General features: G+C 34.6%; 3 protein-coding genes, 2 long non-coding RNA genes and 3 pseudogenes across 5 annotated transcripts; 5 read left to right on the top strand and 3 right to left on the bottom strand.

Moving 5' to 3' along the window:
• The first annotated feature begins 17,276 nt into the window (after positions 1 to 17,276).
• Positions 17,277 to 19,185, top strand: LOC146939198 (uncharacterized). Its single transcript, XR_015033432.1, has 2 exons — positions 17,277 to 17,688; positions 18,963 to 19,185. It is a non-coding gene; the product is annotated as an uncharacterized LOC146939198 (long non-coding RNA).
• Positions 19,186 to 39,625: 20,440 nt separating this feature from the next.
• LOC146939197 (PRA1 family protein B1 pseudogene) lies at positions 39,626 to 40,425 on the top strand (annotated as a pseudogene).
• Positions 40,426 to 48,168: 7,743 nt separating this feature from the next.
• On the top strand, positions 48,169 to 63,617 carry LOC146939196 (Tetratricopeptide repeat (TPR)-like superfamily protein). Its single transcript, XM_085752976.1, has 19 exons — positions 48,169 to 48,420; positions 48,525 to 48,681; positions 49,420 to 49,538; positions 49,631 to 49,705; positions 50,833 to 50,926; positions 51,773 to 51,891; positions 52,619 to 52,689; positions 54,213 to 54,354; positions 54,473 to 54,648; positions 55,129 to 55,337; positions 56,030 to 56,160; positions 57,641 to 57,717; positions 59,085 to 59,159; positions 59,283 to 59,475; positions 60,367 to 60,486; positions 60,566 to 60,704; positions 61,636 to 61,676; positions 61,801 to 62,052; positions 62,549 to 63,617. The coding sequence occupies exons 1-19, from the start codon at positions 48,274 to 48,276 to the stop codon at positions 63,251 to 63,253; spliced, it is 3,042 nt and encodes a 1,013-aa protein (XP_085609102.1). The 5' UTR covers positions 48,169 to 48,273; the 3' UTR covers positions 63,254 to 63,617.
• A 2,214-nt stretch (positions 63,618 to 65,831) lies between these two features.
• Positions 65,832 to 67,562, bottom strand: SEF (HIT-type Zinc finger family protein). Its single transcript, XM_085752975.1, has 3 exons — positions 67,200 to 67,562; positions 66,401 to 66,507; positions 65,832 to 66,293 (listed from the first exon to the last, which is right to left on the bottom strand). Exons 1-3 carry the CDS (start codon positions 67,408 to 67,410, stop codon positions 66,090 to 66,092), a joined length of 522 nt encoding a protein of 173 aa, XP_085609101.1. The 5' UTR covers positions 67,411 to 67,562; the 3' UTR covers positions 65,832 to 66,089.
• Positions 67,563 to 69,760: 2,198 nt separating this feature from the next.
• Positions 69,761 to 73,445, bottom strand: CHX25 (cation/H+ exchanger 25). Its single transcript, XM_085752974.1, has 3 exons — positions 73,083 to 73,445; positions 71,668 to 72,675; positions 69,761 to 71,284 (listed from the first exon to the last, which is right to left on the bottom strand). Exons 1-3 carry the CDS (start codon positions 73,356 to 73,358, stop codon positions 70,190 to 70,192), a joined length of 2,379 nt encoding a protein of 792 aa, XP_085609100.1. The 5' UTR covers positions 73,359 to 73,445; the 3' UTR covers positions 69,761 to 70,189.
• Positions 73,446 to 90,901: 17,456 nt separating this feature from the next.
• On the bottom strand, positions 90,902 to 92,860 carry LOC146939193 (uncharacterized). Its single transcript, XR_015031582.1, has 2 exons — positions 92,389 to 92,860; positions 90,902 to 91,289 (listed from the first exon to the last, which is right to left on the bottom strand). It is a non-coding gene; the product is annotated as an uncharacterized LOC146939193 (long non-coding RNA).
• A 13,159-nt stretch (positions 92,861 to 106,019) lies between these two features.
• On the top strand, positions 106,020 to 106,751 carry LOC146939192 (secreted RxLR effector protein 161 pseudogene; annotated as a pseudogene).
• Positions 106,752 to 115,779: 9,028 nt separating this feature from the next.
• LOC146939191 (secreted RxLR effector protein 161 pseudogene) lies at positions 115,780 to 116,511 on the top strand (annotated as a pseudogene).
• Positions 116,512 to 132,456: the final 15,945 nt, after the last annotated feature.

Raw genomic sequence — 132,456 nt, 5'->3', positions numbered from 1 at the left:
TACAATGATGGCTCCAATTCCTTTACCATAAGCATTAACAGCACCATCAAACACCAATCCCCATTTGCTATTGGGGTCCGGCCCTTCATTGATCAGTGGTTCTTCACAGTCTTTTGCTTTCAGATACATAATCTCTTCATCAGGGAAATCAAATTTAATTGGCTGGTAATCATCAAGAGGTTGACAAGCAAGATGCTCAGCAAGGACACTTCCCTTGATTACTTTCTGAGCTTTGTACACAATATCATATTCAGACAACAACATTTGCCAACGTGCAATCTTTCCAGTAACAGCAGGCTTCCCAAAGATGTACTTGATTGGATCCATTCGGGATATCAACCAAGTTGTGTGATTCACCATATAATGACGCAGGCGTTTGGCAGCCCAAGCTAAAGCGCAACAAGTCTTTTCAAGCATCGTGTACCGAGTCTCGCAGTCGGTGAACTTCTTGCTCAGATAGTAGATATCATGCTCTTTCTTACCAGTCTCGTCTTGTTGACCGAGGACACAACCCACTGAATCATCTAACACTGACAGGTACATAATCAAGGGCCTTCCTTCCACTAGTGGGACAAGGATAGGTGGTTCCAACAGGTATTCTTTAATGCTATCAAAAGCTTCCTGACATTCATCATTCCATACAACAGGTTGATTCTTTCTGAGCAATTTGAAAATTGGACCACAAGTAGTAGTCATGTGAGATATGAATCTTGAAATATAGTTTAGACGTCCGAGGAAACCTCTGACTTGCTTTTCAGTTTGAGGGGCCGGCATCTCTCTGATGGCTCGGACTTTGTCAGGATCAACTTCAATGCCTCTCTGGCTGACAATGAAGCCTAGCAACTTTCCAGATCGTACACCGAATGTGCACTTGTTAGGATTCAACCGCAACTTGTACTTTCTCAGTCTTTCAAACATCTTTTTCAAATACGCAACATGCTGCTCTTCATCACTTGACTTCACAATCATATCATCAACATATACCTCAATCTCTTTGTGAATCATATCATGAAACAGAGTTGTCATACCTCTTTGATAGGTAGCGCCAGCATTTATCAAGCCAAACGGCATCACTTTATAACAGAATGTTCCCCATGGAGTAATAAAGGACGTCTTTTCTCTATCTTCGGGAGACATCCGTATCTGGTTATAGCCGGAGAAACCATCCATAAAGGAGAACACTTTGGATTGAGCAGTACTGTCGACAAGAACATCAATATGAGGCAATGGGAAGTTATCTTTTGGACTGGCTTTATTCAGATCTCTGTAATCAACACACATTCGAACTTTCTCATCTTTCTTTGGTACTGGTACGATGTTGGCAATCCACTCAGGATATTCAGCTGTCATGAGGAAACCCGCATCAATTTGCTTTTGTACTTCAGCCTTGATCTTAAGAGCCATGTCTGGACGAGACCTTCTCAATTTCTGTTTGACAGGAGGACATTCAGGTCTTGTCGGTATCCGATGTTCCACAATCTTGGGATCTAGACCCGGCATATCTTCATAGGACCATGCAAAGACATCTGGATAATCATGGAGAAGCTGAGTAATCTTCCTTTTCACTTCTGGCTCAAGTGCGGCACCAATCTTGATCTCTCGCTTGTTTTCTTCAGTACCCAGGTTGATAAGTTCAATCTCTTCCTGGTGAGGCTGAATGGCTCTTCTTTCTTGCTCAAGCAGTCGAGTGATCTCATGCGGTATTTCTTCATCATCTTCCTCATCTTCAGCTTCATATACAGGGAATTCAAAATTTGGAGGAACCATAGGGTCACTGTGTTCAACGGGTTTATTATGGTTCAATCTGCATAATATGATTGGGATGATTTTAGAAAAATGTTTTTTTTTTTCATGCAGATTTTTGAAATTAATAAGAAAATACAGATGTTTTGGTTTTTTCTGGCATTACCATTATTTCCAAGAAAAAGGCACTAAAAAGTAAAAAACAAAGAGTCGTGAGAAAGACGACAAATTTTATTGATAACGGCAATGCCGAAACAAACACGCCCTTACAATGATATCACTTTCGCCTTGGGCAGAGCGAAAGGATTGTTATTTTGAAAACAAAGAAAAACATGAGCAACAAGACACATTACATGGAAGCATGCATGACTAAAGGAACATCAATGGCTTCCCAATTTCTCACGGTGCCTCCTGGTATAACAAATGTAGGCACGTGACTTCTTTCAGCAGCATCTTCAGTAATAGCGTTGATGAACCCGGCACTGTAGAAAGTTCCTGTTGAAACACCAGAGGTTGGGGAGAATCCAAGGCCTTCTTTGCGCTTGTTTTCCAAAATCTGAATTACTTTGCCCTAGCCAGCAGCTTGCCCTGCTTGAACAGCCTTCTGGGCGTCTTTCAGTGAAGCCATGCTAGTACCGGCCCTCCGGGGTTCTGCACCCTCAACGGTCAAACCTTGAAACGACGTCCCTTCAGCGGACCCTGCTTCAACACAAGAGAAAGATGATACTTGGCTAACCAGAAATGCCACTTCACCATGTACAGTGACAATCTTACCGTTCCTCATGAACTTGAGCTTCTGATGCAAAGTAGAAGTGACTGCTCCAGCGTCATGAATCCACGGCCTTCCGAGGAGACAGCTGTACGAAGCATTGATGTCCATGACTTGGAAAGTGATTTGGAATGTCTCTGGACCAATGGTAATTGGCAAGTCTACTTCCCCGAGAACATCCTTGCGGGACCCATCAAAAGCTTTAACCAGGTAGCTGCTACCCCTCAGAGAAATTCCATGATGGCTCAATTGCTTTAGTGTGGATTCAGGCATTACATTCAGAGATGATCCAGTGTCCACCAACACATTGGATATCATGTCAGATCTGCAGTGCACCGAGATATGTAGAGCCAAGTTGTGGTGCTTCCCTGCTTCGGGGAGCTCATCATCACCAAATCCCAAATTGTTGCAGGCAGTAATATTACCCACTATCCCATCAAACTGATCCACAGAAACTTCGTGGTCAACATAAGCTTGCTCCAGTGTCTTCATTAACACTTTCCTGTGAGCCTCTGAGCTTATGAGCAGAGACAAGATGGATATCTTTGACGGGGTCTGCAGCAGCTGGTCAACGATCTTGTAGTCGCTCTTCTTAATAAGTCTCAGAATCTCATCCAGATTGGACTCTTCAATAGATTGGCCTGTTGGGCCGGGGTTCTTGTCAGCAGGAGGAGCAACTGGTGGGGTTATTGTGGCAATAGGTGTGACCACCTGCTTTTGAAACAAGGGTGGACGGACTTTCCCGCTTCTCAGAGCTGTAATTTCACTAGCAACATTATCAACTGTAGCTGGGGATACCAGAGGCACTTCCACTCCATTCTCGACCATGGTTGCATTGTATTTGTAAGGAATTGCTTTTGTAGAGGTATATGATACCGGACCAGGTAACCTGATCACCAAAGGTTCAACATTCCTTGTATGAGATGTAGTTTCAACAGGAGAATCATGGAACACTGGCACAATCACACATACATCACTGGTGATCAAGTGTTTGTCATCCATCAGACTCAGACTCATAGTCGCAGTATCGTGCATAGAAGTCATGGGCACTCCTAGCCCTCTTGGAGTCCCTCATAAGCAACATATCTTTCTCTTCAATCTCTCTCCTAGCCTTAGCGAACTCTTTCTTCAGTGTCAGGACCTCATGTGTCTGCTGCTCATCCTTTCCGTCCAAAGTCATGATCAAATTCTCAGCCTCATAGTATCTAGCCCTCCACTGATGCTTCTCCCGACTTTCCATAGCTAGATGCTCCTGATACATCTCCTGGGTAGGTGGGAGTAGAGGCAAAGGCATGGTAGGAATAGATGCAGACACATATCTCATAGAGGGGTAAGGCATGCCAATCTCCTCAGCTTGGTTTATTACCCACTGTGTATAGGCCTCATGAGCAATACCGGACCTTACACCCATATGCTTCACCTCTTTTTTCCGAAGCTTAGACCAAGCTTCCATGAAATCCTCTTTTATGCCGGTGGGAGCATTGGAATAGTGAAAGAAATAGGGAGCCGTAGCAAGATTGATGGGTTTATCTTTCATCGGGAAACCAAATTGCCGCAAAGCAAGCTCCGGGTTATAGTTGATTCCACCCCGGGTACCAAGAAGATGTACATTAAGAAACTTTCCACCACCAAGGATGATTTCCTTAACTCTAGAAGCGGGAGTGAGCCAAACCACTTCATTAGGAGTGAGAGCCATAATCCTTTGTGAAATAGACCAATTCCCCGGATTGTCGTGAAAAGACTGCGGAAGGTGCGAAATAAACCACCTATGGAGGAGAGGCACACAACAAAGAATGTATCTGCGACCTTTGTCGGAACGATCGTGAATAGCATGGTATGTGTCAGCTAGCAAAGTAGGAACCGGATTCTTGGAGTGGAAGATTATAATAGCATTCATGTCCACGAAGCCATCAAGATTCGGAAAGAGAATAAGCCCATAGATGAGAAGTGCAAGAATAGCCTCAAGAGTGTCCTGACAAGTGGTATTGAGGTTGGCTTTCCCAAGAAGATACTCTGAAGTGAACCCTCGGATGCGTGCCTTAGTGACAAGATTCTTGGAGACATCGGTGGTCTTGAGATAGAGATCTTTAGCAATAACCAATGGAGTAGGAGGATTCTCAAGTCCCGAGAAAGGTATCCCCTTAGCAATAGATAGATCCATCAAGGAAGAATAAGCCTCTAGAGTAGGCACCAACTGAAAGTCTGGAAAAGTAAAGCACCGACACTCCGGATCATAGAATTGCACTAGAGTGTGCACAAGCTTCTCATCCACATTAGTCTGGAGAATAGAAAGTAAAGCCCTGTAACGACGTCGGAAACCAGTCGGATCCTCAACCTTGAGTGCCAAATCTCTCAAACTAGCCAAATCCACTTCCTTGAACTTGTAGGACTTAGTTTTCTTCGTCCCTACAATGTTTACAAATTCAACTTGTCTAAGCCCTTCGATAACAATGCATGACAAAAGTTTATGCATGTATGCATGAATGCATGATTATGTTCAAGTTCGGAGAAAACATGGTGGGTTGAAGTTCAAAGTCAAGGAGCCATGGGTGGACACGGTGTCCGGTGAAACTAGGGCTTTAGGAAATAGTAACCGGGTTCTAAAAAAGGTTCCCAAGTTGCAACCTCTCCGACGTATATCACGGTGTCACGAGACAAACACTCGCTCCATGATTATCCGCGGAAGGTCTAACTTGAGTGTAGTATCGTGTGACGACTAAAACTCGAGACAACACTCGGTTTAGCCTCCGCACTACGTCCTAGAAAATGGCCATGGATGGGTTTGGTTATCTACGGTTCATAGCGTCATAGAACAATTAGAAGTAAAGTGCCTAAACGCGACAACACGCGCCGACAACATCACCCCCAAAATGCCTCAGCTATGTGGGATTGATCGCATAATCCAAAACACGAGGCAACCCCCGGAATGAATTGTCGATTATATCCCTCCTAAATCCTAAGTTCACTCAGCCCGGGTGCAGGACTTTTGATATTCTCACCCCACACGTTTGCAAGAAATTAAACATTTATTCACATAGGAAAGCAAGTAAAAGAAACAAGTAAAAATACAAGCGCAAGCGTGGAAATAAAGACTAGGCGTAACTCTCGAATCTCCCCAGTGAAGTCGCCAGTTGTTTTACCTTGGTTTTCGGGTGTCAAACATTGATTACGTTTGAACCTTTTTAACCGGTGATATCTTATTTTTTCTTGGGAAGGGAAAAAGTAAGCAAAACCCTTGAGAATCGAGGTCCGGGAGTTGTTTTCGCTACGGGAAGGTGTTAGGCACCCATAACGACTATAGTATCCTATAGGAACCGTCTTTAACTTCTACGCGCGCGCTTTATTTTTAAATGCTATTTTGAAAGATGTTATTTAAACCTAAGAGTTTTCTAAGTGAAGAATTGGAGGGAGAAGAAAGTGTTTGAATTTTTGTTTTATTTGAATTGAAGGAATTTTGTTCCTTGCCTACGTACCCGATTAAGGGATCAAATCCGCCGTAGTTCTCTTCCAAAAAATGTTTTTGTTTTTGTTGGTTGATTTTAAGTTTGAAAATGAATTTTGAAGAATAGAGATTGAGAGGCCTCAAGGGCATGAGAATTTAAGAAAAGGTGAGGTTTGATTAGTCATTTTGCAAAAGAAGTCAAGTATGATTATTTTTCATTGAAATTTGATTAAGAAAATGAAAAGGGAAAATACAATGGGATTTTGATCCCAAGGTTTATTTTGAAGATGGTTTGAATGAAGTTTGTTCATATTTTTTGGAAAGTTGATTTTTCTAAGTATAAATCCTAAACATTCATCTAAACATACAATCCTAAACATACATCTAAACATGCATATTCTAGCTATTTATCTAAAGTGAAGTGTGTGCATGTGTCGGTGCTTGTGTCGGTGTACATCATTAGAGTCCATTGTCCTTATTACATCATTGGCCTAGATACATTCTATGGTCTTGCAAGAATTAAAAATGGCATAAAAGTAAAATACAAGAATTCCTAAGCTTTTACATTCTAATTTTTGCATGAATTTAAATGGCACGAAATTAAAGTGCAAGAAATGAAACTAAAATTGAGGGATGAAATATGCTCATGAAACATGAAAGGAAAAGGGTTAGTAGCACAAAAATATAGAAAAGAAATGGAAATAAGTAAAGAGAATTAAAGTAACTAGAAATTAACCAAGAGATAACCAAGAACTTAATCAAAAAACATGATGAAATAGTACTTGAAAGATTACTAAAATTCTAAGGCAAAACTAAGGCCTAGAATCCTCACATCAATGGTAACATTTCAAAAGTTTTAATTCAATCATGATGTGAGAAATCAAGGGAAATTAGTATGCAATATGATCATAGTATTTTCAAGCCTATTTGCACTTTATTTAACACAAGAAAATCCACTTATTTACACGGTAAAAAGGTCACAATAAGAAGAACACATCCAGCAGCAAACATACATCAAATCAAGAGGCAAATTTACTCAAGAACATGCGCATTCAAAGTTACAAATGTATGCCGAAATCATGATCCAAGATCGCTCCAAAAAGTACACTAGGTTTTGCAAAATAAAGTGAACCAAAGGCTCACAAAATATGGCACATAATTTTTGAAGTGAGTCTTAGCATGAATTCACATTCCACAAGCAAATGACAAGTATCAATAACTAATCACACAATACTCACACAAACCTTAGAAATTTTTAACACAAATGTATCAAGAATTAAAAGAAAACGAGATCAACACAAACCAAATTATTTCACCTGCTTTGGATCGAAATCAACATACGAGATACGTCAACAATCCTAAAAAAAAAATGTCAAGAAAGCTACAAAGAATTTTGTGGAATTTTTACATAAAGGAGGACATGCAGGGGGTGTAATTAGCATACTGGGGGGTGTGTACAGCAAGCAGGAATGGCAGGAAACAAATAGAACACACACAATTGGGCTTGGGTTGAGCTGGAGCGGGTAAGATCCATAACAGAAACGGGTCAAAACCATGGGTAATTGGGTTGAGTATATAAAGATTTGGGTTGCTAAAGAAAACCATTTGTTACCAACTAAAGAAAAACGTGAAACAGTCCCTCTTTCTCTCAAGTTACAGCGCCGCCCCCTACTCATCTTCTCCGGCAAGGCATCAGCTTCCGGCACGGTGGCCGGTGGTGGCACCACCGTGCCGGAGTTTCAAAACTCCACCAAACTTAGAAAAAAACACATGTTTCAAATCCTCTCTTTTTCCTCTAATCAAATCCGATCTTACAATCTTCAAAAACCACGCATAAAAGACTAGATCCACAAATCCTTGAAATGAAAATTTGGTGAAAAGATTACCTCCGTTTCGTTTCAAACTTCGATTCTGAACTGGACGGCCTTAAACCTCGAATCGCTTCCTCTCCGTTCTCAATTCTGGACGGTGCAGATTCGCTCACTCTTCTTCATTCTGAAACCGGCTTCCTTCTCTGAACCACCCTTTGTTTCGCCTTCAGGATGTGTTGCCGTATTGTGCTTCACGCATTCAACGCTGAACCACGATTCTGTTCGTTTTCCTTTGCGGCGGAAACGGCCCGAACTTCCTCTTCTTTTCACGAATTCTTCGATTCAGAAACTGTTGCTGCTGCGTTGTTTTTGCTGCTGTCCCTCACGTTCAAGCTTCATTGCATTTCGAGTCCGCTTCCGACATGTCCTTATGCTTGATTCGACTCTGATCTGCTCTTTATTGTTGTCGTAACGTGATTCCGATCCTGTTCAGTTGTGTTTCTGTTCGTGGTTGCTGAATTGGTGTGGTGATGGATTTCGAATCTTGTGTTGGTGATAGTGATACGTTGAGGTTTACGATTCGTGAGGATTTATGATTCGATGAAAATTGGCGGAATTTGTGAGTTTGTGATGAGTTTTGGGGAAGTTATGGAGGTCGAAGGTGGTGGCTGAAGGTGGTTAAGGTGGAGATGTGGTGGTTGTGGAGGTTGTTGAAGCTTTTGGCTATGGTGGAAGTTAGTTAGAAGAGAGAGAAAGTTGTTAGAAGAGAGGGAAAATAGAGAGAAAATAATTATGAAGTTTATGATTTTTTTTGGAGTTTTTTGTGAAAAATGATTCATTCCTTTAACCTTGACCAACTTTGACCTATTTATAGGTGATGTGGGAATGCTTGGACCAATGATGGACTGCCACGTGGCACTTGACTTGTAACAAACCTTGACTTTGACTCTAACAAACTTAAAAAGGGATTAAAATGCAAATAACAAAAGTACGAGGACCAAAATGAAAAATTAAACTAAAATTGAACTGAAAAAGTAAATTGAAAATTAACGTAAAGCGAGACGATTAAAAGCAACAAAGCAGATTAAAATGAGTCAGAGATTTTATGTGAAATGACCAAAATGCCCCTAGGGACTAAAATGACTCGAAACGACTCAAATGCGATTTCAAAATGGATTTTTAACAGGGAATTGAAGCAAGAGCTTATACAAGCGAATTAAAAGACTCAGAGACAATTTCTAGAATTTAAACAGGGCTTTAACACATGAAAAGACTAAAATGCCCCTAGGGGCAAAACTGACTCAAAAATGACTTCAAATGCAATTTTAAAATGGGTTTTGACATGGGATTGAAATGAAGACTTATTCAAGCTATTTGAAAGGACTCAAACAAATTTTCAAGGATTAAAATGAGTTGAATGCAGGAAATGACTAAAATACCCTTTTATGTGAATTTTACAACTATCATTGAAATAAAATGCAGGGAAAGATGCAATTGATCAGAGCCAGTTCAAATGACTTATAATGCAAGAAAAGGAGAATTGAATAAGTATTTTTAGGTCCAAAATTAGGGTATAACAACACCTAACCACCATTCATACATCTTCATCATTCTCACAAACATTCCAACCCATTACTTCATCCAACACATCAAATTTTTCCCACAAATTCGACCTAACCCTTATTTCACAAACCCTAACCACCCAATCTTCATCTTCCTCAATCCCAAAACATCCAAACAATCTAACCTAACTCCACAAATGGCCTCAGCATCCAACAAACGCTCCAGAACAACCCGCAGCACCCAATCAACCCAACCACCACAACAACCCGACTATGAGAAGTTTCAGGATGACGAACATGCCGAGAGGTTTGAAAAGATCAAAGGGTTTAAGTTTTCTGGTGAAAGGAGGTTTGATTTCATCAACCTTCAGAGGTATCCTCAATTTGAAACAACTATAAGAACGCTTGGGTGGATGTGGTGGGCCTCAAGCCACAATACAAAGCTTGGGCTTCATTCATTCATTCTACCTTGGAAAGTGTTTCTGCTACATCTGAGTTACCTATGGAGAGGTTGTATATTCTAGAGGCCATTATCTTTGGCTATGGGATAAATGTTGGGCGACTGATCAATTTGAGTCTTAAGGAAATGGCAAATTGCGGGACTTCGGTGCATTTGGGGCACGTTTGCTTGATTAATGCTTTGTGTAAGAAGGAAGGTGTCCCGGAGGAGCTTGGAGACATCATGCTTAAGGAAAAGGGAGCTATTGATGATACTGCTATGGTGAAGTTTGAGAAGAAGAAAGGTCGTGAAGGGCCACCGGTTCAGCGAGAGCGTGGAGGACCATCTCAGGTACAGCCCATGCAGGAGGATGCGCCTCAATACCCACCACTACACCCGATGATGCTTGATTACTTGGGAGGTATGGCTTGCTGGGCTCAGGATACATCATCACAGCTGTATGTGGACGGTCCTTACTTTGGAGCGGAGCTTTCTCTTGCTGCTGATCAGCACCGTCAGAGGTCCCTTCAGAGCAATGCTTTTGATAGGTTTGGCACTGAAGCCAACATGGAGGACTACATTATGGAGCAGAGGAGACGGGCTGGAGAGAGAGAGGGTCGCCTTCGATCTGACTTTGCTCGTGGGAAGGCAGCTAGTGATTAGAGCGTAAATGAGTTTTATGCTGGTTTGCAGGGTGATCCAGAGGCCACTGATGACGATGAGCAGTGATGGACTTGAGTCCAATTTTATTTTTCAACTTTCTATCTTTGTTTCGTTTATTTTGATGTAATTTTCATTCCGTTGGAACATTTTGTTGGTTTGCACTTTGTTTAACTTTAATTTCCCCCCGTTTGTAATGCTTTCCTTTGTTTATTATTAACGAATCTGTTTGTTTGTGGAAATTTATCAGTCTCATAACAGTGTTATACCAATGATATGCCAAAGAGTTCAAGGAGGATGATGCCTAATTGTTTCAGAGGGAAGTGTTCATCAAAGGAAATAGGTAGCCACAACTCCCAGATATCTAAACTTGTAAGGTCCATAGCCAAATTCTTATTTTTCCAATTTTACATATATGAGTGTTCCATGCAACTGCTGTTTCTAGAACTTGCGATATTTCTCTATTTGTTAATTGGTCTTGTTTTGTACACATTAAGGCAAAGTGCTTGGTACCTTGAGCCTTTTTGAGCCTACCTTGATTTATGCATTATTTATCCTTTGTAAAGCCAATTTGAGCCATTAGGTATAGATCATTTTTGTTCGGTGACGAGACATGTTACAAACCTAGATGGCCCTAGGAATGAAGGTCCCACGTATTTGCTTGAAGTAAGCTCTTTAGGTTATGTAAATGTTCAAGTTTGGGGTTGCTTTTGGAATTAGCAACTTACTAAGTTTTGGGTGGGGGTAGTAGAGAACTAAGAGAAGAGAAATGATTCAATTTTATATGTTATCTCTTGAAAATAAAGCAAAAAGCACTTGAAATGGTGCAAAAAAAAAAATTAATGAAAAATGATGAATGAAAAGAAAAGAATCTTGTGTATGAGACCAACAATGTTTATATGTCTCAGAAAAAAATAATAAGTTCTCTAGTACTCTTTGTGTTAAATTTGAAAGGAAGGATTGTTTTTTTTTTTTGTGCCAAGGATATCCAAGTAGTATGAGCTTAACTTCATTGTTTTATAACACTACTTCCCAAATATATCCACCTTTCACCTAAGCCCCGTTATAACCCTGAAAGACCTTGACAGTGTGTACTTGACTCTGACTTTGATTGACAGTTTAGAAATTTTTCAAGCTTATGGTAATACAGCAGACCTGCATGATGATTGTGTGACCCTATTCAAACAATTTCGTGGAGTTGTGGATTTGGAGGAAAGAGCTAGGCATCCGGTACATCATTACACCGGAAAGGAGTGAACTTTTTAAGCATATCATTGGTTGGTAAGTTGTTATCTCACTGCGACTTTTCCATTTGCAAATTGATTCCTTGAGGACAAGGAATGGTTTAAGTTTGGGGTTGTGATGACAGTGCATCAACACTAGTTATTTAGTCATATTTAGGTCTTTATTATAGCATTTAGAGAGTCAACTGCAATGATTTCATGGTGTAATCAAGCTAAAACAGGAACAAGTGCTCAAGAGAAGAAACTTCAAGAAACCAAGGAAAATTGCCCAAGAATGAAGCATCGTGCCACGTTGGTGACGTTCGTGGCACGTTGAAGGAAGCGTGGGACAAAGGATTCAGCACTGGATATTTCGTGGCACGAAGAAACATGCAACGTGCCACGATGGTTGATTTTGTCTGCTGCCACGTAGGATTAATGAAGCATCGTGCCACGACCAGCCCGTAACGTGGCACGATGATGGGCTTTTCTGAAACTCTAATTTTCTTTCTATAAATATCCAGCTGCTAGCAAGGGTTTTGGTACTGATTATTATTACGATTTTGAGCATCAAGGACGACAGGAGACCAAGGAACGAGCCCTGAATCTCATACCAACACTCCGTTGGTTAGATTTATGTATGTTTTCTCTTGTTATTTCTTATGATTGTTTAGCTATGAGTAGCTAAACCTTTAGTTTGGTTAAGCCATGATGAAACTTTTGTAATATATGATTTTGTAGTTGAACTCTCTATAATCAATGCTATTCAGTTTTTATTCAGAATTACTTGTGTTTATTGCTTTTCATGATTATTGTTTTGTATGACTACTAGCCCTAGCTTCTTGCAATCACATGAATTGATCTTAGGAATTGAATGACTACTAGCCCTAGCTTTTAATCCTGAAATAGTAATTTTGTTTAACTCAACACTAGGAACCTAGAGATAGGAAATTGAGGGTTATGATACATGAATTAACGTTCCAATATTGCTTCCGCGGTTATTCAATCACGTTAAGAGATTAATAGGGTTATAACTTAGGAAAGGGCTTTGATGCGAGAGATTGATCAAAGTCACTTAGTTAATTTATCGTAAAAACTGAGTAGTAATTGAGAGTAGAGAGAGGTAGACTTTTTCATATAAAGCAATAGTGGATTCACCGGCTTAACCATTCATCTCGACATAATTTTCTTTCAAACTCTTTCAACTTTAATCAACTCTGATTAAAACAAACTTTTTCTGCCTAGGGCAACCAAATATAAATTTTACACATCCTAACGTATACCGTACTTGTTATAATTGAAACTAACACAGTCCTTGGATCGATATTTATTACTACTTCGATAGTTTTTGGTACACTTGCCAGATATCTATCAGAGTGATCATGAGGGTTGTATTTATAGTCCCTCATGGGTTTGTTTTAGCGTGACTTAAACTCCAAGTAAGTTGGGCTTTAGGTCTTTTTATTCGGTTCTGGATGCTTCAAGAATCTGGCTAAGGCGGGGCCCTATGAAGGGCGCGCCTAGGCTTCAGGAGCCTCTCCGGAGGGCGTATGAGCCTCTATAGAGGGCTTTTAGGCCCTTAGGAATTTTATGACGGTCCACCTTAGTAGAACAATCATTAACCAAACTTTACCTACTCGACTAAACATTGGATTAACATATCCTATTTTTTTAGAATCAAAGAACTAAAACAAAACAAATGTTTTTAAGTTAACTTTTATGATAGTTATTTTTAAGTCAATTTTGTTATAATAAAATGGCATATACATGATTGACAACCTATTTTATATATTTTAAGTTAACTTTTACATTGTCATTATTTTTTTTTTGGTACACTTTTACATTGTTATTTAATGATGATGAGTGTCTGAAACTCGTACTCAACATAGTTTTAAGCACAGTCTATTTTATTAGTTAAAACTGATATGGACCGCACCAAATTACACAAGCCCCTTATAAATTTAGCAGGATCCATGTGAATTTAATATAATAAAAGAGAAATCATGTTAAAAACTATGTGTTAGAAGTCCTTTCTCCTTGTTAAAAGTTTTTTTGAAAGAATTATTAAATGTTAACTATTATTCAAAAAAAAAATAGTTAACATTTAATAATTTATTCTCCTTCAAAAAAAAACATTTAATAATTTATTCAAAAAAGACTTTATAATACACATACTTCTTTAGAGTGACATGTTGATTTTACATATTCCCTTAACAATTTAATTTGACAAGAAAATTATTAATTGGTCAATAGTTTTATGAATTAAAATTTTAATAATAAATACAATAATTTTTTAAAGACACTCGGTATCGGCCCAAATACCGATTAATCTGGGGAGTGCAATCACAATATCCACTTATTGGGTTGGGGGGCTACCAGATTAAATCTTTGTATAGACTAGCCAGCCAAAATTGACACCGACTTGAATCGAACATGAGACATTGAGATGAACATGCTTGAAGATCTGGTGTCAATACCACTAGGCCAACACAAAGGAACTTTAATACAATAAATGTCTACTTGAAATAGGCTAGAATTACCTTGTTAATGTTTGTAAATGTTTGAAAAGTTTTGCTGTTAGTCCCCCTTTCTTTTGTTTTGCTCTTTTTTCTATTAACGCATAGTTGATGCACTTTGCATATACAACTTTTAATAAAAATTAATTAATTCAATAAAATTAATAAATATTAATTTAATAAAAAAATGAAATTTAAATTAAAATAAATAAATTATTTATATTTTTCACAAATATTTAAATGGAGAAATAAATAATAAAATCATTATAAAATTTTTGTATAAAATACTTTTTTACTTAATGTATAGAAAACATTAGAAAAATGAGTTTCATGCATAAATATCCACACAAAAAGAGATTTAAAGGGAGGGACATTAGTACTCCTATTATTTTTGCCCAATGTAAATCTTGATATTACTGCATTTTGAAGGAGTATGCATATTTATCACCTAAAGGGATGATGACTTGTTGCACAATTTGAGATAAAGTAGGAAACATTTGAAAAATTTGATAGGGAATTCGCTAGTGACTGTTTAAAGATATATTCATTCACAATATATGGTAACATCTTACTGATAGCATAAGGAAAATTGAGGGTTTAGATAAAGGGGGGTCACACTAAGCATCATTTCAGATGTTGATGTATTACCATTACCCAATAGCCCAATAAAATTATCTAAGATAACCTTGATCTCTTCTTTTATGCTACTTAAAAGGGAAGTGAAAATATGATGACTCATTGTTGAGTTAGATCTAAGCACTCTATCCTTAAGAAGAGTTTCATAAGAATATTGAGAATGCAACATGGTCCAACATAATTTCAAATTACTTGCATTGTTGAGACTGATTAAAGATTTAATGTTAAGGCCACCTTGATCTAAAGGTCTATAAAGCTTCTTCCAAGATACATAAACTAGCTTTCTCGAAGTCTTTGAGTATTTATACATGCCATGAATAAATTGAAATACTATAGGTGAGCATACTTTGAATCATAAACCTCACTAATTGGACTCTACCGACCATGGTGAGAATACTAGCTTTCCAATTTGACAAATTCAGTTTTATCTTGTCAGTTATTGGTTGTAGATGATTGACTTTTGGCTTGCCTTTAAAAATTGGAACTCCAAAGTAAATAAAGGGGAGAGAACCAATTTTAAAATCTAAAAGATTGAATATCTGACCAAGTCTATTCTGAGAAATTGAATTGGAGAAAATAGTTGATTTTGCAGTATTAGTTACTTGACATGAACTTAAAGCATGTCTTCTGAATAAATATTTAAGAGGTTTCGATCCTGAGATATTGCCTTTGCAATATATCATCAGATCATCTGCAAAAAATGAATGAGAAGATACATAGATATTCCTTGTTCCTTTTATTCTTTCTAACTTTCCTTCATCCACTAGCTTTGAAATGCTTTTACTGAGAACATCCTCAGATAGGCATAATAGGATAAGGGAGAGAGGATCTCCCTGCCTGACTCTTCGATTAGCATTGAACTATCCATGTGATTTCCTATTGATATAAATTGAGAAGAAAGCAGATTTTAGAATCAAATGAATCCAGTTACAAAAAGCATCATTAAACCCCAAAACTTATAAGAAATTTTAGCAGGAAGGACCATTATAGAGTGTCAATTAAATGTCTTTGTTATGTCAATCTTAAGATCTAAATTTCTTCCATATGATTTGTTGTGGAGTAAATTAGTTGCTTCAGAGGCAATGAAGAGGCATAAAATCAAGAACTAATAAATGGCTATCAAAGTACCAGGGAGCTTTCTTAAGGATTCTCTGCAAGTCAAGATGATGGTTAAAGTGGAAAGTATAAAGTCCTGGCCTAATTTCTTGAATTGTGACACCCTTGAAGGACTCGAAAAAGTTTCAATTTTGTCCATCATCATATAAGACCTAATCGGCCTATTGGTAAGGAACGATCGACGAGGCGAAGACGAGGATTTGCAATGGCAGCAAGTGTTTCATCATTGGGTCGTGTTGGAAAAAAAACTTATTTATACATCTAGTCCCCTACAAATAGGAGTCACTTAAGTTTTGGCCCCTGAATTTGCTAATTCTTTCAAATTTGACCTGCAAATATGAATCACTTGAGGTTGAAATGATATTGTTGTGATTCAATTTAGGTTGTGATTCAGTATGTTCCTCTTATTGATTGTGTTGTTGTTCGGTTTATCAGAGGTAAGGTGATAGTGGTGGTATGACGGTGGGTGTTGGTGGTGGATTTAAGGTTAAAAAAGATGAACATTGGGATTGGTTTTCTGGAATTTTGGTTTGGAATGAAAATAAGGGTATTTTTGTCCTTTCACTTTGAAAACACAAGTGAGAAATACAGTCAACACTATCAAGTCTGCTAATCAGTGATGTGTCTATGATTAAATCTCAAGGTGTCTATGATTAAATAACGTCAAATTTGAAAGGATTGGCAAATCCAGTGACCAAAACTCAAGTAACCACTTTTAGGAGGGACTAAATGTATAAATAGGCCAATAAAAAATTGAACCCTAACGAAACTTCTTTTCGTTTCACTTCCGTGATTCTTACATGCTCTCATCGTCTCATCTCAATCTTCTACTACTCCTTTGCGTTTTTGTATTTAACTTTTTGTGTTATAAGTAAAACAAGTTCTGAAATTTGATATGTCCGATGAAGATTGAGAAAAGAACACGGTTGTGCTTGATGCTCTGTTGCAGTGGAGGTGATCCTTCGCGGTGCTCTTCACGGCGGAGGAGACTTGTGCCTTCAAGCACGTTAGAACTCTGATGTACAAGGTTCGCTGCAACGTAATTTAGTCCTGGCCACAAGGTTCGTTAGAACTCTCTAAATTAATAAATTATCGATAAACAAACAAGGTTCGCTGCAACGTAAATTAGAATCTTGTTTAGTCTATGCCTCTGATGGTTAAATTAGAACCTCGTCACAAGGTTCGCTGCAACGTAATTCTAAGAGGCATAGACTAATTTGCCTTTTTGTTTGGTATGTACAGTATAATTACTTAAAAACTCTTTAAATTAATAATTATTAATTTATCGATAAATTAATAACTCTCTAAATTAATAAATTTCTCCGATCCTGACATTATTAATTTATAGAGTTTTAACTGTATTTTGCTGTGTAACCTGGATTTGAGTGGTTGTTGAAGTTTTGGATTCTTCACTCAAATCCCTTCAGTTTAGATACAAATTTCGTATGATTCGGATCAGAAACGAATTCGAAAAACACGTTTGAAGTTTGGTTATTGCTGCAGAAAACTGCTTACGGGTTTAGACGTAGATTTTGCGAATGAGCTAAACTGCGAGTTTTAGTTAATGGAATGGTTCCATAACTGAACCTATGTACTTGCTAGAATTGGTAAGAGTTTGGATTCATGGTTGGACTGAAATTGGAGCTTGCGGAATGCATAAGCTGCAATTAAGCTATTTGGAGAAGAGTGCTTATGGAGGACTGAAGCATGGCAGTAGAGATTAAACAAGCTGATTGGGAGATGAGCTTAAGCCGTTTCAGATTGTTTAATGGTGAGTTCATATTAAAATAGTACTTCCCACCTTTGGGGTTATTTATGTGAGATTGTGTGAGAAAACATGAAATTATAGGTTGTTTTGCATGATTAGTTTCCCCAAATGAATGCATTTTATTGTTGAATGATTAATGCTTGATTTGCCTTGCCAAAACCTGTTTTTTCTGTTGGTTTAAGAATGAGAAGAAAGTCCGAAAAGTAAATTGCAGGAAGTGCTGAAATGTAGTGCAGAAATTGAGTTTATTTTTTGACTGGCTAATCGGTTAGCCCTTTTAGCTAATCGGTTAGAATATACCGCTGTTACAAAAAAAAAAATGAATTTTTATAGAGGCTAACCGAGTAGCCATGTATGTTAATCGATTAGCCTCCTGCAGAAACTCAAAATTTGTATTGTTTTTTATTACTTTTGTCTCTCAAACCTTTTTAAACGATTAGGGACTTATCTTGTGATTCCGGAACATTATAAAAGGGGCATGGATCAAGTAATTAATTCCTAAAACAATATCCTTGCATTTAAGAGAGCATCTATGAGAAAGAATTAAGAATTTTAACTTCGTACAGGTTATGGGATATTATAGAATAGGTTGAACTAGATGTATACCTACATGGAATAGATATATAATATGTTAAAGACGGGATTACTATACGTCTTTATTATGAGTTTCAGAATATTTAAAATATGATTAAGTCGTGTCTTTCGCTGTCCACGCTAGTGGGACACGAAATGTTCACGTTAGTGGGACGGGATACTTTCCGTAAGGATGGCCCGCACGACGACAAGATAAAATGTGATTAAGTTGTGTCTTTTGTTATCCACGCCAGTGGGATACGGAAGGTTCACGCCAGTGGGACGGAACACTTCCGCAAGGATGGCCCGCACGACGACAAGAGGAGTCCGATGTTAGCCTCAGATAGGAATTTCATCGGTTATGTATGGGGATATATCCGGGGTTACTCCACTCGAGTCCATTCCGTAAAATGAACTCAGATAATAAATGTTTGTTCAACACTAACTTTCTAACATAATATGAAAATGAATTTGAATTATTATATGATTATAACTATGACAAGATACTATGATAGTATACTAACTAGTGATCCTAGGTATCCCCCGATCGCTAAGTTATGCAGAACAAAATAGTAAATCCTGAAATCAGGTATATGTAGAGACAGATAGCGATCATAGGTTCCCTGAGATTGCCTACAGCCTAGGATAGGTGGAACTCAATGAGAGATCCTGTCTCACCCCAATCCGTTTTATTTTTATTTCAGATGCACAGGTTTCTCGCAAACAGGATTGTTGGCATTCAGGAGTAGCAGAAGAAGTTGGATGATTTATGTTTACTTGTCTTGTACTAGTAGGAGTTTTGCAGATGCTATGTATATGTACACGCCAGTGGTACTCTTTTCAGATGTATAAGACAAGTAATTCTATAATTTGTTCATAGGAATTTTGTTATTATTGTAATTTTAATGTATCCAGTACTAAGTTTAACGTGCATGCTAAATATTCTAGATAAATTTAGTATGGGTGTTACAGCTCCACATGGAGCTTAACCTGTCCCATCGCTGATGAGTCATAATTTAGTCTAGTTTTATGCATTATTTAGTATCGTTTTATTTAGATTTGGTTTTATTTTATTTTAATATTATTTCCTTTTTAAATCTTTTACTTTAAATTGCATTTTATTATATTTTAGGAACGAATATATGGTGGAAGGTGTCTTGGAGCAAAAGAAAGAGGACTGGAGCAAATACAATACAAGAATACGAAGATACGAGACAAAAATATGTCTCTACCAAGTCAGAAGCTTGGCACGGCCCGTGGCAACATGTGGCACGGCCGTGCCACCCTCCAGGACCACTTTTGCTGCTTTTCTTCAAGCCCAAGTTACTCCGTTGCAGCTTTACTGTTTTGCCCTTATAGTAGCTTAGTTTCTAAGTCAATTGTAAAGCTATAAATAGAGTAGCACTCCATCATAAACATTCATCTTTTGTTCTTGGAATAAAAGTTCACTTTTATATTATTGTTCTTTTACTTTATTGCTTTCTCTCTTCTTCCCCCATGTCTACAATGAACGTTAGTGAGTAGACTCTTCTTTGTCTTGGGATTGTTGGATAAGTCTAATAACGTAATCCGGATCAAGCCAAGCCTTAAACCCTAATTATATGTTACCTTAATTCCTAATCTAAATTCACCGTTTTAACATGAATTAATTATTATCAAACTGTGGAAGCGAACGCGGAGGGTTTGATAATGGTTAATTCATCATCACAGATATCAATTCATAAAGCGAACGCGGAGCTTTGATATCCGAACAAGTGAATTTAGACAAGGTTTGCGAAACATGAGAATAGTCTAGCAAACCTTGGGACACATAAAGTTTCGATCTTCAAGGGTCCCAAAGGCAATCACCCATGAGAATAGGTGTGGTTGTTGGAGGGATACACTCACTGACTTCGAGAGAAGCTGTGATATGCTAAAGAGAAACTTGTCCTAGAAATTAAGATTAACGCATAATTATAAGTTTAAGGCTTGCTTGTGAAAAGATTCGTTGTTATGATGAACCAATAATCCCAAGGCTCTTTTATTATTATTATTGTTATTTACCTTCAGCAACTAAACCTCCCTTTTTATAATCTTTCTTCCTTCCTAATCATTATCTAAAAGTTAATCGAATTCATAACTCCCTAGCGGAACGATACTCTTTTACTACTATTACTTCGATAGACCGTGCACTTGCGGTTTGGCTCTATTAAGTTTTTGGCGCTGTTGCCGGGGAGTTGTTGTAATTTGATTAACTTTTTAATAGTGATTAGACTGAAAAAAAAAATCTTCTTCCTTATTTTATTTTATTTTATAAAAAAAAAATCTTTTGCTTTATTTTATTTTATTTTATTTTATATTTTGTTTATATTTCTTTCCTAAAAAAAAAAAATATATCTTTCTTCCTCTCTTTTAATTTATTTATTTATTTTTTCTCTATCTTTTAACTTTTTGATTTCAGGCATGGCTCAAAACTACTATCAATGGACTTCTACCCCTGTTTTACCTCCTTCAAGAGTTTATGGAATATTTGGTCATACCGGTGTTGAATGTCAACTAGGTAGTGTTAGAAATCCTGAGCAAATTGCTCAATTTAACCAAGGGTTTAGGAATAGGCAAAAAAAAATTCAAAACCCTCAAAATTTTTTTGGACAACAAACAACACCACCTGTTTTTAACAACCAAGGAGTCCCTCAAAAATCCGACTTGGAACTTTTGATAGAAAATTTTGAATTAGATAACATCAGGCATAACCAAGAGTTTAAAGTCAAAGCTGGAATTTTGAATGACTCTCTCAATAGAGTGGATTCTCTTTTTACTCACAACAAAGTGCTTGAGGCTCAAATCCCTCAAGTAGCCCAACAAGTAACCTCTTCCCCACAACCCTCCGGAGTCTTCCCGAGCCAAACTGAAATCAACCACAAAGGCCCGATTAATTCTATTACACTTGGGGATGATAAGAAATTAGAGGACCCTGTTGTAGAAACCAAGACAATTGAGGTTGGGGTAGAGAGTGAAAAACCAAACAGTGAGAAAGTTGTAGTAGAGAGTGAAAAGCTTAACATTCCACCACCATATAATCCAAACACTCCTTTACCACAAGGGTTTGATGAGTCTAAGTTAGATGAGCAGTTTAGGAAACTAATTGAAATAATTCAAAATAAGTTGTCATCTAAACTTAAGGATCCAGAGCGTTATTCCATACCATGTGTCATAGGATCAGAGAAAATAGAAAGAGCCATGTGTGACTTAGGAGATAGTGTCAGTTTGCTGCCATTGTCCCTTCGTGAAAGATTGGGTATAGGATAGAGAAACCTATTGACCGTCAAGCTAATGACACTAAAAGAGCGCTTCGTGGGAGGCAACCCACGCATTTAATTGTTTTTGTTTTGTTTTTCTTTGTTTTAAGTTGTTTTGTAGGTAATTGTCCAAGTACGATTCAAGAAAATGAAAATTTTTGAAGCCCTGTGACCAGAAAGGTGGCACGGCCCGTGCTAAGGTTGGCACGGCCGTGCCAGTGTTTGAAGCCAAAACAATGCCAAAGCCACAGAATGTTGGCATGGCCCGTGCCAAGGTTAGCACGGCCGTGCCCGACTCCTACACATCAATAACTTCAATTTTTCTCTTCTTCTCCATTCCTTCTCAAACACAAACCTCTCTCTAACTTCAAACTTCTCTCTAAAACCTCCATAACCATCAAAACTCAAACCTTCATATCTTCATCAAAACCTTATCAAACCAATTCAATTCTTCCAAAAATCAACCACAAATTCCATTCCAAACACAAACCACCAATCAAAAACAACTTTCATCCACCCAAACCAATAATTCACCAAAACCTTATTCAAACATAAAACCCAACCTTAAACCAATCCTTTCCACCAAAAATCTTCCCAAACCCTAAACCTTCAAACCAATTCAAACAAGGGTCAAATGGCTTCAAGAAGAAGTGGTAAGGAACCAGCAAGCTCTTCTGATCCTACCTCAAAGAAGCAAGCACAAGTCAAGAATCATGGGATCAAGTTTAAGGACAACTCACACAGGGACAGGTATAAAATTCTTATCTCCAAACCCATACATCCTTCTAGATATCCTGATTCTTATGATTTGAATGTGCTAGGACTTAAAGATGATGTTTATAGGCTGCTAGGACGGTTAGGTTGGACTGATTTGTTGACACCTATACGGGGTTATGAAAATTTTACTTATGAATTTTTAAGCTCAATTATTTTTACAAAAGATAAGTTGAATTTTGATAACCCCAACCATAGAATCACCTTCAGGCTAATGAATATTGATTATGATATGTCTCTTCAGCACTTGCCTTAGGTTTTGCAAACGAGGGGTATATCCATGATTCTTGGGATCCTAGCCTTAAGCCGGTTGACTATCAACCCACTTTCCTTTGAGAACGTATCACCAGTCTAACCCAATTTGTCTCTAGAGCCAACAAAACTAGCAACATTCACAACCCCGTACTTAGGTACCTTCAAAGGGTAATGACTTGCACTATTTGGGGTAGAACCGAGCTTGGAAACACTAGAACCGATGAGTTGTTCATGTTATGGGCAATGCTCTACAACCACCCGGTCAACACTTGCTTTTATTTGATTAAATCACCTAGACTTTGTCGGTACTAGACCGGCCGGTAAAGAAGATATAGTAGTGGTGGCATCATTACATACATAGCTAGGCATTTTGGCATTGGTGAGGATGAGGGGATCAAACAAATTGAGGGAAACAATAAACTTAACATGGACACCCTCATTGCTATAAATTTCATCAAACCTCGTCCACCACTCCATCACTAACTCAAAGCTTAATGTGCCTATTATGTTTTTACTTTCTAACCCATCTCGGACTACCACCGAGGTGGAAGCAAATTTGTTGTATGTTGATGATGTGCAGGTTCTTAGTGAGCAAGATGATGATGAGGGAGGCGATGCTAACTTGCACTATGATGTGGGAGTAGGTGCTAACTTGCACCAAGAGGAAGAATATCATGGCCATGAAGCAGGTGAGTTTAATGAAAACCAAAGATGGGCATGAATGCATAATAGAGTAGAAAAGAGGTAAGAATGACGAGGATTAATGAGTTGTTTATGTTGTGGACTATGCTTTATAACCATCATATTAACATTTGTTATTATTTGCTTGATTATCTTGTTTTAATTGTTAAAAAGAAACCGAATGATAAGGGTGATATAATGGTAGGTGGAATCATCACCTTTCTTGCTAGGACGTTTGGGGTGAGTGTGAATCAAGGGATCAAGAGGATAGAGGGGAATTATTATCTAGACTTATATACTACTTTGTCCTTCCTTAGAACTCATGACCCTACTCACAATTACCAATATGAATGGAAAATTATTAGAGCTTATTGTTTGATTATTCTATCTAATCCGGACTTAAATAATTCGGAGGTGGTGGAAAATTTTCTTTATGTTGGTACTAACCCACAGGTACATAATGATGGTGATGATGGTGGTGATAAAGCGGAGGTAGGTGCAAACTTGCACCATGAACAAGAAGCTGGTGGAAGCTATAATGATGAACGGTGTGAAGGTGAGAAAAACACAAGAAGGGGGGTTGAATTGTGTTTTTAAAAAATTCTTCGTTTCTCTGAACAACTGAATACACTGATCAGAAGCTAAGTGAGACAGCTTCTGAAGTGATGATCAGAATCTAAATGCAGCGGAATAAAACAGAGAGAGAGAAGAAGAACGACACAAAGCAATTATACTGGTTCCTTCCACAATCCGGAAGTAGTCCAGTCCCCCTTGCACTTCCAAGGAGATTTCACTATGAGTAATATCTGATTACAAATGCTCAAGCACACAAGCAAGAGACTTCCAATGCTCAAGCACACAAGCAAGAGACTTCCTTTGCTCAAGAACACAATCAAGAGACTTCCTGCTCAAGCACAACTGCAAGAGACTTCCTAACTAAACAAAATTACACAGAAAATTGTTTAAGGTTGAACACTTGATATACAATCAGAGGTGCTCACAATACAAATCAGATACAGACTCAATGGACTTAAGAATTTCTAAGATATGACTTTGAGACACAGAAATTCTAAGTGAATGCAGAACAATTTCAGCAGAGGTTTGGTACTTGTGAAAATCTTTGTGAGTCTTTCGTTCAGCGTTCTTGCATTACCAATTCTCTAGGTCTTCACTCCTTTATATAGAGGTGTGAAAGAGACGTTGTGAAATTGCCAGCACACCAAAGAGTCGTTGTTGAAGCTTGATCTTTCACCAATGATCTTTTGCCTGATTTGGTTGTTGTCCTATGAAGAACAAATTTGAAATCCATTCCTTATCCAAAGGAACATCTATGCAGGCGAGACCGTATTCTGGAGCTGTTTTCTTGTCTTGAAGTGCAGACACAAAACAGAGTAGTGGAGAACGTGGTTGTACAATTCGTACAAAGTACAATGTCAACGCTTTCGTCCAAATTGCAAACACACACCTTCAAACACCTTTGAAATGACCGTTGCAAGCTCCACTAATCCTTTGTTTGTGTTTTCGAATCCAATAGACAGCTTTTGCATTGATGATTCTTCAATTCTTGATTCTTTGCAAATCCAGTTGATATTCAGCTTCTGGTGAAATGGCTTCTGATGAGGCAGCTTCTGATGATGCAGCTTCTGATGATGCAGCTTCTGATGAGATGACTTCTGCAGCTTCTGATGATGCAGCTTCTGATGATGTGACTTCTGGACCTCTTGTCTTCAGGAGCACTATTCTTCAGGAGCAGCTTACTTCAGGAGCGCTATTTCTTCAGGAGCAGCTTGACTTCAGGAGCGCTTTTTCTTCAGGAGCAAGTTGCCTTCAGGAGCGTCCAAGCTTCAAATTTTTGTTGTTTCCATAGCTCTTTATTTGCTCATTCAGAACCAATGATGATGTAACTTTATAATTATGGTCCTGTACACTTGAACAAATATTAGCTAATCCAATTTACAATTTTTAATACCTTGTTATCATCAAAACTCTTTAAGGTTTATTGTTAAACACATTTTGTTCCAACAATCTCCCCCTTTTTGATGATGACAAACAAAAGTATTTAAAATTGATCAATTGTTGTTAATCTAATTAACAAGTTGACTTTGGGGTTCTGAGGTTTGTAAGCTCAGAATCTGAGGTTTGTAAGCTCAAACTCCCCCTGAGTCTGATAGTCTTTAAGGTGAGGTTTGTAAGCTCCCCCTAAGTTCTATCCAGGTTAATTAAATTCATTTTGCGCGCAATAATTATTATCAGAGCTTAAAAGCAAAATTGAATCATTGAAAGAATTAACTTATAGATAAGAAGAATGGTTCAATTAACTTTACTTGAATTTTGATACTCCTTCGTTCATTCATAGCTTATACCAATAAGGTAAAAAGATAGAAGTTTTTCAAAAATTTCAAATGCCATTAATGGGGCTCAGAGCCTTTAAATACTTGTCACATATACTCCCCCTTTTGTCATTATCAAAAAAAATTAAAATAAATCTAAGCATAAAAGACAAAAAGATATGAGAAAAACTCAAACGTGAGAGAGTATACTAAGCAATGAACTAAATAAATCAGAGCAAAAAATCATGTATATTCAATTGTCAGAAGCAGCTAAACAGTCAGAATCAGTAAGCATTCAGAAGCAAAAGAAATAAGACAAGATGATTTCAGAAGCAAGGACTAAGAAAATAAAACAAACAACAAACAAAGAAAAACACAAGGGTGTGCAACTAAGGGTTGGTTTGTTGTTGTTTCTTCATCTCTTCCATTTCTTCAATCTTCTTCTTCAACAATTCTTCAAGTTGTTGTTGCCTCTGAAGAAGAGCTTGTTCCCTTTCTTTAGCTTCTTGCTGCTGCTGTGCCATCTGTTTCTTCATAAGCTTACACAGCCTTGCTTCTCTGGTCAAGTAATCCGTTTCAAAGAAGAAAGGCTGGTTTGCCAAGAGCAGTGTAGAGCTTCTTACTCTCAGACTCTGATTCACATGCTCCATTACCCTTCTGACTGAAGCTTGCTTGACTCTGATGCATTTGGCCTTGATTTCTTCAATAACCCCAGCTGCCCGGTTCTGAAGAGATACCCAGGAGTCTTCATATGCACCTGTGAGATCAATCGTCCTTCTTTGATCCACCAGATTGTGCATCTGACTCAAGATTGTCAGAAGCTCAGAATTGATATATCCAGATTCCAGGATGTTTGTGGGTGGATGTTCAAGGATTTCAAGATCAGAATCACTGATTTCTAAATCTTGAATAGGGTTAGGAACTGGAATGGTAAGGTGTGTTTGTGTGTTAGAAGATGAGGGCTGGTCAGAATCAATGTGTGTGGTGGAGGTTGAGGCTTGAACATAGACTAGAGAGATGTCAACATCCATGGGAGTTGGTTCAGGAGAGTGTTCAGGTAAAGGTTGAAATTCAGTTTCAGATGGTGGTTGTTGTGGTGAAGTTGTTGTTTGAGTGTTGAGTTGGGGGTCAGTGATGGCTATTGGTGATTGTGGGGGTGTTGTGGGTTTTTGTGGTTCAGGTGTTTGTTGATGAGGGTTTTCTGAAACAACATTTTCAGAAGCAGCTGCTTCTGGAGTTGTTTCAGAGGCTTTTTCTGAGGTGGACTCAACATTTTCAGGAGGAATCATGTTGAGAGGTTGAATGCAAAGGGGTTGAGGGTTAAGGCGAAAGATAGAATCAATGACTCTTTCTCTCTGCTCAGCCAGTTCAGCTAACTTCTCATTAATTATGTGGCCAACTGGTTCATAAGAAGTTGACGAAGAGGGCTTATCGTTGGTTTTGGTTGATGTTGATTGGCTTTTTACTGGTTTTTGAAAAAGTTGAGCTAAGGGTACATCATCATCAGAATCATCAGAATCTGATAATGATGCGGATGCGGAATCTGAAGATATATTAATTACCTTTTCTGGTTCAGGATCAGAATCCTCTTTAGCAGATTCACTGGACACCTGCAACAGTTGCTTGGCTTCTGAAACTACAGACTCTCGTAGCTCAGCAGCAATTTCCAGAACTTTTTCAGCGGCTGCTTTCTTCTCTTGTAACTCTTTTAACTTCAAATCAGAAGCAGCTTGAGCTCTTAAGGTGATATGAGGAAAATCCTTGGTTCTCCTCAAGGCTGGCTTTCTCTTCCTCTTTGGTATAGCAGGTTGATCAAGAGAAATGTCAACACCCATGATCATCCTGGAGTCCATGTCTTCAATGGCTTCTTCAATAGAAGGTACTGATGGACTACCAATTTTGAGCTTGTCAGCAGCAACTTTTGCCTTTTTAGTAGGTTGTTCAACCTCTAGATATTGCTCTGCAGTCATCTTCCTTTTTGACTTTCTGCCTCTGGCTCGTGGCAGAGCACCACCATACATTTCCTCTGGAATATCTTCCAATCTGATTCTCTCATTGGTTGCCTCAAAATGTTCCTTGATATAGTACAATTGCACTTCAATGGGATCCTTCTTGCAGATGGGTGGAAAGTCCTTCATAAGATCAGACATAACAAGTGATTCACTTAAATCAGTTTGAAGTTTGGTGACTTCACTGATTAGCTTCATATTCAATAGAGTATGAGCATTAATGAATTTTCCAGTTTTTGTGTCAAGTAGCTGATCTGTGAAGCCTTGAGATTGACTGAGACTGTTCAAGATACCTCCTTGATAGAATATCTCTGAGAGGAGTCTTCCATAAGGAACCCAGGGTTTATCCAGTAGCTGACTCTGCTTCAAACACTCTACCAAGTACTTGAACACGTATTTGGGCACATTCACCTTTTCCTTCTTGATGAAGTGCTGGAGAAGGACCTTCTGAGCTAGATTTGGCTTCACACAGTCACCACTTGGAAACAGGGTCTCATTCTGAATCTTCAGAAGCATCTTGGTTTCCATGCTCAATTCAGCATATTTCTTCTCCTTCTCAGAATTGTAAATCACCAAGTTGGCTTGCTTTTTCCAAATGCGTTTTTCAGCAGCATCTGAAAGATCAATTCCAGAGTAGTATCCAGAGGCTGCAGCCTTGAGAACATACTCTATGTGCCATTGTGCAATTCTTATTGGAATACCACAGATGCTGGACCTGATTTCATCTTCAACAAATGGCGCAAGACCCATTTCTTCTCTTGTTTTCCCTTCTAATTCAGGATACATTAGCACCATTTGACTTTCCTCAGATAAGGATGCCGCTTTGTTGTAAAATTTTGCTCTTACCCAGAAGTGTCTAACCAGAGCTTCATATGTTGGTCCATTCAACATTCTGAAATAATCCATGAGTCCTTGCTCTTCATAGTAGCTTCTGATAGAACACCTATGAAAATTCAGAGAATCAAAGTCCACTGGATTCTCTATCTGAACTTGCAAATCCCATTCTTCCAATTTCATGCTTCTTCCTCTGTAGTCATATTCAGGGACCATTCTTGAAGTAGATACTGAATCTTTTCGTTGCGAGCTTGATGATGCCATTTGATGATTGACGAAGATTTGAAGAAGATGAAGATTTTTAGGGTTCTAAGATTGAGAGAATGCGCTTACTTCGCAAACGGTTTGAGAGCAAATGTGTTTGTTGTGAGTGAGTAGTGTGTGAATTGACAAAGTGTTAAAAGTAAAACGATTGCAATTCAAAAGAGACAAACAAACATAACATTAATGACAAAATTGGGGGCGCGTGAAAAGTACTTTCATAGCTATTAAATCATCATTGCCCTTTTTAGTTATACACCAACACATACAGGCCACGTAAGAAGTTCACAGAGTAACTACCAAGTTAGTGGGCCAGAAGTTACTTTAACAAGTAACTCCCAACGTTTCCACTAATTCAACTATTCAGAAGCAACAAATCCAGCTTCTGGACTTCAGATGCTGATGTCATCATCAGAAGCGAGTTTTCCTCAGAACCTCAATAAAGAGCTTCTGATGGACTACCGCTTCTGAACTAACTTCAGAACCTAAAATCCTATTCAGGAGCAAGCAAACATTTAATCAGACACGAAGTGCATGTTCAAATTTTTCTTTATAAAATCAAATCTTTCAACAGTTAAAGGCTTAGTAAATATATCAGCCCATTGATTTTCAGTATCAATGAATTGTATATCTAAGATTCCTTTTTGAACATAATCTCTGATAAAATGGTGTTTGATTTCAATGTGCTTAGCTCTTGAATGCAAAATTGGATTTTTAGACAAACAAATAGCAGCAGTATTATCACAATAAATGGGAATACTGTTAGCAGTTATCTGATAATCTTCCAACTGATGTTTCATCCAAAGTAGTTGTGTACAACAACTTGCAGCTGAAATGTATTCTGCTTCTGCTGTAGACATAGCAATAGTTGTTTGTCTTTTGCTAGCCCAGGATATAAGGTTATCACCCAGAAATTGACAATTGCCACTGGTTGATTTTCTTTCAATCCTATCACCAGCATAATCAGCATCACAGAATCCAATTAGCTTATAATCTAAGGATTTCCTATAAAGGAGTCCAAGATTAGTTGTTCCCTTCAAATACCTGAAGATTCTCTTGACAGCAGTCATATGAGATTCTCTAGGATCTGATTGGAATCTTGCACACAAGCATACACTGAATAAAATATCTGGCCTAGATGCAGTGAGGTATAACAAAGAACCAATCATACCTCTATACAGCTTCTGATCTACTTTAGCTCCTTCATCTTCTTTGCTCAGGTTGCACGTAGGATGCATTGAAGTGTTCATCACTTTACAATCTTCAAGTTTGAACTTCTTCAGAAGCTCCTTTGTGTACTTTGATTGATGAACATAGACTCCATCTTTGCATTGATTGATTTGAATGCCAAGGAAGAACTTCAGCTCTCCCATCATGCTCATTTCAAATTCATCCTGCATTAACTCAGAAAATTCCTTGCAAAGAGATGCACTAGTAGAACCAAATATTATATCATCAACATATATTTGCACAACAAGAATATCTTTCCCAAGGGTCCTTCTGAAGAGTGTAGTGTCAACCTGTCCTCTCTTAAAATCATTTTTGATTAAGAAATTACTTAGTCTATCATACCAAGCTCTGGGAGCTTGTTTCAAGCCATATAGTGATTTCTTCAGTTTAAAAACATGGTCAGGATATTTAATATCCTCAAATCCAGGAGGTTGCTTAACATACACTTCTTCTTCTATGACACCATTGAGAAATGCACTCTTGACATCCATCTGATATAATATTATGCCATGATTAACTGCATAGGAAAGAAGTAACCTGATTGCTTCCAATCTTGCAACTGGAGCAAATGTTTCAGTGTAATCAATGCCTTCTTGTTGACTGTACCCTTGTGCAACAAGCCTTGCTTTGTTTCTTGTTACTTCACCTTGCTCATTCAGCTTGTTTCTGAATACCCATTTTGTTCCAATAATGTTCTTGTGCTGAGGTTTGGGTACCAGATCCCACACATCATTTCTTTGAAATTGATTCAACTCTTCTTGCATAGCTAGGATCCATCCATCATCTGAAAGTGCTTCATCAACTGTTGTAGGTTCAATCATTGAGATTAGTCCAATCATTGACTCTTCTTGTCTGAAATGTGATCTTGTTCTTCTTGGACTATCTTTGTTTCCAATGATTAGCTCCTCAGGATGTGAAGACTTGTGTTTGAATGTGTTTCTGGGAGGATCTTCTTGATGTGAGCCATCTTGTGCTTCATCAGAAGCAGTTTCATCTTGCGCTTCTGATGTGGGTTCAGCTTCTGGACTATCTTCAGACTCAGCTATCTGATCAGGTTCTGGAGTAGCTTCAGGAACCTGTATCTCTGCAAAACTTTCACCTTGCTTTGAAGTTTTATCTTCAAGCTCCTTGTCATCAAATTTAACGTGCATAGATTCTTCAACACAGAGTGTTTCTGAATTATACACTCTGTATGCCTTTGACCTTTCAGAGTAACCTAAAAAGATTCCTCTTTGGGCCTTGGCATCAAATTTCTTTAGGTAGAGCTTGTTGTTCAGAATGTAACAAGTACATCCAAATTGATGAAAGTAAGAGATATTGGGTTTTCTTCCTTTAAAGAGTTCATATGCTGTTTTCTCCAAAATAGGTCTAATATAGATCCTGTTTTGAACATAGCATGCTGTATTCACTGCTTCTGCCCAAAATGTTTTGGTAAATTGTTTTCATGAATCATGGTTCTGGCCATTTCTTGTAAAGTTCTATTCTTTCTCTCTACAACTCCATTTTGTTGTGGTGTTCTAGGAGAAGAGAATTCATGGAAAATTCCATGTTTTTCACAAAAAGCTTCAAATGGCTCATTTTCAAATTCTCCACCATGATCACTTCTGACTTTCAAAATTTTTGATTCTTTTTCAGATTGAATTTGAGTGCAGAAGCTACTGAATACATCACACGCAACATCTTTACTCTTTATGAATTTCACCCAAGTCCATCTGCTGTAATCATCAACAATGACTAATCCATATCTACTTCCATATAAGGATGCAGTACTCACTGGTCCAAATAAATCAATATGGAGTAATTCTAAAGGTCTTGAGGTTGAGACAATGTCTTTGGTTTTAAAAGATGATTTCACAATTTTCCCTCTCTGACATGCACCACAAAGTGCATCTGAATGATAGTCAATGTCTGGTAGCCCTTTCACAAGTTGTAACTTACTAAGCTTAGAGATTAACCTCCAGTTAGCATGTCCCAACCTTCTGTGCCACATCCATTTCTTATCATTCACTGATAGTAGGCAAATCACCTTCTGATCAGCCAGTTCAGAAAAATTGATTTTATAGACATTGTCAACTCTCTTTCCCTTGAACACAATGAATTTGTCTTCCTTGTTGATTACTGTACAGTTGGGTTTTTCAAAAAGCACATCATAACCATTATCACAAAATTGACTAATGCTCAAAAGGTTATGTTCAAGACCATCTACCAACCATACATTATTAATTGAGGTAGAGGAATTACCAATAGTTCCTGTACCTATGATCCTGCCTGACTGGTTGCCTCCAAATTTCACATTTCCTCCCTCTTTCATTGTTAGGCTGAGGAACATGGACTTGTCTCCTGTCATGTGTCTTGAGCAACCGCTGTCTAGGTACCATGATCTTTGCTTTGGCACTGCTCTTAGACATACCTGCATCATTGACATTTTTAGATTTAGGTACCCATTGTTCTATGGGTCCTGGAAGGTTAGTACTTAAGGCTTTACTCTTCACTTCTTGTACCTTGTGTTGTGAGTTGGGTTGCTTCTGATTAACCATCACCTTAGGTTTTGGTACTTCAGAAGCAGTAACTGTCTTCTTCTGAAACTTAGACTTCAGAACCCCAGATTTTGGTTTCACCAGACTCTGAGGAATAGGTTCTGATCTTTTCAGGATCCTAACCTTTGAAGTTTTGGAATCAGATTTGATCATAGCCTTTGACTTAGAGTTCTTTGGCTTTGAAGTAATCTTAGCCTTAGAACTAGAAGCTTCAGGTTCTGATTGAACAACAGTTTCCAACTCAGCCCCTTCTGGTACAAAGAATGTTTTCAGACCTTCCTTGATGCATTCACAACAAGACTTTAGATTGGTTTTCTCCAGTTTCACTTCTGGAAAACCAATTCCTCTGCCATTGTTCTTGTAAATGCTATAAATCATAGAAGCCACTCTGCTTCTGTCAATGCCAGATATAATGAAGTCTTCAAGAGCAATTTCATGATTACTTAAAGGTTTTTCATTACACTTTTCTTGTAGCTTCTGACATAAGAACCTGAGCTGGTCTTCATATGTTTTACACATGAAGTCAAAGCCCCTAAGTCCCTGTTCAGAAGCTTTCAGATCCAATAGAGTTGATTTTTGCTGTTGTACCAAATCAGCATATTTTTCTTTTAAATCCTTCAACTCATTGGTTCTTACTTCAAAATGTGTAAGAAGTTCTTTAAGTGACTCAACAAGTTCATCTCTGGGAATTTTGGAATATACCTCATTTTCATCTTCTGAGTCTGAATCTGATCCAGCTTCTGAAGTTGCTGTTGCTACCAACCCAACAGCTACCTTTGCATCTTCATCAGCTTCCTCTTTATCGGATCCAGATTCACTACCCAAATCATCCCAGGTTGCCATTAAACTCTGCTTAATCTGCTTCTTGAATTTGCTTGGTTTGAATGTAGACCTCTTTGACTTGTCCTTTGACTTTTCTCTTTGAAGATCAGGGCATTCAGCAATGAAGTGACCTGGCTTCTTACAGTTGAAGCATCCCTTCTGATCTTCTTTCCTTGAGCTTCTGGAGTTACCCCTTCTGGAGAGAAACTTTCTGTTCTTCTTGGCCAGATATTGAAGTCTGTTTGAGAGCATGGCCATTTCAGCAGTATCTGGTTCAGAGTCTGAACTTGACTGTTCTTCCTCTTCAGATTCAACCACTTTGAGAGCTTTTGATGACTTGCCTTTGGATGGAAGAGCTATTGATTTACTCTTCTTAGTAGACTCATGTTCATTAAGACTTAACTCATGAACTTTGAGAGAACTAACAAGATCTTCGACACTTAAAGTGTTTAAATCTTTAGCTTCCTCAATGGCAGTCACTTTTGGTCTCCATCTGGCAGGTAAGCTTCTGAGTATCTTGCTTACATGATCAGAAGCAACATAGCTCTTCTTTAGAATCTGTAGACCAGAAACTAAGGTTTGAAACCTTGAGTACATCTCCTCAATAGTTTCATCATCCTTCATTTTGAATAACTCATACTGATGTACAAGCAGGAGAGCCTTTGCTTCTTTGACCTTCTTGCTCCCTTCATAATTTGAACAGAGAGAAGCAAACATAGCTTTAGCAGTGGATTTGTCACTCATCTTCATGTACTCTGCTTTGGGTATGGCAGTGACAAGAGCTCCTCTGATAATATGATGCTTCTTGTAAAGTTTCCTCAGTTCTGGAGTATGTTTCTTTCTATCCACAGCAGCTCCTTCTTCATCAAGGACTAAATCACCAACACCATCTTCCAGAATATCCCATAATTCTTCATCTAGGCTCATGATGTAACTGTAAAAGTTGGTCTTCCACCAAGAGAACTCTTCAGCATCTCCATTGAACTTTGGAACTTTTCCAATACTGGTTTTCTTACTATCACTATAATCATGTGAGACATGTTTATAGCTAGTATCACCAGGACCAGTAGGAGTAGGAGTAGACATGTTTTTCTCAGATCTTTGACTGTTGCACGGTTAAGTGATACACAACAGACCAAGGCTCTAGATACCAATTGAAGGTGAGAAAAACACAAGAAGGGGGGTTGAATTGTGTTTTTAAAAAATTCTTCGTTTCTCTGAACAACTGAATACACTGATCAGAAGCTAAGTGAGACAGCTTCTGAAGTGATGATCAGAATCTAAATGCAGCGGAATAAAACAGAGAGAGAGAAGAAGAACGACACAAAGCAATTATACTGGTTCCTTCCACAATCCGGAAGTAGTCCAGTCCCCCTTGCACTTCCAAGGAGATTTCACTATGAGTAATATCTGATTACAAATGCTCAAGCACACAAGCAAGAGACTTCCAATGCTCAAGCACACAAGCAAGAGACTTCCTTTGCTCAAGAACACAATCAAGAGACTTCCTGCTCAAGCACAACTGCAAGAGACTTCCTAACTAAACAAAATTACACAGAAAATTGTTTAAGGTTGAACACTTGATATACAATCAGAGGTGCTCACAATACAAATCAGATACAGACTCAATGGACTTAAGAATTTCTAAGATATGACTTTGAGACACAGAAATTCTAAGTGAATGCAGAACAATTTCAGCAGAGGTTTGGTACTTGTGAAAATCTTTGTGAGTCTTTCGTTCAGCGTTCTTGCATTACCAATTCTCTAGGTCTTCACTCCTTTATATAGAGGTGTGAAAGAGACGTTGTGAAATTGCCAGCACACCAAAGAGTCGTTGTTGAAGCTTGATCTTTCACCAATGATCTTTTGCCTGATTTGGTTGTTGTCCTATGAAGAACAAATTTGAAATCCATTCCTTATCCAAAGGAACATCTATGCAGGCGAGACCGTATTCTGGAGCTGTTTTCTTGTCTTGAAGTGCAGACACAAAACAGAGTAGTGGAGAACGTGGTTGTACAATTCGTACAAAGTACAATGTCAACGCTTTCGTCCAAATTGCAAACACACACCTTCAAACACCTTTGAAATGACCGTTGCAAGCTCCACTAATCCTTTGTTTGTGTTTTCGAATCCAATAGACAGCTTTTGCATTGATGATTCTTCAATTCTTGATTCTTTGCAAATCCAGTTGATATTCAGCTTCTGGTGAAATGGCTTCTGATGAGGCAGCTTCTGATGATGCAGCTTCTGATGATGCAGCTTCTGATGAGATGACTTCTGCAGCTTCTGATGATGCAGCTTCTGATGATGTGACTTCTGGACCTCTTGTCTTCAGGAGCACTATTCTTCAGGAGCAGCTTACTTCAGGAGCGCTATTTCTTCAGGAGCAGCTTGACTTCAGGAGCGCTTTTTCTTCAGGAGCAAGTTGCCTTCAGGAGCGTCCAAGCTTCAAATTTTTGTTGTTTCCATAGCTCTTTATTTGCTCATTCAGAACCAATGATGATGTAACTTTATAATTATGGTCCTGTACACTTGAACAAATATTAGCTAATCCAATTTACAATTTTTAATACCTTGTTATCATCAAAACTCTTTAAGGTTTATTGTTAAACACATTTTGTTCCAACACGGTGGGCATTGATGCAAACCAAAGTTCAAAGAATAAAGCACCGAGCAACAAAGACAAGGTGTTGAAAGAACCAATGTCCAAAGGAGCAATCGAATAAATGAAGAAAACAATCAAATGCTCTGAAATATGATGCAACACCTTCACCTCCAAAGTCCACTATGGACCTCAATAAAATTGTGAGCTTTCCTCTTCCTCTACTCTTCTCTATTCTAATTCTTCTTCTTCTTCTTCTCCTTCTTCTTCATCATCTTCTTCTTCTTCTTCTCTTTTCTTTTCTTTTGAATCATTGAGGACAATGCTTCTCCTAAGTGTGGGGGGGCCTAATAAAGTGTCTAGAGTCGTAGTGTTCCCAAACTCCCTTGAACTTTATTCTTTTGTTTTGTTTTTATAGCAAGAGGCATGATTAGTAGCTTGTTTTTAATGTAAAATATGGCATAAAATTTTTTGTTTTGTCTCTTCTTTAAAAGTTGTTTCTTGTACATGAAAGTAGTTTCTTGTGTTTCTTGTGTTCTTGTTATACCCACATCTTGTTTTATTGTGAAAAATCTCCAATGAGAAAAGCACCCAGTTGCAATCTTTGAGCAAGTGTATGAATAGGTATTTTAAGGAGCACGTTCTATCTTTAGTGTTAACTTAGACCCTTTAAAGTCTTAAGAGTAAAAGTAGTATAAGTTTGTGTGGGAAAATCAAATGTTCTTAATTGTTATATGCTTAATTGTTAAAGTTATAATGGGGCGGGAGAATGGCACCAACATGTGGGGGAAAGGACAATCCCTAACTTCCTAATTGTGGTGGTGACTCCCTAATTTGAACTTAAAGTGAAACAAATTCATCAATGCTAGGGGGAAAGGACAATTACATCAAAAAAGACTTCCTACGCGGAGATGAAACAAATAATAATTTTGCAGCACTGCTTAGGGTGATTTTGAATCTAGGGGGAAAGGACAATTACATCCAAAAAGAATTCCTATGAGGATAGATAGCCCCTAAGCATCTGCAGCCCCTTTGTGCTTAATTGTTAATTTAATTTAATTTTAACTTAAATTCCCATCATTCTTATATGAAATGAAGAAAGGACTTTTCTCGGTTACTTTAGCATTAAGGATAGAACCTGTTCCTCATAATATCTGTCTTATACAGGAGCAAGAAAAGGGTTGGACTGCACACACACACACTCACTTGAGACTTGATGTTGGGTTGAATAGGTTCACGAGGAATGTTTGAAATTGTGATTAGTGTACTTGAAACAAAACCTTCAAAGAGACTTGTGTTTTCAATTGCATTGCCATAATTAATCCTTTTATTTGCTGCTATGTCCATTGCCTTTTGCTTGAGGACAAGCAAAGATTCAAGTGTGGGGGAGTTTGATGAGTCATAATTTAGTCTAGTTTTATGCATTATTTAGTATCGTTTTATTTAGATTTGGTTTTATTTTATTTTAATATTATTTCCTTTTTGAATCTTTTACTTTAAATTGCATTTTATTATATTTTAGGAACGAATATATGGTGGAAGGTGTCTTGGAGCAAAAGAAAGAGGACTGGAGCAAATACAGTACAAGAATACGAAGATACGAGACAAAAATATGTCTCTACCAAGTCAGAAGCTTGGCACGGCCCGTGCCAACATGTGGCACGGCCGTGCCACCCTCCAGGACCACTTTTGCTGCTTTTCTTCAAGCCCAAGTTACTCCGTTGCAGCTTTACTGTTTTGCCCTTATAGTAGCTTAGTTTCTAAGTCAATTGTAAAGCTATAAATAGAGTAGCACTCCATCATAAACATTCATCTTTTGTTCTTGGAATAAAAGTTCACTTTTATATTATTGTTCTTTTACTTTATTGCTTTCTCTCTTCTTCCCCCATGTCTACAATGAACGTTAGTGAGTAGACTCTTCTTTGTCTTGGGATTGTTGGATAAGTCTAATAACGTAATCCGAATCAAGCCAAGCCTTAAACCCTAATTATATGTTACCTTAATTCCTAATCTAAATTCACCGTTTTAACATGAATTAATTATTATCAAACTGTGGAAGCGAACGCGGAGGGTTTGATAATGGTTAATTCATCATCACAGATATCAATTCATAAAGCGAACGCGGAGCTTTGATATCCGAACAAGTGAATTTAGACAAGGTTTGCGAAACATGAGAATAGTCTAGCAAACCTTGGGACACATAAAGTTTCGATCTTCAAGGGTCCCAAAGGCAATCACCCATGAGAATAGGTGTGGTTGTTGGAGGGATACACTCACTGACTTCGAGAGAAGCTGTGATATGCTAAAGAGAAACTTGTCCTTAGAAATTAAGATTAACGCATAATTATAAGTTTAAGGCTTGCTTGTGAAAAGATTCGTTGTTATGATGAACCAATAATCCCAATGCTCTTTTATTATTATTATTGTTATTTACCTTCAGCCCTTTTTATAATCTTTCTTCCTTCCTAATCATTATCTAAAAGTTAATCGGATTCATAACTCCCTAGCGGAACGATACTCTTTTACTACTATTACTTCGATAGACCGTGCACTTGCGGTTTGGCTCTATCAATCGCCATCGTGGGCCTGTCCTTACTAGGCCTTAGTTGATTGGGCCTTGGCTTGTCAGGTCTTGTAGCCGGCCTGGAACAAAATTCAAACCAATTTCTTGCACTAATTTTTCAGATTTTGAGGAACTTTGGTTGTAATTCTTGTTATTTTCCCTTTTATAAAACACAGTTATGTTCAAAAATTTCAGCAACATGACATCCATTCATAATAAATTTTAATACACAGTTACATTACAATGGACTTAACTGCCTAAATTACCCCATTAGACACTACATACCTAACCCTTTCAATTACTTCAATAATACATTGATCCTTTCAAAAGTACAATAGTCAACACCCAAGACACATTGTCCTTAATTAACTTCAACTTGAGTTCATCATCATGGTTTCTTGACACATTGTCCTTCTTCTTCAAATCATCAATCATTCTCAAAAGAGACAAAATATAATTTCATTTGATAGTTCTGTCATCTTCTCATCAATTCAATTAAACAAATTGGAAGTTTTGTACCATGTAACTGAAACAACAGAGAAGTCACAAAACGAAGAAAAATCGACGAACCCATGGAGGATGGAAAAAGAAGTTTCTAACAATAACGAAAATGGAACAAGAAGTACAACAATTGAAGATAATAACAAAGAACAAAGATTGGGGAAAATTCAACTGAGGGACCAAATTGGGGAAAAATTGAAATAGAAGAAGGACTGGGGAAAAATTGAAATAGAAGAAGGACTGATTTCGCTAATCTCGTAAAACAGATACCCAAAACCGCAATTAAGTATAATTATGCATTTACAATGTAATATTTTTTTTACACATGCATTCAATCAAATAACACTAAATGTCATGTTTTTAGGTTAGTTCCTAAAATATTTTTAAAATCATCCATGCGGCATGATATTATTCCATGCACCCGTAAAAAAGTTTTACGTTAGTAGTATATATAAATATAAATAAATTAAATTCTTTAACAATAAGTAAAGGCTATATAATAAAAGTTTCTAAATCTACAATTCATTGACTAGGAATTTTCTTATTCACGTTATCAAATAACAACATGCATGCAATTACTGAAGAATCAAGCAACACAATTTTATATCTTCATTCATGCATATTTGAACTATAAGTCAACAACTCTAGCTTGCATTTTACACGAACTCTAAACTCCATCATTTAAAAGAAACGAAAATGATTCAATGAAAGTGAAACAAATACCAAACAACAATGTCGTTGGAGAAGCTCAGGGTCCCTATAGCCATAGCCATCACGACTCTCAGAGCCTCTTTGACGAATCTCCACCACCATGTTCATCACCGTCAATGGACCGAACTCATAGACCGTAGCACCATCTCCATTCCAGAATCACTCACGGAAGCCTTTTTCCGAATCCGGAAGAACGTTTACTACTTCCACATCAACTACATCATTGTGTTAATGTTTGTTCTCGCAACGTTGCTCCTCTCGCGTCCTCTTTTGCTCCTTCTCCTCATTTCCCTTGTCGGTGCGTGGCTTTTTCTCTACACTCTCCAGCCACCCGAGAAGAAACTCGTGATCTTCGACCGCGTGTTTTCGAAAAATGAGTTACTGGTTGTGCTGATTGTAGTAACTATTGTGGTGGTTGTGGTGACGAGCATTGTATCGGTGATTGTCTATGCTGTGATCGTGGGGGTGGGGATTGTGTGTGCTCATGGAGCGATTTGTGTTCCGGAGGATTTGTTCCTTGAGCAACAAGAACCATGGTCCTGGTATTTTGGCCTATTTCCCTTAGTTGAAAATGGGTCCATATCTAGGAGTTCATATGAGCCTAATAATAGTATAGTATAGTTTTTTAACTCTTTTTTACATTTACTACTCTTTTGGTCTTATTTTAATAGTCTCTTTAATTAGTATTTTTACTTTGTCTCAAAATAATTGTTACTTTAGAATATTAATGTATTATTTATTTATTTTGCCACTAATATATCAGTATTTATTGAATTTGAGTTGGAATCCTCTTTATTTCTTTCATTTGAAGAAATATAGATACAATTTTTTTTTGGAAAAAATATAAAATAATTCATGATGGTGGGATCCACTATAAATTTTGTGTGTGTGTGTCTCTCTCTAAAAGACATCCTCCATTTATTTTAAGAAATGGAGAGGATCTTTACCCATTGAATTTCATCTCACTTAACTACTTCACTGACTACAATTAATAAGGTGTATTACAAGCTCAATCCACACTAGCTTCATAGCTTAGATTATTGATGGGGGATTCAAGTTCAGTGGTGTCAGAATCACCTTTGTCAACCAGTGGAGGTTCTTTTTGAAAGTGATTGAGGCGGCTCGCGTTTTTTGCCATAAAAATCGGATGGGTTCCCCTTCACAATGGCATGACATTGAACAGATAAGTGAATTTGGAAGATATCGACGTCAAGAGAAATGAAGAAAGAGGGATAATAGTTGGTGATTAATGATTTGTATAAATTTTACGCTTTGTTTGGTAAAAATAGCGGATAGCTGATAGCAGATAGCTTATAGTTGATAACTAATGACTGATACTTTATAGTTGATTGCTTAAGCCTGATGACTAATAGCTGATAAGCTAATTAAAGTGTTTGGTAAAATTAGCGGTTAAATTAGCTGATAAATGTAAATGACATAAAAGGACATTTGTAATTCTAATTAAATTATTAAATTATGTTCTTAATATATATTTTATATATTATTAAGTTATTCTTGTTTTCTCTTTCAAGAAAAATATTATTTTTTCTGCTGAAATTTTATTTTAAATTTATTCCATTTCAGTTTTTATACTACAAAAAAATAAAGTATAAAATTTGTTTTAGAAAAATAAAGTATAAAAATTTATTTTAAAATAAAAATTCTTACAAGAAAAAAAAAGTTAAAACAAATCGTAATATACATCTTGTCAAAAAAAATCGTAATATACTCCATCCATTTCTAAATATAAGCAAAATTGACTTTTTAGGTTCATTATGATGTATGTGGTCCATATTATGAATCACATACATCATTAAATTAATGAACTTAAAAAGTCAATTTTACTTATATTTAGAAAATGAGGGAGTACATGGCAACTGAAAATGTAGTAACAAAATAAAATAGAGGCAAAGCATTGAAAATGTAATAAGTGTGTTTTAATATATAATAAAGGGCAAAGCTCAGTTTTAATTAAAATGATAAGGGTAAAAATATAATAAAAAATGATAAGCTAAAAATTATAAGCTTAAACGCTACTTGAAATAGCGTCTAAAAAATAAGCTATAAGCTAGTATAATCAGCTATAAGCTCGTGATGAAAAGATTGTTATCAAACGTAGCTTATTTTGTCATACAAGCTTATAAGCTATTCACTATAGTTAACTTTTTGGCCTTGCCAAATAGAGCCTGAATGTGCGATGATTGTGAGGAGTTTGAAAAGAAATAAAATTAAGGAGTTAATGATTGGCCAGAAGGTGCATTTCTTGGCCATCCAAGAGACAAAGTTGGAGAGCGTGACGACAAAATCTTTGTTGTAACTTATGGGGAAATGAAGATTGTGATTGGGTGTTGTTTCATTTGGAGAGTAATAGCGAAGGGATAATATCCTTATGGAATAAATCAAACTCAAGACTTATTTTCTCTTTCTTCGATGAAGGTTTTGTTGGAGTTTGTTTGGAGTGGGAGGATCAAAATCAAAGATGTATAATTATAAATGTGTATTCAAAATGTGACTTTGTAGCAAAAAGAAGGTTGTTGGAACATCTTTTTGGAGATGAAGATGACATTAGGGGAGGGAGCTTGGTGTATTGTTGCTGATTTTAATACGGTGTGTAGGTTGGAGGAGTCGGGGGGTAGGTGCGGTGGTGAACTCAGGTCATATCTCAGAAATGAACTTTTTTAATTCTTTTTTGAGGGAGGTGGAGTTGGAGGAGGTAAATGTGTTAGGTAGCAGTATACTTGGTACCGTTAGAATGAGAGAACGATGAGCCACATTGATAGAGTTATCATATCGAATGAGTGGACATAAGCTTAGGGTGATCCTCCCTTTGGGTGCTTCCAAGAGATATGTCAGATCATTATCATTTGGTACTAAAGGTGGAAGGGTGGGATTCAGAGCCAAAACCTTTTTGGTTTAATAATCATTGGTTGGAGAACCAAGATTTTCAAAAGGTGGTGGGGGAGGGTTGGAAGAATCAAAATGTTAGGTGGTGCATGAGTTTTGTTCTTAAAAGGAAGCTCAAATCTCTTAAGAGTGTGTTTGGATGAGATAATTTGGAAATTTTAAAGAATTTAAAATTCTAGGCAATTTACCTCAAAGTATTTGAATTCTCTCATAACATTATATTTTCTCAACATCACATTACATTCCCCCATTCAAACAATGAAATTCACCTCAAAGTACTTGAATTCCCTCATAACATTACATTCCCTCAAAACATTCTCCCATCCAAACATACTCTAAGAGTAAGCTAAATGAATGGTATAAGGAGGAATATGGAGGGAAGGAGACAATGATTTTGAAGTTGGTTGAGGAGATATGGGAGCTAGATATTCGAGGTGAATTGGGAAGTTTGTCAAATCAAGAGATGTAGATCTAAAAAGAAGAAATCATTTGAAAGGATAAAGAGGTGTTAGTTATTCAAAGATCAAAGTAGAAATGGTTAAAATAGGGGATGCAAAAACATTTTTTTTCGTTTCAATAGCATAAACACTACTGAGGCCTTAAAGTTGGAAGGTGTATGGTTTCAAGCTCATAGTGAGGTGAGAGACGAAATAGTGCATTATTTTCTAAAAGGTCATGTTAACTTGTGCCCTTAGGGCACATGTTAAACAACCTAAAAAGGGCAATTTTGTATTGGAAAACACAATATGACAACTTTTAAGAAGTTGATTGCACGCATTTTGATATGTGCATTTCTATAATGAGTATCTTAACATGTGCCCTTGAGAGCACAAGTTAACATTTGCCTTTTATATATTAAGTTTCAAAAATTCCTTGGGAGTGTTTGAAGTTGGATGAGGTGTCTTTCTGAGACTCTCCGATGAGGAAAATGGGGGTTTGATAGCCAGTGGCGTATCCAGGACCCTGGCCCAGGGGGTGCAAAAAAAATTCATGTAGTTAAAACTTTGCAAATTCAATCATTTTTTTTCTTGTCAAAATTACTTTTCTTTTATATTAATTACTATTTTTTTATTTAAATTTGAATTATACGTATATTATTTTGGATTTGATCTAAAATTAGAAAATTGGTTTATTAAGTAAAATTATAAATAAATAAAAAATAAACAAAGGATACATTTAGAAGAAAAAACCTACACCATTATATATATGTATATATATTTTACAAAACCCTACACTAATATATAGTAGTAATATTTATAACGACTATAGTAGTACATACAATGAGTATACATAATAATATCCATAATAATAACTATTTTCCATCTTTTCTTGTCAAAAAAAAAACTATTTTCCATCTTTTAATTTATCCAAAAAGAGTACTTTTGTCAAATAAAAATCCAAAAGAATGCTTATAAGTTACATACGGGGTAAGAAAAAGAAACATCTCTTAACGACCACTCTTGGCCCAAAGTAACATTTGACCCAAGTCCATGAATAAGATACATACAAAACCCTAGTTAATTGTTGGCTAATCATTAAAACAAAAGTTGCCGCCTCCCTCATCTTCTTCTCTGGTTCATTTCTAGTTTTATACTCCTTCCACTTCTCCTTCCAGTATGCTGGGTTACGATTCACCTTCACTTCTTACTTCAGTTTTTTATTTCTTTGTGACAAAATAGTGAACCACGGGTGCAAAGAGAAATTTTCAGGGTATGCAAAGTGCAATAAATATAAGGTTATATGTGCAAATTTTGAAATTTCAGGGTGTGCAGGTGCACACCCTCACCTCTATGTAGATCCGCCCCTGTTGATAGCCCTGTTCACATTGGACGAAATAGAGGTGATAGTACTGATATTTACTTGGTACCAATCATCAAAAGCACTAACATTTACTTTTTTTTTTGAAAGAAGCACCAACATTTACTTGGAAGCTAATGATGGACTAGGTTGCTACATGTACTGTGTTGTCTAGTTGAAACAATTGACATCATCTCATGGTCGATCCTATGCATTTTGCCTTAACGCTTTTGATGGTAAAACTCACTTATTTGTTTACCTGCTTTTTATCATTCAAATGTAATCAAATATTCTTTCATGGATCGGAGTTGCACGAAGTAGGGTGTATACTGTATATGGTTCATAAACCAAGTCAAATTACGCAATGAGCTATTTCGTAAAAATAAAACATCCATCATGTCAACATGGTTTAATTGGTAGGGATGTTGTAATATGTAGGGACCGGAATTTAAAATAGAGATTCTCCACTTATTCATATAAATGGGTGGATTTTCTAAGTTGAGATCCTCTTCATTTACGGTTATCTCCATTTAGAAAGAGAAAGACACAAACAATCTTGAAAAAAGTATACAATAATCAATAGGGATGACGGGCACCCGCAAAAAATACCCATGGCGGGCGGGTAAATACCCGCATTTTTGGGTATGGGCTTGGGCACGGGTAATTGCCCGCAAATTTGAACGGGTATGGGTGCGGGTACGGGCACTCTAGTGCCCACCCCGCCCCATGCCCGCACTTTATATAGACTATACCAATAATTTTATTTATATTAAATTTAGTTAATTAATCTTAAGTCTTTGATAATTATTGTAATATGCACTTGTTTTTTATAATTTAGATGCTTTTTATTTGGCTAAATAATATGATGCGTAATATTTTATATGTTGATTTAGCATATTTCATATCATATTTTAATTATGTTGTGATATTTTTTGTTATTTATTATTTTTTTCTTGTGAAAGTGCGGGTAATGGGTGCGGGTACGGGCACTTAGATACCCATAGGGTATGGGGACGGGCACCAAACTTATTGCCCACGAGGGTATGAGCTCGGGTATGGGGATTTTCTTAAAACGCGGGTATGGGGATGGGCACTATGGTACCCTGCCCAATGGGTACCCATTGCCATCCCTAATAATCAATGATGGCGAGACCCATTTATTGGAAACATTCATTATCTTTTTTTTTTTTGTCTCTCTCTAAATTGTTTACTCTATTTACTTTGATAAATGGAGAGGATCCTTACTCGGATTTTCTAGTCAATAGATTACTTGATCAAAAATAAAATATCTAAAATCAACATCTCTTTTAAACACTTTCTAACACTCATATTTTTATTGGGCGTGAAATCAATATATGTCTCACCACTATATGTGGTTTTCATTTTCAAAGTGTAAGACTCACATTTATTTAAACCAATAAAAGAATGAGTGTTAGAAAAAGTGTTCAAGAGAGAGTACTGATAGTAGTATTCAACATCTATTGAGAAATGAACTAGGAGAACCATTATACACTTTGTTGAGTGTGACACCCTAAACCAATTAAAAGATACAATTCCCTTTTTAATTTCAGATGAAAAAAGAGAGTAGATTACACTCCCCTCCCTTAAGAGAAGCTTAAATCACACTTCCCCCCTCTTATGTTAAAATATACACTTCACTCCCTTGAAAAGTAAAATTTGTACTCCCTTCCCATATAAGATGCTTGAATTACAACCTCATCCCTTAATAATTAAATATGCACTACACTTTAATTTATTTTAACATAAATAAATATTTTTATGATATATACTAATTTTGAACCACCTTTTAAGCAAAATAAATTCATTTCTTTATAATTTAAATGACAGTGATAATTAAATTTAAATATTTTGCTATCAATTTCATAATTTAGAGATTAAAATTTACTTTTAAATAACAACACTTTATTGTTCTTTAAAAAAAAACACTTTATTGTCTTTAGTAATTTTTCACATATTTTAATTTTATTTTGCGTTGTTTCATATTTAATAATAGAGTTTAAAACTATATGTTAACGAAATTGTGAATAAAAATAGCAAAAAATATGTATTCAAACTTTGATTATATTAAAATAGACCCGCAATACTATTTTTTCCAAAATGTGTTAGATTATTATTTTTTTCTAGATTATTGGAAGGAAAAAAAAACTATTGAGGGAGTAAAGTGTAGATTTTAATATAAGAGGGGAGGGGACTGTAATTCAAGCTTCTCTTCGGGGAGGGCAGTGAAATGTTTTCTAATATGTTTTGAATAAGAGGGGAGGAGAGTGTATATTTTAACATAAGAGGGGAAGAGAGTGTAATTCAAACATCTTTGAGGGGAGGAGAGTGTAATTTACTTAATATGTTTATCCCATCCTGGTAACGGGTATGTCACAAAATTGTTCATTTTACATTTCCCGTTCAATTCTTCGATTTGGACAATGATTATGTGTCATATTTGTTAATTTTTGCTTATATTTTGATATTGACATTGTATACTAGTGTCGTAATCACCTTTGTCAACATGTGGGGGTTCTTCTTTGAAAGTGATTGAGGTGGCTCGCGTTTTTTGCCTTAAAAATCTGATGGGTTCCCCTTCACAATGGCGTGACATTGAACAAATTAGTGGATTTGGAAGATATCGACGTCAAGAGAAATGAAGAAAGAGAGATAATAGTTGGTGATTAATGATTTGTATAACTTTTAAAGTGAGATAATAAATTTTTGGAGTATATAATATAATGTATAATATAATATAGAGAAATGCTAACCGGTGCCTCCGGGGCACTGATTAAGGATATGAAAAAGGAAATTATATAGTAGTTAATGCATTGAAATTGTGTAATTAATTTATAATAAAGTCAAAAACAGTTTCCTTTTATGGTAATAATTCCCTTTTATAGTATGTTTAACTAATGCCCTGGGGCACCGGTTAGCAGAACCCTATAATATATTAATACACAAAATTTTATTATACTATTACACAAATTAGTCATGTATTTTAAAAAAATAATACCACACATTCATCAGGAAATCACAAACCAATATATGTCTTATTCTTAAAAGCCGCGTGGTCGAACTTTCAACAATGTATTTTACAGAAATCACGGAATGACAACAATGAGACTGATCAATCATATAATTTTGTTATTATTCGGAAAGATTTTGCTCGAGAAAAACAACATTTTCCTTTCAATTATCATTTAATTTACACATTCTTTTAATTTCAATAAACTAACACCAAGAGTTTGAATCTTTCATAGGCAAAATTTAACAGTCATATGGAGATTTGCTTCACATTTTTTTGTTGTTGCAAAAGGTAAAATTTACGGTAGTCAAGAAATAAAACCGCCTAATCGGATGTCGAGTTTGAATCCAACTTTACGAATGCAATCATGTTAAAATTGTTGTCGTCAATGAAAGCTCCGTCGTTCGTTAGTCTTTGCAGTTGCACTCAAATATCGTTAGATATCCTTTTTTTTTTTTTTTTTAAGGAAATCATTAGATATCCTTGTCTAGTACATTTGTATACGTCAGTACACACTCGAGATCCAATCCAAAGCCCATTTAAAACAAAATCGTGTTAAAATTGCCCTCGTCGAAGAAAGCTCCGTCATCGTTAGTCTTTGTAGTTGCGCTTAGATATCGTTTGCCCCAGATCCAATCCAAACCCATTTAAAACGAAATCGTGTTAAAATTGCCCTCGTCGAAGAAAGCTCCATCATAGTTAGTCTTTGTAGTGTGCTCAATATCCGTGTCAAGTACATTTGTATACCCTGGTCACTATAGTACACACTCCAAATCCAATCCAAAGCCGAGTTAAGTGAGTTTCACTTCACACTTCGTTCTAATAACTTCTAGGTTTTCTCTCTCTCTCTCTCTCTCTCTCTCTCTCTCTCTCTCTCTCTCAAGCTTCAACCTCTCCAATGGCGTCGAAGTTCGGCTTCGCCGGCGGCATACCAGAACGGAAGGTTCGTCCAATATGGGACGCCATTGATTCACGCCAATTCAAGAACGCTCTCAAACACGTTACAACGCTACTCGCTAAACACCCTAATTCACCTTACGTACTCGTAAGATCAATTTTCACATTTCTTTATGATTTCTTTTTAATAATCGCTTAATTCAGCTTAATTGAACTGATTTGTCTAATTTGTTTCGTTTTATTGTTAATTAGGCTCTTAAAGCTCTTGTTCTTGAAAGAATGGGGAAGATTGATGATGCTTCTGCTGTTTCGCTCACTGCTAAGGAGAATCTTTTTTCTAATGATTTGCTTTCGATGGATGATCTCACTCTCAGTACATTGCAGATTGTGTTTCAGCGTTTGGATCGATGTTAGTTTCATTCTTTTTCTTCGATTTTTTAGGGTTAAATGTGTTTTTAATTGCAATATAATTCACATTTAGGTTTTTTCAGTTTTAGTCTCTATTTTGTATTTGTTGTAGGGTTTAAATTTAGTTGGACGATATTTAGTCTTGCTTGACATACATAGGGCTGTTTGAATTGGCTTATTCGAGCTTATCTACTGACATAAGTTGTGTGAGACTGTTTGAGAGAACTTGTGAAAATAGCTTATGACATTGTTCATAAACTGTTTTCAGCTTATTTTCATTGTTAGTTTTGTGAGACTATTTGGGAGAACTTGTGAAAATAGTTAATGACATTGTTCATAAACTGTTTTCAGCTGATTTTCATTAATTCTTCAAGATAGCTAATGAAAACAACTTATAACTCATACAAAAACAATTTAACTTTATTTTATCTTTTGCTATAGAAACAACTTATACATGAGCACTTATATCATGATAAACATTTGGTTATAAGTTGCAAATTAGTTGTTTATCCAAACAGCACCATATAGACTAAAAATTCTTTTTTGTAATCTTGATTTAAAATCGAAACTAAACTTGAATAATTATGTTTTAGGATTAAACTTAAGAAGGATAAATTTTATAAAGATTAGAAACATGTTTAGCATTTTTTCTTTTTAAATTTAATTTCGTTTTATCTGTTTTTTCCTTTATTATGCTGTGTTGACTAAAGTTTGTTTGTTTGTTTATTTGTTTGATTAGTGGATTTGGCTACTGAATGTTATGAACATGCCTGCGGTAAATTTCCGAATAAAATGGAACTCATGATGGGTTTGTTTAACTGCTATGTTCGGGAATATTCATTTGTTAAGCAACAACAGGTTTGTTGTTTTCTTCTATCAGGGGGTTTGATTTTTTGTTTGTTTAATTTATGTCATTATATGTTTGTCATTTTCTGTTTTCTGATTTGCAGACAGCTATCAAAATGTACAAGCTTGCTGGTGAAGAAAAATATCTTCTTTGGTCTGTTTGCAGCATCCATTTACAGGTTCTCCTCACTTGTTTTCTCCCTTTATCTTATTCAGCGTGTGTTTAAGTGTTTGTTTTTGGTTACCTGAGTTAGCTTGAATCAAGCCCACTTGAATCTGAATTGAAAGTAAAATGTCATCATATAGTGGATAGATGCAAGAAAGTAGATTATATTAGAACATCGTGGACACTGCTGAGAATTTCGGAATGTGTTGATATGTTTACAATTTTTGATGGCCTATGATTTAGTGTAGTTTTGACTAGTTAATTTTAGAATCATTGTTTTGGTTCTCAATTACTTTTCCCCCATTTCTTTTGGTCAAACTTGTAATCGTAAGAATGACGTTTTTATAAATACTAATAGACAACTTTCTTAAGATATGATATAATGATTAATATTTATTTCTGCCTAGAATATGGTTGCACAAAGAACATGCAACTCAGTTAAAGAACATAAAGAATTGTGCAAAATTCTACATTCAGTTGCAAGAAAAGAATCTAAAAAAAAGAAACTAGTTGTAACTTGTAAGAAGTTATTTTATATGCAGTTTGAATTGATCTCAAGGCCTCTATGTCACCAGAGCCGAGACCAAAGCTGCTGATGATTGTAGTAGCTCTAGAGTCTTGGTCTGGTTTCAGGTTCAAGAAGTTTTGGTCCCATTTATAATGAAACTGTATAAGTATATAGATGCAATGCAGGGCTGTAATATACCTGTTAGTTAACTGTATAAGTATAAAGAACATGTGTTTGAAGCTATAACTATCCGCCATCCATTGTTAGATTAAAATGTGTTGTAATGATATGGTCTTGAGTTGGGCAAGTTGTTTTCGACATCTGTATATCATTGCTTACATTATAATCTTTTCCAAACCGAACTCCTGAATGCCATTTTGCTACTGTTCGACAATAACATTATGCTATTTATCTGTAGTTTATCTATAATAACTTGGTTTTCATTTTTAAAACTGGCCGGACGTTATGCATCTAGGTTCCTTGTGATGCTTTCAACAACAGTTCATTGATGTAACACTGTTCTGTTTTATTTTTCCTCCAAATATATTAAACCATTCACGGTGATGGGCTTGATTTAATTCTGTCTAAAACTTTTATATTGACTTCTTTTATGTGTACTGAACTCCTGATAGGTGCTTTGTGGTAATGGAGGAGATAAACTTTTAGTTTTAGCTGAAGGCTTACTTAAGAAACATGTTGCTTCACATAGCTTACATGAACCTGAAGGTGATCTTCTAATTTTGTTATAATCGTCATCAATATTATTCTGATAAAAAAGAGATTCATTAAGACAAAAGGAGAAGATTACAGAGAGATTTGAGGATAAGGGATCCTCCTTTGTAAATGAAGAAAAGGATTCAAACCTATCCAGTCCCTTTACACATCTACGAGGGAACTCTAACAACACAACTAGTTTTACATCAAGTAGAACCCAACACCTAATCCTATCCTATAGAAGCTTATCGCTCAGAGCTCTCAATGATACAAGTATAAAAGTAGATGCAGGCCTGGCTATAATTTTGCAGCAAATATGCCACATACATTAGGGACAATAGCCTTGTGTGCCCTACAAGCTTAAAATATTTTTGGTATTATTAACTAAAGAACGGGCAGGGAAGCTGTTCAAATAAAAGAGAGATGATCTTAGAGGGAGCATTGGACTTCCGAATCGGTTTATTGAGATTGAAGGACCAAACTAGATATTGGAAGAAGGATTTAACACAAATAACAATAACACCCTAGAAGGATCAAGAGACTAAATCCTTTTATCTAGAGGGTAAAATAACAAAGTCAAGAAAACCCAAGATACCAAGAAAAATTCCAACTCAGTATTCAATATCATTGCATTACAAAAAATGGAAAATTTTAAGAGTATAATCCTGAACACTAAAAATTTGCAGATGGGAAACTGTATAAATAAGAAAAGGGAAAAACATGTTGCAAAGCCAAATTAAAAGTGGACCCTCCTACTCAATGTTTTTTTCTCATCTGTTATGGGCAAGCATAAGACTCTGCTGTGCCATTAAACAAAACATATGCACACGTGTTCTAAATTTCTAAAATTGGTTGCAGCTCTGATGGTCTACATTTCGATATTGGAACAACAACTTAAGTTCGGCGATGCTTTGGAAATTCTATCGGGGAAATTGGGATCACTATTGACGATCAACGTTGATAAGCTACGAATGCAGGTAATCTCAATAGCTTTCTTCCTGTCGTGTAACTTCAGTTTAACTTTTGAGTTCTGCTTTGCTATTTATTATGAATATAATTGTCCATCCTATTAAATTAAGGGGATATTTATATTTGGGAATTGGGAGGATGTTTTTCAATGGTTAATTTGGTGGAAGTCATAGTAATTTGGTTAATTTGGAGATGCTTAGCTAATTATAGAAAACTGAAGAATGCTCTTATAATTAGTCAGAAGACTTGACCTTGAAGGGAGCTTTGAATCTGCAAAGTGTTTTTTATTTGGAGAAATGGACAGAACATAGGAGTATGGTTTACCAAAAGTCACCAGAAGAATCAGTATTTCAGACCCATTTGTCTGTATTAAAAGATAAATTAATTGAATCAAGCAAAAATATTGAAATTGCTTTGAGATTGTATTGTTTTCATGGATTCTCTTTGTTGCTATTCAGACATTTTTTTCAAGGTCTTTCTTGGTTTGACTTGTAGAGGGATTGAGAACTGAGAAGTCTTTTTCCTCCATGTAGCCGACCTCATTTTAGTGGGATAAGGCTTGGTTGTTGTTTTTCTATCACATCCTCTTATCCTTCTCCTTCACCCTTGTATATTTTCTTTCACCCTAAAATTGCTCTTCTTTTAAAAAATATGAAACAAAATACGGAAAATTATTTTCATTTATATTTTTTGACTTTTCTCATTAACCTTTAAACTTTGACTTTAAGTTGACAGGGGAGACTCCTGGCTCTGGCGGGTGACTACACTGCTGCTGCTGACATCTTTCAGAAAATTCTTGAGCAATGGTATGCCTTGGATGCTGATTTCTTGTTTAGATATGACATCTCAAAAGCTTAGTTGGTTAACCGGTGTCAGTTGTTAAATGTTAATGGATAATGAAGTAGTTATGGTAGACTTTTCAACTAGGTGGGTCAGCTATACTGATGAAGTAACACCGTAATGTTTATAACTTTATATCATAACTCATTTTCAAAACTAAATCTTTCTTAATGGTATGGCCTATTTCTAGGCCTTCCTCTACCCATATCTGTTGAAATACCCTTCATTTGACTTACTTTCCTTACTGGGACTTCTATAGGTCTTTTCGACATATGTGGAAATAACTTAAGTTGGAATTCTGTTATCTTTTTACAAAAGATGCTACCTTACCTTTTTATCTAACACATTTTTCCTTATCTTCTCTTGTTTTGTGTTGCTACTTGTTAATCATAATTTTTTTAATCTTTATAATATCAAGCTTATCTTGTTGGTTTTTTACAACCCAACATTTAATCCCACATAACATTACATGTTTAATAACTGCTATGATTTTCCCTTAAGCTTGATTAATACTTTTCTATAACATATCAACTCAAAGCACTTTATCTCACACAACGCATACCCTATGGCATAATTCTCCATCTATTTTCACCTCATTTAGTATGTTGGATCCAAAATACTTGAACCATTTCATTTGTGGTATGATATCCAATTCTCACCTTTGAGCGAAAATAGTGCTCTTCTCACAGACTTACATGCTAAATACCCATTTTTACTCCTAGCTAAAGCTAAAATGTGTTTACAAAGCTTGTCACCACATCTCTAGCTTTCCATTTACTCCTATCTCTCCAACCATTCAAGACTACAGCATATGTAAAAGGCACGCATCATGGTTCCTATTATTGGATATGTTTTGTATTTGTGAACATGATATGAGTCCATACTTTTGGGAAGTCTTTGTGACCCGCTTGCATTCTCTCACTGTTCATGACTCATAAGTTATCTCATTGCATATATACTCGATCAATGTTAAACTCAGACCAGTCATCAGCTTGACCGCAGTGTTGTGTCAGTGGGTCACTAGTTGAATCAATGGGTTGGAATTTGGAATAAAAACTCTCCGTACTATTGGGCTTGGTGTGGATAATATAGTGGACGATTTGATGAATCTAGGATAGGCTTTGATACCGTTTTAGATTTTGAACCTAACTCAACCATACAAAACCATCGGCATGTAAGTTCAGGGTTGTCCATTTTTTGTAAACTCTTTTCATGCCTTTTCTCTAGTTAACGTGCTACTATGGTTTTCCCAATACTTATATTTCATTTCTTTTCCTTGCTTTTAAACTGTCTTTTGTTCTTGATTTGTGCCTCTATATTTTATGGCGTGCTTAAGATCTACCTTCTTAACATGTAGCTTATATACTAAGTTGTGCCTTCTCTGTATATTTTTCACTTGAGTCATGAAATGAATTTTAAGATGTCTGTTCCTGAATAAAATTCATTGGCCAGCTTTTTCTACCATTGATGTCGCTTCTTCTTTTGGCAGTCCAGACGATTGGGAGGGTTTCCTACATTACCTAGGCTGTTTGCTGGAAGATGGCAGCATTTGGGGTGATGAGGCTGTTAATGATCCAGTTCACCCTCCAAAATTTGTCAGTTGCAAAGTATCACACTTGACAGACGAACAGGTGAATATTTTGTCTTTGAGGGTGTTTTTAAGATAGCAATTCATTTATGCATAAAAGGGGCATTTATTATCTTCATGGAACTTGATTCATGTATTATTTTAAACTACTGTGAGTGCAGTTTGACAGTCGAATATCAATTGCATCAGCTTTTATACGGAAGTTACAAACAGACACTGTTGATAATTCTGTTAGAGGTCCATACCTAGCAACTATAGAAATTGAAAGAAGAAGGCATTTACGTGGGAAGGGAAATGATAACAACTTAATGGATGGAATTGTGCAATACTTTTGCAGGTACCTCATATAGCACAGATCATATCATTCTTATAATTTCTCTGTTTTATCCTTAAATGTCACACACAAAGATGTAGTGCTTATTGAGGTGGCATGAATGAAATTTGACATTGAGTCGTTGGCTATTGCTGATGAGAAAAACACCCTGGATCTAGTGATCCTGGTGCTAGAGTCTGTTGATCCTTGTGCGAACTATTTACTCGAGATCCTTTAGTTTGTTGAATTATTGTGAAGAGTGAAAACACTAGTTTTAGTATTTTAAAAAATATTATTACGCTGTTTGTAAAAATAAATACATTATTATTACGCTGTTACAGAGATATTTGAATTCTATGACAGTTTTCTAGTAGGTTTTAACATATTTGTAACTCTAGGTTGGCTAGCTATATAATAATTGTTTTAGAAAAATTGATTCCGTACATATTTAAAGTTTGTTGATAAACGTGATACCTGTTTGATTAAGAGCTCTGTTGTTCTCAGGTTCGGTCACTTGGGTTGCTTTGCTTCTGATGTTGAGATGTTTTTTGAAGTCTTCACTACTGATAAGAAGGCAGAGCTCTCTGAGAAGTTAACGAAAATCAATGATACATTATCAACTCCACCAACCAAGACACTTGGGCTGTCTATAAGCCTTTTCAAAATTAAACAACAATTATTGCTAGGGGACATGTTTAACTCTTCTGCAAATGGTTGGTCTCATACTGTTTGTTGCATATGAATACATATCATTGTTTATTCGCCTAGAATTTCAAATGTTCTGCCTTTTGGTAGAAATATAAATTATACCTGACTGAAGGAGCCCTCACCTTATAGATTAAACTTTCTGGAAGTCGTTGACAGTATGTTTGTTATTTAACCGGTTCTCCTACCATTTGTTATTTCTTCATCCATACAACCAGAACATATTTTTTTCATGGACAACTGAGATTGGTGTTTAGACACCTGATTCTCAGTTGAACAAATCTTACGTAATTTGTATATATAAAATGAATAATAGTTGTTATTAACCTTCAATTTTGATCCATTTTGACTATATCTATCTTGCTTCTATACCAAAAGCGTCATTTCTTTTAAAATATTCTTAATTTTTTTATCTTGTTCAATTGTTTCTTTTATAAAACCCACTTGGGTTGACCCTGGTGGTGTTGGCTTGGGACCTTGGAGTTTTCTCCTCCTCAAGGTCTGAGGTTCGATTCTACCCGATGTCAATTTGGGTGGGCTAATTTAACTTCTTAAAAAAAAAAAAAATCGTTTCTTTTTCTGTTTCCCCCCTTGGGGAGAGGTTAGAAACAAGCTACTCATGTTTTCAGCTTGTGGTTTATAGGTCACAGCCTGAGCTTCCATATCGAGTATTAATGTAGTTCTTCTTAACTTGTCCCAGATGTTGAGGTCTCATGTGTTCAAATGTTTGAAATGTATTGCAAAAACATTCCACTTTCAAAAGATTTGGATCCACAAGAGAGCATGCATGGCGAGGAGCTACTTTCAATTACATGCAATATTTTGGTTCAGGTATGCTATATTTCATTTTTGCTTTTTTTATTTTTTATATCTGGCACGTTTTCAACTTTATTTTGAAGATATCCTACTCTTGTTATAGTTTTAATTTTAATTTTTAGTTTGGTTTCTTGTTTACATGTTTTCAAATTTATTTTGAAGATATCCTACTCCTGTTATAGATTCAAAAGATTTTGAATATACAAGTTGTTGATAGTTATTAGTGTAATGCAGCTTATGCTATAGTCTATTGTCTACATATCGTTTTTTGGAGGGGGATCGGGAGTGGTAGGAGACACATAGATGTAATGGTTGAGAGGGTTACCAATGAAGAATAGGCAGAGAGATTGACAATCTGCTTATTTTGTTTTGGTGTGGCAAATGCTATTTTTGACAAAGTAGTTGATGTGTTAGTTTTGGCTGCGGGTTCTCTCTTTTTTCGTTTTTAGGTCGACATATTACCTTGTCTAAAAGCAACTATGTGTTAAGCTATGATGCATAGGTATGGTACCAGTTCCTGGTACGCGATACAACATGTATGAATTTTTTTGCAGGTAGGATACATCAGTATAAAAGATAAAAATAATCAGATATAGATAGAAATTATATTGTTGATAGTGGATCTGGCTCATAGCAGAAGCCCCAGGTTCTGCCATACCCTTCCGCCTCAAAACACCATATTGTGGTTGGCATAAAAACTGCCACTGCAATCTGCCTTGGCAGGGCCGCGTTTTAACAACACTGGTGTGTGTCACACTCACACAGTTAGAGACTCACACCAGTATTGATCGCGGTGAACTGGAGTAGAAGACCCAATAATGTTTCCTGGTCGCAGACTAGCACCATTGTAGATTCCCTCTCTGCATTTAAAAATACCTTAAATCTAAATTAATCAGTCCTACGTTGTGAACCTGATCCATTTTGTTTGATCTAGCATGTGTTTCTTGCGTTCGTGTACCCTGTTAAAATAAAATGTGTGGCACTGATATTACCATGTGTGTAATCAGCCATTACTGATGCACTAGTGCTTTAGATGCTCGAAGTGATCAAGGCTTATTGCGCATTTTTCTTTTTAACAATAACATTAGTTTTAGCTTTTCAGAGGTCATTGTATTATAGTAAATTTGAATGTTTCTGTTGACTGTTTCCTAAAAAATGTGCAGAATGGATTAGTTATTGTTTTGTAGGTTTTTATGAATAACGAAGTAAATAGTTGATTATTTTATGCCATCCATTACGTTTTTTCTCCAAAATAAATAAACATAAATAAATGGGTTGTAGAATTTATAATTGGTAGTTTATTTGTTTCTGAATTAAATTAAAACCAAAAAGAATTTACATTACATTTGCTTTGGAATTGTGTATGTTTCTTGTGTGATGCTTGGAAATGTCCAAACATTGTTGTGTTTTAGAACTGCATTGCAGGTAATTTTTATCATTGTAAATACTGAGACATCACTCTGACTGCTGTTAACTACTTGTGATACTGTTGTAGTTATTCTGGCGTACCAAAAATGTTGGCTATTTGGTAGAGGCGGTCATGGTTTTGGAGTTTGGCTTGTCAATACGAAGGTCAGGGATAATTGTTTTGTATTATATCATGTATCACATCTGGCCAATGTTTTGTCTTCACATCATATATATGCAATACAACAGTACTATGATCCGGCTCCTCTAAAGCGAGCAACTCACTTTAGAATGTAAAATGAGTATTATCATTGATTAAGAAATAAAAGGTGGGTATTATAGGTAGAGCATAATAAATCACGTTTTTTTCTTTCTAAATAACATTTGATTTTCTCACTGTACACTTCACTCGCTATAGAGGAGCCCAATTCAGTATTGTTATAGTTTTATACCTTCTTATTATACATCTGTTCGATATTACATTGAGAGTCTGCTTAGTGAGTATTATTATAATATAATAATAAATATATCTTTTATAATACATTAGTGGATCATATTTTATTTCCTAGGATTTGTTTATAATAGTATCTTAGATTTTCTCTTACGATTAGTTCTTATATTACATGTATATTAATATTATTTTGATTTGTTTCTTGATATCCCTATTTAGGGCTAGAGTCTTGCATCCCTATATACAGGGGGTTAGTGTTTAGTCTTTGGTATCAAGTCAGTATCAAGTTGTTATCAATAGTATCCAAAGTTCCTATTATTTTCTGTCCTCCTTTTTTATCAAATCCCACAACTTCAACAGTGAGAATTATATCTACTTTATCATAAGATAATAGTGTAAATATCTTAAAGAGCCAAGCTTTATAATCTACAATTTACTGCACTTCTCTTGGATTTAATTCAAATTATTGCTTTGATAGAAAAAAAAACTAATTACTGTTTCAGATTTTTTTCTTAGATTTTTATGAATTCAGACTGCTTTGTTTATTTTAGTTCTTGCATTAGTAGGGTTAGAGTTTATCATGATTAAGTTAGTTAGCAATTGGTATATAATGACTTTTTACTTGAAAACCTATGGATGATGCAAAATATCCTATAGTACAGCAGTCAGCAGAGTATTGGACTTTATTGGCCTTGTTTGCATAACAATGCAAAAGTTTTGTATTTCTTATGTTATTACTGCATATTTCTTCTTATTTTTATACTTTCATTCGATAAATATGAACTAAATGCATTTTTCTGAATCTTAAATGATTTTTTAATTTTAGTTATTTGATGGACACAATGCCAGAGTAGTCTCTATTCTTGAATAGTGTAGTGCATTATGTCTTCGGCAGGAGGACTGGACGTGTCCTTGTTTTGATTACTTTCAATTTTGTTTCCTCAGTGTGTTCATACTCCTGCCTTTAATGCATTGGATGATTTGATTCAGGGGGGCAGATCTTAAACTAAAGGGTTATGATTCTGTTATAGTAACATTTTTTACTTTGAAATAACTGATACACTTTTCTTGTCTTCTGCAGATATGTATCACAGTACAAGATATTGCTATTGCACTTGTATTGCCACTTCGGTGCTCTTTCAGTGGCACATGAATGGTAAGGTAGTTCAGTTAATTATTTCTTACGTCATAGAAAAGTCTACATAATATTTGGGTTTGTTCTTTTGAATAATTTGTTGCCATTATCCTATGTAAAGTATTTTTTAAATCTTTTCTTCAGGTATAAATCACTGGATGTCAAGAATATCTTGATGGAAAGTATGTTACACCACATTTTGCCTCAGATGCTGGTCTCTCCACTATGGACAGAGTTAAACAATCTGCTAAAGGATTACCTGAAGTTTATGGATGATCACTTCAGAGAATCTGCAGATTTAACTTTTCTTGCATATCATCATAAAAATTACTCAAAAGTATGTATACTTTAGTATTATTTCTTGAAACTATCCTTTTGAACTGTATTATATACTATGCATAGATCTGCAATTGTAAATTTGTTTTCTTCAAAACATTTGTTCATGCATAGCATGCTAGATAATCAATGCCTAGTTACAACATTCTTATCTATGGAGATTATCAATCAGTCGGTTCTGTCTGCCTCTCCCAAAAAAAGTAACATAATTTTGTGGTTGAGTCCTTGACAACATTTGACTAGGTTTAAAATCTTTTCATAATTGATGCAAGGCTAAAATTCAAATTGATAAGGGCAGAATGGCGTTCCTTTTGTAGAATATTTAAAAGATTTTTTTTTACTTAATGTCTGATATCTGCTGAAGCTTGTAGGAAATGAAGTCAAGATTTGATCATTTTTTGTTATATTCTTAGTGGAGAGCCATACTCAGAACATGATTAGTGTGCATCTGTCCATTTAGTGGTGTGGTTGAGATGCTGCCGCTCACTAAAAAAAAAAATATACACATGGACATTGCATGTTAGAGTACATAGCTTGTACTGTATGGTTTATGTTTCTGTATAGCCTCTGTGTAGTATACTGTTTGCACACATGATCTCTTAGCATGTTTACAAGTCAGTCAGTTAGTTTGAGTTGCTGTTATCCAACTGCAAGTGGGTTAAGCCTTGAATTATTATGTATGGTATATAAACATTCGTTCACAGCTCAGCTTGATAATACAGAAATCTATTCTTTGAAGTTGAAAATAATTCCGTCTTTATTCCATTGAATTCTCTCTTCTATCACCTTAAATTTTTCCTTCTATCTCATGTTGGTTTTAATGTAATGTTGAAAGCACCGTGTCCATGTTTTAGTTGATTGAATTGAGGCTTACATTTACTTCATATTCCAGATAATTGAATTTGTCCAGTTCAAAGATAGGCTGCAACGCTCCAGTCAGTATTTGGTGACACGAGTTGAAACGCCCATTTTACAGCTAAAGCAGAATGCAGATAACATTGAAGACGAAGAGGTGATCCACATCTTCCATCTTTGATATGTGTTGCCTCTTTATATACAGTGGTTGGGTTAACAAGTTCATATTTTCTTAGGGCATCCTCCAAAGCATGAAATGTGGGATTGACTTCCTTGAGCTGTCTAACGAGATTGGGTCAAAGTCTTTGACCTTCAATGAAGACTTGGAGTCACGGCCCTGGTGGACACCAACAGTAGAGAAAAATTACCTTTTAGGTTAGTTTCTCAATGATATTTCCAGCATAGAAACTATGCATCTTGTATTCTTGCAACTACTCAAAAAGAAAATGAATCCTCAAAATATGTGAGAGTTAAAATGATTATCAAATTGCCTTTTCACCTTAATGCAAAACAAGTGAAAGTGTATGTGATACTGCGTTGTGTTTTGTTTGCAATCACAAAATAATCTAACCTAATATTAAGCTGTTCCTTAACAATATTACTTCAAGTAAATGACCTTTAGGCTTGAAGGGAGGTCAAAGTTACAATATTATGGTATTGTTCAGTTAGTGAGGTAAAATTTGTTATTTTTTTTTACCACTCGTGCAGCAATGCACTTTTGTTTGATCAAAGACTGCAAATAATATTAAATAATACTGAAAAGGGCATACATACAATATTTTAAGCAAGCAAAGCAGTACTTCTGGCCCGTAACTTTGAAACGAGATTTTAAATATACAATTAAAGTTAAATTTGAAAATAATTGGTGTTAGGATCTTTACAACTGGCGGGAGTTAAAAGGTATGTTCTGCATGTAAGCGACCATGTGAAGTTCCAAATCGTGTGGTTCATGTGGTTGGATCCTCTACTACAAAACCTTTCACCGTCCCTCTCCATTTTATATAGCTCTAATTCTCTCTCTCTCTCTCTCTCTATCCCTCTCTCCCTCTCTTTCTCTCGCTCTCTATATATATCTCTCTCTATCCCTCTCCCTCTCTCTCTCTCTCTCTCTCTCTCTCTCTCTCTCTCTCAATTTTTTCATATTTTTTTCTTTTTCTCTTGCCTCCCACATTTATTTCTCCTTTTTGGAGAGGGTCCTGAGCCGTGGTTCAGAGTCTTAAGATTTCAGATTATAATCTGGTATCATTCTGATGTATTGTGTTAGTTGATTACTATATATAGACTTAGCTGACATCTTCTGTTTCAGGGCCTTTCCAAGGGATTTCATATTGCCCCAAAGAAATATTGGTAAGTCAAATCCGTCTGAACCATTTGTTATCAGATTATAAATTACACTGTTGCTTTACAAACTAAAGCTACTGTTAGGTTTTTTTTAATATGTCCTTCATTGCATGGTTTGTCAACACTGTAGACTAAAGAGAGGGAGACAAGTTTAAAGAGAGAGATTGAGAAGAAATCCCTACTCCCACGGATGATCTATCTTTCAATTCAAAGTGCTTCCTTATCAATCAAGGAACATGTTGCGGTGAATGGTTCTGTTAAACCAGACATCACTTTGGAGCTGAAATTATTGCTGGAGCGCTTTTCACAATTTTTGGGATTTTCTCTTAGTGAAGCAATAGAAGTGGTCAAGGGGGGTTTCTCTAATGGTGAAAGATCTGTGGTATGAATACTTACGCTTTTATGCACTATTGCAAAATATTTCTAGTAGATCCATGGAACTGAGACTTTGTAATGTTTCTTTGATGTCCTAGCATTTTTTTTTTTTTGTTACAGATGTCCTAGCATGTTATACTCATACAAATGCAAACTTTGCATTCATTTTCTAATGGAAACTAAGTTAAAATAACTATGTGATGATCTAGATATCTCAGAACTCAAATGAAACGGAAGACATCATTGAAAAATATTAATACTGGAAAAAAAAATACTTGCATACTAGATGCAGTGGTTGAAAATTGAGCTGTTCTTCATACAATTTAGGATAGGGCTTGCGGATTTGGGGCATTTGTTTGAACTGCTGCATGTTATAATTTGGTGTTCTGGCACAATGTTTTATACCGTTTTTCATTTTTTTTCATACATTCAAATATATTATTTATATATTGTTGCAACTTGCAACTAATAATTTGATTCATATCTTCAAAACAATGTTGCAGGTTTCTGACTCCAACTTGATTGACTGGTTGAATTTCACTGTATTCTTAAATGCGTGGAACCTGAGTTCCCATGAACTTGTACACCCAAATAAAAATGAAGGTAGGCCAATTATTTGGAATATCTTAGATTCATTGTTGGAGAGGTATATTTTAGAGAAGGTTAGGTCCATGGAGCCCCAGCTATGCTCTCCTTGCAGCGACGTTCAACTTCTAATGCAGTTAGTTACAGAACCTTTGGCGTGGCATGGACTTGTGATCCAGTCTTGTCTAAGATCCTGTCTTCCATCAAGTAAGAAGAAAAAGAAAAGTGGGCCGGCCTATCAGTCTAGCTCAAATTTGGCTCACGCAATCACAGATTCTGTTCAGCAATTATCTCTTGTATTGGAAGGTGTTATGGAGCGGATAAGTGAATGGAACAGAAGACCTGAAGATGATAACTCAGAGGGCATTCTTTCTCTTCTCCGGGAAGATGAGCATAATGATGGGCCGGGCCGGGTCTTTCATGTGTTAGAAACATTTATTTCGTCTATGAGTAATGCGGAAGTTGGTGATTGTATCTACCATTCACTTAAGTCTTGGAGTCCTGCTGATGTTGCCAGGAAAATCATGTCAGGGAAGCTTAAAGTATTGACAGAGTTTTCAGCCATCTGTGAATCAAAATTGAAGTTATTGCAGTCTCTGAAACAGCAGATAGCTCAAGTTTGAAGACATGTCATCAGTGTTTGGTGCAGGAGTTTTATTTCAGCTTGTCAAACGACTCTTTAATCAGTCCTCATATGAAAACTTCAATATCAGGGATCGAGAAACTGTGTTTCAGTTCTGCTGTTATTTTCGTTAGTTTCATCTACTGATTTCATGTCAGAAGCTTCTGTTGAAGTCATGGTGTTTTATTGCTTGCTTATCTAGTTTTGTTGGTTATTCTGTAAAATTTTCTTGAGTGCACATTCAACCCTCCCCTCTTTTTGAGCTGTTGGTGGAGAATTTTAGCTTGTTTGTCTGAGCGAAAATTTTGGCAATGTATCATTGGTTTTATTGTTTCGAATTATATACATTCTTCTTATTCTGTTGACCTTTGGTTATCATTTCAAAGCTCTATTTTTTGTTTGTCACATGTTGGGCAAGAGTAATGATACTTCTCAAATCCCTTACAGATGATCAGATATACCCATTTTCCAGTCACAGCTGGGATCACGGGTATTTACCATTCTCAAATCCCTTACAGATTATCAGATATACCCATTTTCCAGTCACAGCTGGGATCACGGGTATTTACCATGTTAGCATTTGCATAGTTGATGTAAGGCTATGTTTTATGGCTTAACTGCATTTTTAGTTCATATACTTTGTATCAACTATCAAGTGTGATTTAATCTCCTAACATATTTTAAGCCATTTACGTTCTCATACGTTTTTGGATAACTGCACGATTTTTCTCATTTGATTATGGAATGCCATAGTAGTTTGATTTTCATTGAAGATACGATGAGTAGAACTTGGTCTCGTTTGGGGTAGCCTGCAATTAGAGACTAATCTCAACAATATCCACTGACTTTAACTTTCCCATAGTAGTTTGACTTTCCTTAAAAAAAAAAAAAAAATTCCGAAATCATCAATAACCAAACATAACTCTTCTGCCATCATGTCTCTAGCCATTCAGTCAGTCTACACCATGCAAAAATAGTGTCATAGAATCAAGAACTTACACCATGCAACATGCAACCATGGTGACATTAATATCAAATGCATCATTTTTGAACTTCTCGTCCTAAAGAATATATTTAAGCTTTCAAAATGCATCATAGTTTCTTTTGGCACACCACATTTGGCAATAGCACCATCGTCCATAGGCAGAATTCCGGCATATAAGATGAATAAAATACTATTAGTTGATAGATTTATGTTCTGTTTTAAAGTTCTTCAATGATTTGCAAAACTGACAGCGTGCTGTTCCCAGTACCAAAATTAGTGTCATAGCGTGTTGGGGGGTTTGTCTGTGTTTAACTGTAACCCTTCTAGAAGAAATAAAAGATAAGTGATATTCGTTAATCACTGTTAATTTTCAAGTTGGCTGAAAAATATTTTAAGACCAAACACTGGTTTTCACTTTGTCCTTCAGTGGAATTGCCCACCTGGTTTTCATTCTTGTAGACAATTATAAACATTGGCACTTCTTAGACCTATGTGTGTTTATCAATATCTACATTTTAAAAAATAAATTAACTAAGCACCCTAAGCAACTTACAATTAAGTGTAAAATGTTGTTTTTGGGTCCCTATAACATGAACGGCAGTAACACAACATTTGTTTTTGTCTTTTGTTTTTCTTATTATAATTTTAAGGTGGTTGGTCTGGACTTGTTGTAAAGGAATTGATTTGTGGTGACTGGATTTGTTGTTTGCTTGATTCTCTTTTCCTTGGTTGAAATCGAGGTACGGATGAATATTGGCTATGGAGAGAGAAGCTCGAGTTGAGAAAGTGTTTATAATTCATGTCTGCCGTAATATGTGTGATTGATTTTCTTAGGTGGAATTGAGGGGATGGGTGAAATTGATGGAATTGTGGCTCTTTATTTTTATTTGTAATCTTGTTATTGCAAAAAAAGTGAGTCAGTTTTCGATTTACTGAATAATCTTTAATTACAGAGACCATTTGGGAAGATATAATGAATTGATGATATTTCAATTGCTAAATTTTAGTTTGGAAGGAAATTAGGGAGGCTAATGAATTGCAGTGCCTTTTCTTTTAAGAAGAGTAGGGTGTTCAGTGTGAAGCTTTGTTTCAACTTTGTTCTGATAAATTTTCTACTTTTGTTAACCCCGCTGGTTTTAAATGCTTTGAACAGAGATTTTGAATTTAGTCCTTGAAACATTTTTATTGGTTTTTGCTGCTTCAAAAGTATTGGTTTTAGCCGCTGGAAGGCTGCCATGAAGTATGGACGCCATATAAAGTTGATTCAGATACTACAAGATATCAGACCACCTCTTAAATAGATTGTCTAAGCATATGTTTGTGTCACAGTGGTAATACTGCAGATATGCGATTACATTGAAGCTACATGCCATAACTTTTTATGTACACGTGCGATGATAGCCTTTCTGCCGCATAAAAAAACACTGCAAATCGAAATCAGCAGTATGTGCCAACTTTCATGTCATATCGTACATCTGCATATAAAATTAGGTGTCTGAACCACTTATCCAGCAAGTTTACCTGAAGCTAGTCCAATCATATAAGCACATAAACAAAGAAGGCTCTGCAATTAAAAGGTAAAATAGAACAAGCATTGTAGCATGATAAAGATGATCTTATAAACAATAGCTTTGTATATTGCAGCAGCTTAGAACATCCTTAACAAGGCTAACTAAAACATAAACATTTTTCTGCTTGCCTTGAACCAGGTCAAGCAACTAAAACACTAATCTCAAAAGGGAAAAGAAGGGAAGCTAATTCATTAAACAACTTGCTCTGTACACAGTCTTGGTGAAAATTGATACGACCACTTAAGATACCGCGTATCCAATACTGGTTCGGGGGCAAAATGTTAGGCTACAAATTTCAGGCATCTGGTATCATTGTGAACGTTTTGACACCGATTGGAACAAAAGCGCACACCACATCTAACACAGGTGTAATTGGCAGAGAAACCACAGACGGTACAAAAATGGCGACGGGCGGTTGAGCTTGGAGGTCCAACAGCTGCTTTCCAATATGTGGGAACATGTGGAGGCAATGATTCTAAGTTTGCCTGCATTTTAAGGAACAAGGCCAATTCATAAAACAAATCCAAGTAAAGAGTAAAACACTATGAGTGTGATGTTATCTCTAAAGGGTTTAATTTAATCACTAACTCACATCATGCAAGAGCTCATGAAATGTTCTTGGGGCCTTCCTAGCTTCAAGTGCTTTTGCTTGTCTGGTTTTCCTTTTGGTGCCTTTAGATTGTTTTCTCTGCATATACACTGCAATAATAAGGAATTAAACTCAATTTTATTTTGGATTTAATTTATATACATATCATTAGTGTAAAGATTTTCTACACTGTCGATCATAATCGTTCGTTGTTAAAAACATTTGACTATAATTCTAACAACTTATAATATTACACATTGGTTGTGATTTACTTTTTAGACTATCAAATTGAACTCTTTTATTTGCTCAGTTCCTTCTATTTAAAAATGCAAATTGTCCGACTGTTAGGCCTAACTCAACTGACAATGTCAAGATGGACATTTTCCGCAGTTACCCGAATTCCAATCTACCATCTCTTATCTGTTTGCGAGATTTCAAGTGGTATTTGTCAAGGACTAAAAGAATACAAATTACCCTTTTAATTTAAAATGTTTTAACATATATATTTTTTTTTTTAAAAAATAAAACTGATATTGACACTACCTTAAATTCAAATAGCAACAGTCCTCGTGAGCTAACTCAGTTAATATGTACAATGCATAATATATACAAGGTCCGGGTTCGAACCCCGGTCATCACAAAAAAAAGTAGCAACAATTATTGGTATTAAAAACAAAAATAATAATATTAAACTCCTAAAATGAAAAATACCACAAGAACAAAAATTCAGTTATGCAACAGCATCTTAAAATAAATAAATTAATACAATAAAAAATGCAATTTGGGGAAAAAAGAACCTAACCTTGATCATCATCATCAAGAGAAGCTTCATCATCATCAAGATTGGGATCTGCAACTTCAAAACCAGCATTGTCATTCTCCAAAGCATCCAACCGTGCAAGAGCAGCCTGGGTGCGGTTGTCGGAGCTAGCAAGTGCGGCGACCATTTTGGAAGCAACTTTTCGTGTTCGGCCTGACGTGCGGCGGTTTGAATTCGAACCATCTTCCTCCATTTCAACTTTCTAGGGTTTTCGTTAACAGAGAACTAGATTTGGTGACGATAATCGAAGGTACCTTCAAGGCTTCAACAAGAACAATCTCTTCGATTTGAATTTGGGTTCGTGTGTTTAGGTGAAAGATACCATTAAACTGAATTTTTAATCTTCTTTTTAGTGAAGACTGAAGAGAATGTTTTTAGTTTACTCAACTTGTTTTTTCAATGTACAAAAAAAAGTTTTTTTTTTTTTCCGTTGTATTTTTACCTAATATTTTATTTGTGGGTACAGTAGAAACTCTTTGAATTAATACTCGGTAAATTAATAAACTCTTTAAAATAATAAATTTGTCCGGTTCAGACTTGGGCCAATGTAAAAAATTGAAAAACTTGATAAAATAATAAGATAATAATTTTTCGGGAGATCCCTTTATAATTTTCAGTCCCAAGAAAATCATAAATTAATAATTCATAGAAACTGAAAAAAAATATATTAAAAATACATTGAACACATTTGTTCCTCTTGTTTACATTTACTATTATTGATTTCCAAAGCATATGAACACAGTAGTTACTAATTTGCGTTGAGTCCCAAGGTTCGCTGCAACGTAATTCTAAGAGGCATAGACTAATTTGCCTTTTTGTTTGGTATGTAGAGTATAATTACTTAATAACTCTCTAAATTAATAAATTTCTCCGGTACATTATTAATTTATAGAGTTTTAACTGTATTTTGGGTATGGATTTTTTTTTTTATCATATCTAATGTCAATAAATTGTATTTAGAATATTATGTGAATTTTGCTTAGTTGGTAGTATGGTATTGCTTAGTGCAGTTTTTGTGAATTACATCTCGTACATCCCATTCCTACTTATTCATTGTAAGATACGAATTTTTAGTCATTAACTACTATATGTAGTGGCTGAAATTCAAACCCAAACATTACATTTATTTATTTTAAGATGTAAATTTCTAATCAATAGACAATTTGATAAAAAATTGATTTTAGAACATTTAGCTAAAAAAAGAAATAATAAAAAGTAGGTTTAATTACAGTTTTGGCCTCCTAAGTATCCAAATGTTGCGATTTTGACCCTCTAATAAAAATAACTATTTTCGAGCCCCCTATGTTTAGCCCCTTTTGCAGTTTTGGCCTCCCAGACCAATTTTGACCAAGTCAACGCACACATGGACGCCACGTGTGTATTTTTTTATAATAATTATTATTTTTAAAATAGTTTTGTTTTTTTAAAATTTAAAAATAAATAAAAATATTTATTTTTTAAATTAAAAATAAATAAAAATATTTATTTTTTAATTAAAAATTACTTTGTTTTTTAAATTTTTTTTATTTTTTAATTAATGCATTTACATGTGGCATTTTTATTTATTTTTAAAATAAAAATTACACACGTGGCGTCCATGTGTGCACCACGCATGCATTGATTAGGTCAAAATTTGCCTGGAAAGCCAAAACTGCAAAAGGAGTAAACATAGAGAGCTCGAAAGTAGTTATTTTTTTTAGGGGGTCAAAATCGTAACTTTTGGATATTTAGGAGATCAAAACTGTAACTAAGCCTAAAAAGTATTAAGATAAAACAATAGTATATCAGTAATTATTTTGAAATGTTAATATATAATGCATTACAAAATTTATTCTTGATTTTTTTTTTTTAGGGAAAAATTTATTCTTGATTATCTATAGGTAGTTTGTTTTATTTTATTTATTATGAGAAAACAAGGCCTAATAAGCCCCAAAAATAGAAAGCTTAAAGCCTAAAGGAAACAGAGTTCCTTTTAATCAACAATGCTAAGGAAAGACAGTCAAAAAGGTTTTTTTAGATTATCCTTAAAGAATTGGGGGTAAATCATCCAACAACCAATTAAAATTAAAAGTACATAAACAAATTTACAAATGGAGTGAATATTAATTTGTGTGCACTAATTGTAAATTAGTTATGTTGTTAATTTTCATCGATTGTTGGACTAGCAACAATTCTTTAAAGGTAGCACTCATCTATAAGAGATAACATTGTTTGGGAAAAATTGACTTCATATAAAAGAACATCTCCAAGGAGTAATAAAATCTAATGATCCCTATTCAACCTTACATGACTAGGATTAGGAGGAAACCCATGGAAGGAGAAAGACACATCTTCATAGTTGTGAACTTCATAATAGCAGCTACTGGTTTTATTATATTTTTCTTAATGTCATTGCTTAATACATTCGTTTCAAACAATATTATACATAAAATTTGTATATCTCTTTTCACAAACAAACATTCTTAAAAAAGTTACATTATTAAGTTTAGAATTTAGAATTAGGATTCTGCTGCCGAATAATGATTTTTTCTTACATTTGTAGATCAAATTCAAAACAGTTAGTAGATTATATTGTATTTATAACCAAGACTAAAAACTACATTATGTTTTTCCTACATTTATCTATTCACCCATATGAAGGAAGGAATACCTGAATTGAATCTACAAATAAGCTACAACATCTATTCTTTTCTAAAGTACATTAAACAAGCCTTCATCTAAAAACTAAACCTGAAATATTCACACACATTAAGTTAATTAAGCTATATCTAGCTACAAGGTACCCTTGAGTTGAAAGTGGCTAAAAATTTGTCTAATCTTAATTCTATGTTAACAAATTCCTATCACCGGAGAGTGTCCGGTGGAATTCCTCACCCTTTGATTCCCTAATAGGGACTTTGATCGCGTGCGATAGAAATAAATGAATGGTTGATATTTCATTGAAGAAAATTTAAGCGCGAGAGAATATCTTTTTAACCTCTTAGGATTTGTTGTTGTACCACTAAAACAGAAGCTGAGGTTGAAAAATCTTGAGAACTAACATAATCACCAATGATTCCTAACTCATCACTTTCACTCCATTCAGATAACCCTGTAAGAAGAGCAGGGTTAATCCCTTGTTTCCTTCCAACTATCAAAAGATCATAACCACCATCCTTCATATCATGAATTGCTGCAATTGTTTCTTCACCACTCCTTACCACAACTTCTCTATACACAACTCTTTGATTCGTCTCATTCTTTACCCAAAACCATGTCACAATTCCATCATCAAGCTTCTTCTCCGAAACATTATCCCCTTCATTGTTGTGAGAAAGAAAACGTATCACCGTAAGTGACACTTCTTCTTTCGCAACCATCCTATCTGCATAAAAGAGTGCTTCTCTAGCATCTGCACCTCCAAGAAAAAACACAGCGATTTTATGTCTACAATGTTGCATCGAACTTCCAACCACGATGTTTTCAAGAAGACCTTTATCAACAAAAATTGCAATTGAGCAAGGTGCATGATCCAACACTTGTAAATTTGTCGTTTTTCTAATTCCATGGTCAGAAAAGCCTCTCTTCATGAAAGGCAAGATGATCAGCGACGCTTCTTGTTCAAGTGCCAATTCACAAATGTTTTGGAACATTGATTGCTTGGGAGCCACGGCAGTGAAAAATTGAATCTTCACAAACTCACTTTTGAGTTGTTGATAACTTTCAAGTGTGTTTACTGTGTTTGTCCATTGATATATCGGAGGAACTTCTTGTTTCATGTGATCAATGAATAAAGGGCTAGCGCGGCCCTCAAGCTCGAATAGTCTAAGAGAAGAAACTGAAATTGGATTGTTTGAGGTTGGATTTGTGACATCAAGTAGATGGACGAGTCCATTTGTGTTTTCGGCGTCAAGAATGCATAAAACTATTCGAAGTTCTACTTCTGGTGGATTGTGTTGAATGTCCCTTCTTTGGTTCAACATGTATGGCCTTGTTGGATCATATAATATGGAGATTAGAGGAGTGAAAATTGCTGTTATTGTTACTGTCATTATCATCAATAATGTGAAGCCCGCCACATTCATGATCTGTATAAGCATGCACACAAACCACAATGATTGGGTTAGTACTTTTATTTTATTAGCTTTTGTATACAAAAGATAATTATAATATGTAGAAGGCAAGCGGGCAACAAGCTGCGCCGCTAGGTATTTTTGGATGGCAAAACCAATCATCGTAAACACAACATTCATAGACCTAGGAGACATGACATTGTTATGCATGACCCTTTGAACTCTATGTAGAAGGTCAACAACCTCTGATGCTAGAAAATCTAAATGTCAAAAGCAAATGATATAAAAGCATGTTGATTGTGAGAACACGCTTTCTCATGTTTGGTCATTTTGCTTGAATTATGTGTTTTAGTTATTGAACTAAATTCTAAGTAAAAATTTGATTGGAACTTACTTACCCTTTTGTCCATGAAATGCACAAACATGATAAGTTCACATTGTCCTCTTAAGCTCATAATGAGGCTAAATGTCAGTCCATCTCTGAATGGCATACGCCAATACATTGCAGCCAACCAAGTAGCAATGAATTTGGATGAGTATCCAGTCAAAATCAAGAGAAACAAAGGTTGCAAAGTTTTCCAATTAGAAGCCCTCAATGCAAAAAAATCAAAATATTGTCCCACCATAATGAATGAAAATGGCATAAGAAACTCATTCATAATAGTCTTGGTTTTTTGTACCATTGTTGCTCCTAAACGAGGTCCATCAGGTGTAACCAAACCCAACCAGAAAGACCCATTAACAATTGCTATACCAAACATGTCAGTTATAAATGCCATCACAAAAACCCCTAAAATAATTGCAACAACAAAAGATTGATCCACTTCTTGTCCTTCTGGTGTTTTTTTATTAATCCACATCATTGTTGGCCTAATACAACAAAATAAAAGTATTGCCACAGCTACAACAGAAATCATGAACCACAAAGAATTCTCTGGTTTTATTTCTCCTTGTCTTCCCGCTTCAAATGCTAAAACACCACCAATTCCAAATGCATCGCCGATTAATGCGGTCGATAATGCAAGTCGTCCGACATCTGAGTTTATAAGGTTAAGCTCTTTGAGAATACAAAATAGAACAGGAAATGCTGTTGTTCCTATGTACGCTGCTAATACTCCCATTGATGAAATTGTGGCTAAATCTTTGTCCATGTATTTTCTTAAACATAGTGCTAACACAAATACTAATGTTGTTGGAACTGTTATGCTAGCCAATCCCACTGATACATGCATCTTTCCGGATTTTTTCAATAGGCTTGGATCCATTTTCACACCATAGACAAACATAAAGAACATGAATCCCATTATTCCTAGGTTGTTCATTAGGAATTGTGCCGTTTCGGGTTTCACATGTCGATGATACCATTTACTTCGTCCTAGAAAGGATGGTCCAATAATGACACCACCCTAGGAAATTAAACAAGAAATAAATATCATATTAGAGAATAAATTATAAATATAACTATTGAAAAAGTTGAATTATCTACAGAAAAACATGAAATTCATCATCAAGTTTGTTCCTAAGTGTTACAAACGTTATAATTATTCATAAAAAAAAGTATGTCCATTATTGAACAAATTATATATATAACTACTAGAAAAGTTGAATTCGAGACAGAAAAAACATTAACATGTCTCTATTTTGTTACTAAATATTAAAAACGTCGAAATTACATCATCTTTGTTTTATGTCCATATTCCATAATCTACATCGGTAATACCATATTGTATACATAAATATTCATTGTTATTGTTACTCTACAACACAATTTGACATAAGAATAGAAAAAATGAATGTATGATAAGAAGCTTACAATTATTTGAGAAACGATCATAGGTTGTTTGAGAGGCTTAAGAATGAAACGAACAATGCGGGTGATGGTGGTGACAAGAACGAGGTGCAACAAAAGTACTGAGAATGTGTGACTTAAGGGATTGTCACCATAAAATATGCCATTAGGGTGAAAGTTTTGTTGTGCTTGACACAAAATTTGTTCTTGTAGAACACGAGAAGGAATAAAATGTGCATGTTGTTGCCATTCATTATTTGGTGTTTGTAGCAAACGATTTGCAGGGAATAGCCGAGTCATGCATGAAATTTTTTGATAATAAACATGCACATTCAAAATTACACATGAAGAATGTGTGCTTGTTTGAGAAAGAGACAGAAAGAGAGGAAAGGCAAATCCTAGAGAAGATTGTGGATATACGTCAAAGTGGGAGATCTAGTGTTCCCATTCCATTCTAATGGTTAACCAATTTTTCTTTATTTGTGAGGTAAATATCACACTTAATATTTTTGTCAATAACTTTTTTTATTAATATTACACTTATTTTTTTAATAAATATTTCCTTTTTGAGTAATGTTGCTTATCACAAAAAACTTGCTCACAAACAAAGGTATCACAACCATATAATGTTGTAAGTTTGTAACTGTAGCAGAGGTGTTTTCCGCCAAAGGAAGATCCAGCATTGACAACATGATGAGGGCATTACATGATGATGAAAACAAGGCTCTGATGCAAGCACGATGGTTCAAAGATTCCATAAGAGCCACCACTCTGTAATGGCTACATGATACCAACTATGGTATTATTGAGAGATGACGCATGGACACCTCTAACTTCCATCTTCCGATGGAGGAGATGACACTGACACTGATGATGTATTCTGTTTGATGCATCTTCCCATCAAGGGCATGCTCCTGGACGACCAAAATGGTCTAGTTTCCAGGACTAATGCAATTGATATATGATGGTGCAACTCTTGGGGGCTGATGTGGCCAAGGTCGTGGAGCAGATGGAAAAAACATATGGAAAGGCAAACTATGTGGATGTGACAAACTTGAGGTACTTTAGAGAACTGGAGCTTGTATCTGATTATGCATGGGGAGCAGAGACCCTTGCACATGAAGCTTAATAATGGACTTCTTCTTTATTCACTCGTATGTTGATTTTTTGTATACTTATATGGTGTTGACTTTGTTGCAGACTTGAGTATTTCAACACTTCAGGGGAATCAGTGCCATGGATGCATGGGGTGGATATGAGAACAATCAACATCCATGTGTCATGATGTATCTACCGCCGAAGGGTCAACTTTACCAAATCCTTACAGAGCACATACAAATGCTCTTAATATGGGGGTGTTTACATGTCCCCATACACTGAACACTGTCATATGTGTCCATTTTAGCCGATCAGTATTTACTATGGATGGCTCATATACGAAACTTGTAGGGTGTGATATCTGTCGGAGCTGGTGCTTTGTCAGTTTGATTTGGTCCATACCGTCCCCATACATCCACATTAGAGTGCATGTTCCCTGATGAGCTTATCAGAGATCAGTCGCCACTATGTGCATTATCTTGATTATATATTGAGAGATCAGGACTTCGGGCATCCTACTATGACTGGTGAGGCGACACATGGTTACACAAGATATTTTATACCATTTTACATATCCACATATCATAGCTCTAGACGAGGATGTTCATGTCCTGATGCCAGCTGAGGATGAGGCCCTTGATGAGATTGCTGATGAGCAAGAGGGAGAGCATGGGTATCCAGAGCTGACCGGAAGGTTGGGCCATATCAGAGACCATGTCTTATCTGTCATGGGCAGTGATTTGGTGGAGTGAGGGACTGCTGAATGGGGGAGTTTGGAGTCAATTCTGCATAAGGTTCACAGAGGGCGAGTTTATCGTCGTAGATGTGGTAGGGTGGCAGGGTCCTAGGGCTACCCAATAGTTTTATGGTGTTGTTGTAATATTTTGAACAAATTTAATGTTTTTAATTTTATGTTTGAATAGTTGGTTTGTAGCCTATGAATAATTTTTGTTTAATTTGTACAATCTATGTTTAATTTGTGTTGTTTCTTATCGTTTTCATTAATGTATTTTTTTTATTATAATTTCACGAATGCATGCTTATATCAAAATATTATATAACTGTATGTATTAGAGGAAAAAACAGAGTCTGTTTCTGTTCTGATACCTTTCAGATTATATAATCCAAAATATGACTTTTTTAAACCACAAATTGCTTCTTCTGGTGTGTTTGACACTTTTTGGATTATATACGCAGAACTATTTTAAGGGGTTTCAGATTATAGATTCTGAAACGTATGTTTTAATGAGACTTACACAAGCATCTTTCGGTTGCTTTGTCTTCCAACAATTGTTATACTCTTCGGATTATATAATCTGAATAAAGAATATTTTAAAGAAAAAAAAAATAGAATGCATGAGAATAGCAAAAAAATAATAGTCTAATTTCTTCGTTTCTTTCCCTCAACTATACGATCATTTAGAACAAAAGTAGGTCCATTAATTGCAATCAAAAGTAGGCCCATCAAGAATGAATTTTAAGCGGATAATCAAAGTTTCAGAGGAATTAAATAGGGAGATTAGTCACTTTAATCCCTAAATAGGAAAGAAGTCGTTACTTTAGTCCCTGAATGCAGATAAATTGCAAAATAGTCCCTGAATGTAGAATCTGTTAGTCAATTTAGTCCTTGAATGCAGACTCTGTTAGTCAATTTAGTCCCTGAATGCAGACTCTGTTAGTCAATTTAGTCCCTAAAATTGACCAACAGAGTCTACATTCAGGGGACTGTTTTGCAATTTCTCTGCATTCAGAGACTAAAGAACCTACTCATTTCCCATTCAGGGACTAAAGTGACTAATTCCCCAATTAGGCTATGTTTGGACTGGTGGAGTGATGGAATGGAATGGAATGGAATGAAGTGGGATAGAGCCATGTTCCATTGTTTGATTTTGTAAAAAAAGAATGGAATGGAATGGAATGGAATGTGATGGAACCCATTCCATCCAATACAACTCATTCATCCAATTTTCCATTCCCCCCAATTTAGGGTGTATCCAATGGAATGAAACACATTAATAATACAATTACAATTTTGCCCCTTTTGTTTCTTGTTTTTCTTTTTCATTACGAGTGCTTGATTTCACTGTTTCATTATATCCTGAATGCAAAAACCTGGTTAGGATCCTAAATGAAGATGATTAGTTACCTGGAACTTATGTTGGCAGCTTAGTTAACGGCATCAGGAATTAACCTTGTCAATTCTGGAGAGTTTAGTTGTAGCCATATCAATAGAGCAGGCAACACAGTATTGCTACATGGTATTATCCATTTGGTAATACTTTGGCTTCATAAAAAAAAATTATGACTCATCCTGAATGCACCCAATAACTTTTTGGAGGTTTCAATCAAAACAATATATGTTTGTTACTCAAGCTTCCGAAAAAACAATTTAGACTTGTTACAAGAAAGAATTTAGGCTTGTTTATAAATCTCATGTTAGTATATTCTCAAATGGTTGTTATGAACATGTGTTGACTTTGAGTACTCATGTATGAAGGTAATCGTTTAAAGGAACCATGTATATTGGTGCTACTAACATGCCAAAATATTGAATTGAGTTGAAAATTCCACCTATTGATGTTTTTTAAATAAAAGGGTAAAATTGAAATAAATTTTTTATAACACATTCCGTTCCGTTGATTTTCCAAACAATGGAATGAGAAATTAACTCAATTCCGTCGTAAAATATCCAAACAGTGGAATGAAATCTTTATTCTGTTCCATTCCATTCCATTCCGCTCCGTTAGTTTTAAGTTACCCAAACAGAGCCTTAAATACGATGCAGCTTAAATTAAGCCGCCAGTGTCAGGGTACAGAGTAAAAATAAAGTGTTGATCCCATTTTCCTTAATGATAACATATGTTTGTTTACATACTAGTTGTCATATTTTCTTTAAAAAAAAAGTTGTCATTTTTTTTTTAAGTTGAAAAATGAGACTAGGCCTAGTGTCGTTTTTTTTTTCTTTCTCATGGAGCTGTATGTTTATTATTTATTTGCTCAACCACTGGTTTTCTTTCTAACTTTCACCTCCTTTAAAAAAAGTGGCAAAATAAAAGCACCGTCTTTGATAAATCAATTTCTGATTAACTTTCTTATACAATTTTCATCTAATCTGATATATACAAAAAAGGAAAAAATTGAGATTCTCGGTTACAAACACTGGAGGAGGAGCATATGAAACAACCATTGTTGGAGAAGAAGTAATACTATATCCAATGTTTTAAATTCAATATTTAAAATAATAAATTATTATATCAACTATTGAATTATAATAATTTTTTTAAGAGGCCATAAAAAGAACCAAAATTATACAGTGGTATATCCAATACAAAGTAACGGGTTAGACCCCGGTCCAGGCCCGGCCTTGAGGGTGTGCAAGGTGCTCAATTAAGCTGGGCCTCCAAAAGCTATGAGCCTCAAATAAATTAACTCTAATACCCACCTTCACTTAAATAAAAAATATATGTGTTACTTCTTTACACGTTTGAGTTTTTTTTAGACTTTAGTTCTCCTATTTGGACATAAATCTGACACTGTCAAACGGGTGTGGTTATGGTGCATAAGGAGATCCTTATGGACCGTGCATAATTGCTTTCTACACCTAACATAATTGCTTTCTACACCCCAAGTGAAAAGAATTATTTGGGGTCAAGCCCACTATAAAATCTATTTATTTGTGGGCATAATAAAACCTCATATTATAATTTTTTAAAACCGCTTTCTACACCCAACTTATTAGGATCACTTTTTTAAAACCGCTTATTCAAAACAGCTTATTTATGCAAAACAGCTTATTTGTTCAAAACAGCATATTCAAAACAGCTTATTTATACAAAACAGCTTATTCCGATTTCATTTTAAAAAACAACTTATTCAAAACAACTTATTTATGCAAAACAACATATTTATGCAAAACAACTTATTCAAAATAGCTTATTTATGCAAAACAGCTTATTCGAAACAACTTATTAGGATCACTTTTTTAAAACCGCTTATTCAAAACAGCTTATTTATGCAAAACAGCTTATTTGTTCAAAACAGCATATTCAAAACAGCTTATTTATACAAAACAGCTTATTCCGATTTCATTTTAAAAAACAACTTATTCAAAACAACTTATTTATGCAAAACAACATATTTATGCAAAACAACTTATTCAAAATAGCTTATTTGTGCAAAACAACTTATTCAAAACAACTTATTTATACAAAACAGCTTATTTGTGCAAAACAACTTATTCAAAACAGCTTATTTATACAAAACAGCTTATTTGTGCAAAACAGCTTATTCAAAACAGCTTATTTATACAAAACAACTTATTCCGATTTCATTTTAAAAAACAACTTATCCAAAACAACTTATTTATGCAAAACAACATATTTATGCAAAACAACTTATTCAAAACAGCTTATTTATGCAAAACAGCTTATTTGAAACAACTTATTTATACAAAATAGCTTATTTGTGCAAAACAGCTTATTCAAAACAACTTATTTATACAAAACAGCTTATTTGTGCAAAACAGCTTATTCAAAACAGCTTATTTATACAAAACAGCTTATTCCGATTTCATTTTAAAAAACAACTTATTCAAAACAACTTATTTATGCAAAACAACATATTTATGCACAACAACTTATTCAAAACAGTTTATTTATGCAAAACAGCTTATTCGAAACAACTTATTTATACAAAATAGCTTATTTGTGCAAAACAGCTTATTCAAAACAACTTATTTATACAAAACAGCTTACTTGTGCAAAACAGCTTATTCAAAACAACTTATTTATACAAAACAACTTATTCGAAACAACTTATTTATACAAAATAGCTTATTTGTGCAAAACAGCTTATTCAAAACAACTTATTTATACAAAACAACTTATTCTTGTCTTGATAAGATTCTTTGCAGAAAAGATGTTTGGCGATGGTGAGGGAAACGTTGCTATGGTTGTTGGCGAGGGAGGATTCTGATCGGAGGAAGTCGAGAAGCTGTTGATGTTGAGTGGAGGATTCTGGTTATAATTTATTACTTATCTTAGAAGCCACCCATATTCTATTTTCTCTCTAATTATTACTGAAACTATAATTATGGTTTAATGGTTTTGATAGTCTTCTATGTGAAACCAAAATAATTGTCTAATGGTTTTGTAATAAAACAAAAGACCAAATATAATAAACATTTAAATCATTATTCACTAACATCAGGGTATGGATTACTGAAACCATAAGTATGATTTAATGGTTTTGATAGTCTTGTATGTGAAACCAAAATAATTGTGTAATGGTTTTTAATGAAATTATTATTGGTACATGGTTTTAAATAATGATTAAGATGTTATACACTGAAATTATTACTGAAACCATAAGTATGGTTTAATGGTTTTGATATGGTTTAATGTTACGAATCAAATCTCAATCTATGTCAAAACCATTTTGTTGTGGAAATGGTTGTTGTGAGTTGTACTCCAAAACCATTAGATGTACTTAATGGTTTCTGTGAGTTGTACTCCAAAACCATTTTGCTGTAGAAATGGTTTATGTGAGTTGTACTCCAAAACCATTAGATGTACTTAATGGTTTTCTTTGATCGGTCTCCTCTCTTCTCTCAACTTCGTCTTCTTAAAAAAACTCTTTCCAGATTCCGGTAGCAAGCTATGAAGATTCCGGCGCCCCCAAATAAAACCCATGTGGTGACTACGTTTCGTAAATTTATAAATTGAGGAAGAATAGGGGACACATCACCCCCATGTTATATAATTCGAGTACTATATATTTATCATTAAAACTTCATCACCAAACCAAAATTGAAATGGTTTCCGTGAGTTGTACTCCAAAACCATTTTATAGTGAAAATGGTTTCCGTGAGTTAGACTCCAAAACCATTTTGCACTGAAAATGGTTTCCGTGAGTAATGCTAACACCAGATCCGAACCGGATTGATCATAAACAACACAATTCATCACAACATTCTCAATAATTCATCAAATCCGAATTCCAGCTTATACCAACAGATTTCACATCGAATCATTTCCCAATTCCAGTGAAAATGGTTTTGTAATAAAAAAATTGTATAAACATTTAAATCATTATTAAGTAACCACTTAATAGTACACACTTATAACCTAATGTGAATTAATCAATAAGTAACCACTTTTTTGTAAAGCCTCGTCATCTCTCTTTTATTTCTTACGTTGTAAAACGAATTTCTGACTTTGTCTAAATATAATCGCGCTTTAATGGTTTTAATAGACTTGTATGTGAAAGAAAAATAATTGTCAAATGCTAAATAAAATAAAAGAATAGTGAAAATTATTATTGACAAATGATTTTAAATAAAAACTATTACTGAAACCATAAGTGTGGTTTAATGGTTTTGATAATGTTCTACACGAAACCAAACTAATTGTTTAATGGTTTTGCTATGGGTATGGTTTCTGTGAGTTGTACTCCAAAACCATTAGATGTACTTAATGGTTTTCTTTGATCCAACATGGTGCATATCACAATCAAAAATAAAAAACATATGGAATTTTCTAACCATAACAGAACATTTTCAAAACCATCAGATTTAGGCACCAACTTTGAATTCTTAGCAACAGAATCACAATTCTCAGAAAAATTCCCAATTTGATTTCGACAATTTCTCAAACCAAGTCCATCATCAATTTTCCCAAATTCAAATCAATCCCTAATCCCTCCAACTCATTACTCCCAATTCTCCTCCTCTTCAACGTCGTCCTTTCACAATCAACGTCGTCCTTTTTCTTCCAAAAATCAAGAATGCAAAGGAACTTGAAAATCTCCAGCAAACTTCATCACCAAACCAATCATTACACTAATAATTTCATTAAAAATCATTACACATTTATCTTGGTTTCACATACATGATTATCAAAACCATTAAACCATAATTATGGTTTCAGTAATAATTTCAGTGTATAACATGTTAAACAATGTTCCAATAAAGAAACTCATAATCCATACTCATTTCTCTCTCTAACTCATAAAAAGCTTATTCAAAACAGCTTATTTTGTGCAAAATAGCTGTTTTGCACAAACAAGCTGTTTTGTACAAATAAGTTGTTTTGAATAAGCTGTTTTGCACAAATAAGCTATTTTATATAAATAAGTTGTTTCGAATAAGCTGTTTTGTATAAATAAGCTGTTTTGCACAAATAAGCTGTTTTGTATAAATAAGTTGTTTTGAATAAGCTGTTTTGCACAAATAAGCTATTTTGTATAAATAAGTTGTTTCGAATAAGCTGTTTGCATAAATAAGCTGTTTTGAATAAGTTGTTTTGCATAAATATGTTGTTTTGCATATATAAGTTGTTTTGAATAAGTTGTTTTTTAAAATGAAATCGAAATAAGCTGTTTTGTATAAATAAGCTGTTTTGCACAAATAAGCTGTTTTGTATAAATAAGTTGTTTTGAATAAGCTGTTTTGCACAAATAAGCTATTTTGTATAAATAAGTTGTTTCGAATAAGCTGTTTTGCATAAATAAGCTGTTTTGAATAAGTTGTTTTGCATAAATATGTTGTTTTGCATATATAAGTTGTTTTGAATAAGTTGTTTTTTAAAATGAAATCGGAATAAGCTGTTTTGCACAAATAAGCTGTTTTGTATAAATAAGTTGTTTTGATTAAGCTGTTTTGCACAAATAAGCTATTTTGTATAAATAAGTTGTTTCGAATAAGCTGTTTTGCATAAATAAGCTGTTTTGAATAAGTTGTTTTGCATAAATATGTTGTTTTGCATAAATAAGTTGTTTTGACTAAGTTGTTTTTTAAAATGAAATCGGAATAAGTTGTTTTGTATAAATAAGCTGTTTTGAATAAGCTGTTTTGCACAAATAAGCTGTTTTGTATAAATAAGTTGTTTTGCACAAATAAGCTATTTTGTATAAATAAGTTGTTTCGAATAAGCTGTTTTGCATAAATAAGCTGTTTTGTATGAATAAGTTGTTTTGAATAAGCTGTTTTGCACAAATAAGCTCTTTTGTATAAATAAGTTGTTTCAAATAAGCTGTTTTGCATAAATAAGCTGTTTTGAATAAGTTGTTTTGCATAAATATGTTGTTTTGCATAAATAAGTTGTTTTGAATAAGTTGTTTTTTTAAAATGAAATCGGAATAAGTTGTTTTGTATAAATAAGCTGTTTTGAATAAGCTGTTTTGCACAAATAAGCTATTTTGTATAAATAAGTTGTTTCGAATAAGTTGTTTTGCATAAATAAGCTGTTTTGAATAAGTTGTTTTGCATAAATATGTTGTTTTGCATAAATAAGTTGTTTTGAATAAGTTGTTTTTTAAAATGAAATCGGAATAAGCTGTTTTGTATAAATAAGCTGTTTTGAATAAGCTGTTTTGAACAAATAAGCTGTTTTGCATAAATAAGCTGTTTTGAATAAGCGGTTTTAAAAAAAGTGATCCTAATAAGTTGTTTCGAATAAGCTGTTTTGCATAAATAAGCTATTTTGAATAAGTTGGTTTTTAAAATTAATCGGAATAAGCTGTTTTGTATAAGTAAGTTGTTTTGAATAAGAGGTTTTTAAAAAATCATTCTAATAAGTTGTTTTGCATAAATAAACTATTTCGAATAAGCTATTTTGCATAAATAAATTGTTAAGAAAAAAATTATAATATGGGGCTTTATTAGGCCCACAAATAAATAGATTTTATAGTGGACCCAAATAATTCTTTTCACTTAGGGTGTAGAAAGCAATTATGTTGGGTGTAGAAAGCAATTATGCACGGTGCATAAGGATCTCCTTATGAATAATAACTTTTGCCCTATCAAACCACCCCCAATTTGTATAATCATTTAAGCAGTCAATTTGAAAACTTATTTCATTGAAAGAATCACAATAATCATTTTTTTTTCACATAAACCATTCGTTTTTCCCTTTCCCACAACGGATAAGTGACAAATTCAAACGACGCCGTTAGTAAATTCTACCTCTCTTTCGCTTAATTTTTTTGTATTTCGTTTCATGTTTAGAATATTTTTTAATAAAGCTTAGCTACACAAAAAAATTGCGTTTTTATTTTATTGGAGGTCTATTTTAAATAGAGAGTCAAGCCTCCTATTTCATAGGGACGGCCCTGCCCTGGTCCCTGGAGTCTTGTAAATGCTGAAGGAATATTTTAGAGCGAACTTACATATACGAGAGACCATAATCAAAACCTTCGAGATTCTTCAATCACCACAAGAAATGGAGTTTAATGTGTTCGATTAACTGCTTCAAAATTTATAATTATACACTTAGTTATTGAGTTGTTGTAATACAAATGATCCGTGATTTGTTGTTTAGGTCAGTTTAAATTGACATGCACTATTTAAAAAAAAAATGAAAAAAAAGAGACATCAGTACTCTCGTTTGGTGAATATAATAAAAAGCTGACTTTTCCATTTGGTTAGTTGAACTCTAGCCACAAAATTCATCATTAAGAGGACAGTATACTTTTATTTTTGGTCAATAAGAGGACAATATTCTCTCCCTGCATTTCTTCTTTAAATTGCTATGGATCCTGCAACAATGGCATATAGTCATTTTTAAGACATTATTATTGTTATGATATGTTTTATATTGTAGGATTTAATTTGAATAAACCATCAATATAATTACTTTTTAGTAGTAAATTAAGAGTTTAATGATGGTGGGTTGACAGTTTAAAACAATTTTGTACATACAACCAATCAAAACATTTGGAATTGACACATCAATTAAATTATTACTCAATTTTTAATTGATGTGACAATTCTAAAAGTTTTGATTGGTTGTGTGTTTAAATCGCTTCATGATGCCATTTTTTTAAATTTAACCAGTTCATATGTCAATGTACAATTATTTTAAACATGTATCTAATTTTGATTGGTTGTGTGTTTAAATCGCTTCATGATGCCATTTTTTTAAGTTTAACCAGTTTATATGTCAATGTACAATTATTTTAAACATGCATTTAATGATGTGTTATCACATTAATTAGAATATGAAAACATATACGTTGTCATACTTATTAATTGATAGGACAATACATCATATTCATTCATTGATATTGCAACACATCACTGGATGCATGCGTAAAACCACTGTGCACTAAAGAGCATACTAACTAAACCCTTTTTTAGGCTAGTTTCACAAATATCTAGTTAAGATGATTTGATTAAATGCATGTGTAGAAGTAATTTACACTGACATTGTTAGCATTTTAAAAGAGAATTTCACAAGAAAATAAACGACTGAATTTATAAGTACTTTGCATTGATTTGATAATATGATAACAATGTTAGCATTTTAAAATAAATGACGAATCACAAGAAAATAAAGGGAATTTGAATCATCTCTGATAAGTTGTTTTAGCAATTTCACACGTATTAAGTAGTAATATAATAAATTTTATTTGGGAAAGAAATATTATAAGTTATTTTTATAAAATTGTCCTTAATAATAAATGATATGAAAACATAAATTAAAGAATTAAAAAAAGAGAAATACCAAAATACCACAACCTATTTTTCGCTCATCAAACCACAACCCAACTTTTTGTACCACATACAAGTTATCTAAAATACCAAAATAAGATCTTGTTCATAAAAAATCGTATAAGATCAATAATTATTCAAGGGTCGTATTAACCGGTGCCTCCGGGAACTGGTTAAGGAAGCTAAAATAAGAAGTTTTAAAGTGAAAATGACACTTTATTATGCTTTTGAAGGGTTGACAGAACAAGTTCCAATGTAATACTTACTACATTTGATTCCTTAACCAATGTCCTAAAGACACCAGTTAACATTTCCCATTATTCAATACCATAAAAATTTATCTTGTGTTGTTCTACCTTGTGCTTTGATGTTCTATCTTGTACTATTGTGTATAGTAGTTAGTGTTTTCCAAATCAAATGCAAACGGGTTATAATTTAAACAACCTTGAAGGAGATGATGCAAGCTTCTAAAGGTACGACGACCTTGAAGTTACAAGTCGTACCTTTCACGGTGAAACAGTTTTGGAAGTGGTCCCAAACACCCATATTAGAAAAGTGTACTTCTTCTTTCGTTTGAATTTATGTTTGTGTCCCACCACATGCACACTCTCAAAGGACACAGAAGAACTCAGAATTTGTGCGAATTAATTCCTCAAACCCAACGTTTTCAAAAACGAGTCAAGATGACTTTTCTTCCCTCTCAAAGTTTGAGCCATTGATGGTAGAAATCATTCTTTCTTACCAAACACAATCATGTTGGTCTGCCACTCTCACTATACTCCAATGCGCCAAATAATTTCTTTCTTTTAACTACTCTCTTATATATGAAGGACATCATTCAATCACAATTGTACATCCTCGCCAAAATATAAACCATGAAAAAAATTGTATCCATGGATACAAGGTTCATTGCAAATTCTAGTGGATATATTTATTGTAAGGAAGAGTTTGGCACATAAATGATAAGTCATACATTGATTAATTTCATCGAATAAAAAAACGAGTGTTAGCAAGAGAATGTTTATAACACTCCTCTCATGGTGTTGTACACACAAAATATCGTTTACTAAAAGTACTAACTTATCTTCGAAGATAAAAATTTAGTATTAAGTACGGACATGCAATGGAACAACCCACATACTCTTGGTCGATCAATAAGAAAATCCATAAAGAACATGACATTAACGCCCACAATAAAGGATACATGATTGATCCAAGGACCTATAAGGTGACCACGTCATATTACAACATGGTGCATGTACAATCTTACCTGCTACACCACCTCATGAGATATCACGTCTTGGGGGTGTACCTCTTGAGCATGGGTGTGTTTCTTTCGTCGGTGATCAAACTCATCGTGATTGGTCATATGCCCCATCTTCTCGTATACTCCTTCTCCTTCTTCTCATGTGCTTGTTCTCTAAGAGGTGAGGGGTGTTCAAATCCAAACGATCCAAATTGAAACTGTAAATCGGTCCAAAAAAACTGAAAACCGCAAAAAATCAAATATTATTGAATGTGTTTGGATGCCATTTATTGCAAACCGCTCGGATTGGACCGGATTTTGGATTGATTTTTCAAAACCGAAACGAACAATGAATATATTTTAATACATATTTTCATTTTCTATAAGTATAACATATCATCTTAAGTTAATTTTTTTTTCTTGTTAATTCTTTTAATATTGCATATGAGTTAATATTTCCTTTTTTAAATGTTGGTACGATAGGCCGCATGGGGAGAGGGAGTTGGTCTGACTTGATTGCTTTAATGTTGGAAAATGGTTAAAAGTTCTGTGTTTTGATAGATGCTTGGTTGGGGGGATCATTCCTTGTTAGTTATATATCCTTGTCTTTTTCCTTAGAGACGTAGAGAAAGGTTGTGGTGGGAAATAAATGGCGGTTGGGGGAAGGAACTTGGGAATTGGAACCGGAGGAGTTTTTGTTGTTGTAGGAAAGCTTGTTTAACGTTTCTCTTTGTCTTGATGTTGCATATATGTGGGGTTAGAAGTTGGATCTCTCTCATAGTTTCTCAATTACTTCATGTTATTCTACTCTAATTTCCCCCATATATGTGCAATGCAAATTATGGCTCAAGTCAAGTCGATCTCATCTAAGTTTCTAATATTTTTTTGAACTTGCTTATTATTAGATTGCAAACTAGAGATGTTTTTGGCTTTGCTTGTTATGTTTTGTTTTGTTTTTATTTTATTGTATTTGTGTTGAAATACCCTCTGTATTTAGTTTAATTCAAGTTTGGTTAAAAAAAAAGAAAAAGAAAGAGTGATGTGCTAGCATTATACTTTGTAACACATACTTTTTATCATTTTTTCTATTGATTAAAAATCATATAAGCAAATTATGTAGGTTCTATATAAATTTGATGAGATTTGTGAATTTTAAACAATAAGATAGAATGTGTAAATAATGTGGGATTAAAAGTGTGATATTAGTCCTTCAAAAAAAAAAAAAAATATTGAACTAGCTAGGATGAAGTAATTTCCCCTAAAAATTAGTGAATAATCCAATTAAGCGGAATGGATAGTACTCCCTCCGTTTCAAAATGAGTGTCGTTTTAGCCAAAAAAATTTGTTTCAAAATGAATGTCGCTTTCAGTTTCCAATGCAATAATAACTTTTTCTTTTCAATTGTACCCTCCAATTAATACTCAGCACACTATTTCCAAAGTATTACTTTTAAAACTAACCAATAGTTAATAAGGATAATTTGGTAAAATAACCATTCTCTTTCTTTTAATCATTGCATTTCTTAATATGTGTGTAAACACCTAAAACGACACTCATTTTGAAACGGAGGGAGTATATTTAAGCTGATTGAACTAGCATCAACCATAGAATTATAGATATGTAATAGACGGATGAAGTTTATTGAAATAATAACGTAGAAGCTAGCTAGGATATCTATTACATGAAAGTGTGTTATTTTGTTCCGGTATAGCATGACACTTTCTGTACCCTAAAGTCGATTCAAACTGCTCAAGTTTCCCAAAAGTAGGTCGGATATTATACTGCATTCAATCGCACATATAATGTTAATGGCCAACCACGTTATTTCCTTTCATTAAAAAAATCACATGGTGATTTCCATTGCATGCATTAGCAAGAGCTGTATTTATGAAAATGGAAGAAATACACATAAAATTCAAAGTGTTTTATCCCGGCCATCCACCATCTATATCCACATATTTAGTTCTGTATAGCTGGGCGAGTGGGCGTAAAAACATCATCCTCTTTAGAACATTGATCCTTTAAGAATGAGTTATGCTCGATCTTCACTACTGAATTAATATAAATCGATGAAAAAAAAATTACTCACATTGATCTTCACTGTTGCCTCTTTTGTTGCATCGAATTTGGTTGCTTAATGAATTAGCTTTTACGTCAATTTTTTTTTTGTATATATAAAAAAAAGTTTTGATACCATAATTGATTTTTATACTTGATGAGGAGTATCACTTTTTATGATTCAATTTTGCTTGTGTTTCGGCTCGCAACTTATGGTTTAAGCCATATCTTTTTGTGCTATTTTTTGTTGGTCATTCTCTTTGGCTTTTGTTGTTGCGGTTTATGCTCTTAAGCTCTTAATTGATATATTTTCCATTAAACAAAACAAGAAGATCGTGTCACTTTTTAATTGTAAACTCTTTTCAGCCAAATTCTTTTCTATGTACAACTTGATACTTTTCCAATACATCTCATCACACAAAACTATTAGGTTTAATACGTGAATATAAATGATAAATAATCACTATATAAATTTTAATACCCATTAGATTTTTACATTGGTGTAACTCATCTTTATAAAATAAAATTATAAGGTTATAGGGAGCAACTTTACCAACTCATTTGAGAGAATATTTTTTTTGGCAGGCCCTAGTTTCCAAAAATATTATCCACCCTACTTTCAAAATAAATATTCAATATGCCCTACTTTGCAAATTCCCCTTACATAGCTCCATCTGAGATGGCACCATGTATCCTTCAGGATGACTCCATCTCAGATGGCGCCATCCTACCTCCTTTTTTTTTCGATTTTAATTTTTTTTGGCTTATTAATTAATATATCCTTTAGGATAGCTCCATCTCGAAAAAAAAAGGAGGTAGGATGGCGTCATCTGTGATGGAGCCATCCTGAAGGATACATGGTGTCATCTCAGATGGAGCTATGTAAGAGGAATTTGCAAAGTAGGGCATAGGGATATTTATTTTGAAAGTAGGGCACATTGGATAATATTTTTGGAAACTAGGGCCTGCCAAAAAAAAATCGAGATGTCTCTATTAACTACCCATTTTTTTCAACATCAAACTTAAAAAAATAATAATAATTATGATAGAATATCCGACCATATGATTGAAAATGAGCTTCCAATTCTCACAAAACCTTTTATTTTTAGAAGTTTGATTCAACAATACTATTCATCCACGTAGGTAATTTGAAAGTGGTTACTTTAATGCAAATTTAATGATGGAGATTATGAAAATGTTAATCTATAGATGTGGAAATTAAGGAAAACGACGAGACAAGGGACCTGAAAAAAGTTGGAAAGAGGTCAACATCTACAGTAACTAACCTACTATTGCTGTATATCTACAATAATTGAATGAAAAAGTCCTTAATTCTGAAGAAGTTGCAGAACTCAAATAGAAACCCTAGATAGCTTTCTGGTTCCAACGTAGAGTTTGGCTTTTGGCCAGAAACAGAAAGACTGCTTCCCTCAGAACTCGCCATTAAAACTCCAACTATAAAGTAATGATTCATAGACCTTTTCTTCTGTCATTCTCAGAATAAGATATTGATACTCTCTCCCTCAGTTTCATTACAAATACAAGCCTTTATACCGATATTTCGTATCCGTTTGTCTCGCTCTTTTTATTATGTTAATATGTATTATCTTTGGTCTTATATGTAAGAAAAAATAAAAGCGGTACATCATTTAAGAAAGTGGTCTAAGTGAATATAAGTCATCATAAAAAACCACGTCCTTTCCATCTTTATACTCAAAGTGCTATGAAAAGTGTTGAAAATATTGAAATATGAATAATTATAGTAGATTTAATTTAAGGATCAATTTGAAATTGTGACATCAAATATAATGATTATTGTAGACATTTGTTTATGTTTGAAACCATGAGATTTTTGTTGTTGTTGTTTAGATACGAGCCCGGAGGGATTATAAATTATAAACAATAATTTTTACGAAATTTTGGTTTTGATTAAAATTATTATGATTAAATCTTTATATATAAATATTTTTCACTTTAAAATTATCACAAATATAATATAGAAAATATAATTTTTGGCCAAAATTATAGGTAAAAATAAATATTTTTCACATTCAAACTGTATTTATCTTTTTCAATGTCATTAACAATATATCAAATGTGATCCCCTTAAAAATAAAATATATATCAAATATGATATAAATTTTTATCTTTTTAAATGACACCGACAATATAACATTCTTATAGACAAATTTGTTTAAGAGTGTAATTGCAGGTGAGAAGGTCACCTAAAATCATATCATTTATCCACTTTATCTATTGATATAAAATTGATAAGAGCATTTGTTAAAGAAGTTCAAAGTCCAATTATATGTTAGAAATTCCGTATTCAACTCATTGAAACATATATAAAAAAAGATTTACAAAAAAAAAAATTATCAATTAGTTTTCTTTTTTGAATCCTCAACAATTGTTAGCATAACCATAAATATAATCATTTATGATATGTTTTAAGCAATATTTAATTTATATACACTTTTATTCACTGTTATGAAAAGCAAAATTAGGGAGGAAAATTAGTGACAGAAAAACGAAAATCTCTCACAAATTTCTTGGTCGCAAAATTTAGTGATGGAATTAGAGAGGGATTTCACTTTTTGCCTCTCTAAATTTCCCTCACTAATTTTTCGGTTTTAGTAGTGATTGTTAATATTTTTGTTCATTTTAAAAAATGTCAATAATTTTTACACCGTCAATTAGTTATAATTATAGAAGAACTTAATTATTATTATTTTTGCGCAAATTAAGTATTCTCCGCGTGCAATTGTGATGACTAATCATTCGAGCCTCATGAGACTCAAATGAGCCGCAAACTCTCCCTAAGAGTTTTAACATTGATGTATGTCTAATGTTGGATTCGAACTCAGGATCTTGGTTAAATTTAAATCCTGAAGTAAAAAATATAGTGATTGACATGCTCAATAGAAATATTTTCATCTCAAAAAGCAAGAAAGATCAATTCAAAACAATTACTATTATGATTAGCAGTAAAAATGCCTACATTTTTATGAAGAGCCCTTGCTTTGAAATTCTCTTTAACTCTTGTACCACAATAATATATTCTCTATAACCTCAATACATGTTGATTTTTTTTTTGTTTTGACAAGTCTCAATACAAGTTGATGTTGGGCGATTCTTTTGAGATTATAAAATATTTTTAAGATGGCACTTGTAATAATGGAAAAGGGAGTATAAATATTTTCTTGTGTGAGGTATGTCTGAGTCAACAGTCAAGGCTTCGGATTCGGACAGTAAGTACTGGTTTCAGAGTTTCCTTTGGGAACTTTGTTACAGCATATATAGCTAGGTCTTTCTGGAGTAAAGACTAGAAAGTGAATCTGGCCTGCAATAATGGAAAGGAATAAGAAACATGTGACATAAATGAATGTGACTAGAAAGTGAATCTCAAGGTCTATGATCAAAATCACTTTGGGCTAGCTAGCTGATGAAATTTATATCCCTATGAATTACTATGATGACCATGTACTTATCAAAATGTGACCTGACTTTCGTCCTTTATTTATATGAATATATATCACAATAAATTATTACTCATGCATTAAAATTCACTCACATATATAGACTTACTTTTACAGAAAGTACATAGACCTGTCTTGCACATGAAATTCAAATATGTCACTTACTCCCTCCGGTCACTATTATAAGCAAATTTTTTATTTTTAGATTCATTCAATAAATGATGTATGTGGTCTACAATATAGACCACATACATCATTTATTGAATGAACCTAAAAAGTCAAAATTTGCTTATAATAGTGACCGGAGGGAGTATATTACTTAGGATCTAGGGTTGGATAATTCAATTAATTTGATATTTGATAATAAAGATAGAAAGAGTCAAATATCTAAGATTCGAACTTGAGAAAAATAGTAAGTACTAACCATTAACATTGTTTATATAAAAAAAGAAGATGGGTTAAGTACTTGATAAGTTCATTTAAAAAGAGATGGAGTAGGTACTTTTGTGATTAAAATATTAAATTCATTATTTTGTATTTTTCTCTATATCTCTCTTCAAATGAACCTCTCAAATGCTTTAGAGGATCCATATTCAAGTTATGCATAACACGTTGATTTGATCTAAACACATCATTAGATACAAATACAAAAGTGTTTTTTTGTGGTGTTAATTATGACACCGGAAGAGTTTAATAAGGAAGTTTAAGATTCGGTGTCTAACCATTTCCTCTAACAAATTAATCACTAACATTAGTCTATTTAAAGAAAAAACCTTATTTTTTGATTCTAAAAAAGATCGTTACTATTGCTCTATATACATATCCTCCTTCTGATCTACTTACAAAAGTGTTGAATTAAATAAACAAATCTCAAGAAAAGGAGGAAGAAAATAAAAATGAAAGATAGTATATATATATATAATTTTTGAAACAGAAGATAGCATATATATATATATATATAACCTGAGATAGCTCCAACTCGCTTGGGGGTAGGTAATTAAGAAAATTCATAATCAACAAATGGTTCAAATCTGTACAATCATAATAATATATTTGTAATAATAAGCACATAGAGAATTTGAGAGAGTTTTTAAGTATCGTTTTCACCCAGAGAGTTGGTAGTTTGGTTTTTCTTGGTGGTGATGAGAGTGTGAGAAGAGGCTTAATTTTGTTGCAACAACAACTTGAACATGTGATGTAGCTAGTAAGAAGAACCGATGAAACTCAGGATGGATAGCGCCAAATATCATGTACATACATTTATCGATGGCGCTATCCCTCCTGAGCTTTACCGACTCTCCTTTACTCTTTTCCATATCTCTCAAACTCAGCCAAAAGTACACTGAAAACAAGAACACATATTTCACAGAAAGAGAGAGAAGAGGTTATTATATTTGGGATTTGTGGTTGAAGATATTCACTCACTAGTTAGTGTGGAAGGAGAATGAGTGTGGGGAAGCTAATTTATAGGAGAATGAAAGCTTATAATACGTAGTTTGTGGGATCTATTGAAATGGACTACAGTAGTAGATTTTTTGGAAAAGCTGAAAAGGCTAAATAAATTTTTAATTATTCTTTTGCATCATGGAAGCGGCAGCAGCTTAATTAGACTTGTTAACGTGCCACTGCTCTGCTTTTTCTAATTTCCATTTTTTCAAAAAGGTTATCATATAAACTTATTATATTATAGTATTATTTAATTGTTTCTATTTCTAGGTATTTGTAACCTGCCGACTACGGTAGAGAGATGTATATAAGTTTAATTTTTTTGGTTTTAACATTTGGTTTTTAGGGTTTTATAATCTAAAATTCGGCAGAAAGAGAAGAAAAATCTGATAAAAAAATTGGTTTATCTAAAAATCAAACTCATGTTCAAGAACAATCTGTATTTTGACGTAGATCATTAACCATTTAAGCTCAATTATTTGATTATTTATATGTTCAAAATTAAGTTTTGCTCTTCTCATTGTTTAAAAATTACATTTTTCACCGTACCAAAAAAAATTACAATTGTCATTTTCTTATTTTAGTTTTTCCTAGTTTAGTCTGCATACTATTATTTTTGTACAGCTTTTTACTCCATTTATCCCATAAAGTATATAAATTCTAGTAAAAAGTTATGTCTAATTTTATATGTCCTTTTAAAATATTGTTGAAGTATTAATTTTATTTTTCTTATTATATCTTCATCTAATTTTTTACAGAATATCTCCATCTACTTATTATGTATTCTCTTATGTCAGTTCTTATTTTTTCTCTTTCTAATATTATTTATGAAAGATTATTTTATAAAACAAGTTATAATTTTGGTAGAATCAATATAATTTAGTACATTCTTGTATTGGTTTGTCATTTGCTAGTAAAATTACTTGTATTATGAAATAGATGAAGTATTTTTTTTCCATAAGATTAATTCAGTTGATAAGGATATTACATAATATATGTAGGATTTGATGTTTGAACTCCATGCACCCACTTATTCACTTAAAAAAAAAGGGGTTAAGCTACTTGAATAGAAAAAAAAAAGTTGGAGTATTTTTAAAGTTTTGGATATCGTTTTGATTTGTTATAGTTTTGTTTTTCAATGTTAATGATTCTGGTCTACACTCTTGGTTCTCTTTCGGAAACCAAAAGTTCCAAAATCATTTAAAATCGAGATATTAAAATTGAAATGAAAAAGTGTAATTCACCCTACTCATTTGAAGGAAAAATAAGATGATGAATCATGACTTGGTGGCTTTAAAGAGAGGTAGTAAGAAAGGAACAGTTAGAGTAATGTTCTTAAAACATAAAAAATGGCAACATTCTCAGATTTCTTGGAGAAAATGAATTTGATTGACATTCCTATGTTAGGAAAAAGATTTACCTAGTTTCATCTAGATGGTAGTGCAGTGAGTAAAATATACAAGTTCATGTTGAATAAATGGGTGATTCTAAAACTATTTTTTTATGCATGGATGTAGAATAGACGAAGAAAAAAATTAATTAATAACATTGTGAAAGGTAGATATCTTGCTGGGTGGCATGGAGGAAATTAAGGGGCAACTTATCATTCTGGAAGTAGAAATATATTTTGATGACCATCCTCTTTTAGTGAGTTGAATCTCAAAGATGTTGTCTCTTGGTGTTTAAACTAGGGACTTAACCATACAAAGTTACGAAGTGTGCGAAAATTGTAGAGTAATTCTATTATGATATGAAAGTAACAATGCATTGCAACTGGAATACATATGCAATATAAAATGTGTAGCTTCTTCAATACATATGCAACTCGAATTATGAAGAGCAAATTTAGTTAACTAATGTGCAATCTGGTTGGTGCAACTATGAAAACATACATTAAAATTAATACAATCGTAAATAATATATCATGCGTAAGTGGGAGGTTGTTGATGAGCATTCATCGTCAAAAGCACATTAGAAGCATTTGATTCATCTATAAGATTTATAATAAAGACATGTCTTTTACAAATTTCAAACTCTTCCGCATAACTAAAGCTTCTGCTACCTCTGAATTTGGTAATAAAAAAACTTGACGACAACTAGGACCAACAACAACATCTTCACTATCTCTCACAACAACACCAATACCCATGATGCATCAACCTTAAGCTTATAGCAGCCATTAAAAGGGGATGCCTAGTGAACATCATATATGGGCGGATTCAAACCACCACTCAGCGTCTCAAACAATATCGTACCAACACTCTTAAAAATAAGAATAGATCTTTGTGCCGTTTGAACAATGACAACCACATCATCAATCCCCTCAAAGCAATTTCTTTTATTTCTAAGACACCATATTTTATAAGTCAAAACCAACACATTGACTATAATATCCTCATTTGAATTAGAGAAATGATATTTGAACAACCATTTTTTACAACTTTTGTGATAACTTTCTCTCTCATACTCACATTATTTTTTTACTCTCTCTCTGTTGTTTTGGTTTTTGTGCCAATACCTCATTTTCTTTATAAAATTTTGGTTGTCTCAAAAGTTGTCATATAAATGAATGTTCAAATAACACAACTATTTGCATTAATAATATTTCTTTCCAACCACTCTCAAAAAGGTCGATACATGGAATCAAGCAAGTTAAACACCACACCTAAAGGGAAAACAAACCATACATCCCTTGACCTCCCTAAATATGTGTGAAATTGTCTCATTATGTTGCTCACAGAAAATACGAAAAGGATCACAATTGATTTCTTTTTCAAAAAGATAATTTTGAAGGTGAGAAAAACACAAGAAGGGGGGGTTGAATTGTGTTTTGAAAAATTCTTCGTTTCTCCTAAACAACTGAATACACTGATCAGAAGCTAAGTGAGACAGCTTCTGAAGTGATGATCAGAATCTAAATGCAGCGGAAAAAACAAAGAGAGAGAAGAAGAACGACACAAAGCAATTATACTGGTTCCTTCCACAATCCGGAAGTAGTCCAGTCCCCCTTGCACTTCCAAGGAGATTTCACTAAGAGTAATATCTGATTACAATTGCTCAAGCACACAAGCAAGAGACTTCCTTTGCTCAAGCACACAAGCAAGAGACTTCCTTTGCTCAAGAACACAATCAAGAGACTTCCTAACTAAACAAAATTACACAGAAAATTGTTTAAGGTTGAACACTTGATATACAATCAGAGGTGCTCACAATACAAATCAGATACAGACTCAATGGACTTAAGAATTTCTAAGATATGACTATAAGACACAGAAATTCTAAGTGAATGCAGAACAATTTCAGCGGAGGTTTGGCACTTGTAAAAATGTTGTGAGTCTTTCGTTCAGCGTTCATGCATTACCAAAACTCTAAGTCTTCACTCCTTTATATAGAGGTGTGAAAGAGACGTTGTGAAATTGCCAGCACACCAAAGAGTCTGATGATGCAGCTTCTGATGATATGACTTCTGCAGCTTCTGATGATATGACTTCTGGACTTCTTGTCTTCAGGAGCACTATTCTTACTTCAGAAGCGTCTTAACTTCAGGAGCACTATCCTTACTTCAGAAGCGACTTAACTTCAGGAGCGCTTTTTCTCTTCAGTAACAAGTTGCCTTCAGGAGCGTCCAAGCTTCAAATTTTTGTTGTTTCCTTTGCTCTTTATTTGCTCACTCAGAACCAATGATGATGTAACTTTATAATTATGGTCATGTATACTTGAACAAATATTAGCTAGTCCAATTTACAATTTTTAATACCTTGTTATCATCAAAACTCTTTAAGGTTCATTGTTAAACACATTTTGTTCCAACAAATTTTTGAGTAGTAAAAGAGGTCTTACCTAGATTTGAGCGAAGGAGAGAAAGTTGGTGAAAAGAATGTCTAGTTGTAGGAAGCAAGATCATCCATATATACTAAGTTGCTTCGGATCCTATAATTTGAAATGCAAAAATACACTTCTAACTATAGAATTTAGAAAGAGAAATTTTGTTTAGAAAAAGAGGTGGATTGACCGAAGAATAGTTCGAAAGGCATACAAGATGCCTTCGGATTCTAGAATTTGAAACTCATCAACACACTTTAGATTCTAGAATCTAAAAGAAGGTATTATTAAAAAAATGTTGGGCGCATGAGAGATATGGAGATTTTTTTTTACTTTAACACATGTTCGTATTGGTTGAGTGACATTGGATTAAACTTCTTTGATGTTTAACCCTAATTAAACATGTTTTGTTTACACAATCTTAAATAATAAGTTTTAATAAAAAAAATTATATATTCAACCCATTAAAATTAAAATATTTAATTTTTTATTAATTTTTTCTTAATTCAAAATTCTTAGAGTAGTCCATTCTTAAGCAAGACCTTATATACTCCCTCCGGTCCTATTTATAAGAAAAATTTCGGTCAACAAAAGTTGATGTATTTGGTTAAAAATTCAGTCTAAATACATTTACTTTTGTTGACTCAACTTTCTTTTGTAAATAGGATCGGAGGAAGTATAAGGGAACATGTTAAAACCAACTCAGTTATTATTATAGGAGAAATGATATTTTGACAACTACTTTTTGACAACTTTTGGACAACTTTCTCTCTCATACTCACATGATGTTGTTATCCTCTCTCTTTCTTTTTCTCTCTCCATTGTTTTTGACCAATAAGAAGTGAGAAAAACAAGTTGTCAACAAAGTTGTCATCAAATGGATGTCAAAATAGCATTACTCTTATTATAGTACTTCTAAAATCAATTTAATCTGTTCGAGAAAAGAGACGAACAGAAACTTCCATTTCTCTTGCTCTTGCAAGGTACCATTGCTCGACTCCCAACGTGAATGTAGTTGGTTCTGATTTCTGACTACACGTCTTATGCAAAGCTGCTGCAGACCTGGTCCTGTGAGAAATGTTGGGCACTAGTTAAGGATCTAAAGTAGTAACTTTTTATAAAAGTTTGTGTAATCAGTGTATTGGAAATTGAAATTTTTAAAATTTTTAAAAAATAATTACTTTATTTAACATGCTTAAAGAGTGCTTCTGGGACACTCGTTAACAAGACCCTTTAAATTTTTGTAGAAATGAGAAACCAGCAAAGTTGGCAGGGATATGGAAATTTTGAGTTAAGTCTTGAGCTGCCATGTGAATTGGCAAAAACAATGGCAAACATATGATGAATCTAATCACTCAACTGCTCCTTTGGATGCTTAATATAAAAGAAAAAAAAAATTAAAACTAAAATAATCATGTTATGAAAAATAAATATGATGGAGAAAAACGAAGAAAAGTGAGAGTTTCACAATCAATTCATGTGTATAAGTTTATTATAGAGAAACACAAGAATATGAATAATGAACCAATTAACTATTGGTATATGATTTATGGCTTATGATTATCCACAATAATATTCATAAAGAATCATTAGTTGTAACTTTTTAAAAAAAAAATTCAAATTTATCTTCGTAATTAGTTGGAACAAAATTGGTTTGTACAATTCCTCTAAAGTTTTGATGATAACAAAGTATTACAGAACAATTTGATATGCTAACATATATTCAAGTGTGTATGACCATAGATTAAAATTTAACAAGGTTTGAATGTAACACCCTACTTCCCGATGATAAATATTAAATAATAAGAATTTATTTAATAATAAGGATGTTACAAAACTTGACATTATATCACAAAATAATAAATAAAATGTTTTCTTTTAAAATAAATTCATTGTAGAAGAAAAAAATCATTCACGGATCTCATTAATAAATTCATATTTGCCTTCCAACAATCATAAATAGATAATAAATAAGTTTTCAAGATTCAACTCAAAATGTAATTAAAATTAAATCGTCAATCCCAACCCTAGTGTTACAATATCAAAGCTCGTAGCGACAACATGCTTATTCAACTACCAAATAACAGAACTAAATAGAGGGCATTTCCTCATCTCCGCCTTCTAAAACGTCCCACGGCTACTCCTCGTCAACTTGTGTATCTATATTTAAAGTACAGCCACCATACAGAAAATAACACAACAAAATAAGGGGTGAGAAATCCTGCCATAACATAATAATAAGGAAAAGTACACACATTAAATAAATATCAAGAATAATATAATCTCCATTATCTCACCGTCTCAACAATCATTATGTATAATCTCTTCCTTTCACATGTCACAACAACACATCATTTTCACACATAAACAATTAGCATAAACATCAACAATTACACATCATTCATGACATCACCAAATTACAAAATATCATCATGTATATGCGAAGATGCAACTCTTTCCTAACACCTATATGCATGCTGGTATCAGTCTCTACTCACCAAAATTGTATGTCAGAGTTATGTTACAGAACATACACGTCACCAGAATCGTCACCAGAATCCTAATCATGATATGATGCATGAAGAAACTCACCAAATACAACACCATAGAATTTATATATTTACTCACCAATAACGTCACCAAATTTTATATAGTTACTCACCAACAACGTCACTGATGTAGTATTTTTACATCTCATAAAACTATTTACACGTGAATATAATATAGGATCGTATCCACTGGGAGTTGCGTATTTCATAAGCATTTTCACAATTTTTATCATATTAAGTGTTTGGGTATAAATTGTTTGTTTGTGTAAAACTATTTTTAACTATTCGACATAAAAGTAAAACGAGACTAGGTAAGGCTATTTCGCTTGTGGTCAGAGATATCAATCAAGCGTAACAGTTGCAATCTCTCGATCGATTAACGGATTCTAGCTTTTTAAACGATATTATCACAATCACTCGACAATATCATTCGTTTCCAAATGATTTCGTTATTTCTAAGGGATCGTTTAAACATTGATTTCCCAAACATTTAAACGATCACAAAGCCGATTGGATAGTTTAATCGACGATTTCCCAACCGATTAAATTATCCAAAAGCATTAAGTCCTAGATTAAAAGTGATTATCAAATATTAACATCCATGTCTAAAGTGATAACTTAAGATAGATTATTATTCTATTTCTAGATTCAAAAGTATGTGTCCATATCATTTTGAATCTCAATAAAACATTAAATGCAAGAATAACAACAATATTGAATAAATAAGCTAGAACCATATATTAAAAGATCAAGAAATTACATAATAGCTTGTTTGAATACCTCAAAACCACAAGAGTAGATGTAGCTACATATGTCTATGATTGCTTTGCAAAGGATGAAGAAAAGATGAAGATTGCATGCCTAGATTCATGATGTCTCAATGAATCTTGGGTTGAATCTACTCCTAACTACCTTGCTTTGTGTTTCTCTCTCTAGAAAATGCCCTAACTGTTGAAAGCAAAATCCTCTTTTGATGTTTTAAAGATAACAAACAAATTTTATCTTGTTATCTACTAATGAATTTTGTGAGCATGTTTCATGAGAATGATCCTAAGAACGTTCTTGCCTCGCAAAATAAACACAAGTATTTCCATCGAAATATCAAGAGCAAGCAAATAGACAAATTGGAACTTTTGTACATATTCAATGTCTGCATCAATGGAAATTAATTCTCTTTGTCACACTAAAGAATGGGAATAAAAGATCTTAAGGATAAAGACTCTTTTAAGGCTTTTAAAGGCAAAAATAAATTAATACAATCATTGTCAAATATGTGCACATGGACCACAAGACTACAAAGGAATAAAATCTGATTAGGCCCCATGAGATTTTCGACCCATTAAGAAAAGAATGGAAAAAGGTCCATTAAGGAAAAGTTCTTCAAAAGATATTTTCACATGACATCATCAAAGGAGTCACTCTATGACATCACACAATGACATCAAGCATACATCATCTGAAGTGGCCTCCAAGTTTATGAAAGAAGGCTAACAGCTCATAGACACCTTGCAAAAACGTGTTGCTTCATGCCCAAGTTTTGGTTGATCACTGAAAAAACGTTCTTGAGAACGTTCTCTGAAGACAGCTTGCACACTTGTTCCCCAAGCAACTTTTGGAGCGCATTTTTTAGTTTGAAATGGTTTCAAACAGCTCTTTTGTGACCTGTCCTCAAAGGCTATTCGTGCTCTATAAATAGAAGAGGTCATTGAAGGCTAAAGGCAAGAGTTTGAACTACAAAAGCATTTATCTCTCAAAAGCAATCAATCTCTCAATCATTCTCTCAATCAAGCTCTTCTACAAACATAAGCAAACTCCATAAGCTCTCACTATATTTATTTGTATCATTATCCTTTTGAGTTTGTGTTTGTAAAAGTTTCATGTGTTGAAATATCAAGATCAACACAAAACCAATCACCATACAAAGCGTGATATTAGTTCTCAAGTCTATTGGGCTTAATAGTTTGAGATAGAAAATTTCAACCTTTCTTTTGCTAGTGCAAAGAATTGTAAGAAGCCTGCTGAGGTTGATAATACAGGGGTTACGGACTGATCTGGTGTGATCAAGACCTTATAGTGTTGGTTAGAAGTTTCGGCCAACTGAATACTATAGTGGATAATCTCACACGAGGTGTGTGGGGACTGGAAGTAGCCGGGTTTGGTGAACCAGGATAACTTTCCTGTGTTATTCTCTCTTCCTTACTCTTGTCATTTATTTTACTTTATAATCCAGAGTGCTCTGGTCCTAATAACTAATCTTTAATATCGTTTTACTAATTAAAGATAATCTAGTCCAAATTAATCACAACCTCATTAAATCCAGAGTTCTCTGGTCCTTGTTAAATTATCACTTTATCATTTATATAACTACTTCCATAATATTTCAGTCAAATCGGTTAACTTACTTCACTAAAGTTAAATCAAATTAAAACTTCATTTTTCTCATTCCGCTTATATAATCATTCTTCATATTATTCTCATATCAAAGATTATTTGTTTTGAACTAATTTCTTAACCAAGAACATTCTTGAGTATATAAACTTCATTTAAAGTTTCAGGAATAAATTTAAAAAGGGTCACAATTCAAACCCCCCCTTTCTTGCGACAATTATTGCTACTTCAATTGGCATCAGAGCCCGGTCTCTAAAAGAAACACTTAACACGTGTTAGAGTAAAAGATTCAAGAAGAAGCAATGTCTTACATACCAGAAGGTCTTTCATGTACAAAACCTCCACTATTCAATGGAAAGAACTATTACTTCTGGAAAGGGAAGATGGAATTATTCCTAAAGTCTCAAGATGTGGACATGTGGAAAGTTATCACTGAAGGTAACTTTGTACCACAAACCACTGATGCAGTCACATCAGTAGTAACTATCAAACCTGAGGCATCATGGACTGACACAGATAAAAAGAGGGTACTCCTAAATTCAAAAGCTCAACTCTTTTTACAATGTTCACTAACCATGGAAGAAAGTGAAAGAATATATGAATGCAATACAGCAAAAAGTATTTGGGATACTTTAAAAATACATCATGAAGGAACAAGCCATGTAAAAGAAACAAGGATAGATATTGGCGTAAGAAAATTCGAAATTTTCGAAATGAATGAAGAGGAAAACATTGATGAAATGTATTCCAGATTCACTTCTATAGTGAATGAGTTAAGGTCATTGGGAAAAATATACTCCCCTCATGATAGAATCAGAAAAATATTAAGATGTCTTCCAACTTCATGGAGACCAATGGTTACAGCAATCACTCAAGCCAAAGACTTAAATGTCTTAGCTTTAGAAGATCTCATTGGAACATTAAGAGCTCATGAAGTTTTACTTCAAGAAGATAAACCAAATAAAAAGGGAAAAATGATTGCCCTTAAAGCATCTGAAAACATTTCAGATGAATCATCCTCTCAAGTTGAGGAAAAAGAAACAGAAGAAGAACAAATGGTTCAGGAAGAAGCAGAGGATGAATTAGCACTTATCACAAAGAAAGTTCAAAGAATGATAAGAAGAAGAGATCAGATAAAAAGATACTTCCCAAACAGAAGAGACAACTCAAAAAAGGAAGTCGATAAAAGTCAAGTAACTTGCTATGGATGCAACAACAAAGGACACTATAAAAATGAATGTCCACAAAACAAAAAGAATCAAAAATCTCCTTACAAGAAGTCTGCACTAATTACATGGGACACTCTTGAAGAAACACAAGCAGAAGAAGCAGAAGAAGCAAACATATGTCTAATGGCTAACACAGACAATGAAGAGGTAATTCTTTTCGACAAACCACCTTTAAATACTGAATTAGAAAACACCATTGATAGTTTACTTTTTGATTCAAATTTTTTAACTAATAAATGCTATTCTCTACAAAAAGAAATCGATGATTTAAAAGAAGAAAAATAAAAACTTAAAACTTTGAACAATGATCAAAAGAAAACTATTCAACGATTACAAGACTCATATTTTCAAGCAACTGAAAAATTAAAGGAATTTGACAAAAATCCTAATGAAAATGTTGCTTTAAAAAATGAAGTAAGACATTTGAGAAATGATCTCACCCATTTTATAAAATCAACAGAAACATTTCAAAAAATCATGGGATCCCAAAAAGGAATGGCTGATCATAATGGTATAGGTTTTGATATTACAAAAAATCAAAAGATCTACGAAAACTTTTTCATACCAGAAAAAGACAAACTAAAATGCTCTTTCTGCGACAAAGATGGACACGTTGAGTCTTTTTGCTTTCATAAAAAGAGGCTGGCAAAAGCTAGACCAGAATATTCTTACTTAACAAAACCAGAACATTCTTCTCAGAACAAAGAACGATCTTTCTGCTCATATTGTAAAAGAAGTGGTCACTTAGAAATTAACTGTTTTCTCAAGATTAAAAATCTTGAGCTTATGAAAACTAACCATAAAGGACCCACAAAATCATGGGGACCTAAGATACCATCAAATCGAAATGCAGGTATTCTATCAAAACTCAAAGAGAAAGCCATGGTTTTTGGACAGTGGCTGTTCTAGACATATGACCGGCGACAAACAATGTTTCATCTCCTTCATAAAAAAGGAGGGAGGATTGGTAACCTTTGGAAACAATGACAAAGGTCAAATCAAAGGTAAAGGTACTATTGGTAAGAATAACTCTGCTAAAATAGAAGATGTTCAATATGTTGATGGTTTAAAACACAATCTCCTAAGCATAAGTCAATTATGTGATAGTGGATTTGAAGTTATTTTTAAACCTAACATATGTGAAGTCAAACAAGTAACCACAGGAAATATTCTCTTCACTGGCTCTCGAATGAAAAATCTTTACGTTTTATTTCTAGACGACATTCCAGCTGAATCTTGCTTTATGTCCATTGATAAAGATAAATGGATTTGGCACAAAAGAGCTGGACATGTTAGCATGAAAACAATTTCAAAAATCTCACAACTAGACTTGGTAAGAGGTCTTCCAAAAATTAATTTTGAGAAAGATAAAATATGTGAAGCATGTGCTAGAGGAAAACAAGTTAAAAGTAGCTTTAAATCAAACAACATCGTTTCTACAAAAAGACCTCTTGAGCTTCTTCACATAGATTTATTTGGACCTGTTAGAACTGCAAGTCTTGCTGGAAAACAATATGGTTTTGTTATAGTCGATGACTATTCCAGATATACATGGGTTTTGTTTTTAAAACAAAAAGATGAAGCTTTTGAAGCATTTGTAAAATTTTGTAACCTTGTTCAAAATGAAAAAGAATCAAATATCATCTCTGTGAGAAGTGATCATGGAGGAGAATTTGAAAACTTATCATTCAAAACTTTTTTTGATAACAAGGGAATTTCACATAACTTCTCATGTGCAAGAACTCCTCAACAAAATGGAGTTGTTGAAAGAAAAAATCGAACTCTACAAGAAATGGCAAGAACAATGATTAATGAATCAAATGTTGAAAAATATTTTTGGGCTGAAGCCATCAACACTTCTTGCTATATCATAAATAGAGTTTCAATTAGAAAAATTCTCAACAAAACCCCATATGAACTCTGGAAAAACAGAAAACCAAACATTTCTTATTTTCACATCTTTGGCTGTTTTTGCTATATTTTAAATGATAAAGAAAACTTAGGAAAATTTGATTCAAAATCAGACAAAGGAATTTTCTTAGGATATGCAACAAATTCTAAAGGATATAGAATTTATAATCTAAGAAATCAAACTATGGAAATAAGCATGCATGTTATTTTTGATGAGTTTGATGATCTAGTTACTAACAAAGAAGATGATGAGGAAATACCAAAGAATCAAGAAATTATAAGCAATACAGATCAAGCATCCTCCTCTCAAACTCCTCCAAAAAGTTGGAGAATTGTCGGTGACCATCCTCCTGAACAAATTATTGGTAACACATTTGATGGAATTAGGACAAGACTATCCTTCAAAGATAATGACAACAATATGGCAATGATTTCACATATTGAACCAAAAAATATTCAAGAAGCTATATGTGAAGAATCATGGGTAAAAGCCATGAAAGAAGAACTTTCTCAATTTGAGAAAAATGAGGTATGGAATCTTGTTTCTAAACCACAAGGACATTCTATAATTGGAACAAGATGGGTTTTTAGAAATAAACTAGATGAAGAAGGAAAAGTTATCAGAAATAAAGCCAGATTAGTCGCACAAGGCTACAATCAACAAGAAGGTATTGACTATGATGAAACATTTGCTCCGGTAGCCAGGTTAGAAGCAATACATATTCTTCTTGCATATGCATCTCATAAAAATATTAAACTTTTTCAAATGGATGTTAAAAGTGCTTTTTTAAATGGATTCTTAAATGAAGAAGTATATGTGCATCAACCTCCTGGTTTTGAAAACATTGATAAACCTAATCATGTGTTCAAATTAACAAAAGCATTATATGGGTTAAAACAAGCTCCACGTGCATGGTATGAAAGATTAAGTACATTCCTTATCAAAAATAATTTTTCTAGAGGAAAAATTGATACAACACTTTTTAGAAAAGATGATAACTCAAATTTTCTCATTGTACAAATTTATGTTGATGACATTATTTTTGGACCCACAAATGAAAAAATGTGTGAGGAATTCTCTGGACTCATGCAAAGTGAATTTGAAATGAGTATGATGGGAGAATTAAGATTTTTTCTTGGTTTACAAATAAAACAAGAAATTAAAGGGATTTTTATTTGTCAAGAAAAATATATTAAAGATCTTCTCAAAAAATATAAAATGAATGAATCAAAAATTATGGTAACTCCTATGCATCCTTCTTCTAGTCTTGATAAAGATGAAGAAGGAAAAAGTGTCTCTGAAAAGGAATACAGAGGAATGATTGGATCTCTGCTGTACTTAACTGCCAGTAGACCAGATATTGTTTTTGCAGTAGGTTTATGTGCACGTTTTCAAACTTCTCCAAAAGAATCTCATTTAACTGCAGTAAAAAGAATTTTCAGATATCTAGTCGGTACTACTGATCTTGGCCTTTGGTATAGCAAAGGATCTTGTTTTGATTTAACAGCTTACTGTGATGCTGACTACGCTGGAGACAAAATAGAAAGAAAAAGTACAAGTGGCACCTGTCAGTTTCTTGGAAATGCATTAATCAGTTGGGCATGTAGAAAGCAAAATACTATTGCTCTATCAACCACTGAAGCAGAATATGTGTCAGCAGCAAATTGTTGCTCCCAGGTGTTATGGATTAAAAATCAACTAGAAGATTTTTCAATAAGGTACACAAATATTCCCATATTTTGCGATAATACAAGTGCAATAAATTTATCAAAAAATCCCATTCAGCATTCAAGATCAAAACACATTGAAATAAAACATCATTTTATTAGGGATCATGTCAATAAAAAGGATGTGGAATTAATTTTTGTTAATACAGAAAATCAACTGGCTGATATTTTTACAAAACCTTTGGTAGAAGATAGATTTAATTTTATCAAAGAAAAATTACATATTATTCAAAATCCAAAAAATTTAAGATAAAGAACGTTCTCAAGAACATTCTGTCCTTTATCCTTAACTTGCTCCTCACGTGTGGATTAGCTATGAACATTTTTTATTTGTCTTTTAAAATTCAAATTATCTCTACTTATGTAAAATATTATACAACTCATTAGATGCCATTTCCATCACATTTAATGAAATACACTCATAACTTTTTATGGAAACTACCACTTTGTCTCTTAAACCACCATTTGTCTAATCAAAACTTTTTCCTCTAGTTATCTCTCTCTCTCTCTCTCGTACGCTCTCTCTCTCTTACAGACTCCACACTTCACTTCTCTTTTCACTAAACACTCCTGCTTATAAAAACAACCTTCTATCTTCCATCAAAACTCATCAAACCTTATCAAAAATGGCTAGAACAAAAGGGTTAGCAAAGAAAGGAAATGAACATTCATCTTCCTCATCCAAAACCCCACCAGATCTTAATCGCTCACCACCATCATCACCTCACCTCTCCTCTAATCACTCACCTGAACTCTCTCTCTCGCCTTCTCTCTCTCAGATTCATGCTTCTCTTCCACCCTCTCCCACAAAATCAAGAGACTCTTGTGAAGAAGTAATGAACATTGATCCACTTGTAATGATCTGTCAAGAAGAAGGGGAAGTTTCTACTAAAGAAACTTCTGTCAACAAAGAAGAAGAAGCTTCGATTGAAAAGAAGAGGAAAGCTTCTTGTGAAAAAGAAGGTTCTGACAAAGAAGATGAAGAGGTCGCAGCTCAAGAGAAAGAGGAAACTCCAGAAAAACCTTCTCCTGTCAAAACAAAACCTAAACCTAAAACTAAGAAAACCATGTCCTCTCAATCTGTGAACAGAAGAAGATCACAAAGATTGATTGCTAATATTGGGTTAAGGAAAACTCAAAGTGGTGAAGGAGACAAAGTCATACACGAGATTCCTGACTCAGATGAAGAAGAAGAAGTTATTCCTAAGGTTGCTCAACCTACACCAGTCGCTGCTCCAAAGGAAACCAAAAAATCTAAACCTAAAAAATCTGCTTCTGACCCACCGAAAAAATCACCTCTTAAATCAAAAATTTCCAAATCAAAAGAACCTCCTATACCTAAAAAATCTCCACCAAAACAGCCACTAACTCGCAAGGAAAAAGGGAAAGGTCCTCTCACATCTGAAGAAAAGGATCCCTCTCCAAAACAAATCCCTCTTCTGGAACCTGACAAAGAAAAGGAATTTTATGAGAAATGGGCACCACGACCCATAGCAATAGGACGCTATGTGGATTTTGAAGACCTGGCCAAAGAAGAAATTCTTCTCAAAGCTTTCACTGATAAGATGGGATGGACACACTTCCTTCAAATTCGAGAGAAGACATACAAGAAGGTGGTCCAAGCTTTCTATTGCCAAGCCACAGCTTATTCTGAGAAAAACTTAATCATCTCGTCCATCAAAGGTAAACAATTTTCTCTCACACCTGACCTCATTGCTGAATACCTAAACCTTCCCTCTGATGGATTCTGTGTTTATGGAGATAATTGGGATTTAGATTTAAAAGTTAACCTAACTGATGTGCTTAGCTACATCTTTAAGAACCCAAACAATGTTTCTGTCTCTGCTAACCTACATTACATTCCCAAAATGTTAAACCTTTTAAGTCAGCACAGTCTCATTCCTAGGAAGGGTAACCATGGGAAAATCACCAAGAACGATCTCTTGATCATTTACTGTATGTTCTATGAAGTAAGATTGAACCTGCCTCATGTGATTCTACATCATATGATCTCTGCTATTAAAGACAAGAACCCACGACGTGGTCTTCCTTATGGCATGATTCTTACCAGGCTTTTTAGAGAAATTGGAATTGATTTGGATGGTGAAGAATCTGAATGGATTATTTCAAAGTTTCGAGCCAAAAATGTCAGCCATATGAAGTCTGAAGCTGAACATACTCTGACTCCCTCTAAAAGGAAAAGAGATCAAGATGAGGATTATGTCTCTGATTCTGAATCAGATTCTCCTCAGGATCCTCCTCAAGATCCTCCTCAGAATCCTCCTCAAAATCCTCCTAAAAATCCTCCAATACCTCCTCAAAATCGTTCTGCAGAACACTCTCCAAATCGTTCTCAGCAACGATCTCCTGTTTTAGAGGAACATCAAGATCTCTTAGAAGACTTTGGAAATCAAACTGCTATCTTCAATGACATTCAAGCCACCCAGATTCTTCAAAGTTTCAAATCAAATCTTCCTCCACCTACAAAAGTCTCCAACACAAGTCAACTCTTTACATCTCCACCTCAAGCTGATTTCTCTCCATTATTCAATTCAAATTCAATCAGCAAATTCTTCAATTCTCTGCCTCAATTTGATGGTTCAAACCCCTTAGAATCTTTTACCACTTTGCAATCCAACTGTCCTACCATGCCTTCAAATCCATCAAAGGCTGCTCCATCCACTTCCACTCACGCTGCTGCTACTGATGAAAGACCTCCTAAACGGTCTAGAATTGAGAAGGATTTGAGCAAAATCAAAAAATATTTGCGTAGGCTTCTTGAAGGACAGCAAGCATGTTTAAGTCATCATGTGTATAACAAGATGGAAAATCAAACTCAAAGAGGTTGGATCTCAAACACCTTGAGCACACGTTATTGTGTTCCTCCACCTGCCGAATTGCCTTTTCCACCACCACAATACTTCATTCCTGCTCCTTCTGATGACTCCTCATCTGATGACTCATCTCCTACTCCTAAGAAATGACTGGCACCTGCTACTTTTTGATGAAACAAAGGGGGAGATAGTTTAAGGGGAAAAGAATTGAAACAAACATCTCTGGATCATCTTTTGCTGCATTTTTTACTGCTTATCTATATTTATATTTTCCTGTTATGTTTTGGTATATGCATGCCTATAAGTGCTGCAAAACTATTATGTTGTTGTCTATTGCATGCTTGCTATGCTGCAAAAATTATCCAGTACTATGCTTTTATGTTATTATGTCTATTTTGATGAACCGGTTATTTGTATGAACTTTTGCAAATGAATGAAAAATATGTTGGTTCATAAAAATTATATGCATTCTCAATTTCTTTTATATGATTATTGGATGCTGAAATTGAGGGGGAGAAAATTGATAAAATCATTAAAGACATTTCATCAAAATTATTAGTTTTTTATTTCTTTCAAGATTAAATTTTTAAAAGTTTGTTATCATCAAAAAGGGGGAGATTGTTGAAAGCAAAATCCTCTTTTGATGTTTTAAAGATAACAAACAAATTTTATCTTGTTATCTACTAATGAATTTTGTGAGCATGTTTCATGAGAATGATCCTAAGAACGTTCTTGCCTCGCAAAATAAACACAAGTATTTCCATCGAAATATCAAGAGCAAGCAAATAGACAAATTGGAACTTTTGTACATATTCAATGTCTGCATCAATGGAAATTAATTCTCTTTGTCACACTAAAGAATGGGAATAAAAGATCTTAAGGATAAAGACTCTTTTAAGGCTTTTAAAGGCAAAAATAAATTAATACAATCATTGTCAAATATGTGCACATGGACCACAAGACTACAAAGGAATAAAATCTGATTAGGCCCCATGAGATTTTCGACCCATTAAGAAAAGAATGGAAAAAGGTCCATTAAGGAAAAGTTCTTCAAAAGATATTTTCACATGACATCATCAAAGGAGTCACTCTATGACATCACACAATGACATCAAGCATACATCATCTGAAGTGGCCTCCAAGTTTCTGAAAGAAGGCTAACAGCTCATAGACACCTTGCAAAAACGTGTTGCTTCATGCCCAAGTTTTGGTTGATCACTGAAAAAACGTTCTTGAGAACGTTCTCTGAAGACAGCTTGCACACTTGTTCCCCAAGCAACTTTTGGAGCGCATTTTTTAGTTTGAAATGGTTTCAAACAGCTCTTTTGTGACCTGTCCTCAAAGGCTATTCGTGCTCTATAAATAGAAGAGGTCATTGAAGGCTAAAGGCAAGAGTTTGAACTACAAAAGCATTTATCTCTCAAAAGCAATCAATCTCTCAATCATTCTCTCAATCAAGCTCTTCTACAAACATAAGCAAACTCCATAAGCTCTCACTATATTTATTTGTATCATTATCCTTTTGAGTTTGTGTTTGTAAAAGTTTCATGTGTTGAAATATCAAGATCAACACAAAACCAATCACCATACAAAGCGTGATATTAGTTCTCAAGTCTATTGGGCTTAATAGTTTGAGATAGAAAATTTCAACCTTTCTTTTGCTAGTGCAAAGAATTGTAAGAAGCCTGCTGAGGTTGATAATACAGGGGTTACGGACTGATCTGGTGTGATCAAGACCTTATAGTGTTGGTTAGAAGTTTCGGCCAACTGAATACTATAGTGGATAATCTCACACGAGGTGTGTGGGGACTGGAAGTAGCCGGGTTTGGTGAACCAGGATAACTTTCCTGTGTTATTCTCTCTTCCTTACTCTTGTCATTTATTTTACTTTATAATCCAGAGTGCTCTGGTCCTAATAACTAATCTTTAATATCGTTTTACTAATTAAAGATAATCTAGTCCAAATTAATCACAACCTCATTAAATCCAGAGTTCTCTGGTCCTTGTTAAATTATCACTTTATCATTTATATAACTACTTCCATAATATTTCAGTCAAATCGGTTAACTTACTTCACTAAAGTTAAATCAAATTAAAACTTCATTTTTCTCATTCCGCTTATATAATCATTCTTCATATTATTCTCATATCAAAGATTATTTGTTTTGAACTAATTTCTTAACCAAGAACATTCTTGAGTATATAAACTTCATTTAAAGTTTCAGGAATAAATTTAAAAAGGGTCACAATTCAAACCCCCCCTTTCTTGCGACAATTATTGCTACTTCAATTGGCATCAGAGCCCGGTCTCTAAAAGAAACACTTAACACGTGTTAGAGTAAAAGATTCAAGAAGAAGCAATGTCTTACATACCAGAAGGTCTTTCATGTACAAAACCTCCACTATTCAATGGAAAGAACTATTACTTCTGGAAAGGGAAGATGGAATTATTCCTAAAGTCTCAAGATGTGGACATGTGGAAAGTTATCACTGAAGGTAACTTTGTACCACAAACCACTGATGCAGTCACATCAGTAGTAACTATCAAACCTGAGGCATCATGGACTGACACAGATAAAAAGAGGGTACTCCTAAATTCAAAAGCTCAACTCTTTTTACAATGTTCACTAACCATGGAAGAAAGTGAAAGAATATATGAATGCAATACAGCAAAAAGTATTTGGGATACTTTAAAAATACATCATGAAGGAACAAGCCATGTAAAAGAAACAAGGATAGATATTGGCGTAAGAAAATTCGAAATTTTCGAAATGAATGAAGAGGAAAACATTGATGAAATGTATTCCAGATTCACTTCTATAGTGAATGAGTTAAGGTCATTGGGAAAAATATACTCCCCTCATGATAGAATCAGAAAAATATTAAGATGTCTTCCAACTTCATGGAGACCAATGGTTACAGCAATCACTCAAGCCAAAGACTTAAATGTCTTAGCTTTAGAAGATCTCATTGGAACATTAAGAGCTCATGAAGTTTTACTTCAAGAAGATAAACCAAATAAAAAGGGAAAAATGATTGCCCTTAAAGCATCTGAAAACATTTCAGATGAATCATCCTCTCAAGTTGAGGAAAAAGAAACAGAAGAAGAACAAATGGTTCAGGAAGAAGCAGAGGATGAATTAGCACTTATCACAAAGAAAGTTCAAAGAATGATAAGAAGAAGAGATCAGATAAAAAGATACTTCCCAAACAGAAGAGACAACTCAAAAAAGGAAGTCGATAAAAGTCAAGTAACTTGCTATGGATGCAACAACAAAGGACACTATAAAAATGAATGTCCACAAAACAAAAAGAATCAAAAATCTCCTTACAAGAAGTCTGCACTAATTACATGGGACACTCTTGAAGAAACACAAGCAGAAGAAGCAGAAGAAGCAAACATATGTCTAATGGCTAACACAGACAATGAAGAGGTAATTCTTTTCGACAAACCACCTTTAAATACTGAATTAGAAAACACCATTGATAGTTTACTTTTTGATTCAAATTTTTTAACTAATAAATGCTATTCTCTACAAAAAGAAATCGATGATTTAAAAGAAGAAAAATAAAAACTTAAAACTTTGAACAATGATCAAAAGAAAACTATTCAACGATTACAAGACTCATATTTTCAAGCAACTGAAAAATTAAAGGAATTTGACAAAAATCCTAATGAAAATGTTGCTTTAAAAAATGAAGTAAGACATTTGAGAAATGATCTCACCCATTTTATAAAATCAACAGAAACATTTCAAAAAATCATGGGATCCCAAAAAGGAATGGCTGATCATAATGGTATAGGTTTTGATATTACAAAAAATCAAAAGATCTACGAAAACTTTTTCATACCAGAAAAAGACAAACTAAAATGCTCTTTCTGCGACAAAGATGGACACGTTGAGTCTTTTTGCTTTCATAAAAAGAGGCTGGCAAAAGCTAGACCAGAATATTCTTACTTAACAAAACCAGAACATTCTTCTCAGAACAAAGAACGATCTTTCTGCTCATATTGTAAAAGAAGTGGTCACTTAGAAATTAACTGTTTTCTCAAGATTAAAAATCTTGAGCTTATGAAAACTAACCATAAAGGACCCACAAAATCATGGGGACCTAAGATACCATCAAATCGAAATGCAGGTATTCTATCAAAACTCAAAGAGAAAGCCATGGTTTTTGGACAGTGGCTGTTCTAGACATATGACCGGCGACAAACAATGTTTCATCTCCTTCATAAAAAAGGAGGGAGGATTGGTAACCTTTGGAAACAATGACAAAGGTCAAATCAAAGGTAAAGGTACTATTGGTAAGAATAACTCTGCTAAAATAGAAGATGTTCAATATGTTGATGGTTTAAAACACAATCTCCTAAGCATAAGTCAATTATGTGATAGTGGATTTGAAGTTATTTTTAAACCTAACATATGTGAAGTCAAACAAGTAACCACAGGAAATATTCTCTTCACTGGCTCTCGAATGAAAAATCTTTACGTTTTATTTCTAGACGACATTCCAGCTGAATCTTGCTTTATGTCCATTGATAAAGATAAATGGATTTGGCACAAAAGAGCTGGACATGTTAGCATGAAAACAATTTCAAAAATCTCACAACTAGACTTGGTAAGAGGTCTTCCAAAAATTAATTTTGAGAAAGATAAAATATGTGAAGCATGTGCTAGAGGAAAACAAGTTAAAAGTAGCTTTAAATCAAACAACATCGTTTCTACAAAAAGACCTCTTGAGCTTCTTCACATAGATTTATTTGGACCTGTTAGAACTGCAAGTCTTGCTGGAAAACAATATGGTTTTGTTATAGTCGATGACTATTCCAGATATACATGGGTTTTGTTTTTAAAACAAAAAGATGAAGCTTTTGAAGCATTTGTAAAATTTTGTAACCTTGTTCAAAATGAAAAAGAATCAAATATCATCTCTGTGAGAAGTGATCATGGAGGAGAATTTGAAAACTTATCATTCAAAACTTTTTTTGATAACAAGGGAATTTCACATAACTTCTCATGTGCAAGAACTCCTCAACAAAATGGAGTTGTTGAAAGAAAAAATCGAACTCTACAAGAAATGGCAAGAACAATGATTAATGAATCAAATGTTGAAAAATATTTTTGGGCTGAAGCCATCAACACTTCTTGCTATATCATAAATAGAGTTTCAATTAGAAAAATTCTCAACAAAACCCCATATGAACTCTGGAAAAACAGAAAACCAAACATTTCTTATTTTCACATCTTTGGCTGTTTTTGCTATATTTTAAATGATAAAGAAAACTTAGGAAAATTTGATTCAAAATCAGACAAAGGAATTTTCTTAGGATATGCAACAAATTCTAAAGGATATAGAATTTATAATCTAAGAAATCAAACTATGGAAATAAGCATGCATGTTATTTTTGATGAGTTTGATGATCTAGTTACTAACAAAGAAGATGATGAGGAAATACCAAAGAATCAAGAAATTATAAGCAATACAGATCAAGCATCCTCCTCTCAAACTCCTCCAAAAAGTTGGAGAATTGTCGGTGACCATCCTCCTGAACAAATTATTGGTAACACATTTGATGGAATTAGGACAAGACTATCCTTCAAAGATAATGACAACAATATGGCAATGATTTCACATATTGAACCAAAAAATATTCAAGAAGCTATATGTGAAGAATCATGGGTAAAAGCCATGAAAGAAGAACTTTCTCAATTTGAGAAAAATGAGGTATGGAATCTTGTTTCTAAACCACAAGGACATTCTATAATTGGAACAAGATGGGTTTTTAGAAATAAACTAGATGAAGAAGGAAAAGTTATCAGAAATAAAGCCAGATTAGTCGCACAAGGCTACAATCAACAAGAAGGTATTGACTATGATGAAACATTTGCTCCGGTAGCCAGGTTAGAAGCAATACATATTCTTCTTGCATATGCATCTCATAAAAATATTAAACTTTTTCAAATGGATGTTAAAAGTGCTTTTTTAAATGGATTCTTAAATGAAGAAGTATATGTGCATCAACCTCCTGGTTTTGAAAACATTGATAAACCTAATCATGTGTTCAAATTAACAAAAGCATTATATGGGTTAAAACAAGCTCCACGTGCATGGTATGAAAGATTAAGTACATTCCTTATCAAAAATAATTTTTCTAGAGGAAAAATTGATACAACACTTTTTAGAAAAGATGATAACTCAAATTTTCTCATTGTACAAATTTATGTTGATGACATTATTTTTGGACCCACAAATGAAAAAATGTGTGAGGAATTCTCTGGACTCATGCAAAGTGAATTTGAAATGAGTATGATGGGAGAATTAAGATTTTTTCTTGGTTTACAAATAAAACAAGAAATTAAAGGGATTTTTATTTGTCAAGAAAAATATATTAAAGATCTTCTCAAAAAATATAAAATGAATGAATCAAAAATTATGGTAACTCCTATGCATCCTTCTTCTAGTCTTGATAAAGATGAAGAAGGAAAAAGTGTCTCTGAAAAGGAATACAGAGGAATGATTGGATCTCTGCTGTACTTAACTGCCAGTAGACCAGATATTGTTTTTGCAGTAGGTTTATGTGCACGTTTTCAAACTTCTCCAAAAGAATCTCATTTAACTGCAGTAAAAAGAATTTTCAGATATCTAGTCGGTACTACTGATCTTGGCCTTTGGTATAGCAAAGGATCTTGTTTTGATTTAACAGCTTACTGTGATGCTGACTACGCTGGAGACAAAATAGAAAGAAAAAGTACAAGTGGCACCTGTCAGTTTCTTGGAAATGCATTAATCAGTTGGGCATGTAGAAAGCAAAATACTATTGCTCTATCAACCACTGAAGCAGAATATGTGTCAGCAGCAAATTGTTGCTCCCAGGTGTTATGGATTAAAAATCAACTAGAAGATTTTTCAATAAGGTACACAAATATTCCCATATTTTGCGATAATACAAGTGCAATAAATTTATCAAAAAATCCCATTCAGCATTCAAGATCAAAACACATTGAAATAAAACATCATTTTATTAGGGATCATGTCAATAAAAAGGATGTGGAATTAATTTTTGTTAATACAGAAAATCAACTGGCTGATATTTTTACAAAACCTTTGGTAGAAGATAGATTTAATTTTATCAAAGAAAAATTACATATTATTCAAAATCCAAAAAATTTAAGATAAAGAACGTTCTCAAGAACATTCTGTCCTTTATCCTTAACTTGCTCCTCACGTGTGGATTAGCTATGAACATTTTTTATTTGTCTTTTAAAATTCAAATTATCTCTACTTATGTAAAATATTATACAACTCATTAGATGCCATTTCCATCACATTTAATGAAATACACTCATAACTTTTTATGGAAACTACCACTTTGTCTCTTAAACCACCATTTGTCTAATCAAAACTTTTTCCTCTAGTTATCTCTCTCTCTCTCTCGTACGCTCTCTCTCTCTTACAGACTCCACACTTCACTTCTCTTTTCACTAAACACTCCTGCTTATAAAAACAACCTTCTATCTTCCATCAAAACTCATCAAACCTTATCAAAAATGGCTAGAACAAAAGGGTTAGCAAAGAAAGGAAATGAACATTCATCTTCCTCATCCAAAACCCCACCAGATCTTAATCGCTCACCACCATCATCACCTCACCTCTCCTCTAATCACTCACCTGAACTCTCTCTCTCGCCTTCTCTCTCTCAGATTCATGCTTCTCTTCCACCCTCTCCCACAAAATCAAGAGACTCTTGTGAAGAAGTAATGAACATTGATCCACTTGTAATGATCTGTCAAGAAGAAGGGGAAGTTTCTACTAAAGAAACTTCTGTCAACAAAGAAGAAGAAGCTTCGATTGAAAAGAAGAGGAAAGCTTCTTGTGAAAAAGAAGGTTCTGACAAAGAAGATGAAGAGGTCGCAGCTCAAGAGAAAGAGGAAACTCCAGAAAAACCTTCTCCTGTCAAAACAAAACCTAAACCTAAAACTAAGAAAACCATGTCCTCTCAATCTGTGAACAGAAGAAGATCACAAAGATTGATTGCTAATATTGGGTTAAGGAAAACTCAAAGTGGTGAAGGAGACAAAGTCATACACGAGATTCCTGACTCAGATGAAGAAGAAGAAGTTATTCCTAAGGTTGCTCAACCTACACCAGTCGCTGCTCCAAAGGAAACCAAAAAATCTAAACCTAAAAAATCTGCTTCTGACCCACCGAAAAAATCACCTCTTAAATCAAAAATTTCCAAATCAAAAGAACCTCCTATACCTAAAAAATCTCCACCAAAACAGCCACTAACTCGCAAGGAAAAAGGGAAAGGTCCTCTCACATCTGAAGAAAAGGATCCCTCTCCAAAACAAATCCCTCTTCTGGAACCTGACAAAGAAAAGGAATTTTATGAGAAATGGGCACCACGACCCATAGCAATAGGACGCTATGTGGATTTTGAAGACCTGGCCAAAGAAGAAATTCTTCTCAAAGCTTTCACTGATAAGATGGGATGGACACACTTCCTTCAAATTCGAGAGAAGACATACAAGAAGGTGGTCCAAGCTTTCTATTGCCAAGCCACAGCTTATTCTGAGAAAAGCTTAATCATCTCGTCCATCAAAGGTAAACAATTTTCTCTCACACCTGACCTCATTGCTGAATACCTAAACCTTCCCTCTGATGGATTCTGTGTTTATGGAGATAATTGGGATTTAGATTTAAAAGTTAACCTAACTGATGTGCTTAGCTACATCTTTAAGAACCCAAACAATGTTTCTGTCTCTGCTAACCTACATTACATTCCCAAAATGTTAAACCTTTTAAGTCAGCACAATCTCATTCCTAGGAAGGGTAACCATGGGAAAATCACCAAGAACGATCTCTTGATCATTTACTGTATGTTCTATGAAGTAAGATTGAACCTGCCTCATGTGATTCTACATCATATGATCTCTGCTATTAAAGACAAGAACCCACGACGTGGTCTTCCTTATGGCATGATTCTTACCAGGCTTTTTAGAGAAATTGGAATTGATTTGGATGGTGAAGAATCTGAATGGATTATTTCAAAGTTTCGAGCCAAAAATGTCAGCCATATGAAGTCTGAAGCTGAACATACTCTGACTCCCTCTAAAAGGAAAAGAGATCAAGATGAGGATTATGTCTCTGATTCTGAATCAGATTCTCCTCAGGATCCTCCTCAAGATCCTCCTCAGAATCCTCCTCAAAATCCTCCTAAAAATCCTCCAATACCTCCTCAAAATCGTTCTGCAGAACACTCTCCAAATCGTTCTCAGCAACGATCTCCTGTTTTAGAGGAACATCAAGATCTCTTAGAAGACTTTGGAAATCAAACTGCTATCTTCAATGACATTCAAGCCACCCAGATTCTTCAAAGTTTCAAATCAAATCTTCCTCCACCTACAAAAGTCTCCAACACAAGTCAACTCTTTACATCTCCACCTCAAGCTGATTTCTCTCCATTATTCAATTCAAATTCAATCAGCAAATTCTTCAATTCTCTGCCTCAATTTGATGGTTCAAACCCCTTAGAATCTTTTACCACTTTGCAATCCAACTGTCCTACCATGCCTTCAAATCCATCAAAGGCTGCTCCATCCACTTCCACTCACGCTGCTGCTACTGATGAAAGACCTCCTAAACGGTCTAGAATTGAGAAGGATTTGAGCAAAATCAAAAAATATTTGCGTAGGCTTCTTGAAGGACAGCAAGCATGTTTAAGTCATCATGTGTATAACAAGATGGAAAATCAAACTCAAAGAGGTTGGATCTCAAACACCTTGAGCACACGTTATTGTGTTCCTCCACCTGCCGAATTGCCTTTTCCACCACCACAATACTTCATTCCTGCTCCTTCTGATGACTCCTCATCTGATGACTCATCTCCTACTCCTAAGAAATGACTGGCACCTGCTACTTTTTGATGAAACAAAGGGGGAGATAGTTTAAGGGGAAAAGAATTGAAACAAACATCTCTGGATCATCTTTTGCTGCATTTTTTACTGCTTATCTATATTTATATTTTCCTGTTATGTTTTGGTATATGCATGCCTATAAGTGCTGCAAAACTATTATGTTGTTGTCTATTGCATGCTTGCTATGCTGCAAAAATTATCCAGTACTATGCTTTTATGTTATTATGTCTATTTTGATGAACCGGTTATTTGTATGAACTTTTGCAAATGAATGAAAAATATGTTGGTTCATAAAAATTATATGCATTCTCAATTTCTTTTATATGATTATTGGATGCTGAAATTGAGGGGGAGAAAATTGATAAAATCATTAAAGACATTTCATCAAAATTATTAGTTTTTTATTTCTTTCAAGATTAAATTTTTAAAAGTTTGTTATCATCAAAAAGGGGGAGATTGTTGAAAGCAAAATCCTCTTTTGATGTTTTAAAGATAACAAACAAATTTTATCTTGTTATCTACTAATGAATTTTGTGAGCATGTTTCATGAGAATGATCCTAAGAACGTTCTTGCCTCGCAAAATAAACACAAGTATTTCCATCGAAATATCAAGAGCAAGCAAATAGACAAATTGGAACTTTTGTACATATTCAATGTCTGCATCAATGGAAATTAATTCTCTTTGTCACACTAAAGAATGGGAATAAAAGATCTTAAGGATAAAGACTCTTTTAAGGCTTTTAAAGGCAAAAATAAATTAATACAATCATTGTCAAATATGTGCACATGGACCACAAGACTACAAAGGAATAAAATCTGATTAGGCCCCATGAGATTTTCGACCCATTAAGAAAAGAATGGAAAAAGGTCCATTAAGGAAAAGTTCTTCAAAAGATATTTTCACATGACATCATCAAAGGAGTCACTCTATGACATCACACAATGACATCAAGCATACATCATCTGAAGTGGCCTCCAAGTTTCTGAAAGAAGGCTAACAGCTCATAGACACCTTGCAAAAACGTGTTGCTTCATGCCCAAGTTTTGGTTGATCACTGAAAAAACGTTCTTGAGAACGTTCTCTGAAGACAGCTTGCACACTTGTTCCCCAAGCAACTTTTGGAGCGCATTTTTTAGTTTGAAATGGTTTCAAACAGCTCTTTTGTGACCTGTCCTCAAAGGCTATTCGTGCTCTATAAATAGAAGAGGTCATTGAAGGCTAAAGGCAAGAGTTTGAACTACAAAAGCATTTATCTCTCAAAAGCAATCAATCTCTCAATCATTCTCTCAATCAAGCTCTTCTACAAACATAAGCAAACTCCATAAGCTCTCACTATATTTATTTGTATCATTATCCTTTTGAGTTTGTGTTTGTAAAAGTTTCATGTGTTGAAATATCAAGATCAACACAAAACCAATCACCATACAAAGCGTGATATTAGTTCTCAAGTCTATTGGGCTTAATAGTTTGAGATAGAAAATTTCAACCTTTCTTTTGCTAGTGCAAAGAATTGTAAGAAGCCTGCTGAGGTTGATAATACAGGGGTTACGGACTGATCTGGTGTGATCAAGACCTTATAGTGTTGGTTAGAAGTTTCGGCCAACTGAATACTATAGTGGATAATCTCACACGAGGTGTGTGGGGACTGGAAGTAGCCGGGTTTGGTGAACCAGGATAACTTTCCTGTGTTATTCTCTCTTCCTTACTCTTGTCATTTATTTTACTTTATAATCCAGAGTGCTCTGGTCCTAATAACTAATCTTTAATATCGTTTTACTAATTAAAGATAATCTAGTCCAAATTAATCACAACCTCATTAAATCCAGAGTTCTCTGGTCCTTGTTAAATTATCACTTTATCATTTATATAACTACTTCCATAATATTTCAGTCAAATCGGTTAACTTACTTCACTAAAGTTAAATCAAATTAAAACTTCATTTTTCTCATTCCGCTTATATAATCATTCTTCATATTATTCTCATATCAAAGATTATTTGTTTTGAACTAATTTCTTAACCAAGAACATTCTTGAGTATATAAACTTCATTTAAAGTTTCAGGAATAAATTTAAAAAGGGTCACAATTCAAACCCCCCCTTTCTTGCGACAATTATTGCTACTTCACTAACCTCTCTCTAAAAACTAGAAAATATGAAATAGAAAATGTAATAATGTCTAGAAAGAGAGAAGAAAACTATTTAAATGAGGAGAATTCGTGTCTGCACGCTTAAGCGTGATACGGTCGCTTAAGCGTGCTACCCAAAATATCTTCCTTTGGACAATTGGGAGCTGCCACGTGTGCCTTATCATTTGAAGCAGATGAACTTCGCTTAAGCGTGTGAGAAGCGAGCAGCAAGCGTGCAATTCTGGTGACTCTCTGGACCTTGGTCGCTTAAGCGTGCAACTCTTTTCTTCATAAGCGTGCTGCAAGCGTCTGGAAAGCATGCAAATCTGGTGACTCTGGACCTTGGTCGCTTAAGCGTGCCCCTGGTCACTTAAGCGTGCAACTCTTTTCTCAATAGATTCTTTCTTGGTCCTTGCTTGTCATTTCCTGCATAAATTGGGTAGAATCAGGCATGTAAAGCATAAATGGTACAAATGCGATCAATTAGTAGCTTTTCCTTAGATAACTTGCAGAACAAGTCACTAAAATGCCTAGATTAACAAATAAAATATGTTACTTTTGAGCACTTATCAGTCACCAGAATTTATACAATTACTCACCAACAACGTCACCAGAATTTATATAATTACCCACCAATAACGTCACTGGAATATATATAATTACTCACCAACAACGGTAATAGAATTTATATAATTACTCACCAATAATGTCACTAGAATTTATATAATTACTCACCAATATCATCATCATTAATCATATAGTGTCTCCTCTCTATACAACTAGGTTCTTCCTCACCATCGTCATTAATTATTCGTACTTATTCTTCCTGTTAAAGCGAATTTATATCTTATTACCTCGTTCTCACATCCGTTGTCATATATACATCAATCATTGTCTTAACCTTAACTTCGTTCTATTTTAAAGTTATTATCTCATCTTATAGTTACTTTCAACTTCAAAAACTTTCCTCACAACGACTTCATTATGATTTAAGGATTTATTCTCTCGATACTGGTCGTTATTATTATCGTCAAACATTATAACCATTACCTCATTCACTCTTATCATCCTTCATTCATTCTAACTTAGGTCATTATCTCTCTAGTGATTGTTTATCTTGCCTCATCGCTAATATTACCCCTACATTATTCTTTAATTAACACACAACTTTCTATTTCCATTTTATTTTGTCTTATCAATTCTCTCAATATTATCTATCCTCTTAATTTGACCACACTCATTTCATTTTAACCTAAGGTCGTTACTTCACCAATATCATTCTTCCTAACATTATCCCCTACGTTAACTTACGCCTTTATATTTCAAATTACCTTTGTCTTATCCCTTCACCTAACATCTTCATATATTGATCATCTTCTTCACCGTCTACTTCCTTAGGCCACTAACATCATATGATTGTTTTACTTAGTTTTTGTACTCTTTAATTTTAACTTATGTTATTAGATTTAACCTTTATTCCTAGGTTCTTTTATTACTTCGGTCTCCTGTCTATGAACTATTCCTAATACATTCCCGTTTTCTTCATTAATTCTCTAATTCGACCTCGCTATTTACACCGTTATGATCTTGTCCAATTATTCATGAGTAACTTGACATTCATCCTTACCGCGACTGACATCTCTTACCATATCCCTTTATTCAACCTACTCCCCTATATCATTAGTAACCTACACTCATCGTATCTTTATCATTACCATTTACCTTGACTCTTCTTCTCTTCAACCTAACAACTTTCTTATGTTCTCGCTCTTCATATATACGTATCGCTACGTTTATCCTTTACTCTAATTTACTATTATTTTCATCTTTATTAGTTCATGAATTAACGTCTTACAACTCTCTCTACTTTACCTTCAAGTATTTCGTAAGCATCATTTATTATGTCGTTCATCGTCGTGAAATAACATTTATACTATCATCATACCTCATCGTATTACAACGTTAACATCTCATACATCTATTAACATCATATCTACATATCATATATATAGTTTACGTCTTCGTTATTTCAACATCATATATTAAGATACCATAAAGTGCAAAGATTCTCTCCTTACCTCGAATTCTCCGAAAACACGGCGTTTGGCTCTCTTCTCCTTAGATAGGGTTTCCTTCTCTCTTCTCTTCTCCTCTTTTCCTTTCTCCGGTTCAAAAAGAGTGTTTATTCTAATTTTCTATCTCTCTATTTATACTAAACAATTGGTCTCTTCAACAATTATTAATTTTCCTCTGCTTAACTTACCATAATTTTACTTCTTCCTCCCCCACTTATTTTATTACTTCTACTCTGCACCTCCCACTTATATTTTCTCATCATATTAATCCTCATCATCTATCAATCACATTAATAAATAAAACTTCCTCTATTTAGTCTCGTTAATTTAATTTAATAGAAATTTGGGGTGTTACACTGAACATGTATAAGAGCATCAGAAGCACAAAAGAAGCTCAAGATTATGGTAGAAGATCTGAAGAAAGGTCAACTAGAAGTCAACGCCTTGGATCAGAAGAAATGATGCTACTCAAAAGCTGAAGATCTTCATCAGACTCTGAAGACCTTTAGACTCTGAAGTAGAGAAGATCTTGAAGGACCCAAACACCATGTTAGATTTTTCCACTTCTGTAGATGTCTCTATCAAAGTATGATAGTACAATTTCTCTCTAAAATAATTGATTGAAGAAACCCTTTCCGATAAAAAAAATTGATGCCAATTGAGATGAAGACCATGAATTAGCCCCTGTTTGGAACAACGTTCAAATGGTAACAAACACGCGAATACATAGAACCTTACAATTGTAGCTTCACAAAAATCACGTCAAAAGTGCATTGGAAAGTGAAAAACATGATGCAAACTCGAACCCTAACACTCTATTAGTGGATGACACTGTTAAAGATGTGGTGTAAGATATTGTTGCAGTTGAGGACTTGAAAAGGGAAGTCTTGGAGCATAAAGAGAAGGTTAGGAGGAAGCAACCCCATCCTCCAGATCATAACTTCAATACAAATTTTATTTATGACAAGCATCTTTTAGGTGTTTGTAGCGGATAGTAGAATTCTACTACTGCAAAATCACCTATGGATAAATATCAATCCTTCGTGGCTATCTCTAAATCTAATAAGAAGAACTCATGCATTCAAAGAAAACTTGATCCAATAATACCCGCCCATAATCTTCTAACTAATGATCTTGCTTAATTGATGAAAGCTCTTGATGTGAAGTAAAATAAAAATTATTTTTCAACTAAATAGTTAAAGGTATTCTGATAGACGATATGTTTAGATAAAAAAGTGATATAACCAAATTAAAGGTTATGGCGATATCTCTATAATTAAGAGAGAAGAGGAAAATTTACACACTATTATTTGTTGCCTTATTTCATTTCATGACTATCATATTTGTGTACACAGTCATAACTACTACATGGACTTGAAATTATATAAAAAAAAAATCAATTTACTGAGTGCCAACACAATAACTAAATGACAACCTATGAAATATTGTATCAAAGTGTTTGTGTACTCTCATAGGTCTGACACTAAATAAATAATTGTTTTATCTTGGTTTTCGGGTGTCAAACATTAATTACGTTTGAACCTTTTAAACCGGTGATGTCTTATTTTTTCTTGGGAAGGGAAAAAGTAAGCAAAACCCTTGAGAATCGAGGTCCGGGAGTTGTTTTCGCTACGGGAAGGTGTTAGGCACCCATAACGACTATAGTAACCTATAGGAACCGTCTTTAATTTCTACGCGCGCGCTCTATTTTTAAATGCTATTTTGAAATGTTATTTACACCTAAGAATTTCTAAGTGAAGAATTGGAGGGAGAAGAGTGTTTGAATTTTTATTTTATTTGAATTGAAGGAATTTTGTTCCTTGCCTACGTACCCGTTTAAGGGATCAAATCCACCGTAGTTCTCTCTCAAAAATGTTTTTGTTTTTGTTGGTTGATTTTAAGTTTGAAAATGGATTTTGGAAGAATAGAAAGAGGCCTCGAGGGCATGAGATTAGGAAATAGTGAGGTTGAATTAGTGAATTGCAAAATATGGTCAAAGTAGGATTAGAGTTCATTGAAGTTTGATTAAGAAAATGGAAAAGAAAATACAATGGGATGTTGGATCCCAAGGTTTATTTGGAAAAGATTTGCGTGAAGTTGTTCACATTTGTTTGGAAAATTGGTTTTTTCTAAGTATAAGTCCTAGGTATTCATCTAAACATACAATCCTAAACATACATCTAAACATGCATATTCTAGCTATATATCTAAAGTGAGGTGTGTGCATGTGTCGGTGCTTGTGTCGGTGTACATCATTAGAGTCCATTGTCCTTTACATCATACCCTAGATACATTCTATGGCCTCTTTGCCAAGAAATTAAAAGCATGAAAGTAAAATATTACAAAAAACTCCTAAGCCTTTACATTCTAAATCTTTGTACAAATTAAGTTGCAAGAAAGTTAAACTAGAATATGAAATGAGATGAGCTTATGGGATACATGAAACAAGAAACAAAAGGGTTAGTAGCACATGACAATATCAAGAAGTAAAATCAAGTAAAAATTACTACAACAAAAGCAAAGAAATTACCACAAAAAACATAGCAAAAATGATGCAAAATAGAGCTAAAATCCTACTACAAAATGCAAGGTTCACATGACTTATAATCCTCACATTTTAACACATTTTAAAGACATGAACTCATATTGTAAAATGGGGATCAAAGGGATGTGATAGACCATGCATTTTAATAGTGAATTTAAGCGTATTTTACATTATTTATTCGCAAACGAATCTTGCAAAGCAAGCAACTAGGCACAAGGCACACATTCAATAAAAGACATACCCATAGTAGCAAAAAAAACCCTCACAACATCATATATCATGAATTACCAACATCTATCGAGAAATGGAATTGAAACTAGGCAAGAAAACCACAAGTTTTTAGCATAAAATCTTACAATTAAAGCAAGAAAAAAAAAATCCACACTATTTTCTATCAATTTTCAACACAACACATATCATAACAAGACTACAAAAAAAAAAGAGTACATATGAATTAATTTGGGAATTTTTTGGCAATGAAACATATGCTGGGGGGTATGAACAGCAAGAAAACAGTTAAATGGCACAAAAATGGGGGGTGCGCATAGCCGTGTGTGTGCAGACATGGGCCTAAGGAACAGGCCGGGTTAATGGAGCGAACCATGGGTTAATTGAACCGGCTATAATCTCTTCTTCTCCACTTTTACAGAACACTGTTCGTTCTTCTCTCTTCACACGTACCAGTCTCTCTTCTTTCAACAGTTCTAGGCTCATCTTCCCCAACCCATTCCCGGCGGCGGTTGGCCGGCCAGGGGTGGCGGCGCCGCCGCCTGAACTCGTTCTCTCCCTCTGTTCGATTTCAAAACTCATTTTTCACAAGCAATTCGCGACAATCTTGGATCCTTTCGAACAGCCTTGCAAACATCAACAAGAAAAGGAAAGGGAGAACGTGTTACCTGTTTGTTACTGATTCGACGGTGTTCTTGCTCGTACGATCCAAGTTCGTCGCCGTTGTCGCGAGTCTAGTTTGCGTTTCACTCGGACTTGTAACAATTCGTTGCTGCTTGCTCTTTTTCTCCGTTCTGTTCGTGCTCCGCCGCTGGTTCTTGCTTCTGATTCTAGTCCGTTTCGGATTCGATTTTGGGAGTTTGATACGGCGATGAATACTCCAATCTGCTCTTCGTTCCTTCTTTTTGCCTCGGCTTCACTCCCTTTCCATCAAACCGGTTTGATTTGAGCTGCGTGCATCATGAAGACTCGGTTTGTTGCTGTGATCCGAAATGATTCTCGCTGTGTTGTTTGTTTTGCTTAATTTCGGTTTCGAGCAAAATTTGTGAGTGGTGATGGATTTGCTAGTGATTGGCGTTGTTGATGAGTACAAGAAAATTCAATGGTGAATTGTGTGAGTTTGTGATGATTGATTGAAGAATTCGTGTAGTTTTCTTGATGAACTTGGTGGTTATGGAAGTTTGAGTGGTGGTTTAAGTTGCTTAGGAGAGGTTGTTAGGGTGGTTGGAGTGGTGGAGAGAAGTAGTTAGGGTGGTGAGAGTGGTGGAGAGAAGTAGTTAGGGTGGTGATTGAGGTTGTTAAAGTTTGTTAGAGGTGGAGGGAAAATTGAGAGAAAAGTTTTTGTGATTTTGATTGAAAAAATAATTAGTGTGGAAAAAAATGATTAGTGTAAAAAAAATTAGTTGAATGAACCTTGACCAACTTTGACCTATTTATAGGTGATGTGGAAATGCTTGGACCAATGATGGACTGCCACGTGGCACTTGACTTGTAACAAACTTTTAAAGACCAATAACATTTGGACACATGGCACTTGGACTCTAACAAACTTAAAAGGGATTAAAATGCAAATAATGAAAGTGCAAGGACTAAAATGAAAATTAAAACTAAAATTGAATTGAAAAAGTAAACTGACAATTAACGTAAAGCGAGACGATTAAAAACAACAAAGCAGATTAAAGTGAAACGGAAATATGTGAAATGACCAAAACGCCCCTAGGGACTAAAACGACTAAAAATGACTCAGATGCAATTTAAAAATGATTTTTTAACAAGGGATTAAAGCAAGAGTTTATACAAGCGAATTAAAAGACTCAGAGACAATTTTTAGGATTTTAAACAGGGTTTTAACACATGAAAAGACTAAAATGCCCCTAGGGGCAAAACTGACTCAAAATGACTTCAAATGCGAATTTTAAAATGGATTTTGACATGGAATGAAACAGAGACTTATTCTAATCAAATGAAAAGACTCAAACAAATTTTTTAAAAGACTGAAAGAAATTTTATCACATGAAATGACTAAAATGCCCCTAGGGGCTAAACTGACTAAAAAATGACTCGACTGATGTTTTCTGAAATGAATTTTGACATGAAGTTGAAACAAGGACTTATACAAACCAATTTAAAAGACCCAAACAATTTTCAAAGATTAAAATGAGTTGAATGCAGGAAATGACTAAAATACCCTTGCATGTAAATTTTGCAAATAACATTGAAATAAAATGCAGAGAAAGATGCAATTGATCAAAGATAGTTCAAATGACTTATAATGCAAGAAAAGAAAAATTGACTAGTATTTTTAGGTCCAAAATTAGGGTATAACAGCTGCCCCTATTTAAGTTTCTTTGTCCGGAGAGTCAAGAGACGAAGTCTTAGAATTGACGGGACGAAGATACTTAAATATTAACATTTGCACTGCTTTTGGACATAAAAATACGCTTTCAGATTTTCAAAAACATGAATGTCATGCAACATTTCATTTATGAATGCAAGACAATCGAACCGGAATCTACGGGCTGTGTCACACCACCAAGGGATTTATAGACATCAAGGTAGAAAGAACGGGCAACAAATAGACAGGTACAAGCTGTTCTTTGGATCGAACTTGCCACTTGACCGAGAGATACAAACAAGAGATGGGTACGAGCTGTTCTTTGGATCGAACTTGCCACTTGACCGGAAACATAAACATATAGGCAGATACAAGCTGTTCTTTGGATCGAACTTGACACTTGATCGGAAACATAGACATATAGGCAGATACAAGCTGTTCTTTGGATCGAACTTGACACTTGATTGAAAATACAAACAGATAGACAGACACAAACTGTTCTTCGGATCGAACTGGCCGTTTGGCTGGAGCTATAGACAAAAAGGGTTGATACAAGCTGTTCTTTGGATCGAACTTGCTTGTTGGATTATCACCACGTCACGTGGGAGAGTGCAGACTGTTCTCTTAGATCGAACTTGTCGTTTGACCGATAACAAAGCATAAGCTGGGTACAAACTGTTCTTCAGATTGAACTTGCCGTCTGATTGATAACAAAGCATGATCTGGGTACAAACTGTTCTATCGAACTTGCCGTTTGACCGATAACAGAACATAAGCTGGGTACAAACTGTTCTATCGAACTTGCCGTTTGTCCGGAAGCATAGGTATATAAGCAGGTACAAGTGGTTCTTTTTTGGATTGAACCTGGCACTTGACCAGTAACAAGATACAAATTGAGAGTCTGGTTTAACAAGATACCAATTGAGGGTAAATTGTCATTGACCCGATTTGCAAATAGACATGACCATTTTTGTTGGCCCAAGAGTAAATTGAGAGTGATTTGACATTGATTTGAGTTGAAAATTGACATTGACATTGGCATTGGCTTGGAAATTGAAATTGACATTGACATTGATATTGACATTTGACATTGGATATTGACATTTGACATTGACATTTGACATTGACATTGGATATTTGACATTTGACATTGACATTTGACATTGGATATTGACATTTGACATTGACATTTGACATTGACATTGGCATTGACATTGACATTAACATTGGCATTTGACATTAACATTGACATTGACATTGACATTGACATTGGCATTTGACATTAACATTGACATTGACATTGACATTGGCATTTGACATTAACATTGACATTGACATTGACATTCGCATTTGACATTGGATATTGACATTGATATTGAAATTGACATTTGACATTAACATTGACATTGACATTGACATTGGCATTTGACATTAACATTGACATTGGCATTGGATATTGACATTGACATTGACATTTGACATTTGACAGTTGGATATACAACATGTATGTATGGTATAGCAAGATTATTGGATGTATGAGCACACAAAATGCATGATTATGCATGTATGAATGCTTGAAATGCATGATTGGCTTGTAATTTGACAGAGAAAGTTTCACCGAGATAGACAAAACATTGGAAGATTGGGCACGTAGTGGCTCGTGCTGCAACATATTCACAGGGGGAAAACCTCTTTGGAGAGACCGTCGTCGAGAGACGTATCAAAACCATGGCTGAGGGCAATAAAACTTGTAAAGGAAATAGCCTTGGAAGGTTCTTGGATACAGGTCGCCGTTGCTAGGCGTGTCAGTGCTGGGTAAACATTGGATGTTCGCATCTGTGGTCAATGCTTTTCAATATTTCATTCTTTCATTCCTCATTTTCAAACCCCATTTTTGCCTGAACCGCCCTTTCGGGTTTTCGATTCACCGGGGAATAGATTCTTTTCTTTGCCCCATTTTTGCCTGAATTGCCTTCATAGGTTGTCAATCAGCGGGGTGCTCATTTTTGCCTAAGCCGCCCTTTCGGGTTTTCAACTTAGCGAGCTTTTCATTTTTATTTTTCATTTTTCATTTTCATTCTGTTTTTTCATTCTTGCCATTGACCACAGATCATCCTGGGGAGTAACCTGCTTGTAACATGTATTGAAATAGACATTGATATTCATTCATTCATGCATGTTTCATTGAAATGTACCCTATTGCTCAGGTTTGCTTCCAAAATAGACAGAAAAAGATTTTTCAATTTTCAAAGATGTTTGTTTCAGACATTGACATTATCAAAATAGAAAGAAAATGTTTTGCATATAGCATTGTAAGTAGGAAGAAAAATAGAGTTTCAAACAATAGAAAGGCTCAAATTGATGTAGAAGAGTGAGAGTCAGCCAAAGGCATGACTTCACGGATTTACAAAGCTTGGAAAATGGTAATTTTATTGGTTGGTGATACATTGAACACGATGACCGCTACATTTTATAGAAATTTTGAATTCACAAGTACAGAAGCCCCTGATGAAGACGATCTTTGACAGTTGCAGATGCCCCAAGGAGTGATGGATTTGCCAGATATAGTTACTTGTCTTTTATTGTCAACCTCATTTTTGCATGAACCGCCCTTTCGGGTTTTCGGCTCATCGAGGCGCTCATTCTTGCCTGAGTTGCGTACAATCTCAGCGAGCTCTTTCATATTCATTCATTTTTTTTGTCCCTAACTTTTGCCTGGATCGCCCTTGCGGGTTTTCGATCCACCGGGAAGCGCATTTTTGCCTAGGCCGCCCTTTCGGGTTTTCGACCTACCACGCTGTTCTTTTCTTTTTAGACAAAGTATTTCTTGACTATATCGGCATTAACAGGATTTGGAAGCTCAACACCATCCATGTGTGTAAGAATCAAAGCACCACCAGAGAAAGCCTTCTTGACAACATAAGGACCTTCATAGTTAGGTGTCCACTTGCCCCTTGGGTCGGGTTGCTGGCTTATCCTTCTTTTCAATACAAGTTCGCCTTCCTTGAATTCTCGAGGTCGGACTTTCTTGTCAAAAGCATTCTTCATTCGCACTTGATACAACTGTCCATGAGTCATAGCATCCATACGTTTCTCTTCAATCAGATTCAATTGATTGTACCGACTTTGACACCATTCAGCCTCGGTTAATTTTGCTTCCATGATTACTCGAAGAGATGGAATCTCCACTTCCAGAGGGAGAACTGCTTCCATGCCATACACAAGAGAGAAAGGAGTTGCCCCGGTTGAACTGCGCACCGTAGTACGGTAACCATGCAAGGCGAAAGGTAGCATCTCGTGCCAGTCTTTGTAAGTAGTGACCATCTTCTGAACAATCTTCTTGATGTTCTTGTTAGCGGCCTCAACTGCACCATTCATCTGAGGTCTGTAAGGAGAAGAGTTGTGATGTTCAATTTTGAATTCTTCACATAAAGCTTGCATCATACTATTGTTCAGATTGGAACCATTGTCAGTGATGATCTTGTTGGGAACACCATATCGACAAATGATGTTATTCTTGATAAACTTGACAACCACTTGCTTGGTCACATTGGCATAGGAAGCAGCTTCGACCCACTTGGTGAAATAGTCAATTGCCACTAGAATGAAACGATGTCCGTTGGAAGCCTTCGGTTCAATTCTTCCGATCATGTCAATGCCCCACATAGAGAAAGGCCATGGGGAAGATATAACATTGAGAGCATGTGGAGGCACATGAATCTTGTCAGCATAAATTTGACACTTGTGGCATCTTTTGGCATGTTTGTGGCAGTCACGCTCCATAGTTATCCAGTAATAGCCGGCTCTTAACAGTTTTCTTGACATGGTGTGGCCCGAAGCGTGGGTCCCAAAGGTACCATCATGTACATCATGCATCAATCTCTCAGCTTCTT

This window comes from Medicago sativa, chromosome 3 (genome assembly GCF_051527215.1).
Source record: "Medicago sativa cultivar Bolivia chromosome 3, Bolivia_mono, whole genome shotgun sequence".
Taxonomy (NCBI): Eukaryota; Viridiplantae; Streptophyta; class Magnoliopsida; order Fabales; family Fabaceae; genus Medicago; species Medicago sativa.
Note: the sequence above shows the minus strand (reverse complement) of the source record. Positions and strands in the feature narration are given on the sequence as shown.

What these genes read in the sequence shown, in the direction of transcription:
- LOC146939196 (XM_085752976.1), top strand. Translation starts at nt 48,274, where the DNA reads ATGGCGTCGAAGTTCGGCTTCGCCGGCGGCATACCAGAACGGAAGGTT. An exon ending in TTTGCAGCATCCATTTACAG is followed by an intron (nt 49,706 to 50,832) that starts GTTCTCCTCACT and finishes AACTCCTGATAG; the next exon opens with GTGCTTTGTGGTAATGGAGG. An exon ending in ATAACATTGAAGACGAAGAG is followed by an intron (nt 60,487 to 60,565) that starts GTGATCCACATC and finishes ATATTTTCTTAG; the next exon opens with GGCATCCTCCAAAGCATGAA.
- CHX25 (XM_085752974.1), bottom strand. Translation starts at nt 73,358, where the DNA reads ATGACTCGGCTATTCCCTGCAAATCGTTTGCTACAAACACCAAATAAT. An exon ending in TGATCGTTTCTCAAATAATT is followed by an intron (nt 72,676 to 73,082) that starts GTAAGCTTCTTA and finishes TTAATTTCCTAG; the next exon opens with GGTGGTGTCATTATTGGACC. An exon ending in TGCATTTCATGGACAAAAGG is followed by an intron (nt 71,285 to 71,667) that starts GTAAGTAAGTTC and finishes ATGCTTATACAG; the next exon opens with ATCATGAATGTGGCGGGCTT.
- SEF (XM_085752975.1), bottom strand. Translation starts at nt 67,410, where the DNA reads ATGGAGGAAGATGGTTCGAATTCAAACCGCCGCACGTCAGGCCGAACA. An exon ending in TCTTGATGATGATGATCAAG is followed by an intron (nt 66,508 to 67,199) that starts GTTAGGTTCTTT and finishes TTATTATTGCAG; the next exon opens with TGTATATGCAGAGAAAACAA. An exon ending in TTCATGAGCTCTTGCATGAT is followed by an intron (nt 66,294 to 66,400) that starts GTGAGTTAGTGA and finishes CTTAAAATGCAG; the next exon opens with GCAAACTTAGAATCATTGCC.